The sequence below is a fragment of the Ascidiella aspersa genome, chromosome 8 (assembly GCF_963924565.1).
Source record: "Ascidiella aspersa chromosome 8, kaAscAspe10.2, whole genome shotgun sequence".
Lineage (NCBI taxonomy): Eukaryota > Metazoa > Chordata > Ascidiacea > Phlebobranchia > Ascidiidae > Ascidiella > Ascidiella aspersa.
The window spans coordinates 15007105-15151283 of NC_139454.1; the positions used below are offsets into that span (position 1 = coordinate 15007105).

General features: G+C 33.1%; 2 protein-coding genes and 1 long non-coding RNA gene across 6 annotated transcripts; 1 reads left to right on the plus strand and 2 right to left on the minus strand.

Moving 5' to 3' along the window:
• Positions 1 to 37792: 37792 nt before the first annotated feature.
• Positions 37793 to 45454, minus strand: LOC146136271 (structure-specific endonuclease subunit SLX4-like). Its single transcript, XM_083395255.1, has 4 exons — positions 44986 to 45454; positions 42990 to 43193; positions 40056 to 40152; positions 37793 to 38267 (listed from the first exon to the last, which is right to left on the minus strand). Exons 2-4 carry the CDS (start codon positions 43154 to 43156, stop codon positions 38187 to 38189), a joined length of 345 nt encoding a protein of 114 aa, XP_083251381.1. The 5' UTR covers positions 43157 to 43193; positions 44986 to 45454; the 3' UTR covers positions 37793 to 38186.
• Positions 45455 to 45603: 149 nt separating this feature from the next.
• LOC146136272 (uncharacterized) lies at positions 45604 to 91431 on the minus strand. Of its 4 annotated transcripts, none has more exons than XM_083395253.1 (16): positions 90681 to 91431; positions 86273 to 86438; positions 84511 to 84588; positions 80239 to 80306; positions 80009 to 80112; positions 79768 to 79946; positions 68935 to 69126; positions 66213 to 66302; positions 64260 to 64487; positions 63826 to 63973; positions 63120 to 63301; positions 62230 to 63054; positions 61469 to 61619; positions 53905 to 53979; positions 46219 to 46408; positions 45604 to 46046 (listed from the first exon to the last, which is right to left on the minus strand). In XM_083395253.1, the coding sequence occupies exons 1-16, from the start codon at positions 91397 to 91399 to the stop codon at positions 45872 to 45874; spliced, it is 3570 nt and encodes a 1189-aa protein (XP_083251379.1). In that variant the 5' UTR covers positions 91400 to 91431; the 3' UTR covers positions 45604 to 45871. The 4 variants fall into 4 exon arrangements, 3 of the variants coding, with proteins under 3 accessions (XP_083251379.1, XP_083251378.1, XP_083251380.1); XM_083395252.1 differs by having other exon boundaries at positions 63805 to 63973; XM_083395254.1 differs by lacking the exon at positions 53905 to 53979 and having other exon boundaries at positions 63805 to 63973.
• A 12093-nt stretch (positions 91432 to 103524) lies between these two features.
• Positions 103525 to 104459, plus strand: LOC146136273 (uncharacterized). Its single transcript, XR_014501629.1, has 4 exons — positions 103525 to 103718; positions 103779 to 103931; positions 104074 to 104199; positions 104307 to 104459. It is a non-coding gene; the product is annotated as an uncharacterized LOC146136273 (long non-coding RNA).
• Positions 104460 to 144179: the final 39720 nt, after the last annotated feature.

Sequence of the window (144179 nt, forward strand, 5' to 3'; positions counted from 1 at the left end):
TAACTTTACATTTCATTTTTTAGAGTACACATCAGATATTTGTTGCAAGTATCATAAATGAGTTTACGTAGTATAAAGGTTACATAAATTAATGGATTTAATTTTCATGTTATGTCTTCAATCAAACAAATTACTTAAGTAGCACTAGGATAATTAAATCAGTTTGAATTTGTTTTCATTCAATTACTTCACCATTCTCCATGAATTCTATGAGCAACCAAATATTAGACAGGTAGAAGTAGGCCAAACATTTTGTTGTTGAAGTTGTTGTTGTTTCTATTTTCCTCTGTTCATAATTTCTCTTAAATTCACATTTCTTTTTTTAGAGTACACATCAGATTTTCGTTACAAGTAACAAAATAGGTAGTAAAAAGGTTACGTAAATTAATGGATTTAATTTCATGTTATGTCTTCAATCAAACAAATTACTTAAGTAGCACTAGGATAATTAAATCAGTTTGAATTTGTTTTCATTCAATTACTTCACCATTCTCCATGAATTCTATGAGCAACCAAATATTAGACAGGTAGTAGTAGGCCAAATATTTTGTTGTTGATTTTGTCAATGTTTCTATTTTCTTCTGTTCATAATTTCTCTTAAATTCACATTTCTTTTTTTAGAGTACACATCAGATTTTCGTTGCAAGTAACAAAATAGGTAGTAAAAAGGTTACGTAAATTAATGGATTTAATTTTCATGTTATGTCTTCAATCAAACAAATTACTTAAGTAGCACTAGGATAATTAAATCAGTTTGAATTTGTTTTCATTCAATTACTTCACCATTCTCCATGAATTCTATGAGCAACCAAATATTAGACAGGTAGTACTAAGCTTAACAATTTGTTGTTGAATTATAATTTTTCTTAACTTTACATTTCATTTTTTAGAGTACACATCAGATTTTCGTTGCAAGTATCATAAATCACTTTAGGTAGTATAAAGTTTACGTAAATTAATGGATTTTATTTTCATGTTATGTCTTCAATCAAACAAATTACTTAAGTAGCACTAGGAAAATTAAATCAGTTTGAATTTGTTTTCATTCAATTACTTCACCATTCTCCATGAATTCTATGAGCAACCAAATATTAGACAGGTAGTACTAGGCTTAACAAATTGTTGTTGTTTCTATTTCTTCTGTTTATAATTTTTCTTGACTTTACATTTCATTTTTTAGAGTACACATCAAATGTTTGTTGCAAGTATCATCAATGACTTTAGGTAGTGTAAAGGTTACATAAATTAATGGATTTAATTTTCATGTTATGTCTTCAATCAAACAAATTACTTAAGTAGCACTAGGATAATTAAATCAGTTTGAATTTGTTTTCATTTAATTACGTCACCATTGTCCATGAATTCTATGAGCAACCAAATATTAGACAGGTAGTAGTAGGCCAAACATTTTGTTGTTGATTTTGTTATTGTTTCTATTTTCTTCTGTTCATAATTTCTCTTAAATTCACATTTCTTTTTTTAGAGTACACATCAGATTTTCGTTGCAAGTAACAAAATAGGTAGTAAAAGGTTACGTAAATTAATGGATTTAATTTTCATGTTATGTCTTCAATCAAACAAATTACTTAAGTAGCACTAGGATAATTAAATCAGTTTGAATTTGTTTTCATTCAATTACTTCACCATTCTCCATGAATTCTAGGAGCAACCAAATATTAGACAGGTAGTACTAGGCTTAACAATTTGTTGTTGTTTCTATTTCTTCTGTTTATAATTTTTCTTATGTTTCCATTTCATTTTTTAGAGTACACATCAGATGTTTGTTGCAAGTATCATAAATGACTTTAGGTAGTATAAAGGTTACATGAATTAATGGATTTAATTTTCATGTTATGTCTTCAATCAAACAAATTACTTAAGTAGCACTAGGATAATTAAATCAGTTTGAATTTGTTTTCATTTAATTACTTCACCATTCTCCATGAATTCTATGAGCAACCAAATATTAGACAGGTAGTACTAGGCTTAATAATTTGTTGTTGTTTCTATTTCTCCTGTTCATAATATTTCTTAACTTTACGTTTCATTTTTTAGAGTACACAACAGATATTTGTTGCAAGTATCATAAATGAGTTTACGTAGTATAAAGGTTACATAAATTAATGGATTTAATTTTCATGTTATGTCTTCAATCAAACAAATTACTTAAGTAGCACTAGGATAATTAAATCAGTTTGAATTTGTTTTCATTTAATTACTTCACCTTTCTCCATGAATTCTATGAGCAACCAAATATTAGACAGGTAGTACTAGGCCAAATAATTTGTCGTTGATTTTGTCATTGTTTCTATTTTCTTCTGTTCATAGTTTCTTTTAAATTAACATTTTTTTAGAGTACACATCAGATGTTTGTTGCAAGTAACAAAATAGGTAGTAAAAAGGTTACGTAAATTAATGGATTTAATTTTCATGTTATGTCTTCAATCAAACAAATTACTTAAGTAGCACTAGGATAATTAAATCAGTTTAAATTTGTTTTCATTTAATTACTTCACCATTCTCCATGAATTCTATGAGCAACCAAATATTAGACAGGTAGTAGTAGGCCAAACATTTTGTTGTTGATTTTGTCATTTTTTCTGTTTTCTTCTGTTCATAATTTCTCTTAAATTCACATTTCTCTTTTTAGAGTACACATCAGATTTTCGTTGCAAGTAACAAAATAGGTAATAAAAACGTTATGTAAATTAATGGATTTAAATTTCATGTTACGTCTTCAATCAAACAAATTACTTAAGTAGCACTAGGATAATTAAATCAGTTTGAATTTGTTTTCTATTAATTACTTCACCATTCTCCATGAATTCTATGAGCAACCAAATATTAGACAGGTAGTACTAGGCTTAACAATTTGTTGTTGTTTCTATTTCTTCTGTTTATAATTTTTCTTAACTTTACATTTCATTTTTTAGAGTACACATCAGATGTTTGTAGCAAGTACAAAATAGGTAGTAAAAAGGTTACATAAATTAATGGATTTAATTTTCATGTTATGTCTTCAATCAAACAAATTACTCAAGTAGCACTAGGATAATTAAATCAGTTTGAATTTGTTTTCATTTAATTACGTCACCATTGTCCATGAATTCTAGGAGCAACCAAATATTAGACAGGTAGTACTAGGCTTAACAATTTGTTGTTGTTTCTATTTCTTCTGTTTATAATTTTTCTTAACTTTCCATTTCATTTTTTAGAGTACACATCAGATGTTTGTTGCAAGTATCATAAATGACTTTAGGTAGTATAAAGGTTACATGAATTAATGGATTTAATTTTCATGTTATGTCTTCAATCAAACAAATTACTTAAGTAGCACTAGGATAATTAAATCAGTTTGAATTTGTTTTCATTTAATTACTTCACCATTCTCCATGAATTCTATGAGCAACCAAATATTAGACAGGTAGTACTAGGCTTAATAATTTGTTGTTGTTTCTATTTCTTCTGTTCATAATATTTCTTAACTTTACATTTCATTTTTTAGAGTACACATCAGATATTTGTTGCAAGTATCATAAATGAGTTTACGTAGTATAAAGGTTACATAAATTAATGGATTTAATTTTCATGTTATGTCTTCAATCAAACAAATTACTTAAGTAGCACTAGGATAATTAAATCAGTTTGAATTTGTTTTCATTTAATTACTTCACCTTTCTCCATGAATTCTATGAGCAACCAAATATTAGACAGGTAGTACTAGGCCAAATAATTTGTCGTTGATTTTGTCATTGTTTCTATTTTCTTCTGTTCATAGTTTCTTTTAAATTAACATTTTTTTAGAGTACACATCAGATGTTTGTTGCAAGTAACAAAATAGGTAGTAAAAAGGTTACGTAATATAATGGATTTAATTTTCATGTTATGTCTTCAATCAAACAAATTACTTAAGTAGCACTAGGATAATTAAATCAGTTTAAATTTGTTTTCATTTAATTACTTCACCATTCTCCATGAATTCTATGAGCAACCAAATATTAGACAGGTAGTACTAGGCTTAATAATTTGTTGTTGTTTCTATTTCTTCTGTTCATAATATTTCTTAACTTTACATTTCATTTTTTAGAGTACACATCAGATATTTGTTGCAAGTATCATAAATGAGTTTACGTAGTATAAAGGTTACATAAATTAATGGATTTAATTTTCATGTTATGTCTTCAATCAAACAAATTACTTAAGTAGCACTAGGATAATTAAATCAGTTTGAATTTGTTTTCATTTAATTACTTCACCTTTCTCCATGAATTCTATGAGCAACCAAATATTAGACAGGTAGCACTAGGCCAAATAATTTGTCGTTGATTTTGTCATTGTTTCTATTTTCTTCTGTTCATAGTTTCTTTTAAATTAACATTTTTTTAGAGTACACATCAGATGTTTGTTGCAAGTAACAAAATAGGTAGTAAAAAGGTTACGTAAATTAATGGATTTAATTTTCATGTTATGTCTTCAATCAAACAAATTACTTAAGTAGCACTAGGATAATTAAATCAGTTTAAATTTGTTTTCATTTAATTACTTCACCATTCTCCATGAATTCTATGAGCAACCAAATATTAGACAGGTAGTAGTAGGCCAAACATTTTGTTGTTGATTTTGTCATTGTTTCTATTTTCTTCTGTTCATAATTTCTCTTAAATTCACATTTCTTTTTTTAGAGTACACATCAGATTTTCGTTGCAAGCAACAAAATAGGTAGTAAAAGGTTACGTAAATTAATGGATTTAATTTTCATGTTATGTCTTCAATCAAACAAATTACTTAAGTAGCACTAGGATAATTAAATCAGTTTGAATTTGTTTTCATTCAATTACTTCACCATTCTCCATGAATTCTAGGAGCAACCAAATATTAGACAGGTAGTACTAGGCTTAACAATTTGTTGTTGTTTCTATTTCTTCTGTTTATAATTTTTCTTAACTTTCCATTTCATTTTTTAGAGTACACATCAGATGTTTGTTGCAAGTATCATCAATGACTTTAGGTAGTATAAAGGTTACATGAATTAATGGATTTAATTTTCATGTTATGTCTTCAATCAAACAAATTACTTAAGTAGCACTAGGATAATTAAATCAGTTTGAATTTGTTTTCATTTAATTACTTCACCATTCTCCATGAATTCTATGAGCAACCAAATATTAGACAGGTAGTACTAGGCTTAATAATTTGTTGTTGTTTCTATTTCTTCTGTTCATAATATTTCTTAACTTTACATTTCATTTTTTAGAGTACACATCAGATATTTGTTGCAAGTATCATAAATGAGTTTACGTAGTATAAAGGTTACATAAATTAATGGATTTAATTTTCATGTTATGTCTTCAATCAAACAAATTACTTAAGTAGCACTAGGATAATTAAATCAGTTTGAATTTGTTTTCATTCAATTACTTCACCATTCTCCATGAATTCTATGAGCAACCAAATATTAGACAGGTAGAAGTAGGCCAAACATTTTGTTGTTGAAGTTGTTGTTGTTTCTATTTTCCTCTGTTCATAATTTCTCTTAAATTCACATTTCTTTTTTTAGAGTACACATCAGATTTTCGTTACAAGTAACAAAATAGGTAGTAAAAAGGTTACGTAAATTAATGGATTTAATTTCATGTTATGTCTTCAATCAAACAAATTACTTAAGTAGCACTAGGATAATTAAATCAGTTTGAATTTGTTTTCATTCAATTACTTCACCATTCTCCATGAATTCTATGAGCAACCAAATATTAGACAGGTAGTAGTAGGCCAAATATTTTGTTGTTGATTTTGTCAATGTTTCTATTTTCTTCTGTTCATAATTTCTCTTAAATTCACATTTCTTTTTTTAGAGTACACATCAGATTTTCGTTGCAAGTAACAAAATAGGTAGTAAAAAGGTTACGTAAATTAATGGATTTAATTTTCATGTTATGTCTTCAATCAAACAAATTACTTAAGTAGCACTAGGATAATTAAATCAGTTTGAATTTGTTTTCATTCAATTACTTCACCATTCTCCATGAATTCTATGAGCAACCAAATATTAGACAGGTAGTACTAGGCTTAACAAATTGTTGTTGTTTCTATTTCTTCTGTTTATAATTTTTCTTGACTTTACATTTCATTTTTTAGAGTACACATCAAATGTTTGTTGCAAGTATCATCAATGACTTTAGGTAGTGTAAAGGTTACATAAATTAATGGATTTAATTTTCATGTTATGTCTTCAATCAAACAAATTACTTCAGTAGCACTAGGATAATTAAATCAGTTTGAATTTGTTTTCATTTAATTACGTCACCATTGTCCATGAATTCTATGAGCAACCAAATATTAGACAGGTAGTAGTAGGCCAAACATTTTGTTGTTGATTTTGTTATTGTTTCTATTTTCTTCTGTTCATAATTTCTCTTAAATTCACATTTCTTTTTTTAGAGTACACATCAGATTTTCGTTGCAAGTAACAAAATAGGTAGTAAAAGGTTACGTAAATTAATGGATTTAATTTTCATGTTATGTCTTCAATCAAACAAATTACTTAAGTAGCACTAGGATAATTAAATCAGTTTGAATTTGTTTTCATTCAATTACTTCACCATTCTCCATGAATTCTAGGAGCAACCAAATATTAGACAGGTAGTACTAGGCTTAACAATTTGTTGTTGTTTCTATTTCTTCTGTTTATAATTTTTCTTAAGTTTCCATTTCATTTTTTAGAGTACACATCAGATGTTTGTTGCAAGTATCATAAATGACTTTAGGTAGTATAAAGGTTACATGAATTAATGGATTTAATTTTCATGTTATGTCTTCAATCAAACAAATTACTTAAGTAGCACTAGGATAATTAAATCAGTTTGAATTTGTTTTCATTTAATTACTTCACCATTCTCCATGAATTCTATGAGCAACCAAATATTAGACAGGTAGTACTAGGCTTAATAATTTGTTGTTGTTTCTATTTCTCCTGTTCATAATATTTCTTAACTTTACGTTTCATTTTTTAGAGTACACATCAGATATTTGTTGCAAGTATCATAAATGAGTTTACGTAGTATAAAGGTTACATAAATTAATGGATTTAATTTTCATGTTATGTCTTCAATCAAACAAATTACTTAAGTAGCACTAGGATAATTAAATCAGTTTGAATTTGTTTTCATTTAATTACTTCACCTTTCTCCATGAATTCTATGAGCAACCAAATATGAGACAGGTAGTACTAGCCCAATTAATTTGTCGTTGATTTTGTCATTGTTTCTATTATCTTCTGTTCATAGTTTCTCTTAAATTAACATTTTTTTTTAGAGTACACATCAGATGTTTGTAGCAAGTAACAAAATAGGTAGTAAAAAGGTTACGTAAATTAATGGATTTAATTTTCATGTTATGTCTTCAATCAAACAACTTACTTAAGTAGCACTAGGATAATTAAATCAGTTTGAATTTGTTTTCATTTAATCACTTCACCATTCTCCAGGAATTCTACGAGCAACCAAATATTAGACAGGTAGTAGTAGGCCAAACATTTTGTTGTTGATTTTGTCATTGTTTCTATTTTCTTCTGTTCATAATTTCTCTTAAATTCACATTTCTTTTTTTAGAGTACACATCAAAGTTTCGTTGCAAGTAACAAAATAGGTAGTAAAAAGGTTACGTAAATTAATTGATTTAATTTTTTTTGTTATGTCTTCAATCTAACAAATTACTTAGGTAGCACTAGGATAATTTAATCAGTTTGGATTTGTTTTCATTCAAATACTTCACCATTCTCCATGAATTCTATGAGCAACCAAATATTAGACAGGTAGTAGTAGGCCAAACATTTTGTTGTTGATTTTGTTATTGTTTCTATTTTCTTCTGTTCATAATTTCTCTTAAATTCACATTTCTTTTTTTAGAGTACACATCAGATTTTCGTTGCAAGTAACAAAATAGGTAGTAAAAGGTTACGTAAATTAATGGATTTAATTTTCATGTTATGTCTTCAATCAAACAAATTACTTAAGTAGCACTAGGATAATTAAATCAGTTTGAATTTGTTTTCATTCAATTACTTCACCATTCTCCATGAATTCTATGAGCAACCAAATATTAGACAGGTAGTAGTAGGCCAAACATTTTGTTGTTGATTTTGTCATTTTTTCTGTTCATAATTTCTCTTAAATTCACATTTCTCTTTTTAGAGTACACATCAGATTTTCGTTGCAAGTAACAAAATAGGTAGTAAAAAGGTTACGTAAATTAATGGATTTAATTTTCATGTTATGTCTTCAATCAAACAAATTACTTAAGTAGCACTAGGATAATTAAATCAGTTTGAATTTGTTTTCATTCAATTACTTCGCCATTCTCCATGAATTCTATGAGCAACCAAATATTAGACAGGTAGTACTAGGCTTAACAATTTGTTGTTGAATTATAATTTTTCTTAACTTTACATTTCATTTTTTAGAGTACACATCAGATTTTCGTTGCAAGTATCATCAATCACTTTAGGTAGCACAAAGTTTACGTAAATTAATGGATTTAATTTTCATGTTATGTCTTCAGTCAAACAAATTACTTAAGTAGCACTAGGATAATTAAATCAGTTTGAATTTGTTTTCATTTAATTACGTCACCATTGTCCATGAATTCTATGAGCAACCAAATATTAGACAGGTAGTAGTAGGCCAAACATTTTGTTGTTGATTTTGTTATTGTTTCTATTTTCTTCTGTTCATAATTTCTCTTAAATTCACATTTCTCTTTTTAGAGTACACATCAGATTTTCGTTGCAAGTAACAAAATAGGTAGTAAAAAGGTTACGTAAATTAATGGATTTAATTTTCATGTTATGTCTTCAATATAACAAATTACTTAAGTAGCACTAGGATAATTAAATCAGTTTGAATTCGTGTTCATTTAATTACTTCACCATTCTCCATGAATTCTATGAGCAACCAAATATTAGACAGGTAGTACTAGGCTTAATAATTTGTTGTTGTTTCTATTTCTTCTGTTCATAATATTTCTTAACTTTACATTTCGTTTTTTAGAGTACACATCAGATATTTGTTGCAAGTATCATAAATGAGTTTACGTAGTATAAAGGTTACATGAATTAATGGATTTAATTTTCATGTTATGTCTTCAATCAAACAAATTACTTAAGTAGCACTAGGATAATTAAATCAGTTTGAATTTGTTTTCATTTAATTACTTCACCATTCTCCATGAATTCTATGAGCAACCAAATATTAGACAGGTAGTACTAGCCCAATTAATTTGTCGTTGATTTTGTCATTGTTTCTATTATCTTCTGTTCATAGTTTCTCTTAAATTAACATTTTTTTTTAGAGTACACATCAGATGTTTGTAGCAAGTAACAAAATAGGTAGTAAAAAGGTTACGTAAATTAATGGATTTAATTTTCATGTTATGTCTTCAATCAAACAACTTACTTAAGTAGCACTAGGATAATTAAATCAGTTTGAATTTGTTTTCATTTAATCACTTCACCATTCTCCAGGAATTCTACGAGCAACCAAATATTAGACAGGTAGTAGTAGGCCAAACATTTTGTTGTTGATTTTGTCATTGTTTCTATTTTCTTCTGTTCATAATTTCTCTTAAATTCACATTTCTTTTTTTAGAGTACACATCAAAGTTTCGTTGCAAGTAACAAAATAGGTAGTAAAAAGGTTACGTAAATTAATTGATTTAATTTTTTTTGTTATGTCTTCAATCTAACAAATTACTTAGGTAGCACTAGGATAATTTAATCAGTTTGGATTTGTTTTCATTCAAATACTTCACCATTCTCCATGAATTCTACGAGCAACCAAATATTAGACAGGTAGTTGTAGGCCAAACATTTTGTTGTTGATTTTGTCATTGTTTTTATTTTCTTCTGTTCATAATTTCTCTTAAATTCACATTTCTTTTTTTAGAGTACACATCAGATTTTCGTTGCTAGTAACAAAATAGGTAGTAAAAAGGTTACGTAAATTAATGGATTTAATTTTTTTCATGTTATGTATTCAATCTAACAAATTACTTAAGTAGCACTAGGATAATTAAATCAGTTTGAATTTGTTTTCATTTAAATACTTCACCATTCTCCATGAATTCTATGAGCAACCAAATATTAGATAGGTAGTACTAGGCTTAATAATTCGTTGTTGACTTTTATGTTGTTTCTATTTCTTCTGTTCATAATTTTTCTTAAGTTTACATTTGTTTTTTTTTAGAGTACACATCAGATGTGTATTGCAAGTAACAAAAATAAATGACTTTAGGTAATAAAAACGTTATGTAAATTAATGGATTTAAATTTCATGTTACGTCTTCAATCAAACAAATTACTTAAGTAGCACTAGGATAATTAAATCAGTTTGAATTTGTTTTCTATTAATTACTTCACCATTCTCCATGAATTCTATGAGCAACCAAATATTAGACAGGTAGTACTAGGCTTAACAATTTGTTGTTGTTTCTATTTCTTCTGTTTATAATTTTTCTTAACTTTACATTTCATTTTTTAGAGTACTCATCAGATGTTTGTTGCAAGTATCATAAATGACTTTAGGTAGTATAAAGGTTACATAAATTAATGAATTTAATTTTCATGTTATGTCTTCAATCAAACAAATTACTGAAGTAGCACTAGGATAATTAAATCAGTTTGAATTTGTTTTCATTTAATTACTTCACCATTCTCCATGAATTCTATGAGCAACCAAATATTAGACAGGTAGTACTAGTCCAAATAATTTGTCGTTGATTTTGTCATTGTTTCTATTATCTTCTGTTCATAGTTTCTCTTAAATTAACATTTTTTTTTAGAGTACACATCAGATGTTTGTAGCAAGTACAAAATAGGTAGTAAAAAGGTTACATAAATTAATGGATTTAATTTTCATGTTATGTCTTCAATCAAACAAATTACTCAAGTAGCACTAGGATAATTAAATCAGTTTGAATTTGTTTTCATTTAATTACTTCACCATTCTCCATGAATTCTATGAGCAACCAAATATTAGACAGGTAGTAGTAGGCCAAACATTTTGTTGTTGATTTTGTCATTGTTTCTATTTTCTTCTGTTCATAATTTCTCTTAAATTCACATTTCTTTTTTTAGAGTACACATCAGATTTTCGTTGCAAGCAACAAAATAGGTAGTAAAAGGTTACGTAAATTAATGGATTTAATTTTCATGTTATGTCTTCAATCAAACAAATTACTTAAGTAGCACTAGGATAATTAAATCAGTTTGAATTTGTTTTCATTCAATTACTTCACCATTCTCCATGAATTCTAGGAGCAACCAAATATTAGACAGGTAGTACTAGGCTTAACAATTTGTTGTTGTTTCTATTTCTTCTGTTTATAATTTTTCTTAACTTTCCATTTCATTTTTTAGAGTACACATCAGATGTTTGTTGCAAGTATCATAAATGACTTTAGGTAGTATAAAGGTTACATGAATTAATGGATTTAATTTTCATGTTATGTCTTCAATCAAACAAATTACTTAAGTAGCACTAGGATAATTAAATCAGTTTGAATTTGTTTTCATTTAATTACTTCACCATTCTCCATGAATTCTATGAGCAACCAAATATTAGACAGGTAGTACTAGGCTTAATAATTTGTTGTTGTTTCTATTTCTTCTGTTCATAATATTTCTTAACTTTACATTTCATTTTTTAGAGTACACATCAGATATTTGTTGCAAGTATCATAAATGAGTTTACGTAGTATAAAGGTTACATAAATTAATGGATTTAATTTTCATGTTATGTCTTCAATCAAACAAATTACTTAAGTAGCACTAGGATAATTAAATCAGTTTGAATTTGTTTTCATTTAATTACTTCACCTTTCTCCATGAATTCTATGAGCAACCAAATATTAGACAGGTAGTACTAGGCCAAATAATTTGTCGTTGATTTTGTCATTGTTTCTATTTTCTTCTGTTCATAGTTTCTTTTAAATTAACATTTTTTTAGAGTACACATCAGATGTTTGTTGCAAGTAACAAAATAGGTAGTAAAAAGGTTACGTAATATAATGGATTTAATTTTCATGTTATGTCTTCAATCAAACAAATTACTTAAGTAGCACTAGGATAATTAAATCAGTTTAAATTTGTTTTCATTTAATTACTTCACCATTCTCCATGAATTCTATGAGAAACCAAATATTAGACAGGTAGTACTAGGCTTAATAATTTGTTGTTGTTTCTATTTCTTCTGTTCATAATATTTCTTAACTTTACATTTCATTTTTTAGAGTACACATCAGATATTTGTTGCAAGTATCATAAATGAGTTTACGTAGTATAAAGGTTACATAAATTAATGGATTTAATTTTCATGTTATGTCTTCAATCAAACAAATTACTTAAGTAGCACTAGGATAATTAAATCAGTTTGAATTTGTTTTCATTTAATTACTTCACCTTTCTCCATGAATTCTATGAGCAACCAAATATTAGACAGGTAGCACTAGGCCAAATAATTTGTCGTTGATTTTGTCATTGTTTCTATTTTCTTCTGTTCATAGTTTCTTTTAAATTAACATTTTTTTAGAGTACACATCAGATGTTTGTTGCAAGTAACAAAATAGGTAGTAAAAAGGTTACGTAAATTAATGGATTTAATTTTCATGTTATGTCTTCAATCAAACAAATTACTTAAGTAGCACTAGGATAATTAAATCAGTTTAAATTTGTTTTCATTTAATTACTTCACCATTCTCCATGAATTCTATGAGCAACCAAATATTAGACAGGTAGTAGTAGGCCAAACATTTTGTTGTTGATTTTGTCATTGTTTCTATTTTCTTCTGTTCATAATTTCTCTTAAATTCACATTTCTTTTTTTAGAGTACACATCAGATTTTCGTTGCAAGCAACAAAATAGGTAGTAAAAGGTTACGTAAATTAATGGATTTAATTTTCATGTTATGTCTTCAATCAAACAAATTACTTAAGTAGCACTAGGATAATTAAATCAGTTTGAATTTGTTTTCATTCAATTACTTCACCATTCTCCATGAATTCTAGGAGCAACCAAATATTAGACAGGTAGTACTAGGCTTAACAATTTGTTGTTGTTTCTATTTCTTCTGTTTATAATTTTTCTTAACTTTCCATTTCATTTTTTAGAGTACACATCAGATGTTTGTTGCAAGTATCATAAATGACTTTAGGTAGTATAAAGGTTACATGAATTAATGGATTTAATTTTCATGTTATGTCTTCAATCAAACAAATTACTTAAGTAGCACTAGGATAATTAAATCAGTTTGAATTTGTTTTCATTTAATTACTTCACCATTCTCCATGAATTCTATGAGCAACCAAATATTAGACAGGTAGTACTAGGCTTAATAATTTGTTGTTGTTTCTATTTCTTCTGTTCATAATATTTCTTAACTTTACATTTCATTTTTTAGAGTACACATCAGATATTTGTTGCAAGTATCATAAATGAGTTTACGTAGTATAAAGGTTACATAAATTAATGGATTTAATTTTCATGTTATGTCTTCAATCAAACAAATTACTTAAGTAGCACTAGGATAATTAAATCAGTTTGAATTTGTTTTCATTCAATTACTTCACCATTCTCCATGAATTCTATGAGCAACCAAATATTAGACAGGTAGAAGTAGGCCAAACATTTTGTTGTTGAAGTTGTTGTTGTTTCTATTTTCCTCTGTTCATAATTTCTCTTAAATTCACATTTCTTTTTTTAGAGTACACATCAGATTTTCGTTACAAGTAACAAAATAGGTAGTAAAAAGGTTACGTAAATTAATGGATTTAATTTCATGTTATGTCTTCAATCAAACAAACTACTTAAGTAGCACTAGGATAATTAAATCAGTTTGAATTTGTTTTCATTCAATTACTTCACCATTCTCCATGAATTCTATGAGCAACCAAATATTAGACAGGTAGTAGTAGGCCAAATATTTTGTTGTTGATTTTGTCAATGTTTCTATTTTCTTCTGTTCATAATTTCTCTTAAATTCACATTTCTTTTTTTAGAGTACACATCAGATTTTCGTTGCAAGTAACAAAATAGGTAGTAAAAAGGTTACGTAAATTAATGGATTTAATTTTCATGTTATGTCTTCAATCAAACAAATTACTTAAGTAGCACTAGGATAATTAAATCAGTTTGAATTTGTTTTCATTCAATTACTTCACCATTCTCCATGAATTCTATGAGCAACCAAATATTAGACAGGTAGTACTAAGCTTAACAATTTGTTGTTGAATTATAATTTTTCTTAACTTTACATTTCATTTTTTAGAGTACACATCAGATTTTCGTTGCAAGTATCATAAATCACTTTAGGTAGTATAAAGTTTACGTAAATTAATGGATTTTATTTTCATGTTATGTCTTCAATCAAACAAATTACTTAAGTAGCACTAGGAAAATTAAATCAGTTTGAATTTGTTTTCATTCAATTACTTCACCATTCTCCATGAATTCTATGAGCAACCAAATATTAGACAGGTAGTACTAGGCTTAACAAATTGTTGTTGTTTCTATTTCTTCTGTTTATAATTTTTCTTGACTTTACATTTCATTTTTTAGAGTACACATCAAATGTTTGTTGCAAGTATCATCAATGACTTTAGGTAGTATAAAGGTTACATAAATTAATGGATTTAATTTTCATGTTATGTCTTCAATCAAACAAATTACTTAAGTAGCACTAGGATAATTAAATCAGTTTGAATTTGTTTTCATTTAATTACGTCACCATTGTCCATGAATTCTATGAGCAACCAAATATTAGACAGGTAGTAGTAGGCCAAACATTTTGTTGTTGATTTTGTTATTGTTTCTATTTTCTTCTGTTCATAATTTCTCTTAAATTCACATTTCTTTTTTTAGAGTACACATCAGATTTTCGTTGCAAGTAACAAAATAGGTAGTAAAAGGTTACGTAAATTAATGGATTTAATTTTCATGTTATGTCTTCAATCAAACAAATTACTTAAGTAGCACTAGGATAATTAAATCAGTTTGAATTTGTTTTCATTCAATTACTTCACCATTCTCCATGAATTCTAGGAGCAACCAAATATTAGACAGGTAGTACTAGGCTTAACAATTTGTTGTTGTTTCTATTTCTTCTGTTTATAATTTTTCTTAAGTTTCCATTTCATTTTTTAGAGTACACATCAGATGTTTGTTGCAAGTATCATAAATGACTTTAGGTAGTATAAAGGTTACATGAATTAATGGATTTAATTTTCATGTTATGTCTTCAATCAAACAAATTACTTAAGTAGCACTAGGATAATTAAATCAGTTTGAATTTGTTTTCATTTAATTACTTCACCATTCTCCATGAATTCTATGAGCAACCAAATATTAGACAGGTAGTACTAGGCTTAATAATTTGTTGTTGTTTCTATTTCTCCTGTTCATAATATTTCTTAACTTTACGTTTCATTTTTTAGAGTACACATCAGATATTTGTTGCAAGTATCATAAATGAGTTTACGTAGTATAAAGGTTACATAAATTAATGGATTTAATTTTCATGTTATGTCTTCAATCAAACAAATTACTTAAGTAGCACTAGGATAATTAAATCAGTTTGAATTTGTTTTCATTTAATTACTTCACCTTTCTCCATGAATTCTATGAGCAACCAAATATTAGACAGGTAGTACTAGGCCAAATAATTTGTCGTTGATTTTGTCATTGTTTCTATTTTCTTCTGTTCATAGTTTCTTTTAAATTAACATTTTTTTAGAGTACACATCAGATGTTTGTTGCAAGTAACAAAATAGGTAGTAAAAAGGTTACGTAAATTAATGGATTTAATTTTCATGTTATGTCTTCAATCAAACAAATTACTTAAGTAGCACTAGGATAATTAAATCAGTTTAAATTTGTTTTCATTTAATTACTTCACCATTCTCCATGAATTCTATGAGCAACCAAATATTAGACAGGTAGTAGTAGGCCAAACATTTTGTTGTTGATTTTGTCATTTTTTCTGTTTTCTTCTGTTCATAATTTCTCTTAAATTCACATTTCTCTTTTTAGAGTACACATCAGATTTTCGTTGCAAGTAACAAAATAGGTAGTAAAAAGGTTACGTAAATTAATGGATTTAATTTTCATGTTATGTCTTCAATCAAACAAATTACTTAAGTAGCACTAGGATAATTAAATCAGTTTGAATTTGTTTTCATTCAATTACTTCGCCATTCTCCATGAATTCTATGAGCAACCAAATATTAGACAGGTAGTACTAGGCTTAACAATTTGTTGTTGAATTATAATTTTTCTTAACTTTACATTTCATTTTTTAGAGTACACATCAGATTTTCGTTGCAAGTATCATAAATCACTTTAGGTAGCACAAAGTTTACGTAAATTAATGGATTTAATTTTCATGTTATGTCTTCAGTCAAACAAATTACTTAAGTAGCACTAGGATAATTAAATCAGTTTGAATTTGTTTTCATTTAATTACGTCACCATTGTCCATGAATTCTATGAGCAACCAAATATTAGACAGGTAGTAGTAGGCCAAACATTTTGTTGTTGATTTTGTTATTGTTTCTATTTTCTTCTGTTCATAATTTCTCTTAAATTCACATTTCTCTTTTTAGAGTACACATCAGATTTTCGTTGCAAGTAACAAAATAGGTAGTAAAAAGGTTACGTAAATTAATGGATTTAATTTTCATGTTATGTCTTCAATATAACAAATTACTTAAGTAGCACTAGGATAATTAAATCAGTTTGAATTCGTTTTCATTTAATTACTTCACCATTCTCCATGAATTCTATGAGCAACCAAATATTAGACAGGTAGTACTAGGCTTAATAATTTGTTGTTGTTTCTATTTCTTCTGTTCATAATATTTCTTAACTTTACATTTCATTTTTTAGAGTACACATCAGATATTTGTTGCAAGTATCATAAATGAGTTTACGTAGTATAAAGGTTACATGAATTAATGGATTTAATTTTCATGTTATGTCTTCAATCAAACAAATTACTTAAGTAGCACTAGGATAATTAAATCAGTTTGAATTTGTTTTCATTTAATTACTTCACCATTCTCCATGAATTCTATGAGCAACCAAATATTAGACAGGTAGTACTAGCCCAATTAATTTGTCGTTGATTTTGTCATTGTTTCTATTATCTTCTGTTCATAGTTTCTCTTAAATTAACATTTTTTTTTAGAGTACACATCAGATGTTTGTAGCAAGTAACAAAATAGGTAGTAAAAAGGTTACGTAAATTAATGGATTTAATTTTCATGTTATGTCTTCAATCAAACAACTTACTTAAGTAGCACTAGGATAATTAAATCAGTTTGAATTTGTTTTCATTTAATCACTTCACCATTCTCCATGAATTCTACGAGCAACCAAATATTAGACAGGTAGTAGTAGGCCAAACATTTTGTTGTTGATTTTGTCATTGTTTCTATTTTCTTCTGTTCATAATTTCTCTTAAATTCACATTTCTTTTTTTAGAGTACACATCAAAGTTTCGTTGCAAGTAACAAAATAGGTAGTAAAAAGGTTACGTAAATTAATTGATTTAATTTTTTTTGTTATGTCTTCAATCTAACAAATTACTTAGGTAGCACTAGGATAATTTAATCAGTTTGGATTTGTTTTCATTCAAATACTTCACCATTCTCCATGAATTCTACGAGCAACCAAATATTAGACAGGTAGTTGTAGGCCAAACATTTTGTTGTTGATTTTGTCATTGTTTTTATTTTCTTCTGTTCATAATTTCTCTTAAATTCACATTTCTTTTTTTAGAGTACACATCAGATTTTCGTTGCTAGTAACAAAATAGGTAGTAAAAAGGTTACCTAAATTAATGGATTTAATTTTTTTCATGTTATGTATTCAATCTAACAAATTGCTTAAGTAGCACTAGGATAATTAAATCAGTTTGAATTTGTTTTCATTTAAATACTTCACCATTCTCCATGAATTCTATGAGCAACCAAATATTAGATAGGTAGTACTAGGCTTAATAATTCGTTGTTGACTTTTATGTTGTTTCTATTTCTTCTGTTCATAATTTTTCTTAAGTTTACATTTGTTTTTTTTTAGAGTACACATCAGATGTGTATTGCAAGTAACAAAAATAAATGACTTTAGGTAATAAAAACGTTATGTAAATTAATGGATTTAAATTTCATGTTACGTCTTCATTCAAACAAATTACTTAAGTAGCACTAGGATAATTAAATCAGTTTGAATTTGTTTTCTATTAATTACTTCACCATTCTCCATGAATTCTATGAGCAACCAAATATTAGACAGGTAGTACTAGGCTTAACAATTTGTTGTTGTTTCTATTTCTTCTGTTTATAATTTTTCTTAACTTTACATTTCATTTTTTAGAGTACTCATCAGATGTTTGTTGCAAGTATCATAAATGACTTTAGGTAGTATAAAGGTTACATAAATTAATGAATTTAATTTTCATGTTATGTCTTCAATCAAACAAATTACTGAAGTAGCACTAGGATAATTAAATCAGTTTGAATTTGTTTTCATTTAATTACTTCACCATTCTCCATGAATTCTATGAGCAACCAAATATTAGACAGGTAGTACTAGTCCAAATAATTTGTCGTTGATTTTGTCATTGTTTCTATTATCTTCTGTTCATAGTTTCTCTTAAATTAACATTTTTTTTTAGAGTACACATCAGATGTTTGTAGCAAGTACAAAATAGGTAGTAAAAAGGTTACATAAATTAATGGATTTAATTTTCATGTTATGTCTTCAATCAAACAAATTACTCAAGTAGCACTAGGATAATTAAATCAGTTTGAATTTGTTTTCATTTAATTACGTCACCATTGTCCATGAATTCTATGAGCAACCAAATATTAGACAGGTAGTAGTAGGCCAAACATTTTGTTGTTAATTTTGTTATTGTTTCTATTTTCTTCTGTTCATAATTTCTCTTAAATTCACATTTCTTTTTTTAGAGTACACATCAGATTTTCGTTGCAAGCAACAAAATAGGTAGTAAAAGGTTACGTAAATTAATGGATTTAATTTTCATGTTATGTCTTCAATCAAACAAATTACTTAAGTAGCACTAGGATAATTAAATCAGTTTGAATTTGTTTTCATTCAATTACTTCACCATTCTCCATGAATTCTAGGAGCAACCAAATATTAGACAGGTAGTACTAGGCTTAACAATTTGTTGTTGTTTCTATTTCTTCTGTTTATAATTTTTCTTAACTTTCCATTTCATTTTTTAGAGTACACATCAGATGTTTGTTGCAAGTATCATAAATGACTTTAGGTAGTATAAAGGTTACATGAATTAATGGATTTAATTTTCATGTTATGTCTTCAATCAAACAAATTACTTAAGTAGCACTAGGATAATTAAATCAGTTTGAATTTGTTTTCATTTAATTACTTCACCATTCTCCATGAATTCTATGAGCAACCAAATATTAGACAGGTAGTACTAGGCTTAATAATTTGTTGTTGTTTCTATTTCTTCTGTTCATAATATTTCTTAACTTTACATTTCATTTTTTAGAGTACACATCAGATATTTGTTGCAAGTATCATAAATGAGTTTACGTAGTATAAAGGTTACATAAATTAATGGATTTAATTTTCATGTTATGTCTTCAATCAAACAAATTACTTAAGTAGCACTAGGATAATTAAATCAGTTTGAATTTGTTTTCATTTAATTACTTCACCTTTCTCCATGAATTCTATGAGCAACCAAATATTAGACAGGTAGTACTAGGCCAAATAATTTGTCGTTGATTTTGTCATTGTTTCTATTTTCTTCTGTTCATAGTTTCTTTTAAATTAACATTTTTTTAGAGTACACATCAGATGTTTGTTGCAAGTAACAAAATAGGTAGTAAAAAGGTTACGTAATATAATGGATTTAATTTTCATGTTATGTCTTCAATCAAACAAATTACTTAAGTAGCACTAGGATAATTAAATCAGTTTAAATTTGTTTTCATTTAATTACTTCACCATTCTCCATGAATTCTATGAGCAACCAAATATTAGACAGGTAGTACTAGGCTTAATAATTTGTTGTTGTTTCTATTTCTTCTGTTCATAATATTTCTTAACTTTACATTTCATTTTTTAGAGTACACATCAGATGTTTGTTGCAAGTATCATAAATGAGTTTACGTAGTATAAAGGTTACATGAATTAATGGATTTAATTTTCATGTTATGTCTTCAATCAAACAAATTACTTAAGTAGCACTAGGATAATTAAATCAGTTTGAATTTGTTTTCATTTAATTACTTCACCATTCTCCATGAATTCTATGAGCAACCAAATATTAGACAGGTAGTACTAGGCTTAATAATTTGTTGTTGTTTCTATTTCTTCTGTTCATAATATTTCTTAACTTTACATTTCATTTTTTAGAGTACACATCAGATATTTGTTGCAAGTATCATAAATGAGTTTACGTAGTATAAAGGTTACATAAATTAATGGATTTAATTTTCATGTTATGTCTTCAATCAAACAAATTACTTAAGTAGCACTAGGATAATTAAATCAGTTTGAATTTGTTTTCATTTAATTACTTCACCTTTCTCCATGAATTCTATGAGCAACCAAATATTAGACAGGTAGTACTAGGCCAAATAATTTGTCGTTGATTTTGTCATTGTTTCTATTTTCTTCTGTTCATAGTTTCTTTTAAATTAACATTTTTTTAGAGTACACATCAGATGTTTGTTGCAAGTAACAAAATAGGTAGTAAAAAGGTTACGTAAATTAATGGATTTAATTTTCATGTTATGTCTTCAATCAAACAAATTACTTAAGTAGCACTAGGATAATTAAATCAGTTTAAATTTGTTTTCATTTAATTACTTCACCATTCTCCATGAATTCTATGAGCAACCAAATATTAGACAGGTAGTACTAGGCTTAATAATTTGTTGTTGTTTCTATTTCTTCTGTTCATAATATTTCTTAACTTTACATTTCATTTTTTAGAGTACACATCAGATATTTGTTGCAAGTATCATAAATGAGTTTACGTAGTATAAAGGTTACATAAATTAATGGATTTAATTTTCATGTTATGTCTTCAATCAAACAAATTACTTAAGTAGCACTAGGATAATTAAATCAGTTTGAATTTGTTTTCATTTAATTACTTCACCTTTCTCCATGAATTCTATGAGCAACCAAATATTAGACAGGTAGCACTAGGCCAAATAATTTGTCGTTGATTTTGTCATTGTTTCTATTTTCTTCTGTTCATAGTTTCTTTTAAATTAACATTTTTTTAGAGTACACATCAGATGTTTGTTGCAAGTAACAAAATAGGTAGTAAAAAGGTTACGTAAATTAATGGATTTAATTTTCATGTTATGTCTTCAATCAAACAAATTACTTAAGTAGCACTAGGATAATTAAATCAGTTTAAATTTGTTTTCATTTAATTACTTCACCATTCTCCATGAATTCTATGAGCAACCAAATATTAGACAGGTAGTAGTAGGCCAAACATTTTGTTGTTGATTTTGTCATTTTTTCTGTTTTCTTCTGTTCATAATTTCTCTTAAATTCACATTTCTCTTTTTAGAGTACACATCAGATTTTCGTTGCAAGTAACAAAATAGGTAGTAAAAAGGTTACGTAAATTAATGGATTTAATTTTCATGTTATGTCTTCAATCAAACAAATTACTTAAGTAGCACTAGGATAATTAAATCAGTTTGAATTTGTTTTCATTCAATTACTTCACCATTCTCCATGAATTCTATGAGCAACCAAATATTAGACAGGTAGTACTAGGCTTAACAATTTGTTGTTGAATTATAATTTTTCTTAACTTTACATTTCATTTTTTAGAGTACACATCAGATTTTCGTTGCAAGTATCATAAATCACTTTAGGTAGCACAAAGTTTACGTAAATTAATGGATTTAATTTTCATGTTATGTCTTCAGTCAAACAAATTACTTAAGTAGCACTAGGATAATTAAATCAGTTTGAATTTGTTTTCATTTAATTACGTCACCATTGTCCATGAATTCTATGAGCAACCAAATATTAGACAGGTAGTAGTAGGCCAAACATTTTGTTGTTGATTTTGTTATTGTTTCTATTTTCTTCTGTTCATAATTTCTCTTAAATTCACATTTCTCTTTTTAGAGTACACATCAGATTTTCGTTGCAAGTAACAAAATAGGTAGTAAAAAGGTTACGTAAATTAATGGATTTAATTTTCATGTTATGTCTTCAATATAACAAATTACTTAAGTAGCACTAGGATAATTAAATCAGTTTGAATTCGTTTTCATTTAATTACTTCACCATTCTCCATGAATTCTATGAGCAACCAAATATTAGACAGGTAGTACTAGGCTTAACAATTTGTTGTTGACTTTTATGTTGTTTCTATTTCTTCTGTTCATAATTTTTCTTAAGTTTACATTTGTTTTTTTTTAGAGTACACATCAGATGTGTATTGCAAGTAACAAAAATAAATGACTTTAGGTAATAAAAACGTTATGTAAATTAATGGATTTAATTTTCATGTTGCGTCTTCAATCAAACAAATTACTTAAGTAGCACTAGGATAATTCAATCAGTTTGAATTTGTTTTCATTTAATTACTTCACCATTCTCCATGAATTCTATGAGCAACCAAATATTAGACAGGTAGTACTAGGCTTAACAATTTGTTGTTGTTTCTATTTCTTCTGTTTATAATTTTTCTTAACTTTACATTTCATTTTTTAGAGTACACATCAGATGTTTGTTGCAAGTATCATGAATGACTTTAGGTAGTATAAAGGTTACATAAATTAATGGATTTAATTTTCATGTTATGTCTTCAATCAAACAAATTACTGAAGTAGCACTAGGATAATTAAATCAGTTTGAATTTGTTTTCATTTAATTACTTCACCATTCTCCATGAATTCTATGAGCAACCAAATATTAGACAGGTAGTACTAGGCCAAATAATTTGTCGTTGATTTTGTCATTGTTTCTATTATCTTCTGTTCATAGTTTCTCTTAAATTAACATTTTTTTTAGAGTACACATCAGATGTTTGTAGCAAGTAACAAAATAGGTAGTAAAAAGGTTACGTAAATTAATGGATTTAATTTTCATGTTATGTCTTCAATCAAACAAATTACTTAAGTAGCACTAGGATAATTAAATCAGTTTGAATTTGTTTTCATTTAATTACTTCACCATTCTCCATGAATTCTACGAGCAACCAAATATTAGACAGGTAGTAGTAGGCCAAACATTTTGTTGTTGATTTTGTCAGTGTTTTTATTTTCTTCTGTTCATAATTTCTCTTAAATTCACATTTCTTTTTTTAGAGTACACATCAGATTTTCGTTGCAAGTAACAAAATAGGTAGTAAAAAGGTTACGTAAATTAATGGATTTAATTTTCATGTTACGTCTTCAATCAAACAAATTACTTAAGTAGCACTAGGATAATTAAATCAGTTTGAATTTGTTTTCATTCAATTACTTCACCATTCTCCATGAATTCTATGAGCAACCAAATATTAGATAGGTAGTACTAGGCTTAATAATTCGTTGTTGACTTTTATGTTGTTTCTATTTCTTCTGTTCATAATTTTTCTTAAGTTTACATTTGTTTTTTTTTAGAGTACCCATCAGATGTGTATTGCAAGTAACAAAAATAAATGACTTTAGGAAATAAAAACATTATGTAAATTAATGGATTTAATTTTCATGTTACGTCTTCAATCAAACTAATTACTTAAGTAGCACTAGGATAATTAAATCAGTTTGAATTTGTTTTCATTTAATTACTTAACCATTCTCCATGAATTCTATGAGCAACCAAATATAAGACCGGTGGTACTAGGCCAAATAATTTGTCGTTGATTTTGTCATTGTTTCTGTTTTCTTCTGTTCATAGTTTCTCTTAAATTAACATTTCTTATTTTTTAGAGTTCACATCAGATGTTTGTTTCAAGTAACAAAATAGGTAGTAAAAAGTTTACGTAAATTAATGGATTTAATTTTCATGTCATGTCTTCAATCAAACAAATTACTTAAGTAGCACTAGGAAAATTAAATCAGTTTGAATTTGTTTTCATTCAATTACTTCACCATTCTCCATGAATTCTATGAGCAACCTAATATTAGACAGGTAGTACTAGGCTTAACAATTTGTTGTTGTTTCTATTTCTTCTGTTTATAATTTTTCTTAACTTTACATTTCATTTTTTAGAGTACACATCAGATGTTTGTTGCAAGTATCATAAATGACTTTAGGTAGTATAAAGGTTACATAAATTAATGGATTTAATTTTCATGTTATGTCTTCAATCAAACAAATTACTTAAGTAGCACTAGGATAATTAAATCAGTTTGAATTTGTTTTCATTTAATTACTTCACCATTCTCCATGAATTCTATGAGCAACCAAATATTAGACAGGTAGTACTAGGCTTAATAATTCGTTGTTGATTTTTATGTTGTTTCTATTTCTTCTGGTCATAATTTTTCTTAAGTTTACATTTGTTTTTTTTAGAGTACACATCAGATGTGTATTGCAATTAACAAAAATAAATGACTTTAGGTAGTAAAATGTTATTTAAATTAATGGATTTAATTTTTTTCATGTTATGTCTTCAATCTAACAAATAACTTAAGTAGCACTAGGATAATTTAATCAGTTTGAATTTGTTTTCATTCAATTACTTCACCATTCTCCATGAATTCTATGAGCAACCAAATATTTGACAGGTAGAACTAGGCTTAGCAATTTGTTGTTGTTTCTATTTCTTCTGTTTATAATTTTTCCTAACTTTACATTTCATTTTTCAGAGTACACATCAGATGTTTGTTACAAGTATCATCAATGACTTTAGGTAGTATAAAGGTTACATAAATTAATGGATTTAATTTTCATGTTATGTCTTCAATCAAACAAACTACCTAAGTAGCACTAGGATAATTAAATCAGTTTGAATTTGTTTTCATTTAATTACTTCACCATTTTCCATGAATTCTATGAGCAACCAAATATTAGACAGGTAGTACTAGGCCAAATATTTTGATGTTGATTTTGTCATTGTTTCTATTTCTTCTGTTCACAATTTCTCTTAAATTCACATTTCTTTTTTTAGAGTACACATCAGATTTTCGTTGCAAGTAACAAAATTGGTAGTAAAAAGGTTACGTAAATTAATGGATTTAATTTTCATGTTATGTCTTCAATCAAACAAACTACCTAAGTAGCACTAGGATAATTAAATCAGTTTGAATTTGTTTTCATTTAATTACTTCACCATTTTCCATGAATTCTATGAGCAACCAAATATTAGACAGGTAGTACTAGGCTTAATAATTCGTTGTTGATTTTTATGTTGTTTCTATTTCTTCTGGTCATAATTTTTCTTAAGTTTACATTTGTTTTTTTTAGAGTACACATCAGATGTGTATTGCAATTAACAAAAATAAATGACTTTAGGTAGTAAAATGTTATTTAAATTAATGGATTTAATTTTTTTCATGTTATGTCTTCAATCTAACAAATAACTTAAGTAGCACTAGGATAATTTAATCAGTTTGAATTTGTTTTCATTCAATTACTTCACCATTCTCCATGAATTCTATGAGCAACCAAATATTAGACAGGTAGTACTAGGCTTAACAATTTGTTGTTGTTTCTATTTCTTCTGTTTATAATTTTTCTTAACTTTACATTTCATTTTTTAGAGTACTCATCAGATGTTTGTTGCAAGTATCATAAATGACTTTAGGTAGTATAAAGGTTACATAAATTAATGGATTTAATTTTCATGTTATGTCTTCAATCAAACAAATTACTGAAGTAGCACTAGGATAATTAAATCAGTTTGAATTTGTTTTCATTTAATTACTTCACCATTCTCCATGAATTCTATGAGCAACCAAATATTAGACAGGTAGTACTAGTCCAAATAATTTGTCGTTGATTTTGTCATTGTTTCTATTATCTTCTGTTCATAGTTTCTCTTAAATTAACATTTTTTTTTAGAGTACACATCAGATGTTTGTAGCAAGTACAAAATAGGTAGTAAAAAGGTTACATAAATCAATGGATTTAATTTTCATGTTATGTCTTCAATCAAACAAATTACTTAAGTAGCAAAAGGATAATTAAAACAGTTTGAATTTGTTTTCATTTAATTACTTCACCATTCTCCATGAATTCTACGAGCAACTAAATATTAGACAGGTAGTAGTAGGCCAAACATTTTGTTGTTGATTTTGTCATTGTTTTTATTTTCTTCTGTTCATAATTTCTCTTAAATTCACATTTCTTTTTTTAGAGTACACATCAGATTTTCGTTGCAAGTAACAAAATAGGTAGTAAAAAGGTTACGTAAATTAATGGATTTAATTTTTTTCATGTTATGTCTTCAATCTAACAAATTACTTAAGTAGCACTAGGATAATTAAATCAGTTTGAATTTGTTTTCATTTAAATACTTCACCATTCTCCATGAATTCTATGAGCAACCAAATATTAGATAGGTAGTACTAGGCTTAATAATTCGTTGTTAACTTTTATGTTGTTTCTATTTCTTCTGTTCATAATTTTTCTTAAGTTTACATTTGTTTTTTTTTAGAGTACACATCAGATGTGTATTGCAAGTAACAAAAATAAATGGCTTTAGGTAATAAAAACGTTATGTAAATTAATGGATTTAATTTTCATGTTACGTCTTCAATCAAACAAATTACTTAAGTAGCACTAGGATAATTAAATCAGTTTGAATTTGTTTTCATTTAATTACTTCACCATTCTCCATGAATTCTATGAGCAACCAAATATTAGACAGGTAGTACTAGGCTTAAAAATTTGTTGTTGTTTCTATTTCTTCTGTTTATAATTTTTCTTAACTTTACATTTCATTTTTTAGAATACACATCAGATGTTTGTTGCAAGTATCATCAATGACTTTAGGTAGTATAAAGGTTACATAAATTAATGGATTTAATTTTCATGTTATGTCTTCAATCAAACAAATTACTTAAGTAGCACTAGGATAATTAAATCAGTTTGAATTTGTTTTCATTCAATTACTTCACCATTCTCCATGAATTCTATGAGCAACCAAATATCAGACAGGTAGAACTAGGCTTAGCAATTTGTTGTTGTTTCTATTTCTTCCGTTTATAATTTTTCCTAACTTTACATTTCATTTTTCAGAGTACACATCTGATGTTTGTTACAAGTATCATCAATCACTTTAGGTAGTATAAAGGTTACATAAATTAATGGATTTAATTTTCATGTTATGTCTTCAATCAAACAAATTACTTAAGTAGCACTAGGATAATTAAATCAGTTTGAATTTGTTTTCATTTAATTACTTAACCATTCTCCATGAATTCTATGAGCAACCAAATATAAGACCGGTGGTACTAGGCCAAATAATTTGTCGTTGATTTTGTCATTGTTTCTGTTTTCTTCTGTTCATAGTTTCTCTTAAATTAACATTTCTTATTTTTTAGAGTTCACATCAGATGTTTGTTTCAAGTAACAAAATAGGTAGTAAAAAGTTTACGTAAATTAATGGATTTAATTTTCATGTCATGTCTTCAATCAAACAAATTACTTAAGTAGCACTAGGAAAATTAAATCAGTTTGAATTTGTTTTCATTCAATTACTTCACCATTCTCCATGAATTCTATGAGCAACCTAATATTAGGCAGGTAGTACTAGGCTTAACAATTTGTTGTTGTTTCTATTTCTTCTGTTTATAATTTTTCTTAACTTTACATTTCATTTTTTAGAGTACACATCAGATGTTTGTTGCAAGTATCATAAATGACTTTAGGTAGTATAAAGGTTACATAAATTAATGGATTTAATTTTCATGTTATGTCTTCAATCAAACAAATTACTTAAGTAGCACTAGGATAATTAAATCAGTTTGAATTTGTTTTCATTTAATTACTTCACCATTCTCCATGAATTCTATGAGCAACCAAATATTAGACAGGTAGTACTAGGCTTAATAATTCGTTGTTGATTTTTATGTTGTTTCTATTTCTTCTGTTTATAATTTTTCTTAACTTTACATTTCATTTTTTAGAGTACACATCAGATGTTTGTTGCAAGTATCATAAATGACTTTAGGTAGTATAAAGGTTACATAAATTAATGGATTTAATTTTCATGTTATGTCTTCAATCAAACAAACTACCTAAGTAGCACTAGGATAATTAAATCAGTTTGAATTTGTTTTCATTTAATTACTTCACCATTTTCCATGAATTCTATGAGCAACCAAATATTAGACAGGTAGTACTAGGCCAAATATTTTGATGTTGATTTTGTCATTGTTTCTATTTCTTCTGTTCACAATTTCTCTTAAATTCACATTTCTTTTTTTAGAGTACACATCAGATTTTCGTTGCAAGTAACAAAATTGGTAGTAAAAAGGTTACGTAAATTAATGGATTTAATTTTCATGTTATGTCTGCAATCAAACAAATTACTTAAGTAGCACTAGGATAATTAAATCAGTTTGAATTTGTTTTCATTCAATTACTTCACCATTCTCCATGAATTCTATGAGCAACCAAATATTAGACAGGTAGTACTAGGCTTAACAATTTGTTGTTGAATTATAATTTCTCTTAACTTTACATTTCATTTTTTAGAGTACACATCAGATATTTGTTGCAAGTATCATAAATGAGTTTACGTAGTATAAAGGTTACATAAATTAATGGATTTAATTTTCATGTTATGTCTTCAATCAAACAAATTACTTAAGTAGCACTAGGATAATTAAATCAGTTTGAATTTGTTTTCATTTAATTACTTCACCTTTCTCCATGAATTCTATGAGCAACCAAATATTAGACAGGTAGTACTAGGCCAAATAATTTGTCGTTGATTTTGTCATTGTTTCTATTTTCTTCTGTTCATAGTTTCTTTTAAATTAACATTTTTTTAGAGTACACATCAGATGTTTGTTGCAAGTAACAAAATAGGTAGTAAAAAGGTTACGTAATATAATGGATTTAATTTTCATGTTATGTCTTCAATCAAACAAATTACTTAAGTAGCACTAGGATAATTAAATCAGTTTGAATTTGTTTTCATTCAATTACTTCACCATTCTCCATGAATTCTATGAGCAACCAAATATTAGACAGGTAGTACTAGGCATAAGAATTTGTTGTTTCTATTTTCTTCTGTTCATAATTTCGCTTAAATTCACATTTCTTTTTTTACAGTACACATCAGATGTTTGTTGCAAGTATCATAAATGACTTTAGGTAGTATAAAGGTTACATAAATTATTGGATTTAATTTTCATGTTATGTCTTCAATCAAACAAATTACTTAAGTAGCACTAGGATAATTAAATCAGTTTGAATTTGTTTTCATTTAATTACGTCACCATTGTCCATGAATTCTACGAGAAACCAAATATTAGATAGCTAGTAGTAGGCCAAACATTTTGTTGTTGATTTTGTTATTGTTTCTATTTTCTTCTGTTCATAATTTCTCTTAAATTCACATTTCTCTTTTTAGAGTACACATCAGATTTTCGTTGCAAGTAACAAAATAGGTAGTAAAAAGGTTACGTAAATTAATGGATTTAATTTTCATGTTATGTCTTCAATCAAACAAATTACTTGAGTAGCACTAGGATAATTAAATCAGTTTGAATTTGTTTTCATTCAATTACTTCACCATTCTCCATGAATTCTAGGAGCAACCAAATATTAGACAGGTAGTACTAGGCTTAACAATTTGTTGTTGATTTTGTCATTGTTTCTATTTTCTTCTGTTCATAATTTCTCTTAAATTCACATTTCTTTTTTTAGAGTACACATCAGATTTTCGTTGCAAGTAACAAAATAGGTAGTAAAAAGGTTACGTAAATTAATGGATTTAATTTCATGTTATGTCTTCAATCAAACAAATTACTTAAGTAGCACTAGGATAATTAAATCAGTTTGAATTTGTTTTCATTCAATTACTTCACCATTCTCCATGAATTCTATGAGCAACCAAATATTAGACAGGTAGTACTAGGCTTAACAATTTGTTGTTGAATTATAATTTTTGTTAACTTTACATTTCATTTTTTAGAGTACAGATCAGATTTTCGTTGCAAGTATCATAAATCACTTTAGGTAGTATAAAGTTTACGTAAATTAATGGATTTAATTTTCATGTTATGTCTTCAATCAAACAAATTACTTAAGTAGCACTAGGAAAATTAAATCAGTTTGAATTTGTTTTCATTCAATTACTTCACCATTCTCCATGAATTCTATGAGCAACCAAATATTAGACAGGTAGTACTAGGCTTAACAATTTGTTGTTGTTTCTATTTCTTCTGTTTATAATTTTTCTTAACTTTACATTTCATTTTTTAGAGTACACATCAGATGTTTGTTGCAAGTATCATAAATGACTTTAGGTAGTATAAAGGTTACATAAATTAATGGATTTAATTTTCATGTTATGTCTTCAATCAAACAAATTACTTAAGTAGCACTAGGATAATTAAATCAGTTTGAATTTGTTTTCATTCAATTAATTAACCATTCTCCATGAATTCTATGAGCAACCAAATATAAGACCGGTGGTACTAGGCCAAATAATTTGTCGTTGATTTTGTCATTGTTTCTGTTTTCTTCTGTTCATAGTTTCTCTTAAATTAACATTTCTTATTTTTTAGAGTTCACATCAGATGTTTGTTTCAAGTAAAAAAATAGGTAGTAAAAAGTTTACGTAAATTAATGGATTTAATTTTCATGTCATGTCTTCAATCAAACAAATTACTTAAGTAGCACTAGGATAATTAAATCAGTTTGAATTTGTTTTCATTTAAATACTTCACCATTCTCCATGAATTCTATGAGCAACCAAATATTAGACAGGTAGTACTAGGCTTAACAATTTGTTGTTGAATTATAATTTTTCTTAACTTTACATTTCATTTTTTAGAGTACAGATCAGATTTTCGTTGCAAGTATCATAAATCACTTTAGGTAGTATAAAGTTTACGTAAATTAATGGATTTAATTTTCATGTTATGTCTTCAATCAAACAAATTACTTAAGTAGCACTAGGATAATTAAATCAGTTTGAATTTGTTTTCATTCAATTACTTCACCATTCTCCATGAATTCTAGGAGCAACCAAATATTAGACAGGTAGTACTAGGCTTAACAATTTGTTGTTGATTTTGTCATTGTTTCTATTTTCTTCTGTTCATAATTTCTCTTAAATTCACATTTCTTTTTTTAGAGTACACATCAGATTTTCGTTGCAAGTAACAAAATAGGTAGTAAAAAGGTTACGTAAATTAATGGATTTAATTTTTTTCATGTTATGTCTTAAATCTAACAAATTACTTAAGTAGCACCAGGATAATTAAATCAGTTCGAATTTGTTTTCATTTAAATACTTCACCATTCTCCATGAATTCTATGAGCAACCAAATATTAGATAGGTAGTACTAGGCTTAATAATTCGTTGTTGACTTTTATGTTGTTTCTATTTCTTCTGTTCATAATTTTTCTTAAGTTTTCATTTCATTTTTTAGAGTACACATCAGATGTTTGTTGCAAGTATCATAAATGACTTTAGGTAGTATAAAGGTTACATGAATTAATAGATTTAATTTTCATGTTATGTCTTCAATCAAACAAATTACTTAAGTAGCACTAGGATAATTTAATCAGTTTGAATTTGTTTTCATTTAATTACTTCACCATTCTCCATGAATTCTATGAGCAACCAAATATTAGACAGGTAGTACTAGGCTTAATAATTTGTTGTTGTTTCTATTTCTTCTGTTCATAATATTTCTTAACTTTACATTTCATTTTTTAGAGTACACATCAGATATTTGTTGCAAGTATCATAAATGAGTTTACGTAGTATAAAGGTTACATAAATTAATGGATTTAATTTTCATGTTATGTCTTCAATCAAACAAATTACTTAAGTAGCACTAGGATAATTAAATCAGTTTGAATTTGTTTTCATTCAATTACTTCACCATTCTCCATGAATTCTATGAGCAACCAAATATTAGACAGGTAGTAGTAGGCCAAATATTTTGTTGTTGATTTTGTCAATGTTTCTATTTTCTTCTGTTCATAATTTCTCTTAAATTCACATTTCTTTTTTTAGAGTACACATCAGATTTTCGTTGCAAGTAACAAAATAGGTAGTAAAAAGGTTACGTAAATTAATGGATTTAATTTTCATGTTATGTCTTCAATCAAACAAATTACTTAAGTAGCACTAGGATAATTAAATCAGTTTGAATTTGTTTTCATTCAATTACTTCACCATTCTCCATGAATTCTATGAGCAACCAAATATTAGACAGGTAGTACTAGGCTTAACAATTTGTTGTTGAATTATAATTTTTCTTAACTTTACATTTCATTTTTTAGAGTACACATCAGATTTTCGTTGCAAGTATCATAAATCACTTTAGGTAGTATAAAGTTTACGTAAATTAAAGGATTTAATTTTCATGTTATGTCTTCAATCAAACAAATTACTTAAGTAGCACTAGGATAATTAAATCAGTTTGAATTTGTTTTCATTTAATTACGTCACCATTGTCCATGAATTCTACGAGCAACCAAATATTAGACAGGTAGTACTAGGCTTAACAATTTGTTGTTGTTTCTATTTCTTCTGTTTATAATTTTTCTTAACTTTACATTTCATTTTTTAGAGTACACATCAGATGTTTGTTGCAAGTATCATAAATGACTTTAGGTAGTATAAAGGTTACATGAATTAATGGATTTAATTTTCATGTTATGTCTTCAATCAAACAAATTACTTAAGTAGCACTAGGATAATTAAATCAGTTTGAATTTGTTTTCATTTAATTACTTCACCATTCTCCATGAATTCTATGAGCAACCAAATATTAGACAGGTAGTACTAGGCTTAATAATTTGTTGTTGTTTCTATTTCTTCTGTTCATAATATTTCTTAACTTTACATTTCATTTTTTAGAGTACACATCAGATATTTGTTGCAAGTATCATAAATGAGTTTACGTAGTATAAAGGTTACATGAATTAATGGATTAAATTTTCATGTTATGTCTTCAATCAAACAAATTACTTAAGTAGCACTAGGATAATTAAATCAGTTTGAATTTGTTTTCATTTAATTACTTCATCATTCTCCATGAATTCTATGAGCAACCAAATATTAGACAGGTAGTACTAGGCCAAATAATTTGTCGTTGATTTTGTCATTGTTTCTATTATCTTCTGTTCATAGTTTCTCTTAAATTAACATTTTTTTTTAGAGTACACATCAGATGTTTGTAGCAAGTAACAAAATAGGTAGTAAAAAGGTTACGTAAATTAATGGATTTAATTTTCATGTTATGTCTTCAATCAAACAAATTACTTAAGTAGCACTAGGATAATTAAATCAGTTTGAATTTGTTTTCATTTAATCACTTCACCATTCTCCATGAATTCTACGAGCAACCAAATATTAGACAGGTAGTAGTAGGCCAAACATTTTGTTGTTGATTTTGTCATTGTTTTTATTTTCTTCTGTTCATAATTTCTCTTAAATTCACATTTCTTTTTTTAGAGTACACATCAAATTTTCGTTGCAAGTAACAAAATAGGTAGTAAAAAGGTTACGTAAATTAATTGATTTAATTTTTTTCATGTTATGTCTTCAATCTAACAAATTACTTAAGTAGCACTAGGATAATTAAATCAGTTTGAATTTGTTTTCATTTAAATACTTCACCATTCTCCATGAATTCTATGAGCAACCAATTATTAGATAGGTAGTACTAGGCTTAATAATTCGTTGTTGACTTTTATGTTGTTTCTATTTCTTCTGTTCATAATTTTTCTTAAGTTTACATTTGTTTTTTTTTAGAGTACACATCAGATGTGTATTGCAAGTAACAAAAATAAATGACTTTAGGTAATAAAACAGTATGTAAATTAATGGATTTAATTTTCATGTTGCGTCTTCAATCAAACAAATTACTTAAGTAGCACTAGGATAATTAAATCAGTTTGAATTTGTTTTCATTTAATTACTTCACCATTCTCCATGAATTCTATGAGCAGCCAAATATTAGACAGGTAGTACTAGGCTTAACAATTTGTTGTTGTTTCTATTTCTTCTGTTTATAATTTTTCTTAACTTTCTCTTTACTAAGCCATAATGATTTAGTTTGGGTTAAATAGAAGCCATGTAAAATCGCTGTGAAATAATGTGTTTAGCTACAAAAATTCACTGAACACAACATTTTAGTCGCTCCACATTTTTTGTTATAGTCCTTATACCACTGTACAACTTTGAATCACTTTAAATATTAAAGCCTCACAAATTTATGCATAAAATGTATACCATTCATGCTAATTTTTGCATTAACTTCATTACAGCCCTGTAGCCGAGTTTAAACAATTTCTCCTACGCAATACTCAAAGGTTCAAGCTTTAAATTCAAAAGACCTCAGAGAGTTGACGATTTACCTGCTTTGATTTAAAAGGAAATTTGAATGTTTTTTATAACAGGGAGTCGAACCGAAACCGAACCGGCACTTTATGAACTGGTTTTGGGCCAATTTTTTCCGAACCGTAACAGAACCCGAACCGTTTTTTGTAAGATTATTAGGGCATGTACACGAACCTTAACCAAATCCGAACCTGTCAAAAAAATCAGTTCACTCAAAAATTACAACGTGTATTTTACTGGGTTAAAGTTATGCCATGTTCGAAATTGTATGAAAAAATTATAAATAATTGATTAAATAAAACAATGATTTTTTATTTTTTTGGATATCTCTGTAATGAGATGATGTTTTTTCAATACGTTAATAAAATTGACTTACAATTCAAAGATTATTCTATACAATATTAACCAACATTTTAAGATTTAACGGAACTTATCCGAACCGGAACTTTACTAACCGGTTTTGAAATACTGATGGTTAATCGAAACCGAACCAGATTTCGAACCCAAAAAGTCAAACGGTTCGACTCCCTGCTCTATAATATTTATTTTCCTCCCAAAAAATTCTCATGAAACCTACTTCACTAGATAAGAGTTTGTCCAAAACTAACCTAACCCAGTACCGCCTAAATTCAAAGCGTGTGGCTAGGACTAAAATTAAAAACAAAAAATGGGCGCTCTTTCACTATTGTACGTAAAAATTAATAAAAAAAAAAACTTTCTTCAAATGCCGCATACCACAACGCATATTGTTTGGGTTAGGGTTAGCGATTGGTTGATGGTGGGTCAAGTTATTATTAATAATAAACATAATGTTACTTGACCCACCCTTACCCAAACAATATGCGTTGTGGTATGCGGTATTATTATTATTTTTTTTTGCATAACTTTTCACGTACAATAGTCAAAGAGCGCCAAAAAATGCAACAGCCAATGAAAGACTCTTGTAACTTACCAACAATTGTTTCTCAGGCAGCATCTACTTGATTGCTAAATCGAAGATGGCATCAACAGCAGCAAAGCGTATTCCATCAGATTAAAAAAAGTAGTTAAAACTAAGACGATATTAACGGACTTATACCTTAAATTTGTTGTCGTTAAAAGTCCTGCTTTGAACAAAGCTTTTATCCCTTTTCCCGCCACTCACTTTTTCAACGTTCTAGAAATTCGAAAGTACGTCATAGCAAATCAAGTGTTGCGTGACCAATCTTCATATTTTTACGATCTTAAAGGAGACACATTTTTTAATTTTTAGTCGGGTACGAAATAAACAATTGTTAAATATGTTATTGCACTAATGTTTACACACAAGAATTATTATTCTTTGATTAGCTATCCATTTTAAACATTTCTATTTAGGTTTATAAAAATCGCTTCATTGGTCGACGTAAAAAGTTTACAGTGAAATCCTATTCATTTCCTGTCATCGAAATACGTTTCAAAGCAACGAAATTGCATGGGCGCCCGCATAACATTTTACGCTTTCGTTTGCCGAAAATGCCACGAGAAAAACAAACAAAGTTTTAGCAGTAAGTTATAGGACCAGACAATAGAGTTAAAAATACACCACTGCGATTTTTGTGTGTTGATAATATTTCACGGGTATATTTCACTTGCTGCTGTCTTCTACAAACCTTGAACTGAGACGGTTTCCTTTGCAAAGAACGTGGAAGACAATATAATATCTTGCCGAAAATGTTAAAAAGGTATCACGGATACCAAAAAATGCTCTCTTCCCGTAATTTCTAAAATAACGTGTTGTCGTCGTTGTACGTAAAACGTTTTAAAATGTTTTGGTTTGAAAATATACATTTTATATTGGTTTAAGAATAAACGTTTTTTACACAAAAATTAGAAACGTTTTTCTATCATTTCTGAAGCAACGTTTTATAGTTGTTTTAAGTAAAACGTTTTAAAGATTTGTGTTCGCAACGTTTAATTAACGTCTTTCAAACAGTAAGTAAAAACATTTTAATTTCCGCTAAGAAAATACGTTTTGGAATGGTTTTTAACAAAAGGTTTTAAAAAGGCCGTTTTTTAACGATTATTAAACCTTTTTTTGACGAATTATAAAAAAATATTTATTTAGGTTTAGCATGTACGTTTTTTAACGGTTTAAAAAAAAAAGAAAAAAAAAAAAAGCGTTTTTTACAAACCGATTATTATACAACTTGTAGAGGTCTTCTTAAGACCACACAATATTCATAATTTTCTTGTATTTCAAAAAACGTCTCAAGACGATTCTAAGACGTCAAATTTAAGTCGAAGACGAGTTTTTCAGATGTACACAAAATAAAACGTTTTCTAGCCAAGACGTGTTCAATGGGTTATTGAATTTTGCAATTAATTAAACACGCCAATATTAATGTTATCAAATTAGCGGTTTAAACAAGACACATTGCAGTTATAAAATGTGCGAATTGTCAGCTGTGATGTGCTTAAACAATTCACCTTGCCTGACATATTAATGGTCCCTCTTGTAGCGAGCCACAAATTTAAGTGTACTAAATTGTACATAGATTGCAATCCTTTAGTTTAACAATGTGTTCACATTACAAAACAGATGGTTTTAAAATTGGCAAGAACGTCCGAGTTTGCGCAAGAAGCTTGTACAACCTATGGTTTATTAGCAATATAACGATTATTTTATCCAAAAAACTTAAAAACAAACAGTGGAAACAACAGTGTTTAAGTCCCAATCAAGTCAAGACATTTCAAGAGTTTTTGTCATTACAACACAACAGTGACGTGCGGTGAGGTTCCTATATGGTGAGGCACAAATTTGTTCGAGTCACGTTTTTCTTTAACAACCACAAAAACGGTATCGTAATAATAAAAATAAAGTTTGAACTCTTTTTGTTTAGCTTTTTCCATTGTATGAACTGCGTATAGAACGCAAATAAATATGCTAGCAAACCGTTTCGAGCAGCAACTCACTGAGTTTTAGCGCAATACTCAAAAATCCAGAGAGCAAAAACAAAATCACCAAAAAGTACAGTAGTAAAACCACATTAATATAGCAAACGTAATAATGACTACATCTTTTATGACGTAACAGAGCATGACATTTGATGGCGTGGCATGCCTGTGATGGACTGTTGTGGTACTGCTCATAAAAGCTACAAAACAAATTATTATTAAGAGTACAATATTTAAAAAAAAATTGGGTGGCCATGGTCACCCTGGCTACGCCTGTGACAGCCACACATCCACTCCTTTTTTTACCAATCTGTGCAGTCTTACATAAATCGCGGCAATAAACGGCGGATCTTGAAGGAATTCAATTAACGTCATTTTAAAACTATATGTTATTCGATGATGTTTTTTTCTTGAGTGCTGGTGGTGTAACTGCCATATTGTTGAAGAAACATCATGTCCAAACCTTGTCCTTACATTTTTAAGGAATTGTGTGCCGCAGTAGTCGGTCATAAATACAGACTTACAGGTATTACATCTCATAGATATCACAGAGTTGGGTGATATTGTGCAGTTTCTATCAAATGTTTAATGTTGGCTGGACATATCCACTCAAAGTAAAACTATATAACTTGTTTATGTTTTGAGACAACGACATTTTTGTTGTGTATAGTCGAAAAATATATGTCTTGCCCTCTATTTAGCAAAATATTGTGTTAAAGTTTCTTTGGTTTCTTTGGCCTCCGGACATTGTCGACTTTATCTTTGCGTTCATCAGCGGTGGAGAAAGTGATGCACTAAATATTTAAAGACATAAAGTTATATTAACTTTAATTTTATTAACTAGAAAACACAAAAACTAATCCGTCTCTTATAAATTAAGTGCTTTGCAAAAAAACAAAACAATTTTAACAACATTAATGGTAATATGAAAGAAAATCGATCAATCTATTCTAGAGTTTCTAACTCTTTGCCTCTTTGCTTCTCTAACCCTTCTTTTACAACTTTACCTCTCTTAATATTCTTCCAACTAATTTTTCAACCCTTTCTTGAAAACAATTAAGAACAAGTGCAAAAAAAGGCAAGCAAGTCTCTATCATCCGAACAAGCATAATAAAATAGTTGGATGCCATGAGCACTGGAATTGATCGTGATTTTTCTTTTATGTCACACCAACAAGCCACACTTTTGTGTCACAGGTTTGCGAGCGGGTCCTCTGAAAATATTAGACTTCGGTCCTTCTTATCGCCTTTTAATCGCGCCCGTGGCTCCACTTCGAGTATTATGTAGCCCGAAAACAAAATTAATGTTGTTTTTGTCAGAATTATTTTATTGTTGTTTCGCCAGTCAATTTTTTGTGGGTCACTTTTGACAAGGAAAAAAACAGAGTTGGAACATAAAATTTTCACAACTGTAGGCAAACACCTGTAATTTTTGTTAGTTTTGGTTTTAAGCAATTTTAAGCAAAAAAATCGTGAAAAAATCTGATATGTTTATGAATGATAGATACGTGAAAATTTGAAACCTTACCCCTAAGTTATTCATCCGAAGGGTTAATATGTACAATAGGAAATTTCAATGATATATTTACAATATAAATAAATGACATGGAAATCTGAAAATTTCACAAATGTTAGGGAACCATTTAAATGTGATGTTAAAATAAACATTTTACTCCTGGAAAAAGGGAGTATTTTAGAGCGACAAAAATTAAAATTCGACCGTTTTTGTGTTGTAAGGTGTTTATTAAAATTAAAGAAACAATCGTTAAATATTTTTCAATTATAAAGACAAATTAAAGGTTTGCTTTGCAGAACAATTTTCACTTTTAACTCAAAATAATTAATTAACCTATGGGGGCAAAAATATAGAAATTGATGTGATTCTATTAATAGAATAAAAAAACAAAAATATATTACAATGCACAACAGGACATTAATAAAAATATTACAATGCACAACTGAACGCTAATAAATTTAATAAGCAACAGTTATCCAATGATCACCACCCAGTTTAACAGAAAAGTTAGCTCGGCGCCGAACCCTGACGCTATTCAAACTGATCTTAAAAGATGTTCAGGTCTTTAATGAAATTTTACACGCCATAAAACAACAAGTTAATTTTCTTTAAACCGTCAGACACTATTTACATTAGAATAAACTTATTTGACAAATACCACTAGCAAACTATCTTGTAAAAGTGCACCATGCCCAACTAATAACACGCAACTTGGGGCCACATCCGCTTTTGCCTGCTAGCACTAGAACGGAATACAACCTTGGGAGTATATGGACACAAATAAGACCCGATGAAAAACAATAGAATAACTACAGAATATCCCCCCCCCCCCCTGCTAAAATATAGCGGAACCGGGCTACCTCCTGATATAATACAGTAGAACCGCCCAACAATACCCCCTGGCAAAATTATACAAAAACCGTACATCCTGTCTAGATTTAATTGTATTTATTTCTACTTTGACCTGATAAGCACAGTTGTGGGAAAGCTTGCTAAGATTGTAATCCAACTTGACGTTAAACAGTGTTACCTGATTTCCAGGATTAAAAACGACTATCAACGTATACCTGCTTCGTTAGATATTGGAGCAAATCAGCTGCTGTGCAACGGAAATTGGCCCTCGTGAGCAGTTCTTTAAAACGACTGACGTATACCGGCTTGTATCTGTAAAGAAATATAGGACTGCGAATAACTACCAAATCGGGTTTAGGTGCGATCAATTGTTGCCCTAAATCAAGGATGTCCAACATTTTATTATAGTGGGCCGCATTGAAACTTGAAATAATTAAAAACCTATTAAGTTTCAAGATTAAGTATTGGCCTTTAGAGTTATAACGGATATTGGCCTAGTATTGGCCTTTAGAGTTATTACTACTTGGGAGTGAAAATGACTAGCGGGCCGCATAAAAAATTAAGGCGGGCCGCAGGTTGGACGTCCCTGCCCTAAATGTATGGAACACTTAGGCGAAAATTCGATTCAAAATTTGAACGATAAACGGCTGTCTGCACCACCTAGTGTTGACGTTGACGAACCATTAATTTCGCAATATTGTAATTGTCGAAAGCCTACTGTTGGCGTGGTTTACCGTTAGTGTGGGTAAGTAGCACTATACTTTCGTACACAATTAGCGAATAGTATTGACACAATAAGCGCATTCGCAGTTTTACAATGCAGGTTAAACGGTAAAGTTAAAAGAAACACTCGACATGAATTCCAATTTACTGAACGCGTAGAGGCACTTACTGTAACTTTTGGGACGAACACATTATGCTGCAATATTTTCCCTTAGTGGCTAAACTGTAGTTTTGCATCAGATGTCGCTTCGAGCCGCAGCTTATCATAGGCCTATACTGCAGCGACGCCTCACTTTATCGTTACAATATTTCAGTATATAAGCTAGCTAACATATTCTTGTTTTAGTTATTAACCCTAATAAAGTCTGGTATTTGCTGCCGAAAATGTTAGTTTATAACTTCGTGTATACCGGAAGAGCGAGCGATTTCTATCTATTAATATATGTTGCCTGGTGGAGTAAGTTCTATAAGGGTGACAACCACTTCATAAAGCTTTGCAAGCCACGTTGCAAAAACATATTAGGTAAAGTTTTACAACACAAAACATTTATAATACTAAAATTGGTTATTGCACTTATTTACCTGGGCAACGTCGAGTAATTCATCTTATCTACATAATAAAAGAGAAAGTTTGTGAGATGTGTGTGTATGTGTGTGGCAAGATGTTCGCCCAGTCGGTGATGATCATAACATGAATTTCGAGCAGCTTTGACGTTGCGCCGCTTTAACTCAGTGGTAGAAAACTGGTCTCGTGAAACAGGGGTCGTGAGTTAAAACCTCACTGGTGGAAAACTGTTTTGATGCTCACTTTCAATTTACAATATATTTGTGTTGCATCCCAATGGAAATGTCACGTCACACTCAATGCGATTTACAATGAGCTATATCACTTTGTATCCAAGCATGCATCCCAGATTCCCAGCGTTAATTCAATATAGGTATAAGTTTTTGTGTTAGGCAGAGTTTAAGTAAAAGATAGTCCAAGTTTAACGTATCCGCGTAAAACGTTTTTTCAAGCGCAATTATCTGCCGGGAAATAAAAAAATAAAAGTAAGTATATTTCCTTAGTAAAGTAAAATTTTAATGTTTCCAACTATGACTATTATGTTTAGGAACTTATAGCAGCCACTTCGTCATATTGTGTTTACACAGAGAATTTTTGTTTTATCGCTGTATCACCGTTTTAATATTTCGTCATGGAAATTTTTCTGTAAAAAAACATCAAATGCCGATCTACCAAGATTTTGCAAAGACATCATTTTTCACTGAGTCAGGCCTCGCCGGCTCATACGAACATCCGTTTAAAGTTAACGCATGTTTTGAAATTCGCCTTATTGTCAACAATCCGGTATTTTTTAGAATCGAACGCCAGTTACGTCGCAATGTAGATCGAAGCGCTTTTGTTCAAGCCATATTGGGACAAAAATATTATTTCCGTCTATAAGAGTCGAGAGAAAAAGGTTTAGACCACGCCTTGTTATCACGTGATATTTTGTTAAGTATTATAAGAATTAATGACGTAAATCTTTCTTTGTTCGCAGAAATTTTCTTAACTGATTCTCGTCTATAAATAGCGTGTTCAATCAATATAAAAAGAGGCTTTTTACAGCTTTTACTCAGACAGCAAACTCGAGTGCTTTTGTGACTGAAGACAGCAAAATTGACTGTTCATGTATCTGAACTAAAGGAAAGAATTGGACCTGAATGGCCTCACGAAGACAGGCCATCTCAAATCTTGTAGGAGTGTGGTCGATTCATCTTGGCAATTATATAAATGAAGACTCATTAATCAGACCCATACCCCTACAAACTCATTGATGCCTGTTACCGCGTAAAATTTAAGTAGAGTTCGCAAATATACGAAGAATTGAATTTTTATTTTTAAGCCGTTTGTTAGCGATAGTACTTGAGGCCAAAGCCTAATGACTTCTTACAATGTGTTTACCCATACAATACTTAGCAGAGTTCGCAAAATATTGCGTTTATTGCAGTAGTTAACAGTGGGCATTTGTTTTTTCAATGAGGATTTTTCTCACGTTTGACGCAGTTTAGCACCGGGATTACATATTTGCTTAAACATGACGCTAACAAGCAAGTCTAAGCAATTGCTGCTACATCCTAAAGTTTTACGTTTGGGGGTTATTCTCAATTGTCAAACGTCACGGGTTTTCGTTACTTAAAAGATGTATTGCATGCTTAGTCAAGTGTTGTGTGCTATAGTTAACCGACTTCACATCACATTATTTGAAATTTATATTTAGTGACACTTAGTTCAAACGTTTAGGCATAAGCAAATTTGTTATGACATTTAAAAAAATATGTTTGCAATATTTATGTCATTACGAGGATCTTACGAATAATCGGTAAATATTCTATTTAACCTGGGCAACGCCGGGTATTTCGTCTAGTAATAAATATTTGTTTACCTTAAAATATCAGAATGAAGTTGTACTTCGCTGGCGATAAGTTTATGTAAAAGTTGGTCCAGTTCACTGGAAGATAGTTTGATTCTCTTGCCAAGGGTAGCAATACTTTCAGTTTGTGAAGCTGTGATAAGATTGCCAGTCGGGCAAGCAATGTCGTTCGGCTCCATGTCGGGAAATAGTGTGCTGTGCAATACTTCCACATCGCTGGCAATAAACAATACAAATAATGTTGGCCACACTATTATATAATTAATGTTCAAAAAATTGCTCCTCTCAAACTAGGACAAAGCTACAATCTTTATTTAGGCATTACGCAGTTAATTTTCCTTCGAAACTGTGTTTTTGCCTCAAAAATACTATGTATACCACAGTGTTTGGGTATTATACAAAGGCGAAAAGGCCATTATTTCACGATTTGTCTTGGAAATAACAATCTAATGTCATTTTCGCATGCAAACCGGTTTTGTTGTTTGCTCGTTCACCAGTGAAAAACGTATTTTTGCTTTAACGTCCACCTTGGAATTCTCGCTCAAATAAGTTTTTACTGTGTGTTGAATGTCGGGCTGCCTGTCTGCGCGAAGATGCGTTAAAAATAACGAATATAAAGTGACACTTCTCGCCAACGACATCCTTTCAAAGGTGTTTTATGTACTTAAAGGTCCGGATGCGCAGTCTATATGAAAAAAATCCCTCGCGTTATTTAGGAGCCCGTAACAACAAAGAAATCCCAACGCTGAAAAATATCTTCCATGGCCAAACACCTTATTTCTTTTTTATATGTGATCAAATAGGTGTATCTCCAAAACTAAAATATGGTTAGTTAACAAAAGTACAGAACTATTTTAAATGTGTGACACACCAAATGGACCATACAATAAAATCCCCGTACAATAAACTAATCGGATTGCTAAAAATTAAAATTGGGAAAAGAGTTTGGGCCTCCGTTTAAATACAACCCCTTTGGAAAAACTGTATTTAAACAGCTATAATTCCACAATTGAAATCAAGCAGCTGCGTACTATTGTGGCAAACAAAGCACTCCACTCATTGAAACTATATCGCATTTATTTTGTTGGTGTAAACCTATTAAAAGATATTGGAAAGAAATTACATGTGGGATCTCTGCAAAAGTAACAATTCTGTGGTGAAAATCCGTCAACCTTCTGTTTGGAACTGATGTCAATTTTGATTTAGCAAATTGCTTGCTGTGGGGCGCAGGTTTGTTCTATACCAGCGATTCTTAACGGGGTTCGACAAAGCTGCTCCAGGGGTATGGCAAGATCGTCCACTGAAACATCACCACACGGCGGATAAAGCTATGGCAACGTTTTTTGCAAAGCCTAAATGTATTAGTTTGACATTGTCCGTATACGCTTAATATCGACCCTAAATCCGTTAAAATACAGCCGCACAACGCTTAGCACCCTTTTCAACGTTCACAAAGACCGGTGTTCTGATTGCCTTTGCAAAAGGCAAAATAGTATTAATTTATTAAAGTCTAGCAACCTTCCAGGATAAGTTACGTTGAAATGATGTAGTTGAATTAGTTCAGTAAGTGCAGCTGAAACTGCTTGATAACCGATAACCTATAACCTTAAGTTTCCATCATTATTTCCAACAAAACACGTGGGTTATTTTATAGCCTACCAAACAAGTAGGAAAATCTATGATTTAAGTTTACCATGACAAAAAAGTGGTCAGAGAGTTATGTTCAGTAGTTCTTCGTGCAAAAAAGTGATGGAACTCATACCCTCAATGCATGTTTCGTAATGCAAAAGAAAGCAATTTCAGCTTAGTACCAGCTAAATTACGAAAACATTTTACCTAGTTCACCGTACAAGGAAATATAAAGACCACACTTGATCAATGCAAACCGTCTAATTGTAAACAAAGAAAATCACACTCATTGATGAGACACGCTTGAATTACTCCATATACCCTACTACTACAAATATAATATAAACAAAAAACATTATAAAATAAACTGGTTACCAACCTTCCTATGACTGATGTTTCGTCCTCGTCAGAAGAAAATATCTCGCAAACAACTTCTACAACAAAAAAGGAGAAATGTTTATTTAAAATTTAAAGCCAAAAAGTATCATATAATGTAATAACTTTAAACTTTGATTTATAACATTTTTACACCAATCTATTGCTTTCATATTCGAAAATCATCACTTGTTCAAACCATAAAATGATAACCTCAATCATCCATATCCAAATTTACCGACATAAAGCGAAATTCAAACTTGTGTTCTACGACATCAATGTTTCTTTTGCATTTGTTTTAATGTGGAGGTGATCCGAAAATTAAATGTTAAATTTTACAATTTTTTAGGGTTATCTGTTCAAGAGGAGTAATCCGAAATTATTAAAACGCTTAATTTCTGTGTCAAAATATGGAAAGGCTTGTTTTTTATTCGTTTATAATAGATAAATAGAACGCTTATTTCTTTTCGTGCTAGAATCAAAGCTTATATGACTACATGACTTTATTCCCAAAATTGGATATTCAAGGAAAAACACTCTACTGACACCACTGAACGTAAAATTTTGTTTACTTTCCTTACTCAACAAATACCATATAAAGAATAAAATGATTTTATTATTAAAGTTAAGGTTACATGAACAACGAAGTTGAAATATGACACTGAAAACAATTAGGTAATAAACAACTTAGCATTATAGTTAAAGGCTTTGTAAAAAGTATTCTGTAGAGAAATCAAGAATCACAAAAATATTTTAGAAGAAATCAGGGTGGTTGGGAAGTAGAACAAATAATCCATCACTGGAAGAAGCCCAGTTAAAATAAACAAAACATGTTACAGGTTTTTCAAACAAAAAATGGATAAAACGTTATTTGCTTTTTTTTCGCGATGTTATTTGTCATTGTCCCTCTGTAAAGGAACAACTTTGTGATCTAGTCTGTTCATCACACGATAGATAGTTGGCAGAATGTTGAACATGTAAGGTTGAAATTGCCTCACGTCCTCGTGGTTTACCACCATACTGGACAAACACTCTATTATTACTTGCTGTTTTGCGGAGCTGAGGCTAAAAAAGACACGTATTAAAAAAGAATGTAAAACAAATAAAACGTTGTTTTGTTTACAGATTATATAAACTCTTAAAAGCTGAAACGCCGATTCGCCTTTTCAATTGAATTCGAAACTTCCCACTTGTGACTGTATCAGCTTTTTTATGACAACTTCATTAGCCTACCCACCTCATAAGTACTGCAACCTGGGGGTTGTAATAATGTGATGTAGGGGTTAAGTTATTTAGCCAGCGCTGCATATCTCTCCTGGAACCTCGTGCAATACCAGCTTCTTCACGTTTTGCTTTTTGCAGAGCTCGTAACAAAATGCCCTTATGATAGATTGCGGAAAGTGAACGCACAAGCAAATTTCGGAAATCTAAAAATTATTTACATATAGGACTCAGTAAACTATATACCTTTAAACTTTTCGGTTTTTTTTTTATATAAAAGAGAAATAAGTATGCCTACGTAAGTGGTTGTAAATCTTATTATTTCATTTGAGATTAAGTATGGGAAAATTACTTAAGCTAAAATAAGAAAGACAGACAATTTGATCAACCGTTTTGCAGTTTTATCATGTGGCACCGCCAGCAATTGCCGACAATTTAACGACCCTAAAAAATGATTTAGGCCTCGTTATATTCTGAGGGCTATTACACATGTACAACACTATAGTTTCGCCAAACCTCAAAAAACCGTTTAAAATCGTATTGCACTAATTTCAACGACAAACATACAGAGCAAAGTGCTTTCAAAAGAGAAACTGCCTGATGTCCAATATAATTAAAGGCAAGCACGCCGTCGTTCAGTGCAATATGTATGCCTCATTTCAGATCTCCTTTAAATATGGTTTAGGATTGCCAAAAAATTTATTCGTAGTTAGTCTCTAAAATTACTAGCTATATAAAATAACTTAAAAACTAGACCTAATCAAGAAAAATAAACGTGATAGTCTACTAGTCAACTGAACTACGATGCATCAAAAATCGTGTTGGCCAGTTTTGAGTTATTTAAACATCGAGGCGTATTAGAAATATTTCTTGTTCTCCCAGTAACGTAACGTAGAAAAACATATATCCAGGCTCCCCAGCAACGCGGGAGTTGTTAAAACAGGCTTCAATGAACAGGGTTGCGAGACAGTTTTATGACATTAAATTGACATTCAAAGACTTTAAAAAAAAATAATAGCCCTTTAAATGTGTAAAATTGGACCCCTCGATGTTTAATTCGAAAAACAACAAGATAAACGCCATGGTCAACACAATAAAATATACTTATTATTCAAAGATTTTTGGAAAAGCATGGGATTTTTCATATTTCAATGCAGAAAACAATTGAAAGACTTTTAAAAACTCAAGAGACTTTATCAAACCTTGGATATGCATATTACGAGGTTTACGGCATCATGGAAAGAACTTCCAATCCTAAACAAGTCACATTATATCGTATACCTTTCCGTAAAAGTGAACATTTGGTAAAAATCGCACTAAAACTTAGGGAGTTTTAACAAATATCAGTCATTCAGTGATTCTTAATTTGTTCAGCTTGTAGCAAACTAATCATAACAAGGCGGCACAGTTTCTACAAAGAGGTTGCTTAAAATGGCCGCAAAAAAGACTAGATTGCGGCGACAGTTGAAGCTAACAGAATATACCCGCTATGTACATCAATTACAACTGCAATAAGGGCGATAATTTTAGAAAACTACTTCAACTTTGCGTTGGTAAACAAGGCGTAAGGATCCATCATGTTAATCATGACTATTGCACATTATGCTGTAACATGTCGCTGTAAAATTGTTAGTATCGTGTTGTAGCCGATTATTATAAAAAATAATATGGCAATTAAAGTGTAACCAAATAGTTATGATGCGGATAGAGAACATCTTTGTCAGAGAGCTGAATAAAGCGATTTTTTTTTCAAATGGCACAACATTTTCACTTGTGCTTAAATGCTGCACTATACGTGGCTCAACTAACACGTAATCATGGTAAAATAACACAACACATGGACTTTTTTATGTTTCAAGCGTCAGCGTCGATAAAGTGCAACGTTTAAGCGTAAGTATAACTTTTATGTCACGTAAAATATGTTCGCTTTATTTAACCCTCTAAAGAAGATGTATTTGTAGCATTTCTATTCGGTTATATTTTAATTGCCACATTTACTTCAATTGAAACAATTTAAACTATAAAACATTTATATATATATAGATTTGGTTGCCATCAATTTTACTTAAAAAAGTCCTGTGACGCGGTAAAATTCTTATAAAACGGGCATTTATACCAGTAAAGTTGCTATTAATATTGCCAACTTATTGTGTTTTGAAAAAAAAAAATGGTATTGGCCACGGAATGCTTTCATTTGTAGTGATGACGAATATAACTTCGGTAGAACTTTTATTAATCGTGTAAATAGGCGAGGACGTTAAGTAGCCTCGTACAGTGAGCATATCAAACGATTGCACAAAATATGCCACCTTTGATGTTGTGCGATTCAAAACGAAACAGTTTAACCATAACGCATATAAAACTGGCGCGACACGGCCGATAATTTGAGTTATTTTTGAGATCACATATCCTGGACACCATTATTATTTTGTTTACAGTATTATATGGTATGTTTACAAGTCGCGAGAAACCAAGAGGAGCAGGACGAGGGGGTCGCGATGCTGTTAAATGAAAAAATTAAAGGAATCTTTGTACGAGAAAGAGACGGGGCAATGAGCGCGCATCTCAAACGAGCGTCGTCGCAATACTCTTAAAAACTTGCCCCCTCGGAAGTTTCATAATGCGATTATTATTATTGTTTATAAGTGTAATATATAATACTTAACCTTTTATGAAGGTTAAATATATTATAGTTTATCGATTGATAAATTTATAAGAATGAAAATAGTGATAAATAAAATATAAAAATATGATACTTTAAGTAGTTAATAACACTGGTCAACAGCAAATTTGTAACGGATATGTGAAAGATTGATTCTTAATGTGTTTTCGGCGCTGAATCTGAAAATGCCGTCCTTTTTTTTTCTAGCACATCAGGTTTTTAAAATATTAGCATTTTAATTTTTTCAATGTATTGCTGTATTATTAACATAGGCGAATTGTGCACTGTGACATAATCCAACTATAATGTGAAAAAAAATATATATATATTTTATCAACGAGTTTTGTAATAAAGTAGTTATTTTTTAGATGTAAAAACAGCATCCGAGCTGAGTATACATGTTGTTTAAACAACTTCTTGTAGCACTACAGCAGAAAAAATCAAAATGAATAAATGGATGCACATTGTAAAAATGTAGAAATACGCGTTTGGCTGGGATTTGGTGACTTGTGTGCTAACTTTTAAGAAAACGCAAATTGCATTATTTTCCGTTCGGTGTTGATGATCTCCTTAGCTTAGCATATAGATGGGTTATGTATGTACCTCAAAGTGCATTTTCTGCACATCTAGTTGATTGTTTTCCAGAAAACATAGGTTCGGTTAAAAAATTGAGATTTTAAGCAATAAAACCCCATCACCAAGGATTTTAAAAGGGGGAAATAGTTAAAAATTCCATCATAGAAGTTCTATGGTGATGACTTGAGTTATGCGTATAATAAAGTTTTATGTCAGACGTTTTAAAGGGCAATTTAATACAGCTGTACGTTTTTTTGAAAAATTTAAATTTGACGACATTTCAAAAATGTGATGTGCTAGAGAAAACTAAAGGTATATTCGAAATCAAAAAAGTGAAAATTTGTTGACCAGTGTAATTAGTATTACTGCGAGAAACGTGATTTAATTTCTATGTTCATGACGCAACAATATAACTGTTTTCCCTTCAAGATTCGCAAAATGTTGCTAGCGAAAAGCACATGGCGCAAGCTCTAAACTTACAGTGCTGGTAATGATGAATGCCTTGCACCCTTGGCACGTATTAAACTTTATCCCGCCATTCACGATGCTTTATTAATTGTGTTGGCTCTATCAGCAACTACATGCACTGATTGCATTGTAGAAAGATCATTTAGTACATTACGGGCAAGACATGGCTAAGATGAACTATGTCAGATGATCGACTCTATGGCTTATGTATGGTGAGCGTACATCGTGACAAATTCAACACGAATAGAAAATAATTATTAAAACAGTTATTGACGAAAATGGAAGTAACACTAGAAGAATACAATAACTAGTTAAATATACATTGTCTAATTTTTGTTCATTATCTAAATCAGCTGTTCCAAAACTGTGGTCTGCACAGCAGTTTGAGAGGGTCCGCAAGGATAATTAGTCGTGTTGGGCAGGCTGTTTGGTCGCTGTCATATTCATTTAAGCTGTGCCTTGTCGAATAATTCATTTTATGTTGCGTTGATTGTATGTAGTTTAAATGCCCAGGTTTGTACCGCATCTTTAGAGATTAATGTTTGTCCTAAAGTAACCTTTGAAATCAGAAATAACGTGTTAATTCTATTCCTTCTGGACTCTTCTCTGACTTAAACTGAACATTATGAAGCTTATGATGTCATAAACGTATTTACTCAACCTGACGTTTAGTTTTAAAAATTGTTTGTGACGTAACTTAACCGAAGCTTCTCGTAGGTGAGAGAATATTTCTGGCATTATATAAGGCGGCATATTTTGAGTGTAAATGAGAGGAAGGACAGAAATTAAGAAATACGTTGAAGTGCTGACAGTTGCTATTAAGTTTTAATGCGTTATTTGCAAGTGCTATTGTAGATTGCGTCGCCCTTTTTGCCAGTTCTCTGAAGATTTTGATCAGCGATCTCAGAAGTAGAACTATTCAGTCGTTAATTGATCAGCGATCTCTTTCCTGGTAAAAGAAAAGGAAGACGTGACAGTCGCTATCTTGATCATTTTTGAGATAGAAAGATTGTTTTTGCGATAAAATTTAGAATAGGCTATTTCTTAAATACTCTTTCTATTTTTTAACTTAAAAATTTTAAGTTTTTGTGAGTTATTTCAGGTGAAAATGTCGCAGCGTAAACGCTTATCCTCTGATAAACCTAACAACCGAAGTATAAAGCAGTTCTTTTCTGGTAAACCGAAAACACGTACTGCTGCTCTAACCCCCGAAACAGCATCTGCCAACAGCACCACAAGTTCTGATTATGTTTTACTGAATAACCGCAATTCTGCTGAAAATGTTTAAGAGCAGTCGACTCTTCCTGTTGCATCGTCGACGACTGTTCCAGCTGCACCATCCAACAAGATATTTCAATTGTGGATTAAACTGAAAGGTTTTAATGATGCTCTACGAATGAACGTGTTCACCCTCCATGCTGACGGAGGCATAATGTTTGCTTTGCTCTAAGCATCCAGTAGCTATCACTGGCCGAGGCAAGTTTGCTGATGTTTACACCAGCGTACCTGCCAGACCTCAGCGCCCCTCTCGTCTGGATATGCATCTGAGCTCGGTGCAACACCAGCAAGCAGTTAAACTGGAACAGAACCAACGTGTCTCGCTATTTCACACAAAGTATCAAGATCGTGTATTAAATGAAACCGAAACAGCGGCTGAAAGAGTACACCTAATTTACTGGGTACTGAAAGAGGAAGTAGCGAATCGAAAAGTGGCTTCCTTGCAAACACTGGTTGACCGCATTGGTCACAATGACCGGCTTCGTGACCTGGGAGATACCAGTTCTACCATGGTCGACGAGACAACCGATATTGCTACTTTGCAGCAATATATTACATTTGTTCAGTACGTCAATAAAAAGGGACGCCAGGCAACTGCATTTTTGGATATCCGTCGGATAGACGCTCGCGGGGCAACTGCTGCCAACCTATTCCGACTCTGGAAAGAGGTCGCTGTTGACTACAGTCTTGATGTGGGTAAACATGTCGCTATTGCATGCGATGGAGCTGCTGCAATGATAGGCCGCCGAAATTTCCTCTCACAGAAATTGACTGCACAAAATCCGATTACCTACACAGTGCACTGCCATGCGCATCGCTTAGCCTTGGCATGTACGGACACGGTAAAGGAGCTACAACACATCCAGGATTGCGAATGTGGCTTAGTCCAGACGTTAGAAGTACTTTTCAATTTCGCCGCTCAAGACCGCAAAACTACAAGAAATGCAAACTGTTGATGTTGATTCGTCTGCGCGAAAATTAGTTAAAGCCTGCCGTACTCGCTGGCTATCTCACGGTCAGGCTGTAATCGCAATGAAAGCAGAACTGCCTGCTGTACACGCTACGCTCCAATATTTTGCTACCGAGAAGAAAGATTGCACAGCCGTTGGTATTTCTTCATTTAATGCTCCTTTTCTCCCTTTACTTGCTGAATGCTGCTTTGGTCCATCTCAACAAGTTATCATTGTTGTTTCAAAAAGGTAGTTTTCACTTTTTTCACATGCAGTCGGCACTTTCAATATGCAAAAAAGAGATTAGGAGTATTGCCAATTCAGATCAGGTTTTAAACGGCCTAAAACTCGACCGGTAGAAGATTTCAAAAAATTTACCAAGATCTCAAAATATACTTCTTGAAGATGATTTTAAACTGCTGCGATTCACCACAGAAACATACTGTGAGGCACTGCTCTGTAATCTCGAAGAACGTTTCCCTGAGCCTGAGATACTGTCTGTTTTTCGAATCTTTGATGCTAATGAGATTCCTCTTGATACCCCTCAGCGCCAGCTTTATGGGAATGATGATCTCTCGCTGCTTATCAGAAGATTTGACATTGTTCCCGCTGAACAAACCTAGAAAGTACTAAATGACTATAAAACGTTGAAAGATAAAATGACAATGCCAGAATTTGAGTTCTGCCAAGATCCCGGTGATGTCTGCAGCAAAATTGCTCGAGAGAACGTATTCCAGCAAATGTTTCCAGAGCTGCATTGACTTTGCTGCATTGCATTGTCAATTACTCTAGCAACCGCCTGGCCAGAGCAAGGATTTTCGACTTTATGTCGACCAAGCAACGAAATAGGCTACTTGATATCACCCTGAATGCTCTAATCAACATTTCGATGAACGGTCTGGGGCAGCTCACTGACGAGGATGCACAAAAGATAGCTGAGAAGTGGCCAAAAACAAAGGGCCGACGAACAGTGACAGTGCGAGCATTGAAGGCGTTGGAATCTGCAACGAAAGAAATGAAAAGCTGGCGGATGGGAACGGGATTGCGAATCTGTTTTGTTGCATCAGATAGAACCTGAAAAATTTGTTCTGTGATTGTGCACTGCCAGTAGCCTAATAAATAATTCGTTTAAGCAAATATGGCTATTTTTTGGTATTTAAATAAAACACTTGCGGTCTCTTAAAACTACTTAGCGGTCACCCAAACCAAAACTTGAAAAAAAAACCTGTAGTGTGCCTAATGCGAAAAGCCTCCTGAATTTACAGTTTAGCGTCAATTCAACCAGATAAGCTCAATTGTTTTCGCTTTTTGCGCGACCGACAACAAACTTCACTATTTTCAAGTTGTCTCAGTGATAGTTAACTGAAAATGCCGAATTGCTTTTCTCAAGGGGGCGCGCCCCAAGGCATTAGGAAAATTACCAAAGGTGGCGCGGCTGAAAAAAGGTTAAGAACCACTGCTTTAAGGTGTTCTATTTATTTTAAATCGTCCTTTTTCTGTCGCAAGCTAAAAACAATTATTTTAGCGTGATACGTGCCGTTTGTTGGCTGCTCGCTTGCGAATTATCCGCCTTTACTCGGGCAACCAATAGACCCCGACAAGAGGGACCACCGACCGACCGACAAACTTTTGAAAATAAGTACGACAAGAATCTTACAAGAACTTAAAAATTTTAATTCAGAGATAAAATATTAAAGCCAGAATATGGAATAATATATTATTACATAAATTACAATTATATTTTGTTACAATTGAATCAACTACTAACCTTGAAGTGGGTATTGCTCTAACACGAGAATGGCTTCGTTGGTTTGTTTCTCAGCATCCATCCTCTGAATACGATCTAATGTAGCAAAAAAGTCTAACGTTGGACGGTAAAGGCTGACACTAACCTAGTAAAACTTATAAAATTACATACTTTGGAAACTCAGATACGATTTGCAAAACCTACATAATATCAACATTTTAACAAATGTGACTGCAAAAAGACACTATTTTATCTAACCCAGTGGTTCTTAAACTTTTTGAGACACGCCCCCCTTTTCCAATTTTTACCAAACTCGCGCCCCACCTTGTTTCAAAATAAAAACACATAAAGCATAACAGCAATTTATTTCCAGAATTGCATCAATACGAAGGATGTAACTGTTTTTAACCCAGCCTAACCTAAGGTTGCCATATTTTGAAACGCGGAATTTCTGACAAATTTACCGCGGTTTCGGTGGCCAATTCCAGGTCAGGGACCTTAAAAACACTCAAAAATCTCTAAAAATCGGATGGAGTATGGGTTTGGGGGCTTTAAGAATACATTTTAAGTTACATAAAACTAGAAAATAGATTAGTAATGCTTTCTTGCCATTGTTTAATGTAAAAATTACAATGCTTCTGTGTTTTTAAAGGAAAAGTACAGTATCGTGTTAGGGGAAGTCCCAGATTTTAGTGTTGTAATTTTGGAGTGTCTGCGGAGCCCTTAAATCTTGGCCAATTGTTTTGTAAAATTATGAAACTGATTTTTATGTGACACATAATGGGAAATCAAGCCGAAAACAAAATTTAAAAAACAAAAAGGTAAATCTGAACAACCCTAATGCTGGGTAAAAGTTTATAACTGAGCCCTATAAAACAGAACGCAACACGCAAAAACTCTTTTCAAAAGCGAAACAAAATGATTAAAAAGCCATAAACTTGATAGTGTGTGTCGTAACAATGAACAGTATTTTCAAACAATTAACAGTATTAGCACTTTCTCTGTGAATATTTTAGTTATTTATTAAACAGTACGAAAAATTAAACAAATTTTGGTATTAACAAATATCGTTTTTAATCGCATGCGTGCGTGCGGCACACACCATGTTTTCCTCGAATGGCCGATCAGAGCGGGTAACGTAAGCACGTGATTAATGCGTTAGCATAAAGTTTTTGTGGAATCATCTCCTCACAAAACGAAAATACTAACCTTAAAATCAACAGGAATATTCTACACGAAAGAAAAACTAATGTGTGATAACTCGATGTTGTCCATTCAATGATCCCCATAAAGTTTAGTCATAATTAATACAGATTTTGTCAATTTTCGCGCCCCCTTGTAAACCTTACACGCCCCCCCAAGGGGGGCGCGCCCCCCAGTTTAAGGACCACTGGAGGTTTCAGCAGTTCCAAAGTTCACCTGTTAATATTTTCCAAGTATAGGAGATATAGTGTATAATTTTTCAACTTTACCCATGGTATAACATAACCGATCCAATAAGCGTTAAAAAAAGTGTTCATTAAAGTAAAAGTTAGTCGTCAACTTTCATAACTTATATTAGCTAACGTAACTTTCACATTCTAATTTAGGGACGTCAGGCCTGGGGTCCACGGGAGACATATACCCACCAGTGCCTCACGTACGTGGAATTTTCTACATCTTTAGTGTTAATTGGTGCTCGCTAAAACAGCAGCAACTATTTTCTTGCTATATAATACATAAATTTGGCCATTGCCGTATCAAAACAGTAAATTAGAGCAGAACAATAAATTTCATACAATGTGTGCCGTTAATTCTATTTTAACAGAAGACAAAGGACAGTACAATTTTTGGTATATAAAGTGTCGCAGCAAACCGCTTGCGCAGCTCTGATCTAGAAGAAAAAAGGTTGCTAATTTCTAGTAACAGTTTTTAGCAGCCATTTTAACAACTTTTTACCAACAATTAGAAATCGGCGAATTTGTAAACTAAAATTAGACAAGAGTTGCAATAATTTATCCTGAAAAAACATCAATATATCTTACCAAGGCAAGCTTGCATAAACCAAGTGTTAGGGGACTTTCATATAATAGTATCCTTCTTTTCGGGAAAAAAGTCCCAATCTGGGAAAAAATTAGAAACAAGTGTTTCTCAACCGATTTGTGGGGTCTACGTATCAACCAAAAAAAAGTTCCAGCTCATCCGGCCTGGGGAAAGTCCCCATTTTGGATTTTCAAAATGGCCGCCATAAAATAGAGGTTTTTTCTCATATCTCAGCTTCTACATCATTTATGAAAGAGATTATGGCATTAAAATAAATGTTTTGAGGGTTAGGGAACCCAAATAGAGCATTTTAAACATTAGTTAGCCGTGAAGACTTTAGATGGGGTGTGGGGGTGCGGGGATTCTCCACCAGGTGGAATTCAGTATTTATTTATTTAGATTTAAGATCGTCGGTGTTTCTAATATTTGTATTTAAAACTAGCTATTTAGGCCAAATTTGTTTTCCCTTTAGTGCAATCAGTAAAATGAAGGTTTTTATGCACGTGTTGTTTCGCTTGACCTTTTTTATGCTTTAAATAAGGCTGCGAAACATGGCCTACTTTCATTTAGGTATATTCCAATCATACAACGAAAACGGAGATTTCATTTAAAACAACAGATCTTATATGGCTGAACGTATGATTACCTAATGCACTTGAGACCAGCATAAGTCATCCTAACTGGTCTGGATTTACGCACAAGTATCATACCGGTTTGGTGGAGAAGTCGACGATAGAGCTTCTGCCGATCATTCTTAATGATCCAAATGACCCCCAAATGATGCCAACAGTTTTTATACTACACTCAGAAAGTGTATACCTAGCTGTTCACATAATATTCCCGCAATAATAAACTTCGATCAGCCATTGTGGATTAAAGCAAAGCCATTGTGGATTACAGCAATCCAGATAGTTAAAGAATGGCAACTCCAGTTGTTGTCATACTCGGGGGATTTCATCTCCTAAAGAGCTTTTTGAATTGTATTGGACTTATAATGGCGGGTTCAGGTTTGAAAGATACACTTGGCCTTTTATATGGCCCGCATACTGTCACTCATTTTTTAAAGGGAGCTGAATATTCGAAAGATCTCCGAGCCCATTTTTCAGTGGATGCAGCTGTTTATCGTACAATGATGACACAAGATGAAAATGTTTTAGTCTAAGCATATCGATCAAAGACTTGGCGAAAATAAGTCTACAGAAATACCATGAATGTTTTAATACGACGGTTGAATGGCTTACGTCTCACAATCCTTTTATACCAGGAAGCGATCCTCTTGTGATAGCTTCACTCTCAACAGGACTGACTACATTAAACGAAGCAAATTCTGGTAATTGTAAACAAGCATGGTACATTGGTCAAAACATCCAAGAAAGCTTGGACCATGCTACTCACCCCAAACCTATTAAATCTTCTATGAAAGTTAAATCACCAAGTTGTCTTAAAAACCATATAAAAGTTGGACCTAAAAGGTTTACGTTGAAAAACGGTTCTCTTTAACCGACTTATTGTTCTTGCTGAAAGAGATGAAGACATCGAAAGAGAATTTGATTATGAGCTGACACCTGTTCCAACAGCTTTGTTTAAGATTGACAAGTTAATGAGAAAACCAGAAAAATCAAAATTTGGTGGAATGTTGAAGGAAAACGTCGCCGAAACCAGCACAGTAGATGAGTGTATCTATTTACGTTGTACACGGTGGTTGGTTTTCAGACCACATATTGTGGAAAAAAGGTGTTTATTTTTTTGATACCGGTATTGTGATGTCCTACTTAGATGTATTGCAGAGAAAATATTATGGTGGTATAGTTGTTTGGGATAGCATAACACCATCAAAGGACATTTCAAAAACAAGCAAGTGCTAATGTGAGTGTTACTCTGGAGACAAAGGTTTTATCCGAACAAGAGCAATTCCTTCGCTATCGCAGTAACAAGTCATCGCAAAGATGCCACTGTCTGAAGAGGGAGCTCTTTTTCTCGCTAAAAACGAGTTAAAGCGCAGCTAATGTTTTCGCTGTCCGTTGTCTGCGAAAACATCTGATGGTGGTGTTACAACGAAATTTTTGCCACTGAAGCACATTTTCTTAAAAAGGTGGTCCAACTGTGACTGTTTAAAGTCGCCATTTTATGTAATGATAAAGTTATTCTCTATAAGCACATCGTATATCCTAAGACCACGAGTTTAGTGCATAATTGACATAACTTATTTTCTTTCAACCGCAGCTTGTATTTTAGCTGACTTGGCGCACTGCTCCGCGCAGATGTTACGCTGATCGTGGCATAATATCACCCGGGGAAAACGATCTTTGTTTAGTATTGCAGCTGGCGAAAGACGTGCTTGTAATTACGCGTAGTCCCGTAAATGCAACTTGGGAAATTACGCTGCTGATAGTTGAAACACGATTCTACCAAAATAAATCACACATATTTCACGGTCTTGGTTTAGTTTTTCGCCTGAAGTTAATTTGCACACTAAGTGGTTTCAACGCACGTGTTCGTTTTGCGTCTTATAGGTTCGCTTTTGCTGGACTTTAATAGGCTGTGTCTGAATATTTTCATGGAGCCATTACAATAACTATTTTATGACATCATACAACGAAACTATTTTATTGCGTCATTATTGATTGACGTCAGTCGAAAAATAGGGAAATTCCCTAAGTTGAAAATCCGGGACCCCCATTTTCGATTTTCTGGATACGCCCCTGTGCAGGATTATATTAATCCACTGACGGCATGACCGTTTGTGAAAATATTTGTTTAGAAATAATGCATTTGTAATTTTTACTCCTCTCCAAATAAATATCAGAAATGTTGAAAAACGATATTTTATAAAGGCCAATTTGAAAAACACAATGGAGACCATTGAATGAACTTATTAATGCTCTATTTCGGTTCCTTAACCCTTAAAACATATACTTTAACACCATAATATATTTTATAAATGATGTAGAAGCTGAGATATGAGCACAAACCTGTATTTTGTGGCGGCCATTTTGAAAATTCAAAATCGGGACTTTCCCCAGGCCGGATGAGCTCAAACTTTTTTTGGTTGATATGTAGACCCCAAAAATTAGAAATCGGTTGAGAAACACTTGTATCTAATTTTTTCCAAGAGAAAGTGATAAATAGGGATACTATAAAGAGCCTGGCACCAAACGCTACAGATTTTACATTTTATTTACCTAACTATTTTCTGCATAGCTAAGAAACATAATTTAAGGATATTTCATATAATTGCGAAATACTTTGTCTTAGTTTTAAATCGATTCTTAGTTTAAATCTTTGTAAAACATGATAATTTGCCCCCCAAAAACTTAACAAAACGTTTTTTTTTTGTAAGAAGACAGTTCCCGCCAAAATCTTTTAAAGACACAACATTCGCATTAAATTTTGTATTGTCTTGTGGAGCACTTCAACGTACGTGCTGAAAGGAGTTCTAAATAAGGTGACGTTAGGGCTACCATATTTTCAGCACCCAAAAAGAGGACATTTTTTTATAACTAGCCCGTTATCATATATAAAATTGGATAAAAAATAGTTCGAAAAATGCTTTTTTTTATGGTTTATCTATATCAAATTAGCAAAACTGTAATTAAATAGGGCCGCTATACCTTCGATGATATGTGTATTACTAATAAACAGAAATTTAAATATTGAAGTCTCGCGCGCCCCTAAGAATTGCTTGCTGCTTTAGATGAAAATGAGAACACTACCTTTGTTTGCCACAAAAATAAACGTGCCATGTCCACAAGTAATGCATTCAGCTACGAAATTAATACGTCCTTTTCTGAAACAAGGATATTACTGGCGTAGCCCATCAGTAAACAGAGTTTTCCTCTTTGGCATTATAATTTCAAGAAGATAGGGCTGACGGCAATTTGTTGGAAAACCTTTAAACCAGCAATTCAGCATGTTTAATAGCTACATTAATTTTTCGGAAATAAATACAACGTCTCGCTGAAAAGTCAAAAAAGAGGACATTTGGACATTTTTAAGCGTCCTCGGAGGACCATTCACTTTTCTTGAGAAAAGAGGACAAATCATCCTAAAAGATGGTAGGCCTAGGTAACGTCGCTTTGCATACCAACGATAACTATAACAGCAAAACGTTATGCGAACTTAGCGTTCTTTTTACGAGGATAAACCGGGTCGACTGGCTGCCTTTTAAAGATTCACAAAATGGACACAGTTACATCGTCGACGCTGAAAAGCGCACCTCACTTGAGTATTTCTTTCACTTTTTATGCTCATCTTTGAAAAGAAGAAGAAGACACATTTCCACGAGTCTACAACATTTATATTTTTTGATCTGTCAACTTCCTTCCGTAGTGGCAAAGTCTCTTTGTTTATAGCACAATAACCGGGACATATTACCCAAACAAGTTTGCTAAAATTTTATTGAAAGAAGTAGTAAAGTCTCTTTTCAAACTTTAACCTCGGACAAGTTTCCTTAAGCCAGGGGTCCGCAAATATTTTGGCGCGACTAAAAAATAGTAGTCCTAAAGTCATGCGACCCAAATACGCTAGTATTTTTTGATTAAAACGTTTTGCTTATGACAGTTTTTTTATGACAGTAGAGACAATGCAAAATTAATTTTAGAATCATTTTGCAGTTAACATATTTTATTTATTTATTTTTCTAGTTGCCACTTTAAAACAAAAATCCCATTCCCAGAGACAGTGACTAACGGGCACTTGACGCTTAAGATTCAAGAAAACGAAGCTTTTTTGACTTATGGTCTAATGTGGCTACACAGTCCACGAACGTCATATAAATGAAGCTTTTAGCAATGCTTCCCTGCGTTGTACGATGGGTAAAACTTTATTACATGAGGTTTCCTCTTATGCATTACCGCGACAATAAATTCAAATACTGCGAGGTATTTGGGAAATGATTTACGTAAACATTGCGTGCGGCCATGTTAGTGCCTTTTGGTCAAATAACTTGTTTAAAAAACAAATATAATCATTATCTTAAAATGGTTAAAGGCCTATGGTTTGCTATACTTTTGCCAACTTTTACTCGGTAATTTTTACCATGCCTTGGTCCGTGCAATCACTGTTAAAACAGACTTTAAATCTGTTGTTTCGAGCAATAAGTTATTTTATTAATTGAAGCCTCTTTTTATTAAAAGGCAAGTCGCACGCGCGGCTTTTATCTAAAAAATTAACCCAATTAAACAACCCAATTTATAATGGCCCACTTACACTGACATACAAGCGATAAAAATTAAGCCTAGAAAAAATACCCTATGTCGAAATATACAACAACTGGATGTCTAGTTTTTTTATGGTTTTTCGCCGTTGCAGTTGTTTCTTACTTGGTCTAAAATAAAAAGCGAGCTATATATAGAAAGTAACCTATGTCAAGGACAGGTTTACAAGGGAAATTTTATTATTAAAATCCAGTGTTGTTAAAATAACAAAGGGTGTGACAGCTCTGTAAGACTTTTCTCTCTGCTATATATAGATTAAGTAATAATTGTTTAATACTTGTAGAACCATTTGCAATCATACAAGAGTATATGGATTTATTAATATTCCAAAATTCTGAAAACAATACCTTTGTTTGTATATGTTGGACTGGCACCTACTGCAGCTGTGTCGTCTTCGTCAGACGAGCTGGCAACTTGATGGCGGTAAGCATACATTTCCTTCAATTTAATTTTAAGCTTCTTTTTTCCCAATGTACGCTTCAAGCCTATTGTTTGACCCTAGTGTAAAATACAAAAATTAATAACAATATAATATAGGCAAAAATGAATTTCAAATAATAAAGTAGTATTCAACAGATATTAATAAAATCGACATACAGTGAAAATGTTTTTCTGTGCTAGTCCTGTGAGTATTAGCCTTGGTATTGTCAGCCATATGTTACAAAAACAACCTGTGTGCTTAATGCATAGTTTAAATTAAGGCTACAATGCACCTTTCATGACAGATTAATAGTAAGTACTATTTGGTCTTTTTTGTTAATATGATTTTACAAATGCAGAATGTTTAAAGCTTTTAATATATAGTGTATTTTCAAAGTTATAAAATGTGTAAAATAATAATATAATGCCTACAGCCAAAATAAATTTAATGTATTTGGCACAAATTTTTACATCCAAAATATTAAAATACAAATCTTTACCGCTTCAATCATTTCAGGGTAAAAACACACATTTGTCGCAAAACCTTGTTTGTGGAAAACCTGGTAAGACAAAAGCTAAATGTGGCCTGCCAAGCCAACTTGAGTCTTAAGTTGACCAGTTGCTCTAAAAGGTTACCATACCTTATTTTGATTATATTGTTTGCGATAGATAACACTACAACACTTACTTGTCTAACAATTTCAGGTGTATCCATGTCACTATATCCTGGTATAGGGGTGAACTGGACATCGCTGAGGGATTTATTGGTATTTTTGTGTGATTTTGGTGTTTGAAACATGTGCTCCGATGGAATTACCCGATTTACAGCCGCAGAAAGGAGAGCAGAGTTAGTAGCACAACATTCAGAAAAGCTGCAATTTTGGCCTACTGTGTCATTGCTATACGATAAATTCCCAGGGAAATTTGCTTCTTTATCTGTTTTACAATGCTGATCAAGTTTACCAGAAGGGGATTGGAAGATTAAATCTTTTGAAAGTGCTACACTGGAAAGAGTGTTTTCAGATGTCTGATTCAACATAAGGTTACTCTTAGTGCTTTCATTGTCACGTTGATGAATGTCAGATTCAGTTTTATTGGACTGGTTCAGTTTTATTTCACTGGAAATATTTGAATTTTCGGAAACTGAGTTAGTGTTAGCATTTATGCCTTGGTCTTGTTTTTCTGACTTATTTATAGGCTGGGTGAGTGATGTGTTGTATATACAGTTACCCTGTTTAAACTCAAATTCAGATTCTCCAAAATGCGAGAAATCGGTCACTTGAACTGAATTGCTTCTTATGTTTCCCTTAAGTGTTGGAGAAGAGAATGGACTAAAAGCCACTATAGAAGACATATCACCAATGTCTACAGGACTGTCTAGAGGTAGCTGGCAATTATTTCCTGGTGGTGATTTTGGTGTGCTACCAGTCATTCGCCTGACTTTTGACAAACGTTTGTTTTCTAAAGGAGTGAAATGAACTAATACCCGTTTGTTTTTATTCCTCTCTGAATCCTGTTGAGTAGTTAATAAGTTACCATACGATACCTGAGATTATTAAACTCAGATAGTAAAGTTACCTCATTCATTGAAACCGACTTTTCAGAAGTAAAGTCTTGAATGTCCATTGGAAAAACATCAGACAAATATTGTGACTGTCCCTCACAGTTCAATGATTCTGGAGAGACAGGGTTGAAAAAAAGATCATCTTCTGATGCCACATTAGTGCTTATAGTCTTTGGTGAGGCATATATATTATTTTCTAAAAAAAACAAAGGAATTTTTACAGCTGCAAATACTAAAAAACAGTAGCTACATGTTTTGTGTTACATGGTTATCTGTTTAGGTGAAAACAGTTGTGAGTAACCTGCTGCCTGTAGAGGAAAAATATGTGGTCAGTGGCAGGCTTTAGCTTTGAACCCGTGATTAAAATTGTATTACTGGTAATTTTATTTTCTCACCTAGTTTCAAATTAGGCTTAATATGGTTTTCAACAAAAGAATCTTGTCCTCCAACAGAACACATTAAGCAGATCATAGGAGTAAATTAGGCCTAAGACCGCTCCAAAAAATTCTTCTAGCAAGGTGTTAAAACTTACAACATAAAAATATGCACAGCCAGGCAAACACATTATAATAAAAAGTAAAATATGCTCCACCAGGTAAACAGGCATTTATCTTTTCACTGAAAAAACTTCCCAATATCGCAATACATTTAACGAAGCATTTATATTACCGGCATTTGAGAAATAAACATTGCATTTACCAGATGAACGAAGTGTCGTACCAAATTTCATAAGAATGGAGTTGATCTCTATTTTACTTTCACCCCCCAAACATCCAGTATAAATATAGGTCAAGAGAGGCATCAGTTGAGCTAGCTTGCATTGTGTCACTGTGTACACTCCTTTCTCACAAATTCCTTCTTCAAGGATCTGAAACAGGGTTAATCCTTAAAATTAAAAAATGATGATCGTTTTAAATATATCATGCAGAGAAACTAAAAATTAATGCACACAGGGACTACAGAAAAGTAGTTTTTTTCCGTGCTTAAATAAGGGATGTGCTACAGTTGAGGATATAGTTGATTTATTACACACAGGGCACATCACTTATTAGTGATTAGGGACTCAACTTAAAGGGCTTTAAAAATTTGAAAAAGTCACAAGATGACCCATTATGTGAAGGTTGAGATAATGAGTAAAATTATAATTTTCTTACCTTCAAAAAGTTTGGAAATCTTGCGAAAATAATGCATTTATGAGCAAAAATGTCATGAACCTTCTCAAATTCGTCAAATACTTGCAGAGTTATGTCACTAAATAACCGACAGTTTACAAGACATTTCATATCACACTGTAAAGATTGAGTCTCTTGATTACAACAGTTTTCTACACCAGTTTTAGGAAAACTGTCAGCATTGGAAAGGAAAGATTGTCTCTTTGTGTCCTAAAAAAAGACTGAGTTTTACCAATTTCGATTCTTATGGCCTCTAAAATAAGTGTAAAATCCCAAAGTAGGTAATAACTATGGGTTGGGATAAGTAAGAATGTTTAAAGTTTTCTCAAGCCATTCCAATTTATATCTTTTATTTTCAATCAGTCACAGTTTTAAAAAAAAAAAATTTTTTAAAGTCAAGTGTCAAGCCATCGGTTGCCCAAGTCAAGTGTTTGATATTAAAATAAAACGTTAAACTATTAAAATTGGTAAACGCAACCCAGTTTGAGCAATAACTTTTAACTAAAAACATAATAAACACCCGACAATCCCGACATATAGCAATCAAATATTTTTGCATTGTATAAAGTCAATTAACAACTTTTAAATTTAACCCAAATCATTTGAATGAATGACTTAAACTCAAGTCATTTCTTGAAAGAATTTAAGTAAAGTCATGTTACCAAATGACTTGAGTCAAGTCCTGGACTAAAGACATTACAACCTTGGTAGTTTGTGAGGAAGCCTCCAATTGGTCAAAGCAATTAGTATTTTTTAAAAAATATTATTTTACTTGTCAGCCATTTGGTATCAGGATTATGTTGTTCAATGAATATCACCCAAGTCGAACAATTGCTGGTATAATACCGGTCTTATCCTTAAAGTTTTATGTTTGTTAGTAAAAATGTGTCATTGATTTTCACTACGGAATTCTGTCACCAAGGTTTTTAAAACGGGAATAATTTAAGATAGCTGATAGAAGTTATTAGTGGTGGCCCGAGTCATGTGTAATTTAGAATTTAGAAGTTGACTAAGTTTTTTATACTCCTCCCTTACAAACCCAAACAATATCAATTCCTTGTCAGCAAAAATCAAATTTTACAAAAATACAAGTTAAAAAAAATATATAGGCTATGTAAAAACTGCAGTGGACACATTTTGAAGACAGCAGAAAGCATAGAAAATTTGTTGTTATATGAGAATTTTTTCAAAAAAACTTTTCAAGTTTTGTATTTCTTGTCTTATAATTATGCAGCTTTACAGTCTTCCTGAAAAGTCAAGCCTCCTAATGCAGTTCTCCCAAACCCATATTTACTTGTTGTAAACTAACAAGGTTTAAGTTTTATGGAAAGATGCCCAGAAGGTGTTTAAATAGTGACTTTTTATATTTACAGTATTTATTTTTTTATTTTCGGCAATGTAATAAAAACTTGAAATTTAGAAGAAATGCCGGTATACCAAAAAAAATCGCTCTCGCTTAGCTCGCCAGGTGCGCCCTGACTTACAAAGTTTGACAAACAATAAACTGGAATAACTATTAAAGTTATTGCGTTTCCATAAAGTAGTTTTTATGTTTGCTGCCTTCTTAGAATGTAATTAAACAAGTTTTGAAGTGCAATTAAAGATCCAAGGCCCTCTTGATTCACAGTTCTTGTAACATTTTAATAACACAATTCTTAGTTAACATTTTGTGCGGCCCGCAGAGATCTTTCTATGCTTGGTTTTGGCCCGCGACTAGAAAAAGGTTGCCAACCATTGAGTCTGCTTTGGTAGAGAGGTGTATAACAATTGCTTGCTATAAAAATTGGATGTGCTCTTGCCTAAAACTTGGAGGGGCCATGAGTTTAAACTCACGGCAGGCTAGCTGTTTTACTAGCTTGTCTTGCCTGCATCATTATAACTTAAATAATTAGCAACAAATGTACAGAATGGGCACTGTATATTTTATCTTGTTACCTGCTCTATGCTTTGGTCAAGATCCTTCAACTGATTCAAAGTTTGATCTATGTTGTCTTTAGATTGCATTTTTTCATCAAGAATTTTAGTCTGCAGTCAAAAAAAATAAACAATATGTGGGGTGTGTTTACCTTAAAAATTACTTGTGTAATAAATAATATTTCTACTTAGCCTTTCTGGTTTGGAAGGCAAAGCTAGTTTAGGAAACTTGTACAAATTGTTGCTCATACATTTTAAAGTCATGGTTCTGAGAAAATCGCATTTAATGTTTTATGTTTTAAAAATGGTTTTAGAGCTTGTCTATATGTTATTGAAACAGAACAGTAATAACATTTAATATTAACTACTGAACACTAAAAATAATCAGAACAGTTTCTTCATTTAGTTTAAGTCCTGTTTATTATTTGATAAAATAAGCTCCATTGAGTTATGATATTTTTTCATATTATTGAATTATTCTATATTTATATTTGGTAAAAATGTTTGGACACTGTGGTAAGCCACAACTAATTAACTACTTTTAGGGAAAACCAGAAGGTGCAACATCAGAAATGTTTCACATTACTGACCAAACACTCCTACCCTTAGCACCCTATATGCTCAGAAATTGTGATTTGATGCTGTATTCTAAAAAAAGCAAACACGACCGAGTGAGGTCAGAAGCCAATAACAGTAAGTTGTTTGTAGCACTGCAGTAGTGCCTTGGCATTAAGGAAAAGAAATAAAACTTCTTGTTTACGCTCATTTGTTTTTCTTTAGGGCGATTATTTTGAGTTATATTCAAAACATTTTAACAGTATTATATATTCATTAGAGCAATATACGGTATACACAAGCTTGTAGAACTAACTACCCAGGCCTAGTTCATCACATCAGTTTCAGCTTAAACTTCGTTTTTGCATTATCAGTTGTTTATCTCTGATTTGGCAAAGCAATTATTTCATTTCCTATTTCAATAAAATTTTTCGCAATAATTTTTATTTTGTATTTGAACTGTTGTTTCTCTTGGTCATTTTTATAGTTTTTTGTCTTTTTGAAATGACAAAATTATCAACTAAGCTATTTCTTTGGTTTTGCATAAACCAGAAAAACTTCCAAAACATATGGTTAAAAACACCAAGACACTCATGAGGACTTCAAACAACAATATGTTGTTTAAATCAGTGTATTATAAATATGATAGGTCAAAAATTTGTCAAAAAAATAGTTTTTTTAGGTAAAAAAATATTCTCCGTACTCATTGCCTTTATCGCTTTCCATAAAGGTTGGTTTCTACAATACCATTACTAATATTTATTTTGAATGCGCAGTTGTGGCAGTTCTTTCACTGATTAAACAAGTATTAAAAACTAATGTTTTACAAATTTATAGTACAAGGTTTCCAGAACTAAATAAATATTTTAAGAGCATAAATCTGCTTGTATTGTTCTATGCGCCCCTCTAAAAGTCAACCCTGCCCCCTAGGGGTTGGTCTAACCCAGGGTTTCCAAAACTGTGGTCCTGGTCCGCGACGATGCACAGGTGGTTTGTGGCAATATGACAAGAAATTTCAAAGTTATGCATATATGTTGTAGACTACAGCAGGTGTTGACAACTTACGGCCCGCGGGGCAGATTCGGCCTGCTAATGTTATTTATCCGACCCGCAGCCTCTTTGACAAACTAGACATGAGTCCATTTCTCATAGTTTTTAATGTAAGTGCGAAAATTTTTCGCGCTTTGCGTTAACGGTCTTTATACATCAGGTTTGTTTACGTTATGATGCTGTCATTTGAACTAGATTAGCGCTTCTTGCGCTGTGGAAGACTGACTGCCAAGTGCCAAAGTGCATCGCGTACAAACAGAAAACGTATTCAAAAATATTGGACATACATTTTTAATTTTGAAATGTAATAAAAACTTGCATGAAATTTGAAAAAAATGCCGGTATAACCCCCCCCCCCCCCCCGCAAAAAAAAACATCGCGCTCGCTGCGCTGTAAGGTGCGCCCAGACATAGGTTGACAAACACTGAACTACATTAACCATTAAGGTTATCGCGTTTTCTCAAAGTGGTTTTATTACAATTTTCAATTTGAACAACGACAAGTGGACTCGAATTTTAAACTAAACAGACGCTTTTCGTCCCGCTTTGCACCAACACTTTACGGCTTCCTTAAAAGTAACTAAACACGTTTTAAGTGCAAAAACATATCTGAAGCCCGCCTGATTTACAGTTGTTCTAACATTTTAATAACGTAATTCTTAGTTAACATTTTGTGCAGCCCACAAAGACCTTTCTGAGTTTGGTTTTAGCCCGCGACTAGAAAAAGGTTGTCAACCACTGTTGTACAGTATGTGAGCTCTTTCAAAGATAATTAAATTGCCGTAGTTATTCACAACTTATTGATTCCGAAAACTTTTGCTATCCAGTATCGTAAGTCTTACTTGTTGCGCTTTGAATTTACGATTAATTGATGATTTAAGCAGAGGGAAGCAATCCCATCCGTCCCATTTATGTTGTCAGTTTTGTAAATATATAAAATTTGGTTTAATTTAGTTTTTGCTTTGTATAGCGGTCCGCGAAAAAACAGATTTACAAAAAGTGGTCCGTGGTCCAAAAAAGTTTGGGAAACCCTGGTCTAACCAGAACACTTTTTATTAAAATAAGTATAGTCAAAATATTTCAGAACACCTCTTTGGTATACTATATAAAAAAATTATAAATTAGTCTAGGTATAATACTTGTTGATCTGCTGAACATTGTGCAGTTGGTGTTGCACATATTTTGTTAAAACCACTGGAACCGTTCTCAAATTGTGAAAGCAAGCCGGTGACTTTATAGGTTGAAGCTGTGGATGGTTGCTGCTTAACTAATCCACGAGTAAGTTGCCATTTGCAGATACCAGTTTGTGGTGAGCTTGTAGCATTAGTTTCCTGAAGAATAAACAGGATTACAATCTGCCAAAACCAAAAACTAAGCATGCTAATCTGTGATGCCCAGGGACGGGTCCAGGTTTGCTGTTTAAGGGGCGGGGGGGGGGGGGCAGGCAATTTTAGGAATAATATCACAAAGTTATGTCATGTGGGGATGTTACATAAAATTTAATCTTAAAACACTTGTTGTTTTCGAGCAAACTAGCGGGCAAAATACAGCTCAAATCTAGTCTGCAAAAGAATACACTAGCAAATATAGCAGTTCAGGTCAGACACTGTGTACTGATGATGCCTTTGCTGGCAAACTATACACATATATATCTTAAAAATCTTTTAAGAGTGTCTGATCTCAATTGCTAGCTTTGCTAGGGTATTTTGCTGGTAATGATCAGGAATCAAGGTCAACATTTAGTTTGTGAGGGTAACAGTTGATTTCCAATATCACATATTCAGTGCAACAAATACACAAAAGGTACACAAAATAGTGTATTGCTTGAAATAACTGCATTCTAATGTCTAATTTATAAGAAATTGTGCTTTGTTCAACGAAGTCACACAACGCCACCTACCTTAGTATGTATACAATCTTTGGGTTAAATTGATCCCTTAAAAGTTGAAACGAACAAAAACGTATTAAAATGGAAATTAATCTATCTACATAACATAAGTTGCAAAACATATTTTTTGTGGGGAGACATTGGCCTGGCAATGGTATTGTAGTAGTTTACCGACTGTAATATTTTAATGAAAAGTTTTGCAAAATTTTTCTCACAAAACTATTGGGCTTCAACAATCTGAAATGCCAAAGTTTTAAATAACATCTTAATAAATGGGCTTATTTAAACCTAACATAAATAAGTGGTTGTTCTTAAGAAAAATATAACTTACAAAAAAGTAATAGGTTAGCTGAAAATCAGCCCTGATATCAACATACAATCTCAGCCGGGGCCCTGGAAGTACTTGATCACAAAACACAAACAATCAACACATTCCTATTACCTTGTATAATTGTTATCAAAATCTTGTTATCAAAATCTGGTCAAAGAAGTCCGAAAATAGTTGAACAAACGTTAAATGAAGGTTTTCAATCCTCATTAAGCACACACCACAAAAAGAGGAATTATTCTTAGAATAAGGTATTTTGTAAGACACTGTACTCCAAAGTAAGCACAAATATTAAAAATAAGCACAGAATGGTAACCCTGATAACGGCATCAGTTATTTACCAAATGAAAATCTACTAAAATGCGTTTTACAAACAAGGTGCTTTTGACCTTTCCTTGTTTTCCGATTTTAAATAATGGATTTAGGACTTATTTTGATGTGCATAAGTCTTATTTTTTTATTGACAACATGATTAATATCAACCTTTTTGGGGCGATTAATATCAACTTTTCACTGGTTGGAAGAAAGGCCTGGAATTTTAAAAGTTTGGGACCTACAATTTCAATAACCAGTGAATTAACCATAAACATTCAAAACACAGTTTAATTCCCTAACACCCATGGAATTTTTGTTCATTATTATTGCCCTCATTGTATAAATTCAAATTGGCCTCTTTTATGAAAAAATTAGGTGATAGCTATTAACTACAAAGCAGTTTTATTGAATCTTTATATTGAATCCAAATGGGATTGGAACCTAATTTTTCAATTTTTGGGGGGTAATTGGAACCGCTATTACTTCTTAGTTTTGCCATAAGGGTTACTTGAGAGGCAAGTTTGAACAATCCCTGTTGCTAAGAAATAACATTTTTAGTAAGGGATCCGGGTTTTTTAGCGACTAGGGATATCTAAAGTAAAACCCAAGAGAATTCTAGAATATTAAGTTTCAAATCCAGAAAATTGAAACCTGATATATTGTTTTATATTCTTTAACTACTATTTTTTTAAGGAGGATTATTTATAACATACCCTATACTTTGTTGACATGAGTATACTGTAATAAATAAAAAAATTCTTGCAAATGGTTAACACTGTAACCCAGTGTTACTTAAACTTGTTTTACTTTAGGACGCACCTGTAGATCTTTTAAAAAGTGGTCGGCAAACTGTGGGCTGCAGCCCAAATGTGGGCCTTTTTTTCGTTGGCCGTGGGCAATGTTTTATTATTAGAGTTTTGTCATATAGTTATGGGCTATGTAATAGCAGTACATTCACTGTATTGTATTTCAAAATGTTGTGGCTAAGAGTTTTTTTAGTTTTGCTTATTGTTGCACCATAGGGCCACCGTGCTATGCACCCCAAAAAAACTATACTTTGTTAGATCGTTTAAGCCCAAAGACAATATGCATATTATGGCATGTTGCGCCGTGTGACTTATAAATGCTACAAAGGTAAATTTATATTAGGCACAACTGTCAGTGGTGAAATTAAACAATTATACACTATATAATAATCAGAATTGGATTTTAATCTAAAGATCCAATATTCTACTTTGAACATCCCTATGGGCGACCAATTGCTTTGCGATCATCGCATACACCCTCCTTACAATTTCAAGCAATATTTTGGCCATTCAGGGCTTATTACGATGAAGTTAGAAGTTATTCCGACAGGTTCAAGTCTTTTTCAAAAGCTTTAGATATTATTCTGTCATGGATATTACTATAAATTTGGCTTTATTAGGTTGTTGGTCCTAAAGCTATGGTATTATAGATTATTTCAGATACTGTTGCCTTTTTAGGTCTTTAATCTAATGGCATGGCATAATATGACCTGCACAATCATGTTAATTATCAGCCATAATTATGGGTTATTTAATAAATCTCTTAAAACAGGGTAAAATAATTTCTAGGCAAACAATGAAGACTATCATAATAACAAATATAGTCGGCCTTAATCAAATGATTTTAACCAAACCAGGGTTGGAATTATGCACTCGCCCACTCGCTTTACCAATTATTTACCAACAAACAATTAAAAATATTATTGCTGCAGTGGTAAATAGTTGAGGTTTATTGTTTACCTTAAACGTTGGTAATTTTTAAATGTTGGAAAAAGTTTATTGGTCTTGTGATGTAATCAGCGGTCTTTGTGATGTAATTATTGAATTGTTTGTATTGGAAAATTAAGCATTTACTTATATATATTTTATATCGCAATTATGTTTAGATAAGAATCATAACCATTGTGCGATGCCCCTTAAAACGACCCACTATAGGGCGTCACTCAAATCAGGTTGTAAATATTGTCAGTGTTATTTTTTTACTAAGATAGTAAAAATATTCCGGCTAAAGGAATTGTTTACCTTGTCTTAATCGTAAACCGCTTTATGGGTCATTAATTTGTTGAACAATGCATGTCATTAAACGACTAGACTTTTATAAAAACTAATGTTTACATATAGCAAGGATAGATAATATGTGTTACGTCATTACAGTAACGCACGCAAGAGGAACATTAAAATGACAATTGTTGTCTGGACAAGCCTAATAAAGCTTCATTTGACATAAAAATATAAAGCGTTCTTTGACATAAGAAATTATCTTCCATCGCTGGCTTGGAATGCAATTAACGCTCAAAATGTTTAAGTGTTTTTGTGACTTTTTTCTGAACCTAATTGTACAAACGCATGTGGTAAGTTGGCCTGTCGCTGCGGCGACCAATTTATAGTGCTTGCTGTAAATGGAATCTGGTAGTGCAGTGTCAGCGATTTTTCGGTCGACCAATTACTTCCCGTCTCGCGATAACGTTTGTCTAATAATTAAGTGTCAATTAAGCGTTATTGGGCGAGCGACTAACATGTAATGTCAGGTGCGGAGTTCGCAATTTCACTAAATACGTTAAGTTGCAAAAGTAACATTACATTGTAAAAAAAAAACCTGCTGGCCGTCGACAAAATGCACTATAGGGTTACTTTAGGCCAATATTCAGCGAGGTTATGCAGTTATACAGAGCATAATTGTCAAGTATTCGTTATGTCAATAGTAACTTTGTATTCTTTGCAGTACATTATTTGACTTCATAACAGATCATGTTAGTCAAAAAAGAAGCACTAAGACCCAACAATGCTTTAAAAAAACAGGACCGAATTGCTGAAGAGTCCTGTGTACAGTGTTCTATTGTACTCACTATTGGCAAAAATATAAGTTTTGGCAACAACCTGGACAGTTGACATATTACAGTTTACAGAACAGCTGCAAATGACAGGTGTTAAACATATGGGAGATTTTATTATTATACTGTACACATGTTAGCAAATTGTTTGGGCGATTTATTGCTGTGATTGTGGGCCCTGTAGGGTAGATCAAGATTAATCCCTTCCCCAAACAAAATCGAGGTTAAATAATTTAATAAAAATATACTAGGATTTGCTATTTAGGATTTGTTATTCTAGATTCGAAACCTATTATTCTAGAATACCTTGGGATTCTACTTTGAACATCCCTAGCTATGACGTAAAGAAACCACAAGACAGGTTAGTGATAACTAGAGATAAACCGATATATCGGTTTACCAAAAATATCGGCCGATATTTGGCTTCTACCGATATATCGGTATCAGTAAATGTATGATACTTTTGCCGATATTTTAGCACAAAAATATAATATAATTTTTCCTGTACAACAAACAACTTATCAATTTTTATTATGAAAAAAATTTTGGTTTTAGGATCACACCAAGTTAATATGCAAAATAATAGTTTAATAATAAATAAAGTTATATAAACTAAATCATTATTAGGATTTTATTTTCAATTAATTCAAGTTTTGAACATTTCCCAGGTATATTAAAAAAAATCGGTATTGGTATCAGTTGAAAAATGGGTATCGGTTTGGTCCAAAAAATGGATATCGGTCGATCTCTAGTGATAACCCAAGAAATGACCACGCTAGGACGGCAATTTGTAGGTGGCATGCTAATATTTTTGGCGAGTGTTATTTTGTCCGGACAAGTGCTCATTGATAGCTGCTCAGCCAAGGGGCAAGTGTAAATTTTTGCTTGGAAACAACCATGCAAATGTTTATGCATATGTTTTTTGTTAGTACACTGAAAGCCATTGCAGATTCACTGAATCTACCAGCTCCTAACTCAAATAATGTGCGTTAATTTAATAATTATTTAAACGCTGGGAAAAAGCCCAAACTCTGGTGGGCAGAAGATAATTTCTAGTGCAGGTTATATAGGATTGTTACGTCACACATTGATGGATTCGGACCAAAAGTGTTTATATTATTAATAAATCAATGAACATTATTTGGGTTAGGGTGCTCGTTAGCGTTTCGGCTCGGCTAGCAGGTAGTATTAAATTTAATCTTCTTAAGCAGATTTGTTAAGTCAAATTAGTACATTGTCCCCAAACTTCAAAGTCTAAAAGTCAGACTTTTCCATCGTTTGGATGCCCTAATAGCCGTATACCTTTGCTTAAAACTGCATTAATGTCTGACGGATCGGGTGGTAGTTTAGTAACTGTAAAATCAATCGGCAATCAATCGGCACTCGCCCAAACGAAATAACATTTGGCATGCCGTCTGCAAATTTTCGTCCTAGCGCAGTCGTTTCTTTGGTTATCGTTATTCTGTTTTGTGTTTTTTCTACGTAAACAGCAGTTTTTATAAAAGTCTGGTTGTTTATTTCCAAGCACGGGTGAACAAATTAATGACCCATAAAGCAGTTTACGCTTAAGACAATGTTTAAGCGAAATATTTTTAACAATCTTTAGTGAAAAAAATAACACTGACAATTTAGTAGCCACGGCCTGCCTATTTTACATTTTTTTTTTAAATCCTCGCGCTCTCTTTTTTTCGTATTCTCGTTTTTCTATGCTTGAAGGACGTTTTAACGCAGGTTGTTTCATGCCATAAACAAAACGCCACATTTCGCCTAACACTATAGTTTGTAGTTCGCCAAGAAGGCGATATTTTCAAATATCGTAGTGTTCAGTGGAGGTTTCGGTCCCTCAAAACATAAAAACACTGCTTACAAATATTATTAGAAGATATTTGCATTGAAATTTATTGTTAGCAAAAACTGTAGCAATTGCTCTTACTTCCGCAATACAAACAATTAAATAAATACAAAAAAGTAGAATTATTATCCTGGGTACATCGCAAGTACAATAAACTTTTCCAAAGGCGTCAACGACTGGGTTAAACATTTAAAAATTAACAATGTTCAAGTTAAACGATAAACCTTATACCTATTGGCCACTGCAGCAATGATGCCAGTCAGGCGAGTGGGTGTCAATCAGCACTCGCCCAGAGCGATTTGCACTCGCATTGGCGAGCGGGCGAGTGCTTAAGGCCAACCCTGTATTTGGAGATATTTTTAGCTCAAGGTATCTGTGTTTTGTGTAATAGGAAAGTACTTGCTTTATATAAAAACCTCGCGTCGTAATAGCTTTTAATTTTTTTAAACACAATTATCACAATTACCTGCGGTATGCTTTTATTTGCAAAAAAGAAACTTTCATGCTGTTTTTTAAATGCCAAAGGTTAGGACTTTTCGAAGATAAAACTTTTAGGCCCATTTTTTTGATAAAACAGTGTACAATGCAATTTACAATATAACCCCAAAAAGCAAAGCTGCGTGTTGTATCAACTGAAGGAGTAGGTTAAATTTATGTCAATACGAACAGGAAAGACATGAAGGCCAAATTTGTTTCGAACTACAGTTGTCACTTTAAAAAATGCGTAACCTGTTTAAAACTTAAAAATGCTTACTAGCTAAAACCGCTGCACTACGCGCAATAATTACCTCGACCATTAGGCGGTTACACAGCGCTACCCTTGACTGACTCCGCCACACAAACTACAAAGGGAAATCGCGTCTCAAGCGAGCGCAATTCTCTAAACAAACAGAATCATTTTTATGTCTGGGAGAAATTGACTAAGAGTATCGCGACGCCTCTCGTGCTCTCCCGCGCATATTGCTCCTCTCCATTGCAACGAAAGCATCCGTCCGACAAAGCAAGCAAAAAATAATTACAGATTATATTTAAGAATTAAAAAAACGGAAGTTGCGAACTAATTATTATTAAGGACTTGCAAGTTCGGTAAATTGGCAATATAGTAAAGACCAAAAAAAACTTATTTTCGGCTTGTGCGCAAAATTTTGGGCACCTGCAAACATGGTAAAAAATTAGCCGGAACATTGGTGGAGACAGTAGAATAACTACACAAACTTAGATATACTTGTTGCTCGAACGAACTCTTGCGCAAATATGAAGTTAAAATACAGTTTAAAACGTATAAAAAAAGGGTTGAAGTTTTAAATTGGCAAACTTCAATTAAAAGGATATGTGACACATATATCACATAAAAGGATTCAAATATTGCCCGAAATAACAGCATTTATAGAATAATTCAACATAAATTGGAATGTACAGTTGAGTCACAGGACGCAAGTAATTATAGAAAAGTAAAGTCATAATTCAAGTATTTTACCAAACTTGTTGTTCTCGGACCGACGTGTGGTATTATGCAACTAAACAAGTTTATCGCGCGAAACACAAAAAATATGTCTATTTTGGTTTATACATCTTAGACGTGTACTGAATGCATAAAAGATTAACACTACATCATCTCCACAGCTGAATTGCGGCACCCGCAATCACTTAAAACCTTCGCATGAAACACATAAAAGGAATCCATTATGTTAATCCTGTTTTTAAATATGGATAAATGTTACTCATGATACAATAGAAAGTTATTTTGTTAAAAAATTGCATTTCGCAGGAAGTTCACACAGCATTAGCGCGAAAATATTTTTGCGTTTAGTATAGTTAACATTGGCAAAATATAGTTTGAAAGGCACACTCAAGCAGGTCTGAACTCTGCTGAGACAATATAAAAATTCTTAGCAATGCCGAATTTTTAAATACAGTGCAATCACTGTACGGCTATCACGCGACCAACAACTACATGATAACACTGAACTATTCAAAAGTAATTGCACCCAACTAAACATTTGGGCAGCGGCCCACAGTTTGGCGACCACTGGTCTAAATAAAAAAAAAAAGTCCTAAACCAGTCGGACAAAAAGGCTGGAAAAAGGCCTATACAACCTTTTACCTAACCTCAAAGCCCACCCCAAAATACATTACTATTTTTTTTTAATAATTTCAATTTCCTTTTAACTTAATTTGTAACCCAACCCATCAGGCTACCCACCACAAGCCCCAAACAGGCTAAAACAGAGGCGCCGTAACAGCCGTTCCAACTAGAGTTCATCTGAACATTCCATGCCAGATTAATGAACCCTTAATTATCCCATAGCTAGGGATGTTCAAAGTAGAATCCCAAGGTATTCTAGAATAATAGGTTTCGAATCTAGAATAACGAATCCAGAATAGCGAATCCTAGTATATTTTTATTAAATTATTTAACCTCGATTTTGTTTGGGGAATGGATTAATCTTAATCTACCCCACAGGGCCCACAATAACAGCAATAAATCGCCCAAACAATTTGCTAACATGTGTACATTATAATAAAAAAATCTCCCATATGTTTAACATTCTTAACAACTGTCATTTGAAGCAGTTCTGTAAACTGTATTATGTCAACTCTCCAGGTTGTTGCCAAAACTTATATTTTTGCCAATAGTGAGTACAATGAAACACTGCACACAGAAGTCTTAAGCAATTCGGTCCTGTTTTTTAAAGCATTGTTGGGTTTTAGTGCTTCTTTTTTGACTAACATGATCTGTTATGCAGTCAAATAATGTACTGCAAAGAATGTAAAGTTACTATTGACATAACGAATACTTGACAATTACGCTGTGCATAACTACATAACCTCTCTGAATATTGACCTAAAGTAACCCTATAGCGCATTTTGTGGACGGCCAGCACGTTTCACAACGTAATATTACTTTTGCAACTTAACGCATTTAGGGAAATTGCGAACTCCACACCAGACATTACACATTAGTCGCTCGCCCAATAATGTTTGATTGACACCTAATTATTAGACAAATGATATCGCGAGACGCAGTAATTGGTCGCCCAAAAAAACGCTGACACTGCACTACCAGGTTACATTTAAAGCAATCACTATAAATTGGTCGCCGCAGCGACAGGCCAACTTACCACACGCATTTGTACAATTAGGCGCAACAATCGGCGGTAAAACATTAAATTATATCGGTTCCAATTACCCGAAATAAACGGCAGAATTGGATTCGAATCCCATCTGGATTCGATATTCTACTTTGAACATCCCTACCCATAGCTTTTCAATACATTTTAGGCATTATTTTGTACATTTATACTATAGGCCTTATTCCCATGAACTTAAGGACTTATTTCAACAAACTTTTTTAAACAATTTTAGAAAACAACTGTTGTATATTTACAGGGTTGTCCCTAAGCAAAAATTTACACTTGCCAGTCCGGCGGGCGGCTATCAAACAGCACTAGCCCGGACAAAATAACACTCACCAAAAATGTTGGCATGCCATCTGCAAACTTCCATCTTAGCACAGTAATTTATTTGGTTGTTATGCTAACTCGTGCTTTCTATATGCAAAACATAAAATTTTTTAGGTCTGGTCATTTATTTCCATGCATGGATGAACAAATTAATGACCCATAAAGCAGTTTGCACTTAAAACAATGTGAACAATTTCTTAAGGCGAATTTTTTTATCAATTGAGTTAAAACACAACACTGACGATATTTACAACCTGATTTGAGAGCTGAACTTATTGTTACCAAAAAAAGGCAGCAATTGCTTACACCTTTGACATACAAGAAATTCAATAAATACAAAAAGTTAAATTCTTATCGCTGAAACATCGCCCAATAAACTTTTTTAAAGGCGCCAATGACTGGTTAAACATTTAAAAATTAACAACGTTTAAGGTGCAATTTAAATCCTTTTTCCTCATAAATTGATCGTGCGCCTTATAAGCCAGTGCGCCTAATGTACCGGTGCAGTTAAAACTTAGGTTAAGAAAACAAATTCAGAGCTTGCAGTTATTCTGGGTGGGTTAACCAAAGAACTTCAGCTGCTAGATATTGGTATCAACAAACCATTTTTAAGGCTAAATTGCGAGTTGCGTGGGAGCATTGGAGGACAGACAGCGAACACACGTTTACTAAGACAGGGAGACAACGACAGGGAAATTACGCAATTATATGCCAATGGATCCGTAGATGCGTGGGCAAAAATGGCAAAAATATCAGTTTTCCCTATAATGTGATCATTTAGGAAAGCTGGGATAATCACTGAACAATTAAATACTGATAACTCTGACAGTGACGAGACAGAAGAAACATGTCGACAAAATTTGGCGGGCATGCTATGGCGGCAGCTAGCGGGACAGAAAGGTAAAGGGAAATTGCAACACAAGAAAACAACGAAAATTTGGAATCGCAGCGAATGTGTTAATGAGCTTTATACGGTTACCTATACTCCTTAAAATACGTTGCGTTCTATAGTCCGGTGCGCCTTATGTATGAAGAAAAAACTAATTAAAGCAATTTATTGACAGTGCACCTTACAATCGGGTGCAATAGGTTAGTTGAGAAACACTGATTTAGAGCTTATTCCTATGAATTTAGGCCTTAATTTGCTGGGTTAGGTCCTATTTTGTGATAGACATTATTACATATTTGGTTTCAACATATATTTGTGTTCCGACCATTCTTAATATATGTTATAACTTCAGGTTTATACAAAAAACATCAGTACAAACCTTGCATAACGATGATTCCGATTTGCAACCAAATAGACTCTTTTCATTAAGTGTCTCATCCACCACATCAAAAGAATTATCACCTAAAGTTTGATTAGAAACTGGGCTGAAAGGTTTACTCCATTTGCTAGTTATTGGAAGCATAGGGGTGGATGGCACTTCATTATCATCAACATTATCTGAAAACAGGTTTTAACATTTAGTTATGAAGCTTGATGAAGAAATTATTGGATTCCTAAACCTTTGTTCGGATAACTGATAATTTCTACAAATTTGTGTTCCAATGCTAATTTTCTCGATTCTATAGTCTTCTGAAGCATGACAGGAATAGCTTGTTCCTTGTATCTATAAAATGAATTAAAAAATGTAAAACAAATATCAGGGAACTCCATTGAATGTGTCCGAACACAACAAGGTATATATATATTAAATAAACTGAAAAAATAAAAATCTTTAAAAAATAACATTTACTTTAGTTTTTCTTGCTTTTTCTTTCTTTTTTCTTCATCAGCCTCAGACTTTGATATAGCTTTAGCAATCTGGTAAATAACATTTTGATAGCGAAAAAATGTCAATGATTTGTTTTGTTTCAGAATAAAGTATACTTTTGCTTACATTAATTTTGATCTGGGGAGAATTAACATTTTACAATATGCTAAAATTGTGAAATTTCAAGAAAATTAAAGAACTAAGTGTCCCACATGCTGAGTTCTAAAACGTTTTTTTAGTAGTTAACTTTGTATGTAAAGTAATTTATTTGCATACTTTATTAGACAATTGAATGTTAAGATGGGGGACCTGGACTTTTAACAATAAATTCTACAATTTGGTTATATTCAATTTAAAGTAGCTCAATGACTTGCTTCAAACAATCCGCTTTAATAGAACAGTGTCTGGTGTAAAAAAATACTTTCTCTGTCAAACATAAATTTCCCTAAGCCCTTTGGTTGCTTTGCAAATTATTTGCTTTATTTGGTTATATTGTTATTACCACAAAAAATGATTATTAGCTGTTCAATTTTCCAGAGATAAAAGCAATTAAAAATAAAACAATTCTATTTAAACTAAACTTAGTCAGAAGACAATGTTTATCAAGAAAAAATAATTTTTGTAACAATTCAAACTGTAAAGTGTTAAAAAAACAATAATAAGGGAAACTTATGAAAATCTGTTAACTAAATTGTTACCAAACAATTTCTTGATCAATATGTTTGTAAAGGTATGTAATAACATGTGTTAAAATGTTGAAGTTCAAGTCTTGTGGGAAACCCAGGAAAAAAGCTGTTAAATTTCGAGAAATAAAAAAAAATCCAAATTTTCGAAAAAAAAAATTCTAATGCTTGTAAGTAACTTAGGAGGGGTTAAATAAAGGTTTTTCATGATTCTCGATTGATTGTTAACATATACCGAAAGCCATTGCAGACTCTTCACCGAATCTGTCAATCAATGATGCAAGCCGGGCAGACTAGAAAAACAACTAGCCTGCAGTGAGGTTCGAACTCACGACCTCCGGTCAAGCCGGGACCGTCGCTCTACCAACCGAGCTATGTAGGCTTAGGAGGGAACGAGTCGAGAAACAATCGTACGCCAATGCTAGCTTAATCTGTTAGTACAAGCAACTTCAATTGAAGGGGATTCACAGTACCATATCATTATTCAATGAAACCAGAACACACACATGTGATAGGTAAGCCGTAATTGTTGGTCAAAAAGCAGCTTCAGAGGGGCTAGATTTCAGTTTGTAAATTTTTGCCCGCACCAATAGATATAACAACGTTTACACAGATAACAATTTCCATCTGTCTGAGTTATGTTTTTTCATATTACTCCATTACATTCCCAGGCTCCATCCAATAGTTATACTAACTGAAGCATAAATGCTACTGACCTCAACGGATCCATCTGAAGCAGCAGTAAGTACTTCTCTCACAATTGAAGTGTCAGCATTGTCACACTGCTCCACAGTGTTGTGATGTTTTCGAAAGATTGAAGAGTGAAGGTGGATGAGCTCAGTCTTGTTATGAGTGTTGTCTAGAAATTTTCTCTTGGGGTCAAGTTTGACATATCTGGTCGAATGTGGAGATTACAGCAGGAATTCTTGGTACGCAGATGTGGCCGTGTATTTGTAAGCAGTTTCTAGTTCCTTCATGAGTTGGCAAATACAGCCATGCTCAAACACTTGTACTACTGGGTCTGAGTGTCTGGCTCCCATTTTTCCACCAGCCGCCTTCTCCATGAAGGACTTCATGTCACCATGTTCATCCTTACTGAAGGCAAGTTTCATGATGTGTTGATAGATGGCTGCATCGATGAGGAGGTGAGCACGAATTGCCTTGTCCAAACATCCTCCTTCCATGATGTGGCTTGCTGTCTGGCTTCCAGGATAGATCAACTGGATCACATCTAGTAGCCCAGAATCTTCTATTATGTTACCAATTGATCCAAGATAACATTTTAGCAGGTAAAAACGACCCCAACTTGGAATGACGGGTAGATTTGCCTGCTTTATTAAATTCACAGCCTTCAGCCAAATCGTAAGATCAAAGGTCACTATAGAAACCCCTGCGAGCTGTATGCACTCTTTTAGAGTGGTAAAGATGGTGTTGAGGTCATTAGAGCCTCTTTCAATAACTGAGAGTAACTCGATCTGTGTGCACTGTTGCATCATTGGCATGGATTCTCTTCCCCAGCCATTCTAGTTGAACTGTGGAAACTCAGGATCGTTGGCTTTGATAACCGACCCTGCTGCCAAGAGTGTGTCACCTGGAGTGACGAGTGGTTGATTATAAGCCAGGGAGGATGAAAGCTCAGCGATTGGGGAAAACGTGAACGCATTCGTTCCTATTTGTTTCCTGTTTCATAAATGGAATAATCTTTGCTGCTGTTGTGTGTGAACCTGGCAAAGGTGGTGCCGGAGTGGTGACAGGGGAAGGGAGTGATTCCATAAATAGAAACAGTGTTTAAATCTATATTATCTCTAATAAACTGAGAGACTGCATTGCTTGTTTCTCCAACATCCATATAGGCCACCGGATCATTACTTGACAATCCGCTTTCACTGACTGGCACTTCGGCTGTCATCACTGATTGATCTTCAAGCACAACATCAATCGCAACCTTATCATTGCTCTCTTTATCCGTTTCCTGCACAATGGTATCAAGAGTGCCAGAAGTGTATAGAAATTTTCGTGTTGCTTTTATTTCATGCAAATTCCTAACTACTATATATGCAAGAGCTGTATATGAATAAAATCAGTTGGTGTCTAGTCAATAAAATAGAACGATTGTGGCTTGCTCAATACCAGCCAACAAACACTTCGTGAACTTGTATCAGACTCAGACAATCCCATTGAAGAAGAAAGGTTAATTGACAGAGGCAAAAGACTTTAATGATTCTCATAATCAACCCACTCCTTCAAGTCTTCTTATCTCCATGGTCAAGATTAGCATGATGCTGTCGCATAATCTTGTCGGTGCTATCTTTGAGGCATCTGCCCTTATTTTCTATATTACTTTTAAAGTTTTATCTTTAGCCAATGCTTGAAATAAGAAACGCTCTTATCTGGTGACTGATTAAACTCCTGCAGCTTTTGATTGTCTTGGCCCATGTCCATTATTACCCATGCTCTATTGCTGAGTCAAACCATTCGAAGAATTCAATAAAAACTGCCTCTTGCTCCTCATTAATACTTCTCTGTCCTCTCTTCCTTTTTTTCTTTCTCATCAGTTTTAGACAAACTGTCACATCTCGTAAACATGGTACAGTGTTTCTTCTGCTTCCAAGACGTTGGTCCCCTCCAGGCATCCCCGCGAGTCCATGCTGTCTTTAGCAAACTTTCCGTCAGTCTATCTGTAGTCAAATTAGCTGGCACTCTGTATTTCTTTCTAGCTAGTTCTGGATTATTTTTGTAGAGCTGCGCTGGTTTGTTGAAAAGAATGCACACATCATTATATAGGTTAGCTGCCTGTGTTTTTGTAGAACTGCAGCCAGTTGACGAACTGGACTGACAAGTTATGCGTCCTCTCTTAAACTTTGATAACTCTTTATCTGACTTTGATGTTTGAGCTGACTTCTTGGTGGTTGAAACAAAGTTGTTGTACAGATCATTTTTACACTTCTGGTGGTACCTCAGCTTTTCTTCTTTTTGATCCTACTTCATACGATCTGCAACATTGGCATTTCTGACAGTTTCTGCTTGTTTCGATAAAGTTGAGTATACCTTGGGAGTTGCTTATATGAGCCTTTCAGCTGATATATCCGAGAGAGCACAGATGAAGCAATTGAGCACAGGCGAAGTACTAGCTTCATCCATTTTGCCAGATTATTTATTATATATTTTAGGAGTCGGCAAACCCTGGCACTCGATTTCTTGGGCACGCCAAATGACGGGTGGGTTGCTGTAGTATAATATAAATGTTAACAATTAATTGAGAATCATAATAAACAATTATTTAACCCCTCCAAAGTTACTTAAGGGCGATTATTATTATTTTATTTTTTTTAATTTTTGATTTTTTTTAATTCTCGAAATTTAACAGTTTTTTTTCTGGGTTTCCCACAAGACTTGAAATTCAACATTTTAACACATGTTATTACACACCTTTACAAACATGTTTGTCAAAAAAATTGTTTGGTCACAATTTAGTTAACAGATTTGTGAAATATTTTATAAAATGCCCTTATTACAAAAAACATTTGGAGAATGGAAACATATAATCAACAAAGATACATTATATATATACCTTAATCAGTTCTTCTTCTTGACTTCTTGCAGGTTTATTACGACATTTTCTTCGAGCTTTCAAGGATTTAACTCGACACTAAAAATTGATTACATAATTTAACTACTCTCTAAAAGTGGTAAATGTTTAAAGTAGAATAAAAAAGTTTTGAATATAGAATAACGAATCCAAAACTTGTATTGCTAGAATTTCTTTTTGTTATTAATTAAACTCTGTTTTTGTGGAATTCATTACAACATACATGACAAAATAGCAAATTATTTGCAGAACAACTGACTATTGTTATAAAAAATAAAACATGATCAATACCAACCAATGTTTTTTATTGAAAATTTGCATGCCAAATAAACAAGTTGACTAAATTAACAATAATTTGAACACTTTATTGTTCCTTGGAACTAATTATTAGATTTATATTCATTACAAATATCCTGCACAAAGTATTAAAGCTTCTTTTTTTCTGTGACAGTTTCAAGTCATGGAATTGCCTTAATACATTAAACGCCCTAAAAGGGCAGCGTTCGTGTTTCATCAGCAGTTATTTATTTTGCTGCAGCAAGCAAATCATACACTAATATTAAAAATGAAAAAGAATTAAAACGATCAGTCACCGATGAGCAGTTTTGGCAACAAAAACTACATCCGTAATTTATAACAACCTGATCCCTTAATGGCTAGTTTACCATTTTTATTATGACCATATAAAATTTGCTTGAAGAGCTTTGTTTTGGCTAAGTATATGAAAGCTGACATACATTAATAATTATGACTATAAGGGTTCTTTTTTCTTTGGAAAAATTCAGCTTTTTGAGTATCTATATAATCTTTTTAAACTTAGCCTAAATAAAGCCACTGTACTTCTGAATGACACAATAACACAGGGATGGCAACACTTCTTCCAGCTAACAATTACAACTGGTTTGTTTGCTAAAGGCTAAACAGTTATTAATGTATGGTTTGCTACTGCTTTACTTACGGTAATAACCGGATCAATTGTCACATTATAAATGCTATGGTTCAACATGTAATCTCTGAGTTTTGGTAAACATTACACACGATTAACATAAACTAAAAAAATCACCATTTATAACCAAATATTTAATACATATGACTTATCAATTTCAATCTAGTGTCTACAAGGTATTGCAAACACTTGAAAATTCTAGGGTTGGGCATTTACACTTGAAAATTCTAGGGTTGGGCATTTGACCAGTCAAATACGGTCAATTGACCACACTTTATTTAACCAGTCAAATACTCATCAAATGTTGTAAATTTTTTTATGGTTGTTTTGTGATTTGAGAGTATTTGACCATATTTGACCGGTCAATTGACGGGCTTGCCAACCTTAGAAAATTCTGTCAGTTTTTACTGCACTTGTAGCCCCCCTGAAACCTTCTCATGGACTTCTGGTTGGAAACCACTGGTTTAAGGGCACTCGCCATTTGGGTGAGGGTTTGTTGAATTAGCACTGAGGAATGTATTTTAATTTTAAGCTTTTTAGTGTGTTTTAACTCCGGATGGGGATTTTGCACCCACCCGCTTGCTAATGCAACTGCAAAAAAATGTATCTACACATCTAACTATCCGTAGACTCCAAAACTTTTAAAGCAAATTGTAATTTTCTGATTTTCAATTCTTGAGGTTTAGATAGAAGTCTGATATGATACTCAAATTAATAAAACTATTAGAAACATGTATACTTATAAAAAAATAAGTTTATGATGCCTCTCTTACAAACAAAACTAAAACTGATGAACACCTTTGTTGCATTACTGGAATTTGGATCATTGCATTCTGAACAAGACTGTATGTGCCGGCACAAATTTGCTTTGGTTTTTAAAGTCTTGTCACATTGCTGACATTTGAATACACTTTTCTTAAAGGGTGTTTTCTTTGAGTTACCAGAGGACTTGGAGTCTAAACACCTGTATGAAAAAAATGGAAATTATTATTTTTTTGTAATACCCACATTCAAAAACAAGCATCAGGCATTAATCAATATAGGGTACAGGCATTAACCAATATAGGCCAATTGCATTTGATCAGCCAGTTAATTAATAGATAAAAGATAACAAAATGTTGTTTGACATCTAGAAAAGAGAATAAAATTATTTTTTATATTTTATTTTAGTCTTCTTTTGGAAAAAATTAAAAATTTGAATGTAAAAGAGGAATCAAGATTAAAAGCTTTAAAATACTAACCATTACACTACAACTAGGGATGTTCAAAGTAGAATCCCAGGAATTTCTAGAATTTTAGGTTTCAAATGAAGAATAACAAATTCAGAATATTGAATCCTAGTATCTTTAATTATTTACGCTTCATTTTGTTTGGAGGAAGGATTCATCTTAATATACACAATTTTCCAAAATGTTTAACATTCTTAACAACTGTCATTTGAAGCAGTTGTGTAATCTGTGATACATGGACAGGTTGTCCAAACTTAATATTTTGCTCATATAATGAGTAAAATGCAACACTACTCAATGAACTCTTTAGCATTTCATTGTTGTGTGTCAGTTCTACTTTTTTGGACTAGTATGTCATCTTTCATGCAGTCAAATAATGTATGCGAAGAATACAACGTTACTATTGCCATAATCACTACTTGACAATGACGCTGTGCATAACCTCGCTGAATATTGGCCTAAAGTTGACCAGGTAACCCTGTTTGTGCATTTTGGCCGTTATCTAAACTTGCCACTTGCATTTGTACTAGTAGAAAAAAAATACAACGCTAGAATTGGGTATGAATCTCATTTGGATTCGAATTCAAGGATTCAATATTTAAACATCCTTAACTACAACCTAAACCAAATCTATCTGTTGTAGCTTGCAGCCTTAATCTTATAATTAGGTGTCTGCAATACCATCACAGATTAACCCAATTTGTCCAATTTCTTTGATACCAATAGCAAAACCCTTTTAAACTAGATAGTAGTATTATAGGCAAACAGGGCTTTAAAAATCAACCAGCTTTGGTATGACAAACATGCAAAAACAAGTAATTTATGCAGGTGTTTTGTAATGACCAATATCAGGTTTTGTACATTTTTGTTAGGCTTTAACTTACAGTCCAGAGCAGCATGTTTCTTAATGTAAATGGGTCAAGCATATTTAGTTAATGTGAAACCAAAATGAAACGCGAAACGTTTTCTTCTGTCTCTTGTTTGCACCTGGGTTGACCGTATAGACACAGGATATATTTTTTTGTCAAAAATTGAAATTTAAAAGTGTTGTCAATCTTACAGCTGACAAAATTGCCAATGTCAACCTCATGCCAAAAATTGCCCTTATCTACTAAGGTGGGCGCAGTTGGTGTTCCTGGCTGTTCGCTTTCTGCACTAATATCTTTCTTAGTGTAACAGCGGCCTCTTTAACTAAAGCAGTTTCTTAAAAAAGTGGTCTAAGTTGTTTGACTGTTGTGTGCGTTTTGGGTCTTAATTTACATAAAACGCTAGTTTCCTCAAAAATTCTCTCTATAACCATATTTTAATATCACATAATTTGTGTACAATTAACAAAATTGTTGTTTCTCAACCACAGTTTGGATTTTAGTTGACTTGGCACACAGCTGTGGTGCAGATGTTGTGATAATCATGGCATAATAGCACCCAGGAAAAAAATCTCTATTTAGTATTTCACAGGGGGAGAGGCATGTTCCTCTGTCAATGGAATTCTTAAATAACTCTTTTTAAATGTTTTCTTTTTTGATGATCCATTTCACAAGGAAACCTTGTGGTTATTTTCAGTAGTATTTAATCTCATAATTTTTTTACAAATTTGTAGCAATTTAACCCAATAAATGCTATTTTTTAGCGCTTGAAACACAATTGGACTGTTTTAAGCTGTAAGTTAACATGAGTTCGCTTGAAAACTGCAGTTTTCAACTGAACTAACACAGTTTAAGTACAATCCAGTCTTAGGTAAACTGTAAGTTGCATTGACAATGCATGCAATAGAATAGCCATATAGCAAAAGTTTATAGATTAGCACGAACAAAAAAAATAAATTAATTTGGTGGGGGATACAACAGGCGAGAAAAAAGCAAACAGTATTTACACAAAGCGCAGTGATGCGTAAGAAGTGGGTTTAGCTTCTCTTTGGTCACAGAAATGTGAAAACGAAAAGTAACGCTGTTACTGACTAAAATGTGTCATTGTCGGTCATTTTTTCATTTTGATTTTTTTCTGCTGAGTGCTACACAGTTCTTGTTTAAAAAACATTTATACGCAGCTCAGAAGCTGCTTTTACATCTGAAAATTAACTCCTGTAAACAATGTTGATAAAGATCTTTTCTATACTGTTTTTTGTCAGAAAAACCATAGAGAATGGTGCATAAATCACATCAAAGTTGGATTATGTCACAGTGTGCAATGTGCCTATAGCCCTATATATTAATAATACAGCAATAACATCTCAGTTTAAAATTTGCTGTTGACCAGTGTTATCTTTGGATAATTAGATGCAACCATTGGGTAAAACGAAGAAATTATAGTGGTTCCAATTTCAGGAAATACATATATAAGATCCATGTTTGTCACCCTGAAGACAAATATGTGCTACACTTTGGCCACTCTATCACAGTCAATTTAATAATGTAAAGTTTTCTTAAACTTATGCATGTTTTATCTTGATTCAAGTCAGCTGTTAGCTATGCTACTTTAGTAAAATTTGGCATAACCTAGGAGTTGTAATCTTCACGATTAAGCTTGATATGTTTCAGACCGATTTTGTCTGAAGCTTTATAGAAAAAGTAGATATGGTAGAACTTCCAAATTTTCAGACATGGCATAGAAAGGTATGTAGGTGTGTATTTGAGGTTTAGGAGTTCGCACCCTAGGTGCCTCTAATTGGGGGACAAAAAACCAAAAGTTTGATGTCATCGTTTTAGTTCTTTACATCTATCTACTACTATCTAGCGGCAGAAAAACTTCAAAAGCGGCTGCTGGCGTACTGCTGCGTTTTATCGTCCCGTGCATGCAGCGTTTTTGTGCGAAGTGGCAAGTCTAAGTAAAACTAGGCGCATGCGCCCTTCTTTTTAGAAAGGGGCTTCTCGTGGTAAAAAAACACCTCTCTGTTAGCACCTGTTGCACCCACAACCAAAATATCAACAACAGGCATTAAATTATTTTAAAAGATTAATCATATTTACATTTTAAACATGTCACCTGGCCCAGATTTACTAACATGGGCGTATGCATTATATACGTCAATTATATTTATCAAATATATTTTTCGATCATTCCCCAAATACCTTGCTGTATTTGAATTTAATATCGCGGTAATACATGAAGGGGCAAGGCCAGCATGTAATAAAGTTTCACCCATCGTAGAAAGCAGGGAAGCATTGCTAGAAGCTTCATTTATATAACGATCGCGAACTATGTCGCCAGAGTAGACAATAAATCAAAAAAGCCCGAAAAATTTCTTGAAGGTAAAGCATTTAGGCGTCAAGTGCCAGTTTGTCTCTAAGAATGGGACTTTTGTTATGCAGTGGCAAAAATAAAAATAAATAAATGAAGAAAATATTTTGATTGCAAAACAAATCTAAAATTAATTTTGCGTAGCCTTTGCCAAACTAACGTATAACAAAATCAAACCCTGGCAACTACCCCTTTTGCATCTCAGACATAAGTTACGGCTGGAAATGTTCGGCCCATATCTGTTTTTGCTTGCAGAAACAAGTTAGGGAAACTATAGTACTGGCAAAACTAACCAGGGTTGGACTTTTATAAGGCCACGAAATATCAAAATAATTGCGACGGGTCCACCAGGCAAAATTTTTAGAAAAGTTTAGGAACCGCTGGTCTAGACAAAGTCACTTTATTCAGTTGATATTGCTCGTTGGGTATTTATTAACAAAATATCAGCAATACACACAATAAGGTAAAGCGGAGATTCAAGTCCCTAGTCTGTAAGACGTCGTAATAAATAGAATACTTGTGAACGCTGAAACACACGGCTCGGCGCTTGGTCACATGAATAGTGACGTCAAATTGGACAAAGTAGTACGGAAAAAATAACTGAAAATAACTTCCAAAGGCTACAAAAGACCTTACTAATATCAATGCTTGTTGTTTCATGTTCATAGACCAACTAAAATCTCAAATGATATATGAAAAACATTATCAATTTGAAATATTTAGAATACTAAATTACTTACCGATTAACATGTGATTGTTTTGTAGTAATGTTCTGGCCTGTCAGGTCAAGACTGCATGTTGGACAAAGAATTTTCTTTTTTGGTAATGAAGTTTGCATGTTTACAACTGGGGGCTGAAAGTAAGAGGAGGTAACTGTTTCAGAATCTTTAAGACTTTGTTTGCATTTGGTAAAATGACTTTCATACAAACTAATATCAATTTCTTGTTTACAAAGAGTACATGTGAATTTTGTTTGGAGGTCGATTTTGATGTTATAAGAAGAATATTTCTTTTGAAAACATTGCAAATGATGCATTTCACACATGTTCTTTGGAATAACCATTTTACATAAATTGCAAAGTCCACTCTGTGATATATGTTTCAAACAGCTTTCAATCCGCTCAGTGCTATTTTGACATGCAGGATTTGACAAAAGTATTTTTTTATTTTTCCCAGCCTTAACTTGTTGTGAAGAGGTATGTAAACAAATATCATTAGATATCTCATCTTTAATTTCAGCAATTTCAGAGAGAGTTGCATTGCTTTCCAACGAAGATATATCTTGTAACTTGATTTTTTTAGCTGTGTTATCTTGCTGTTGTTGTTTTCCTTGTGCTTTATTATTACTTTCAACGTTGATAGTATTAGATAACACACTGTCTTGTTTTTTTCTAACTACAGAGAAATGTTTCCTCATTGTTAAACTTGGAAGTTGAAAAGCCTCCAGGGAATCATCCATTTTTCTTCTATTACTGCTAAGTTGCTAACCACTTTTAAATCTAGGGAAAAATTAACACAGAACTGTTAGAACAATGTTTGCCAACCTGGGGGGTCACAATGGAAATTGTCTGGGGTGTCAGGATAAACAGTTTTGTCTAGAAAACAAACAATATAAAAATTTAACAGTAGGAGGCAAAATAAACTTGAAGCCTATAACAATAGGGTTAATCTGACACTTGCTTCAGTGAACCATTTGTTTTTATGACAAAAACCTTTTCCTCCTGCCATAAGACCAAAATCAAAACAACATCATTGTCAGGACAAAACACGAAGGACTTCTACCTAATATTCGTAATAATGTATAAATCAAAAAAGTCCTAAAACGTAAGAATATGACCTAAATGGTCAAATGAGGCCTACACAACATTTTACCTAACTCCAAACCCCTTCAGTAAGTACATCACTAACTCCCCTATTGAGTTTAACCCTAAGCTAATTTGTAACCCCAACCATCACCCCCAATAACCCCAAACAGGAGCAAAAAAAGTGGCCAAAATAGCAACAACCTAACAGCGCAGATCAAACTGGGGTGTCCAAATGGCTGATGCCAGGCTCCCACCGTTCCATACCCTCTACCTCCAGTTTCAAGCATTGGGCCATTTAGGATGAATCCCAACAGGTTTAGGAGTTTTTCAGATGATTTAGATCTCATTCTGTCATGGATATTAATGTGTATTTGGCTTTATTATGTCATTGGTCTTAATACCATGATTCTATACATTATTCTGTTTCGATTTGTTGCCTTGTTGGTCTTATTTTTTTGTGTGTTTCCCTTTTCCCTATGGCCTACGATGTCAATCAATGCCTAAAGCAGGGGCTCTCAATTTTTTTTAGCTGTGCACAATTCAAACATAGCTGCGTTTACTACATACACCTTAAACCATGAATTGAAAAGAAAAAACATGTGTTCCCACCAGTTAGTCAAAAACGCTTTAAGGCAGACCGATCTTGACTAATGAAGTGAAATCCTGCTTCTTTATGTTGCATCCTCACTGACCATACTTGCTGTAAATCTGATTTTTTTCAAGCTAGCGCATGCTTACTTTTTTGACTAAACATGATTTTGATAAAAACAATGGTATATTTTCAGTTTTTGTGGGTTTTAGGTTAGACATATTAGCTTGAAATGTTTAGCAGCTTTTTTTCCAATACTATGAAAAATATTCATGAATCGGTTGCAAAACCTTTCGTTTTTGTTCCAGTTGTAATATAATGCCAGGTTGGAAAGTAAGTTTCTCGCTCAGCCGCGGTCATAGCCGCGCATTTGATGTAAAATCAACGTAAAATGCGATCAGCCGCTAAAAATCGCTTAAACTTACATCACGCTACCGGTTTTTAGCATAGTACTCCATTTTCAACTGTGCAAATTTTACAAATAACGTTATTACATCCACGCAAATTTGGACGAAAATGTTATTACAGCCGGACAATTTCAAGCTGCAAAATCGTCTCCCCGCGCAAAATCCAAAGTTTCCAACCTGGATATAATGTAGTTATTATTAATGTTTATACCTGTTTGTATTTGTGTCAACCAAAAGATAAGTTAATTTTACCTAAAAGAGTTTGAACTACAGTAGAATTCGCTTATAGTGACACCTTGAACGATCGCCAGAAAAAATGTCAATATAAGCAAAGTGTATCAAGGTCAAAGTAAATGGCCGCACATGACTACAAAAGAACTAGCATATATATTTATTGAACCACCTATATTCGTCCGTTATACGCAACATCAGTTAAATACCAGTTATTTTGCATTGGTTTACCTTAAGGAACTGGAGAATTAGGCTGTTGTATACATTTTGGAGCTCTTTTGCTTATGTACGTGAAAATTAATAAAAAAAAAACTTTCTTCACATGCCGCATACCACAACGCATATTGTTTGGGTTAGCGTTTGGTTCAGGGTTGAGACGGGCTCAAAACCAAAATGTGCATATTGTGCGCACAATGTGCACTTGCTATATGTGCACATTGTGTGCACTTGTCATATGTGCACGAATTAAAACGTGCACATTGTGCGCACAATGTGCACTTGCGATATTTGCACCAAATGTACACTAAATCTCCATCTAATGTACACCTTACTTGAATTTGATGTGCTATTAATGTGCCGGTGCGGCAAAGGTGGCTAAAAAGCACACTCATTTTTTTTTTTCGTGATCACTTTTTCCACCGCGTGTGATGGTAAGGCGCTATTTGTCCGGCAGCCGATTATTATTATCGAACTTAAAAACAGACAGACAGGCAGATGTAGGATTTGTACTTTTCTTACTTACCAGATATACAGATTGTCACTAATTTAATTATTGTACACCCTTTGTACCGGACTAATGCGTTTGTCCGCAGGAATCGCTATTCGGGTCAGCTACCCACTGACTTGGTTTTCCCTCAGGGATTGGACTTTGTGTGAATTTCGAAGTCTCAGTTTTTCTAGCGCTGCGTGACAACTTTTTGTGCGATTGCGTTTTGGATGGCGCTGTGTTGCATCGTCATTCGTCGGGTGGATACCGAGAGAATCGGATGCATTTTCACCACGGTTTACAATCTCGTTGGTTAGAGGCAAGAATAATTTTTGAATTGTAAAGCCATTTAAGCTAAGTTATGTGACGTATTAAAAAAACAGCAACTCATTGATAACAGAAAATATGAAAAATCAACGTTTTATTTAATCAATATTCATATTTTTGTCATAAAATTTCGAACATGGCGTTAACTTAACTCTGTAAAATACAAGTTGTGACGTCATGCTGGAGTGAACCGCTTTTGTTTACAGGTTGGGGTTCGGTTAAGGTTTATGTTCTTTCAAGTTATTCGGTTCAGTTCCGGTTCTGGTCCTTAAAATTTTACAAAAAACGGTTCAGATTCGGTAACAGTTCGGCATTCTTTACCTTTTTGGATGTTGCATAAATGTAGGCCTATGCCTTTACTTTTTATTTTCAGTAATTATTTTTTTCTCTGTAATCTAACATTATATATTTCTATGTCTCTGTAGCATTTTTCTACGTTCGTCTTTAACTTCCCGTTCGTCTTTAACTTCCCTATGTTTAATTGTTTTATTTCAATAGCCTTTCCTTTTTTATTCATTTTTTATTTATTTTTGCTATAATTTCATTTTCCTTTTTCATTTGAGGTTATATTTAATTTGTTTCTGTCGCATTTTCATATTACCTATACCTATCGATAGTATTTCGTTTATAATCTTGCGCAAAGTATTTCGCAAATATTGCTGCTGCAGTTTTCCGTTTTAAATTTTTCTATTCAACCATTTCCAACTTTTTATCTTACGATTGGTATTTCGCCCTGAAGTGAGTATTTTTCTGTTCCCATAATTGCTTTTGTGCTATATGCGTGCCGTGACTCCTTCAATTAACTTTTGTGTTGAAGTTTTTTAAATTTACGCAATTATGGCCTGACTTAACGTTGTACAATCACTCATTTTAAATGTATTTCATAATAAAAATGCTTGTATTTTTTAAAATGCAGTGAATCAGAGAGGTCAATAGAACCACTAATTGCGAAAGTTATTTTTAGGATTCAATGATCATTTAAAAACAAACACAAACAATCTAGGCAGACATATCGCTATTCAATGTTCAACTAATTCTAACCAATTTTTTTCTAAGTTAACAAAATTAAAATTAAATATTACAATTGAATTAGATTAAAAATGGTCAAACATAGATCTTTAAATACAAGAAGTGTTGCCTTACGTTTAAAATGACCTATCAACATGCAATTGCGTAGGGGTGCCCAAAACGTGACATTTTTTCCGATAACCAATATCGTGAACAAAAAGTATCACCATCCGATACACAATGACGTCATAACCATGCCCACATAAGCATAGTAGTTAAAAATTATGAACGTTTAAAAATACTTTTACGGGTTTTAAGGCTAAATTTGCAGGTTTAGTTACCTGCAGTTGTTAACTTATTTGTTTGGTAAATTTAACCCATATAATCGAAAATCCATACAATTGGGACTCATTAAAAAAAAAGAATTATAAAAAGAATTGATCGAAAAATAACATGCAAAATAATTCCACTCAATATAATCGGAAATCCATAAAATTGGAACTCAAATAGAAAATATATCACAATAAAAATAATGGCACGAAAGATAACATGTATTACTGGAGATCTTTTCCATACAAAAACATCATCGGAAAAATCGTTTAATATGAAGTTATTTATTTTTCTGTATAACGTTCACTTATACATTGTAAGTTGCACATTGAGCGATAGTGCACAATGTGCACTTAATCGTCACATATCGCAAGTGCACATTTCGGTTCGCGTACATATCACAAGTGCACAATGTGCACGTTTTGGTTTTGAGTCCTGTCGCTAACCTAAAGAATATGCGTTGTGGTATGCGGTATTATTTTGTTTTGTTTTTTGCATAACTTTTCACGTACATAAGTAAAAGAGCGCCTACATTTTTTATATGCGTATTGCCTTTCGGTTCTGTTCACACCTCCTTTAACGAATAACATTATATTTTTTTAGAGATTTTGTTTTCTCTTTTGTTTCGGCATGTTCACCGATTGCAAAACGTTTATTATACTTTATATTTTTCAACAATTGTAACCCAGTATTTGTTTTGACGTATTACTGCTTGTTGGGTTTTTAATTTCACAGTATGCGAAAGTTCTTTTTTTTTCATTTCACTCTATTTTCATTCACTTCGGCATTCATCACGACCCAACAGAGTAGCCTAGCTTTGACGAGTTTAAGTTTCGCGCGCTTTGCCTGTGAAGACTGGGCAAAGTGGAAGATGTTAAAACGGCCTAAATCAAAGTCTCTACTATAGAAATCACAAGATGCACAGCTAACTCGCTTTTCGTAATAGCGACATGGACGCCATCTTGTTTCCCAAGAGACAATAAATGCTTAGGAGGAAAAGCAAACAAAATTGCAATTTATTAACGATTTTTCCCATTCTAAATCATTTGAATGGGTGGCAATTAATTAATACTAGACAAACAAACATTTTAGACCAGAATAAATTAAAAAATGCTTAAAAATGGCCGAAAGATACTCCATATTAGGGCTACCATATTTTCAGCACCCAAAAAGAGGACACTTTTTTGCCGGCAAGTGAAACGAAGTAGAATTGTTATGTTTGAGTTTGATGATATTTTACACTTCCTTGGTAGTTGCAGGCAAAAGTTACAAAAACAAGGCAAACAAAAGTTACACTAACAACTGTTGGTTTTGACCACAATGAAGAATATTTATTGCAACAACGGTAAAACAGTACTTAACTTGCGATACATCAATTTACCTCCGTGTACGCGATCAGAACTCCACAATGAACAGTATATGAGCAACTGCTGATTTAACGATTTAAAATATTTCTTATATAGCCTTCATAGGCCTGATGTGAGTAATTACTAATTCAATAGAAAACGCGACACATAACACACTTAGGAAATCGGCCATTCGACCAACGAAATTACAACACGCGGCGGGAAGTTAAAATGACAGCATTAGCGATTCAGCCGGCAAGCTGTTCACCGAATGGTCAGAGTTGACGGGGTCACAGTTTTTAAGTCAAAAACGCTACACAACAAATCAAATTTATTATTCAGATTCATCATATGACTACCTTGCGGGCATTATAATTTATAGCTTATTCTGTTTTATGGTTGTCTAAATCAAAGAATAATACAGAAAAATGAAAGTATCTGCTGAGAACTACCTGTATGAAGACCAGGGGTCGGCAACTTTTTTCTAGTCGCCGGCCAAAACCAACCTCAGAAAGGTATCTGCGGGCCGCGCAAAATGTTAACTAAGAATTGTGTTATTATAATGTTAGACCAAGTGTGAATTAGGCTGACCCCGGATCTTTTTTTGCACTTAAAGACGCGTTTGATTAAATTCAAGGAGGCAGTAAATTATATAAAAACGTTGTTTGTTGGTTTAAAATTCGAGTCCACACGTCGTCATACGTACTACTAATGAAAAGTGTAATAAAGCTACTATAGCAGCCACTTCGTCATATTGTGTTTACACAGAGAATTTTTGTTTTAATCGATGTGTCGTAACGGAAAATTTTCAGTAAAAATCTATGGCCTAAATTCTTTGCAATCCTTTCAATGTTTGCGTTACTTCTTGCAGCCAATGTGCAAACGATAAACGGAAAGTTTTCGGTAAAATTCCGTTACGTAGATTTTTGCAACCACATTCTAATGTTTGCGATATCCCTGCAGCGAATTTGCAAAAATTCAAATTGCTGACACCAATTTTTATGCGTCAAGGCATTTATATCCGTTTTAGCATATGTTTTCAAAACACCGCGGTCTGAACATTAATCGGTTTCCCCGGTCGCGTGATTTCAAACTGTTGACATTTAACTGAAGTCAGAAGCTGTTTCGCAATCGCATTTTGACGTAAAAATTGTATGTTTCGCGTCAGAAATAAGTGTGAAAAAGGCTTGAGATACGCCCTTTTTGTCACGTGGTATTTTGTTAAGTATTATAAGAATTAATGACGTAAATCTTTCTTTGTTCGCAGAAATTTTCTTAACTGATTCTCGTCTATAAATAGCGTGTTCAATCAATATAAAATGAGGCTTTTACAGCTTTTACTCAGACAGCAAACTCGAGTGCTTTTGTGACTGAAGACAGCAAAATTGACTGTTCATGTATCTGAACTAAAGGAAAGAATTGGACCTATCTGGCCTCACGAAGACAGGCCATCTCAAATCTTGAAGGAGTGTGGTCGATTCATCTTGGCAATTATATAAATGAAGACTCAATAATCAGACCCACCCTCTACACTACTTTGAAGAAACGCGATAACCTTAATCTAGTTCAGTGTTTGTTTACCTTTTAAAGTACTGGCCCCCCCCTGGCGAGCACGATTTATTTTTGGTATTCCGGCTTTATTATATTGCCGAAAATATTAAAACGTTAAAAAATATATTCAATATTTTTTATTACGTTTTCCGTTTGTCCGCGACGCACTTTTTCCACGATGCAACGGTAAAGAAACGCTGATCTATAGGTCAGAAGACAACATCAAAACGTAAACAAAAGGGATGCATAAAGATTAATCTGAAAATTTTTTGCCCGTACGTATAGTTAAAATAGTCAAAGTTGTGTGAAATGGACCCGTGTCTAGTTTGTCAAAGAGGCGACGGGCCGGAAGAATTGCATTTGGCCGGCGGGCCGTAGGTTGCCGACCGCTGGTATATAGACATGCTTCTGTAAGAAATAAGAACGTAGCCTATACCACATACAGTAACATGGATAGTAGGCTAGGACTACAAAACTCACACCTTTGCTTTATTAATGTGTATTTTTACACGAGGTTCTGTTGAAATTTTTCTGGCGCAAAGTTTGCAATACCAATCAAAAAGGTAGGGCTGGTAGGGAAATTTGTTAAAAAAACTTTTTTAAGCCAGCAATTCAGCATGTTTCATAGCTACAGTAATTTTGTGCAAATAAATAAAATGTCTCGCCAGAAGTCTTATTGAAAGTATAAGCAACTAACTCGAAATGCGAAAAAAGAAAACATTTGGACATTTTTTAGCGTCCTCGGACGACCAATCACTTTTCTTGAGAAAAGAGGACAAATCCCCCTAAAAGAGGACATATGGTATGCCTACTCGATATTAGCGTGTCGTGTCAGGATTATAATTTGTCGTTCTAAATACCTTAGTTAAACGGCCGGATCCGGCCCGCCGATGTAATTCATCCGGCCCGCCGCCTCTTTGATAAATTAGAAACGAGTCCATTTCACACACTTTTTGACTATTTTAACTACGTAAGTGCGAAAAATGTTCGCGCTTCGCGTGAATGACCATTCTGCGTCCGGTTTGTTTACGTTTTGATGCTGTCTTTTGAACTCGATTAGCTCTTTATTACCGTTGCACCGTGGAAGGTTGCCAAGTACGTCGCGGAAAAACGGAAAACGTACTTATTCTAAAATATTGGACATATATTTTTTAACATTTTATTTATTTTTCATTTTCGGCATTGTAATGAAAATGTGCTAGAAATTTAAAAGAAATGCCCGTATACAAAAAAAATCGCGTTCGCTTCGCTCGCCAGGTGTACCTTGACTTAAAAAGGTTAACAAACACTGAGCTATATAGATTACCTTTAAATGCTATCGCTTTCCATCAAAGTAGTTTTATTACACTTTTCATTCATTGCACGGATGACGACGAATGAACTCTAATTTTAAACCAAACAAACTCTTTTTTTTCGCTTTGCGTTAACACTTTACTGCCTCCTTAAATGTAATTAAACACGTTTTCAAGTGCAAAAACGATCCGAGGCCCGCCTGATTCACATTTCTAACATTTAATAACACAATTATTAGTTAACATTTGTGCGGCCCGCAGAGACCTTTCTGAGTTTGGTTTTGGCCTGCGACTAGAAAAAGGTTGCCGACCCTTGCTGTAAACAGTACAAGTCGATAGCTAAGAAAAAGTCAGTTTACAAGCGGATTGCGGTCTCAAGTAGCTACAGACATTCTAAATGCTGACTGCCGTGATAATGGCGGAACAGGCCATTTAGCATTTAACACTTTGATGTTAGTTAGCGTTGCTTGGCATAGGCAATAAGACTGTCGCATAAGCAGAAACATCATAAAACATACGGTAAACACGAAAGCTCTTATCAGAGGCGTAGCGAGGGTATTTTGCGCCCGGGGACAAACTATAACTTTGGCGCCCCCTCCTCTATGTTTCATCATATTTTCTATTAAATTAGCATAATATACCCTACTTCATACGGAAAACAATTCAAATTTTAGTAGAACAATGTAGGTATTTAAAGAAAAAGCGTTATACAAACTACACCATATGACTCACTCAGTCACTGTCAAACATGAAATGATTTACATAGTCTACAATAGATAGATTTATTGTTCTTGATTTCACTGTCGCAAACTGGTCAATCACGTCATCGAAATCTGTTGTTTCCAATATTTCTCTTTCAACGCTAAGAATAGCAAGATCACTGAGAAAATCCTGTCCCATTAATGCACGCAGATACGACGAAATAAGTTTTAATTTGCTGAACGACCGCTCACAACTTGCAATTGAAACTGCTATTGTTAATACAATTTGTTGTGAAATTCGCAGATTGGGAAATCCGTCATCCCCATAAAACATAAACCAATAAACTCTTAAGGACTCCAAAAGGAGTTTCTGGTAGAATTTCAGTTCGATTACTAATTAGCATTCGGCAATCACCAATTTCAATGAAAAGTTCGTTGCTATTGATGTCCGTGTCGTAGAAATGCAAAATCTGCACAATTTCGACGCATACTGCATCCTCGTCTGTGTCAGATAGAAGAGTCTTAACGTCAAGCAAAAATCCAAATTTATTGTTTAGGTATTTTAGTTGTGAAAAACGTGTTAACATCTCATGTTGAAGCCGATCAAATAGATTCTTTGAAACGCGCACAATTTCTTCTTCTGATAAAAGTCCTACATCTTTTGCTTTTTCTCCAGGCATTCTCTTACGTCGCTTGTTTCTTCTGTTTAGATAAATACACCAAATCAAGCATTTTGTTTGGGTCTGTTTCACAGCAGCTCGGTTCAAACCATCACGAAACGAGTCTTGGCTTTTGGCGCAGATGTGTCTATTGCAGTTTTACGTATTTTTATTAATCTTGTCGACCATTTTCCATCTAGGTTTGTTTTTTGTCAGCGAAGTGCATCGAAGTAACAAACAAAAAGATATAATACTTTGTGTTTTTCTATGGTGAAGAATTGACAGTGTTTGTGCCCATAAGGGTGTCAAGCAATTCTTAAGGGAGGCGCGAGCTCTAATTCAATGTTTAACTTTATGTAGTGATTTTAATGGTTTAGTTTGGTGTTCATTCTGTTTTTTTATGATATACTGTACAATAAAATTACACGTGTAGATGACTGAAGACATTGTTCGTGGATTTGCGATTTGCGAGCTTCGCTACTAAATAATGTTTAGTAGTTTTTCAGTTGCTGGACTATGATTGCTACATTTTACGACCAATTACGACTATGTTTAGTCGGAACAAAGGTATAGTTGTAAGTTGTGCAATTGAGTTGCGCACCACTACTACGCCTGTACAAACTCTGTTTTTGCCCAACTTTACGATTAAAACTAAAAAAAGGTCTCTTTTATTTACTTGTTTTTTTCTTGTTTTGTTGACAATTGTTTTTAGCACCAAGTCTCTGTGAGTACCTTTGCATGTTTTGCGAAGATATAACGTGCATAGAAAATATAACGGTCCTATGCAAATTATAGTTTGGCTAACTTATAGATAAACGATAAATGTTATGCCCCTGTATATTTCAACAGGTGAGACATGACCACCGTGCTATCTGAACTCCACTAAATCGAAACTAAGACAAACTTTCATTGTAATTTAAAAAGCATACTGTCAGGTCGCTTATAGATTTATTGTACATTCACATAATTTAGCATAGCTCGCTTTCAATAAAAGAGCTTACTGCGCAGTAAAAACACATGTTGCCAGTAAGGCATGCATCAGTTGACTGTTGTGTTTAATCCAACAGTAGCGTGACACTATATAGCACAAGAGCGACTGCGATGGAGATTAGCAGTGTCGAATGTCGGCTAGATTTGCCAGAACGGCAACGAAAGGAAATGAGTATCTAGGTGAAATATTTAACACTTTACCAGGCGAACACGTTATAATTACAAGCACAAACAGACATGTGTCGTTTCTTTACACCCCTTTCGAACTGTTTTATGTATGATAACAGACTAAAAACATGCACGGAGACACGAACCTGTTTTTAGCTAATTCGAAACTGAATATTTTTCGCTACGCGCGACCAACGATACACTTTACTATTTTTTGTGTTGTCTAACTAATATGTAATTCAAACATACCCAATTGGTTGTTGTTGTAGGGGGGCGCAAAGCGCAGACAATTACCAAGGGGGCGCGATTTAATAAAGGTTAAAAAACACTGAGTTAGACGAAACCAGCTGCACGCAGAATCAGTATCTTGGTTGCTGTGAATGGCTGGCAACAGCATCAGTAAGGGTGGCAGATGACATCTGCCACAGCCGCTGGAGCGATCTTGCTTATGATCGTTTTTTGCTTGTTGTGAATATTTTGTAAGCCTCATTTTGGCGCCCCTGTACCTTGGCGCCCGGGGACATATGTACCCGAGTTGTAGCTTTTAGCAACACGTTCAACAACAAGATGTTATTCTTCTGTCGATAAGCCATATTTAGCCTTTCCACATGGCCGCTTCAAAGGTGGCTTTAAAGGTGGTCTGGCCACCTTTGCCTCCGAAAAAGCCACTTTTCCGCCAAAAAGGTGGCTTTTCGCTGGCCCTACTCCAGAGTAGGTCCAGGCCACTGTGGCTTTTGCGAAAGGTGGCTTTTGGGTGTGCGTATCGTAAGGTTTTCGGTTTGCCCAGTTCACCTTCTACCTAATTTCGGTTTATGTGTTGTTAAGTGACGATTTTTACGCAGCCATGTGTTCCATAGCGAAGGCAAGGTACATTTTAGTGACAAAAGGTGTATTGTAATTAAAATTTAGGCGCTCGTCTAGAATCCTACCACAACGAACATTATTTGGGTTAGGGTGCCGGTTAGCGTTTGGGTTTGGGTGAGTCCAGTAATAGTGTTAAACAATATTACTTGACCTACCCACACCCAAACACTAACCGACACCCTAACCCACATATTATGCATTGCTTAATAATCATTTCAACGTTGTGGTAGGATTCTAGACCAGCGCCAAAATTTATTGTATAGTTAACGGTTTTAGAATACTGTGTGCTAGGTTCACCTTATTTTGTACTTTGCAACACACGTTGCTGTGATTTAAACGATCAGTTTTTTTGCGCGACAAAGCTATTTGCAGCTGCCACAACGTGTTTGGAGAGGTCTGCAGCACATGCCTTGTTATGGAAAAAATAATTTTGCTGAAGAACCCGCAGTGGCTTTAGAGTTAAATTGCAGTATGTTTATCTGTTTTTGGGGGCGGTATTGTATATTTTCTAAATCACTTCGGTAAGTGTGTGATGCTATATTTTGCTAACAACTTACCAACAATATTTTTGGGTTGTTTTAGCAACTGTTCTGTATTTTAATTATCTTGTTACAAAACAAAAGTGTTTTATTTCCTAACTTTAATTCTCTTTAATAGCTTGCCATGAATTCTAGGGCAAAATGGTCAGAACAAGCAACCTGTAATCTTATAATTGTATTCAATAGAATAATTTGTTGGAAAAATGAATTTGAAAAATGTCCGATTTTTTGTTTGACGCAATTACAAAGGATATTCCTCCTCAAAGTAAGTGCATGAAGATTTTTCAATTTGTTTGCTTATTTCTAATGACAGTTCATCAAACAGGTTACGAACAAAATAACAAATGGAAACAAAATCAAGAAACTTGCAATGACCTTTGTGGTGGTTTAAATAACTTTGTCCTCATCAACCAAAGCAGTGTCTCGACCATATTTCCAACTATTAAACAGAATATTAGCATCCTGTCCTAGCAGTATGGTACGTTTTATTGCAATTTTAAATATCAGGTAGTATATTGCTAAATTATTTTCATCCTGCTGTTTTTTTGACAACTTTTGGGTAGGCCTATTTAAATATGTTCTATAATGTGAAAAGTTTAGCAGTGTCTTGCTGTCTTTAGGCATCCGCCCGTGAGGGTGTTGAATTGATACCAATTCAAACTCAGGAACATCAATTCTCATCTCAAGCTGTTGACAACTGATGAACCAGCACACCACAGCAGTCGCTGAGTCAGTTGGGGTAACAGGTAAAATTTGAGTTTTATTTTGTTTATTTAGTAAAACTCTTAGTTTTGTCCGCAACGACAAATTTACTTACTACTGAATTTCAAATCATTGTTTTTATATTGTATAGAAAATGAATCAGAAAAGTCTTTGGACGAAATGATAAAATTAATTGCTGGTGAGGGTGAAAGGGATAGAGCAAAGATTTCACAAGAAAATGGAAAGATGATCAATGCAATGGGAGAACAAAAACATTATTGATGCCCACCCTTAAAGTAAATAACTTCCCATACTTTGGTAGCTTTAACTGAATTTGTTTATACCTTTCTTTTTAAATGGTTTTTAAAATCACTGTATTTCAACATATTAAAGAAATGTTTTTTCTTGTTCGTTTTTGTCATTCTGTTTTTTAAATGCACTGTACACGTTTTTTTTGTAATTTATTATCTTGCTATATCATTTTTGTTATTAACATTTGCTATACATTCTTGAGTTTTTATTTTGAATAAACATTTAAAAATATCAAAATTGATCATTGCACAATTGTCAGCAAGATATTGACAGATGATGTTCCTCACTAAACTATTCTCTGTTGAGCCTGTACCTTGTGGTATAATGGCAGGTAACCTTGTGGTATAATGGCAGGCTTAGATATATCTCTATAAAATATGGAAGGTCTGGGGTTCTTTTATGTTCACAAATATTATGCAAAATACAACAAATTGTGAAAATCCTTTGTGCATCTGAAACTTTGACAGCAATCCGCTTTTGCAAAATCATCTTTAATAGGAAAAAATGAGGATATAACAATTTGTAGTCAGCAACCGCCGTCTCTTTCTTACTTTTGGTTTCCAAATAAACTTGTCTCTTTTAGCTACTATTTCATATATCTCCAAAATACTACATCTTTGCAATAATTTTTTGGTCTGTTATCGCTTGTATGCCCAAAGACAACCGTACGAATGATAGAAAACTCTGGCACAAACAGCGTTCACTTTATCTAAACGGCCATGTGAATTGACCGCTAAAAGTGGCCAAAAAAGCCACCTTTGAAAAAGCCACCTTTCAAGTTGGCCATGTGGAAAGGCTAATTGTTAACTAGACGAAATACCCGGCGTTGCCCAGGTTAAATAGAATATTTACCGATTATTCGTAAGATCTTCGTAAATGACATAAATAATGCAAACATATTTTTTGAAATGTCATAATAAATTTGCTTATGCCTAAACGTTTGAACTAAGTGACACTAAATAGAATTTTCAAATCATGTGATGTGAAGTCGGTTAACTATAGCGCACAACACTTGGCTAAGCATGCAATACATCTTTTAAGTAACGAAAACCTGTCAATTGAGAAATAACTCCCAAACGTAAAACTTTAGGATGCAGCAGCAATTGCTTAGACTTGCTTGATAGCGTGTTTAAGCAAAAATGTTTAAGCAAATACGTAATCCTGGTGCTACACTGCGTCAAACGTGAGAAAAATTCTCATTGAAAAAACAAATGCTTACTGTTAACTACTGCAATAAACGCAATATTTCGCGAACTCCGTTAAGTATTGCGTGGGTAAACACATTGTAAGAAGTCATTAGGCTTTGGCCTCGATCACTATCGCTAACAAACGGCTTAAAAATAAAAATTCAATTCTTCGTAAATTTGCGAACTCGAAAAGCCATCGCAGACTCGCCGAATCTGTCGATCTATGATGCAAGCAGAGCAAGCCAGAAAAACAACAGGCCTTCAGTGAGGTTCGAACTCACGACCTCCGGTCAAGCCGGGACCGTCGCTCTACCAACTGAGCTATGCAGGCTCAGAGAGGAGCGAGTCGAGAAACAACCATGCGCCAATACTTGCACATTTTGTTAGTACAAGCAACTTAACACTGGGGGATCATCAGTCCGTATCATTTTTGAATAAAAATCGTTTGAAAAACGTTTTTAGATATGATCTCTTTCGGGGGCTTTAAGACGTCTTTAGATCATCTTTAATTCGTCCAAAACACATCCACTACTCGTCAAGGTCTTTCGACAATAGACGTCTTTTTAAATTTAACTAACGTGTGACAATAACAGGGTATTCCTTGCTTTCACTGCAACATATTAAACTGCAAACTACAAAACAAAAAAATGATAATATCAAGCTACAGTTTTATTTACATATCAATGTTCACAGTTGTAATTTTAAGTATGTGCTCTTGATAAAGGGCAACACAATGACGTAATCAATATTTCAGCATGCAGTTGACGAAGAGTTTGTAGAAACTGTAAAGATATAAAAACAATAAACATCTTATAAAACCACATTCCTTTTTTTTTTTTTTTTTTTTTTTTTTTTTACTTTTTTCTCAAATTTCCCTCACATTTCACTCACATTTCACTCCTAGTTCGCTCACATTTAATTCACAGATTTCCCTCTCATTTTGCTTACATTTAATTCACTCATTTCATTCACATTTTGCTCACATTTTCTTCAAATTTACCTCACATTTCACTCTCACATTTCACTCACATTTCACTTACATTTCACTCCTAGTTCACTAACATTTCACTCCTAGTTCACTAACATTTCACTCCTAGTTCACTCACATTTTTCACATTTCCCTCAGATTTCATTCATTTCACATTTCACTCACAATTTACTCATTTTACTCATTTCACCCACATTTCACTCACATTACACTCATTTCACTCATTTCATCCACATTTCACTCACATTCCACTCACATTTCAATCAAATGTCACTCACATTTCACTCAATTTACTCATTTCACTCACATTTCACTCTTAGTTCACTCACATTTCACTCCTAGTTCACTCACATTTCTCTCATATTTCACTTAACTCTCCCTCACATTTTACTCACATTTAATTCACTCATTTCATTCACATTTTGCTCACTTTTTCTTCAAATTTACCTCACATTATATTTTTTTTGAAATTTCCCTCACATTTTTCTCATTCAAATCATTTCACTTATTTCACTCAAATTCAAATCACATTTCGCATTTTGCGTCACTCACATTGTACTTATTTCACTCATTTCATCCACATTTCACTCACATCCCACTCAAATTTCACTCTTTTCACATTTCACGCTTTCACACACATTTCACTTATTTTACATTTTACTCACATTTCACTTATTTCATATTTCACGCATTTCACTTGGACCTCACCCACATTTCACTCAAATTTCACTCACATTTCACTCACATTTTACACACATTTCTTCACATTTCTCTCACATTTCACTCACATTTCACTCCTGGTTCACTTACATTTCACTCATATTTCACTTAACTTTTCCTCACATTTCACTCACAATTAATTCACACATTTCCCTCGCATTTTGCTCAATTTTTCCTCAAATTTACCCCACATTTCACTCACATTTTATTTATTTGAAATTTCCCACACATTTTATTCATTTCAATCATGTCACATTTCCCTCAGATTTCATTCATTTCACATTTCACTAACAATTTACTCATTTTACTCATTTCACCCACATTTCACTCATTTCACTCATTTCACTCATTTCACTCATTTCACTCATTTCACTCATTTCACTCATTTCACTCATTTCACTCATTTCACTCATTTCACTCATTTCACTCATTTCACTCATTTCACTCATTTCACTCATTTCACTCATTTCACTCATTTCACTCATTTCACTCATTTCACTCATTTCACTCATTTCACTCATTTCACTCATTTCACTCATTTCACTCATTTCAATCATTTCAATCATTTCAATCCTTTTACTCCTTTTACTCCTTTTACTCCTTTTACTCCTTTCACTCCTTTCACTCCTTTTACTCCTTTTACTCCTTTCACTCCTTTCACTCATTTTACTCCTTTTACTCATTTTACTCCTTTTACTCATTTTACTCCTTTTACTCCATTTACTCCTTTTACTCCTTTTACTCCTTTTACTCCTTTTACTCCTTTTATCCTTTTACTCCTTTTACTCCTTTTACTCCTTTTACTCCTTTTACTCCTTTTACTCCTTTTACTCCTTTTACTCCTTTTACTCCTTTTACTCATTTCACTCATTTCACTTATTTCATTCATTTCATTAATTTTACTCATTTCTCTCTCATTTAATTCACACATTTCCCTCATATTTTATACAATTTTTTCCCAAATTTCCGTCACATTTCACTCACATTTTAGTTATTTAAAGTTTCCCTCACATTCTAGTCATTTCAATCATGTCACATTTCCCTCACATTTCACTCATTTTACTCATTTCACCCACATTTCACTCACATTATACTCATTTCACTCATTTCATCCACATTTCTCTCACATTTCACACATATTTCACTCACATTTCACTCATAATTCACTCATATTTCACGGACATTTCACTAACATTCTATTCGCAATTCTCTCACATTTCATTCACATTTCACTCATATTTCACTTAACTTTCACTCACATTTCACTCACATTTAATTCACACATTTCATTCACATTTTGCTCACTTTTTCCTCACATTTACCTCACATTTCACACACATTTTATTTTTTAGAACTTTCCCTCACATTTTACTCATTTCAATCATGTCACATTTCCCTCAGATTTCATTCATTTTACTTTTCACTCACAATTTACTCATTTTTCTCATTTCACCCACATTTCACTCACATTACACTCATTTCACTCATTTCTCCACATTTCACTCACATTCCACCCACATTTCAATCAAATGTCACTCACATTTCACTCAATTTACTCATTTCACTCACATTTCACTCTTAGTTCACTCACATTTCACTCCTAGTTCACTCACATTTCTCTCATATTTCACTTAACTCTCCCTCACATTTCACTCACATTTAATTCACTCATTTCATTCACATTTTGCTCACTTTTTCTTCAAATTTCACTCACATTTCACTCACATATTATTTTTTTTGAAATTTCCCTCACATTTTTCTCAATTCAATCATGTCACATTTCCCTCAGATTTCATTCATTTCACATTTCACTCACAATTTACTCATTTTACTCATTTCACCCACATTTCACTCACATTACACTCATTTCACTCATTTCATCCACATTTCTCTCACATTCCACTCACATTTCAATCAAATGTCACTCACATTTCACTCAATTTAATCATTTCACTCACATTTCACTCCTAGTTCACTTACATTTCACTCATATTTCACTCACATTTCTCTCACATTTTGCTCACTTTTTCCTCAAATTTCCCTCACATTTCACTCACATTTCACTCATTTCACTCATTTCAATCATTTCACTTACATTTCCTTCACATTTCACTCATTTCACTTTTCACATTTAATAGACACTTAACTGACATTTCAATAACATTTCTCTCGAATTTCACTCACATTTTACCGACTTTTTCCTCACATTTTACTCATTTCAGATTTCACGCTTTTCACACACATTTCACTGATATTTTACTCACATATCCAATTTACTCTCATTTCACTCATAATTCACAAACATTTCACTCACATTTTACGTACCTTTCCCTCACCTTTCACTCTCATTTTGTTCACACATTTCCCTCACTTTTTCATTAAATTTCCCTCAAATTTAAGTAACACTTCACTCTCATTTCAATCATTTCACTTATTTCACTCAAATTCAAATCACATTTCGCATTTTGCGTCACTCACATTGTACTCATTTCACTCATTTCATCCACATTTCACTCACATCCCACTCAAATTTCACTCTTTTCACATTTCACGCTTTCACACACATTTCACTCATATTTCACTCACATTTCCTTCACATTTTACACACATTTTACACACATTTCACTTATTTTACATTTTACTCACATTTCACTTATTTCATATTTCACGCATTTCACTTGGACCCCACCCACGTTTCACTCAAATTTCACTCACATTTCACTCACATTTTACACACATTTCTTCACATTTCTCTCATATTTCACTCCTAGTTCACTCACATTTCACTCCTGGTTCACTTACATTTCACTCATATTTCACTTATCTTTTCCTCACATTTCACTCACAATTAATTCACACATTTCCCTCGCATTTTGCTCAATTTTTCCTCAAATTTACCCCACATTTCACTCACATTTTATTTATTTGAAATTTCCCACACATTTTATTCATTTCAATCATGTCACATTTCTCTCAGATTTCATTCATTTCACATTTCACTAACAATTTACTCATTTTACTCATTTCACCCACATTTCACTCACATTACACTCATTTCACTCATTTTTCCACATTTCACTCACATTCCACCCACATTTCAACCAAATGTCACTCACATTTCACTCAATTTTCCTTCACATTTTGCTCACTTTTTCGTCAAATTTCCTTCACATTTCACTCACATTTCACTCCTAGTTCACTCACATTTTACTCACATTTAATTTACACATTTCCCTCACATTTTGCTCACATTTAATTCACTCATTTCATTCACATTTTGCTCACTTTTTCTTCAAATTTACCTCACCTTTCACACACATTTTATTTTTTTGAAATTTCCTTCACATTTTACTCATTTCAATCATGTCACATACTCACATTTCACTCCTAGTTCACTCAAATTTCTCTCACATTTCACTCCTAGTTCCCTCACATTTCACTCCTAGTTCACTCACATTTCTCTCCTGGTTCACTTACATTTCACTCATATTTCACTTATCTTTTCCTCACATTTCACTCACAATTAATTCACACATTTCCCTCGCATTTTGCTCAATTTTTCCTCAAATTTACCCCACATTTCACTCACATTTTATTTATTTGAAATTTCCCACACATTTTATTCATTTCAATCATGTCACATTTCTCTCAGATTTCATTCATTTCACATTTCACTAACAATTTACTCATTTTACTCATTTCACCCACATTTCACTCACATTACACTCATTTCACTCATTTTTCCACATTTCACTCACATTCCACCCACATTTCAACCAAATGTCACTCACATTTCACTCAATTAACTCCTAGTTCACTCACATTTCACTCCTAGTTCCCTCACATTTCACTCATATTTCACTTATCTTTCCCTCACATTTTTCTCACATTTAATTTACGCATTTCCCTCACATTTTGCTCACATTTCATTCACTCATTTCACTCACATTTCACACACATTTTATTGTTTTTAAATTTTCCTCACATTTTACTCATTTCAATAATGTCACATACTCACATTTCACTCATAGTTCACTCACAGTTCACTTACATTTCACTCCTAGTTCACTCACATTTCACTCCTAGTTCACTCACATTTCACTCAAATTTCACTTAACTTTCCCTCACATTTCACTCACATTTAATTCCCACATTTCATTCACATTTTGCTCACTTTTTCTTGAAATTTACCTTACATTTCACCCACATTTCACACACATTACACTCATTTCACTCATTTCATCCACATTTCACTCACATTCCACTCACATTTCAATCAAATGTCACTCACATTTCACTCAATTAACTTTTTCACTCACATTTCACTCCTAGTTCACGCACATTTCACTCACATTTCACTCCTAGTTCACTCACATTTCGCTCAAATTTCACTCACATTTCACTCGCATTTTACTCACATTTCATTCACATTTCTCTCACATTTCACTCACATTTCACTTACATTTCACACCTAGTTCATTCATATTTCACTCCTAGTTCACTCACATTTCACTTAACTTTCCCTCACACATTTCATTTCACATTTTGCTCACTTTTTCTTCAAATTGACCTCACATTTTACTTTTTGAAATTTCCCTCACATTTTACTCATTTCAATCATGTCACATTTCGCTCAGATTTCATTCATTTCACATTTCACTCACAATTTACTCATTTTACTCATTTCACCCACATTTCACTCACATTACACTCATTTCACTCATTTCATCCACATTTCACTCACATTCCACTCACATTTCAATCAAATGTCACTCACATTTCACTCAATTTACTCATTTCACTCACATTTCAATCTTAGTTCACTCACATTTCACTCCTAGTTCACTCACATTTCTCTCATATTTCACTTAACTCTCCCTCACATTTCACTCACATTTAATTCACTCATTTCATTCACATTTTGCTCAATTTTTCTTCAAATTTCCCTCACATTTTTTTTTTTTTGAAATTTCCCTCACATTTTACTCATTTCAATCATGTCACATTTCCCTCAGATTTCATTCATTTCATTCATTTCATTCATTTCATTCATTTCGTTCATTTCGTTCATTTCGTTCATTTCGTTCATTTCGTTCATTTCGTTCATTTCGTTCATTTCGTTCATTTCGTTCATTTCGTTCATTTCGTTCATTTCGTTCATTTCGTTCATTTCGTTCATTTCGTTCATTTCGTTCATTTCGTTCATTTCGTTCATTTCGTTCATTTCGTTCATTTCGTTCATTTCGTTCATTTCGTTCATTTCGTTCATTTCGTTCATTTCGTTCATTTCGTTCATTTCGTTCATTTCGTTCATTTCGTTCATTTCGTTCATTTCGTTCATTTCGTTCATTTCGTTCATTTCGTTCATTTCGTTCATTTCGTTCATTTCGTTCATTTCGTTCATTTCGTTCATTTCGTTCATTTCGTTCATTTCGTTCATTTCGTTCATTTCGTTCATTTCGTTCATTTCGTTCATTTCGTTCATTTCGTTCATTTCGTTCATTTCGTTCATTTCGTTCATTTCGTTCATTTCGTTCATTTCGTTCATTTCGTTCATTTCGTTCATTTCGTTCATTTCGTTCATTTCGTTCATTTCGTTCATTTCGTTCATTTCGTTCATTTCGTTCATTTCGTTCATTTCGTTCATTTCGTTCATTTCGTTCATTTCGTTCATTTCGTTCATTTCGTTCATTTCGTTCATTTCGTTCATTTCGTTCATTTCGTTCATTTCGTTCATTTCGTTCATTTCGTTCATTTCGTTCATTTCGTTCATTTCGTTCATTTCGTTCATTTCGTTCATTTCGTTCATTTCGTTCATTTCGTTCATTTCGTTCATTTCGTTCATTTCGTTCATTTCGTTCATTTCGTTCATTTCGTTCATTTCGTTCATTTCGTTCATTTCGTTCATTTCGTTCATTTCGTTCATTTCGTTCATTTCGTTCATTTCGTTCATTTCGTTCATTTCGTTCATTTCGTTCATTTCGTTCATTTCGTTCATTTCGTTCATTTCGTTCATTTCGTTCATTTCGTTCATTTCGTTCATTTCGTTCATTTCGTTCATTTCGTTCATTTCGTTCATTTCGTTCATTTCGTTCATTTCGTTCATTTCGTTCATTTCGTTCATTTCGTTCATTTCGTTCATTTCGTTCATTTCGTTCATTTCGTTCATTTCGTTCATTTCGTTCATTTCGTTCATTTCGTTCATTTCGTTCATTTCGTTCATTTCGTTCATTTCGTTCATTTCGTTCATTTCGTTCATTTCGTTCATTTCGTTCATTTCGTTCATTTCGTTCATTTCGTTCATTTCGTTCATTTCGTTCATTTCGTTCATTTCGTTCATTTCGTTCATTTCGTTCATTTCGTTCATTTCGTTCATTTCGTTCATTTCGTTCATTTCGTTCATTTCGTTCATTTCGTTCATTTCGTTCATTTCGTTCATTTCGTTCATTTCGTTCATTTCGTTCATTTCGTTCATTTCGTTCATTTCGTTCATTTCGTTCATTTCGTTCATTTCGTTCATTTCGTTCATTTCGTTCATTTCGTTCATTTCGTTCATTTCGTTCATTTCGTTCATTTCGTTCATTTCGTTCATTTCGTTCATTTCGTTCATTTCGTTCATTTCGTTCATTTCGTTCATTTCGTTCATTTCGTTCATTTCGTTCATTTCGTTCATTTCGTTCATTTCGTTCATTTCGTTCATTTCGTTCATTTCGTTCATTTCGTTCATTTCGTTCATTTCGTTCATTTCGTTCATTTCGTTCATTTCGTTCATTTCGTTCATTTCGTTCATTTCGTTCATTTCGTTCATTTCGTTCATTTCGTTCATTTCGTTCATTTCGTTCATTTCGTTCATTTCGTTCATTTCGTTCATTTCGTTCATTTCGTTCATTTCGTTCATTTCGTTCATTTCGTTCATTTCGTTCATTTCGTTCATTTCGTTCATTTCGTTCATTTCGTTCATTTCGTTCATTTCGTTCATTTCGTTCATTTCGTTCATTTCGTTCATTTCGTTCATTTCGTTCATTTCGTTCATTTCGTTCATTTCGTTCATTTCGTTCATTTCGTTCATTTCGTTCATTTCGTTCATTTCGTTCATTTCGTTCATTTCGTTCATTTCGTTCATTTCGTTCATTTCGTTCATTTCGTTCATTTCGTTCATTTCGTTCATTTCGTTCATTTCGTTCATTTCGTTCATTTCGTTCATTTCGTTCATTTCGTTCATTTCGTTCATTTCGTTCATTTCGTTCATTTCGTTCATTTCGTTCATTTCGTTCATTTCGTTCATTTCGTTCATTTCGTTCATTTCGTTCATTTCGTTCATTTCGTTCATTTCGTTCATTTCGTTCATTTCGTTCATTTCGTTCATTTCGTTCATTTCGTTCATTTCGTTCATTTCGTTCATTTCGTTCATTTCGTTCATTTCGTTCATTTCGTTCATTTCGTTCATTTCGTTCATTTCGTTCATTTCGTTCATTTCGTTCATTTCGTTCATTTCGTTCATTTCGTTCATTTCGTTCATTTCGTTCATTTCGTTCATTTCGTTCATTTCGTTCATTTCGTTCATTTCGTTCATTTCGTTCATTTCGTTCATTTCGTTCATTTCGTTCATTTCGTTCATTTCGTTCATTTCGTTCATTTCGTTCATTTCGTTCATTTCGTTCATTTCGTTCATTTCGTTCATTTCGTTCATTTCGTTCATTTCGTTCATTTCGTTCATTTCGTTCATTTCGTTCATTTCGTTCATTTCGTTCATTTCGTTCATTTCGTTCATTTCGTTCATTTCGTTCATTTCGTTCATTTCGTTCATTTCGTTCATTTCGTTCATTTCGTTCATTTCGTTCATTTCGTTCATTTCGTTCATTTCGTTCATTTCGTTCATTTCGTTCATTTCGTTCATTTCGTTCATTTCGTTCATTTCGTTCATTTCGTTCATTTCGTTCATTTCGTTCATTTCGTTCATTTCGTTCATTTCGTTCATTTCGTTCATTTCGTTCATTTCGTTCATTTCGTTCATTTCGTTCATTTCGTTCATTTCGTTCATTTCGTTCATTTCGTTCATTTCGTTCATTTCGTTCATTTCGTTCATTTCGTTCATTTCGTTCATTTCGTTCATTTCGTTCATTTCGTTCATTTCGTTCATTTCGTTCATTTCGTTCATTTCGTTCATTTCGTTCATTTCGTTCATTTCGTTCATTTCGTTCATTTCGTTCATTTCGTTCATTTCGTTCATTTCGTTCATTTCGTTCATTTCGTTCATTTCGTTCATTTCGTTCATTTCGTTCATTTCGTTCATTTCGTTCATTTCGTTCATTTCGTTCATTTCGTTCATTTCGTTCATTTCGTTCATTTCGTTCATTTCGTTCATTTCGTTCATTTCGTTCATTTCGTTCATTTCGTTCATTTCGTTCATTTCGTTCATTTCGTTCATTTCGTTCATTTCGTTCATTTCGTTCATTTCGTTCATTTCGTTCATTTCGTTCATTTCGTTCATTTCGTTCATTTCGTTCATTTCGTTCATTTCGTTCATTTCGTTCATTTCGTTCATTTCGTTCATTTCGTTCATTTCGTTCATTTCGTTCATTTCGTTCATTTCGTTCATTTCGTTCATTTCGTTCATTTCGTTCATTTCGTTCATTTCGTTCATTTCGTTCATTTCGTTCATTTCGTTCATTTCGTTCATTTCGTTCATTTCGTTCATTTCGTTCATTTCGTTCATTTCGTTCATTTCGTTCATTTCGTTCATTTCGTTCATTTCGTTCATTTCGTTCATTTCGTTCATTTCGTTCATTTCGTTCATTTCGTTCATTTCGTTCATTTCGTTCATTTCGTTCATTTCGTTCATTTCGTTCATTTCGTTCATTTCGTTCATTTCGTTCATTTCGTTCATTTCGTTCATTTCGTTCATTTCGTTCATTTCGTTCATTTCGTTCATTTCGTTCATTTCGTTCATTTCGTTCATTTCGTTCATTTCGTTCATTTCGTTCATTTCGTTCATTTCGTTCATTTCGTTCATTTCGTTCATTTCGTTCATTTCGTTCATTTCGTTCATTTCGTTCATTTCGTTCATTTCGTTCATTTCGTTCATTTCGTTCATTTCGTTCATTTCGTTCATTTCGTTCATTTCGTTCATTTCGTTCATTTCGTTCATTTCGTTCATTTCGTTCATTTCGTTCATTTCGTTCATTTCGTTCATTTCGTTCATTTCGTTCATTTCGTTCATTTCGTTCATTTCGTTCATTTCGTTCATTTCGTTCATTTCGTTCATTTCGTTCATTTCGTTCATTTCGTTCATTTCGTTCATTTCGTTCATTTCGTTCATTTCGTTCATTTCGTTCATTTCGTTCATTTCGTTCATTTCGTTCATTTCGTTCATTTCGTTCATTTCGTTCATTTCGTTCATTTCGTTCATTTCGTTCATTTCGTTCATTTCGTTCATTTCGTTCATTTCGTTCATTTCGTTCATTTCGTTCATTTCGTTCATTTCGTTCATTTCGTTCATTTCGTTCATTTCGTTCATTTCGTTCATTTCGTTCATTTCGTTCATTTCGTTCATTTCGTTCATTTCGTTCATTTCGTTCATTTCGTTCATTTCGTTCATTTCGTTCATTTCGTTCATTTCGTTCATTTCGTTCATTTCGTTCATTTCGTTCATTTCGTTCATTTCGTTCATTTCGTTCATTTCGTTCATTTCGTTCATTTCGTTCATTTCGTTCATTTCGTTCATTTCGTTCATTTCGTTCATTTCGTTCATTTCGTTCATTTCGTTCATTTCGTTCATTTCGTTCATTTCGTTCATTTCGTTCATTTCGTTCATTTCGTTCATTTCGTTCATTTCGTTCATTTCGTTCATTTCGTTCATTTCGTTCATTTCGTTCATTTCGTTCATTTCGTTCATTTCGTTCATTTCGTTCATTTCGTTCATTTCGTTCATTTCGTTCATTTCGTTCATTTCGTTCATTTCGTTCATTTCGTTCATTTCGTTCATTTCGTTCATTTCGTTCATTTCGTTCATTTCGTTCATTTCGTTCATTTCGTTCATTTCGTTCATTTCGTTCATTTCGTTCATTTCGTTCATTTCGTTCATTTCGTTCATTTCATTCATTTCATTCATTTCATTCATTTCATTCATTTCATTCATTTCATTCATTTCATTCATTTCATTCATTTCATTCATTTCACATTTCACTCACAATTTACTCATTTTACTCATTTCACCCACATTTCACTCACATTACACTCATTTCACTCATTTCATCCACATTTCACTCACATTCCACTCACATTTCAATCAAATGTCACTCACATTTCACTCAATTTACTCATTACACTCACATTTCACTCATTTCAATAATGTCACATACTCACATTTCACTCCTAGTTCACTCACAGTTCACTTACATTTCACTCCTAGTTCACTCACATTTCACTCCTAGTTCACTCACATTTCACTCAAATTTCACTTAACTTTCCCTCACATTTCACTCACATTTAATTCCCACATTTCATTCACATTTTGCTCACTTTTTCTTGAAATTTACCTTTCATTTCACCCACATTTCACTCACATTACACTCATTTCACTCATTTCATCCACATTTCACTCACATTTCACTCACATTTCAATCAAATGTAACTCACATTTCACTCAATTAACTCATTTCACTCACATTTCACTCCTAGTTCACGCACATTTCACTCACATTTCACTCCTAGTTCACTCACATTTCGCTCAAATTTCACTCACATTTCACTCACATTTTACTCACATTTCATTCACATTTCTCTCACATTTCACTCACATTTCACTTACATTTTACAACTATTTCACTCATATTTCCCTCCTAGTTCACTCACATTTCACTTAACTTTCCCTCACATTTCACTCACATTTAATTCACACATTTCATTCACATTTTGCTCACTTTTTCTTCAAATTGACCTTTTTCTTTTTCTTCAAATTTGACATTTTACTTTTTGAAATTTCCCTCACATTTTACTCATTTCAATCATGTCACATTTCCCTCAGATTTCATTCATCTAAATTTACTTATTTCACTCACATTTCACTCTTAGTTCACTCACATTTCACTCCTAGTTCACTCACATTTCTCTCATATTTCACTTAACTCTCCCTCACATTTCACTCACATTTAATTCACTAATTTCATTCACATTTTGCTCACTTTTTCTTCAAATTTACCTCACATTTCACTCACATATTATTTTTTTTGAAATTTCCCTCACATTTTTCTCATTTCAATCATGTCACATTTCCCTCAGATTTCATTCATTTCACATTTCACTCACAATTTACTCATTTTTCTCATTTCACCCACATTTCACTCACATTACACTCATTTCACTCATTTCATCCACATTTCTCTCACATTCCACTCACATTTCAATCAAATGTCACTCACATTTCACTCAATTTACTCATTTCACTCACATTTCACTCCTAGTTCACTCACATTTCACTCATATTTCACTCACATTTCTCTCACATTTTACTCACTTCTTTCTCAAATTTCCCTCACATTTCACTCACATTTCACTCATTTCACTCATTTCAATCATTTCACTTACATTTCCATCACATTTCACTCATTTCACTTTTCACATTAATACACACTTAACTGACATTTCAATAACATTTCTCTCGAATTTCACTCACATTTCACTCATTTTACCGACTTTTTCCTCACATTTTACTCATTTCAGATTTCACGCTTTTTCACACACATTTCACTGATATTTTACTCACATATCCAATTTACTCTCATTTCACTCATAATTCACAAACATTTCACTCACATTTTACGTACCTTTCCCTCACCTTTCACTCTCATATTGTTCACACATTTCCCTCACTTTTTCCTTAAATTTCCGTCAAATTTAAGTAACACTTCACTCTCATTTTAATCATTTCACTTATTTCACTCAAATTCAAATCACATTTCGCATTTTGCGTCACTCACATTGTACTCATTTCACTCATTTCATCCACATTTCACTCACATCCCACTCAATTTCACCCACATTTCACTCACATTACACTCATTTCACTCATTTCATCCACATTTCACTCACATTCCACTCACATTTCAATCAAATGTCACTCACATTTCTCTCACATTTCACTCACATTTCACTTACATTTCACACCTAGTTCACTCATATTTCACTCCTAGTTCACTCACATTTCACTTAACTTTCCCTCACATTTCACTCACATTTAATTCACACATTTCATTCACATTTTGCTCACTTTTTCTTCAAATTGACCTCACATTTTACTTTTTGAAATTTCCCTCACGTTTTACTCATTTCAATCATGTCACATTTCCCTCAGATTTCATTCATTTCATTCATTTCACATTTCACTCACAATTTACTCATTTTACTCATTTCACCCACATTTCACTCACATTACACTCATTTCACTCATTTCATCCACATTTCACTCACATTCCACTCACATTTCAATCAAATGTCACTCACATTTCACTCAATTTACTCATTACACTCACATTTCACTCCTAGTTCACTCACATTTAACTCACATTTCTCTCACATTTTGCTCACTTTTTACTCAAATTTCCCTCACATTTCACTCACATTTCACTCATTTCACTCATTTCAATCATTTCACTTACATTTCCTTCACATTTCACTCATTTCACTTTTCACATTTAATACACACTTAGCTGACATTTCAATAACATTTCTCTCGAATTTCACTCACATTTCACTCATTTTACCGACTTTTTCCTCACATTTTCCTCATTTCAGATTTCACGCTTTTCAGACACATTTCACTGATAAAAATATCAGTTTTACTCACATATCCAATTTACTCTCATTTCACTCATAATTCACAAACATTTCACTCACATTTTACGTACCTTTCCCTCACCTTTCACTCTCATTTTGTTCACACATTTCCCTCACTTTTCCTTAAATTTCCCTCAAATTTAAGTAACACTTCACTGTCATTTCAATCATTTCACTTATTTCACTCAAATTCAAATCACATTTCGCATTTTGCGTCACTCACATTGTACTTATTTCACTCATTTCATCCACATTTCACTCACATCCCACTCAAATTTCACTCTTTTCACATTTCACGCTTTCACACACATTTCATTCATATTTCACTCACATTTCCTTCACATTTTACACACATTTCACTTATTTTACATTTTACTCACATTTCACTTATTTCATATTTCACGCATTTCACTTGGACCTCACCCACATTTCACTCAAATTTCACTCACATTTCACTCACATTTTACACACATTTCTTCACATTTCTCTCACATTTCACTCACATTTCACTCCTGGTTCACTTACATTTCACTCATATTTCACTTAACTTTTCCTCACATTTCACTCACAATTAATTCACACATTTCCCTCGCATTTTGCTCAATTTTTCCTCAAATTTACCCCACATTTCACTCACATTTTATTTATTTGAAATTTCCCACACATTTTATTCATTTCAATCATGTCACATTTCCCTCAGATTTCATTCATTTCACATTTCACTAACAATTTACTCATTTTACTCATTTCACCTACATTTCACTCACATTTCACTCATTTCACTCATTTCACTCATTTCACTCATTTCACTCATTTCACTCATTTCACTCATTTCACTCATTTCACTCATTTCACTCATTTCACTCATTTCACTCATTTCACTCATTTCACTCATTTCACTCATTTCAATCATTTCACTCATTTTACTCCTTTTACTCCTTTTACTCCTTTTACTCCTTTTACTCCTTTTACTCCTTTTACTCCTTTTACTCCTTTTACTCCTTTTACTCCTTTTACTCCTTTTACTCCTTTTACTCCTTTTACTCCTTTTACTCCTTTTACTCCTTTTACTCCTTTTACTCCTTTTACTCCTTTTACTCCTTTTACTCCTTTTACTCCTTTTACTCCTTTTACTCCTTTTACTCCTTTTACTCCTTTTACTCCTTTTACTCCTTTTACTCCTTTTACTCCTTTTACTCCTTTTACTCCTTTTACTCATTTCACTTATTTCATGCATTTCATTAATTTTACTCATTTCACTCTCATTTAATTCACACATTTCCCTCATATTTTATACAATTTTTTCCCAAATTTCCGTCACATTTCACTCACATTTTAGTTATTTAAAGTTTCCCTCACATTTTAGTCATTTCAATCATGTCACATTTCCCTCACATTTCACTCATTTCACATTTTACTCACATTTCACTCATTTTACTCATTTCACCCACATTTTACTCCTAGTTCACTCACATTTCACTCCTAGTTCACTCACATTTCACTCATATTTCACTTAACTTTCCCTCACATTTTACTCACATTTAATTCACACATTTCCCTCACATTTTGCTCACATTTAATTCACTCATTTCATTCACATTTTGCTCACTTGTTCTTCAAATTTACCTCACATTTCACTCACATTTTATTTTTTTTTTAATTTTCCTCACATTTTACTCATTTCAATAATGTCACATACTCACATTTCACTCCTAGTTCACACACAGTTCACTTACATTTCACTCCTAGTTCACTCACATTTCACTCCTAGTTCACTCACATTTCACTCAAATTTCACTTAACTTTCCCTCACATTTCACTCACATTTAATTCCCACATTTCATTCACATTTTGCTCCTTTTTTCTTGAAATTTACCTTACATTTCACCCACATTTCACTCACATTACACTCATTTCACTCATTTCATCCACATTTCACTCACATTTCACTCACATTTCAATCAAATGTAACTCACATTTCACTCAATTAACTCATTTCACTCACATTTCACTCCTAGTTCACGCACATTTCACTCACATTTCACTCCTAGTTCACTCACATTTCGCTCAAATTTCACTCACATTTCACTCACATTTTACTTACTTTTCATTCACATTTCTCTCGCATTTCACTCACATTTCACTTACATTTCACACCTATTTTACTCATATTTCACTCCTAGTTCACTCACATTTCACTTAACTTTCCCTCACATTTCACTCACATTTAATTCACACATTTCATTCACATTTTGCTCACTTTTTCTTCAAATTGACCTTTTTCTTTTTCTTCAAATTTGACATTTTACTTTTTGAAATTTCCCTCACATTTTACTTATTTCAATCATGTCACATTTCCCTCAGATTTCATTCATTTCACATTTCACTCACAATTTACTCATTTTACTCATTTCACCCACATTTCACTCACATTACACTCATTTCACTCATTTCATCCACATTTCACTCACATTCCACTCACATTTCAATCAAATGTCACTCACATTTCACTAAATTTACTTATTTCACTCACATTTCACTCTTAGTTCACTCACATTTCACTCCTAGTTCACTCACATTTCTCTCATATTTCACTTAACTCTCCCTCACATTTCACTCACATTTAATTCACTAATTTCATTCACATTTTGCTATTTTGCTCACTTTTTCTTCAAATTTACCTCACATTTCACTAACATATTATTTTTTTTGAAATTTTCCTCACATTTTTCTCATTTCAATCATGTCACATTTCCCTCAGATTTCATTCATTTCACATTTCACTCACAATTTACTCATTTTACTCATTTCACCCACATTTCACTCACATTACACTCATTTCACTCATTTCATCCACATTTCTCTCACATTCCACTCACATTTCAATCAAATGTCACTCACATTTCACTCAATTTACTCATTTCACTCACATTTCACTCCTAGTTCACTCACATTTCACTCATATTTCACTCACATTTCTCTCACATTTTACTCACTTCTTCCTCAAATTTCCCTCACATTTCACTCACATTTCACTCATTTCACTCATTTCACTCATTTCAATCATTTCACTTACATTTCCATCACATTTCACTCATTTCACTTTTCACATTTAATACACACTTAACTGACATTTCAATAACATTTCTCTCGAATTTCACTCACATTTCACTCATTTTACCGACTTTTTCCTCACATTTTACTCATTTCAGATTTCACGCTTTTCACACACATTTCACTGATATTTTACTCACATATCCAATTTACTCTCATTTCACTCATAATTCACAAACATTTCACTCACATTTTACGTACCTTTCCCTCACCTTTCACTCTCATTTTGTTCACACATTTCCCTCACTTTTTCCTTAAATTTCCCTCAAATTTAAGTAACACTTCACTCTCATTTCAATCATTTCACTTATTTCACTCAAATTCAAATCACATTTCGCATTTTGCGTCACTCACATTGTACTCATTTCACTCATTTCATCCACATTTCACTCACATCCCACTCAATTTCACCCACATTTCACTCACATTACACTCATTTCACTCATTTCATCCCCATTTCACTCACATTCCACTCACATTTCAATCAAATGTCACTCACATTTCACTCAATTTACTCATTACACTCACATTTCACTCCTAGTTCACTCACATTTAACTCATATTTCACTCACATTTCTCTCACATTTTGCTCACTTTTTCCTCAAATTTCCCTCACATTTCACTCACATTTCACTCATTTCACTCATTTCAATCATTTCACTTACATTTCCTTCACATTTCACTCATTTCACTTTTCACATTTAATACACACTTAGCTGACATTTCAATAACATTTCTCTCGAATTTCACTCACATTTCACTCATTTTACCGACTTTTTCCTCACATTTTCCTCATTTCAGATTTCACGCTTTTCACACACATTTCACTGATATTTTACTCACATATCCAATTTACTCTCATTTCACTCATAATTCACAAACATTTTACTCACATTTTACGTACCTTTCCCTCACCTTTCACTCTCATTTTGTTCACACATTTCCCTCACTTTTCCTTAAATTTCCCTCAAATTTAAGTAACACTTCACTGTCATTTCAATCATTTCACTTATTTCACTCAAATTCAAATCACATTTCGCATTTTGCGTCACTCACATTGTACTTATTTCACTCATTTCATCCACATTTCACTCACATCCCACTCAAATTTCACTCTTTTCACATTTCACGCTTTCACACACATTTCACTCATATTTCACTCACATTTCCTTCACATTTTACACACATTTCACTTATTTTACATTTTACTCACATTTCACTTATTTCATATTTCACGCATTTCACTTGGACCTCACCCACATTTCACTCAAATTTCACTCACATTTCACTCACATTTTACACACATTTCTTCACATTTCTCTCACATTTCACTCACATTTCACTCACATTTCACTCCTGGTTCACTTACATTTCACTTAACTTTTCCTCACATTTCACTCACAATTAATTCACACATTTCCCTCGCATTTTGCTCAATTTTTCCTCAAATTTACCCCACATTTCACTCACATTTTATTTATTTGAAATTTCCCACACATTTCAATCATGTCACATTTCCCTCAGATTTCATTCATTTCACATTTCACTAACAATTTACTCATTTTACTCATTTCACCCACATTTCACTCACATTTCACTCATTTCACTCATTTCACTCATTTCACTCATTTCACTCATTTCACTCATTTCACTCATTTCACTCATTTCACTCATTTCACTCATTTCACTCATTTCACTCATTTCACTCATTTCACTCATTTCACTCATTTCACTCATTTCAATCATTTCAATCATTTCACTCCTTTTACTCCTTTTACTCCTTTTACTCCTTTTACTCCTTTTACTCCTTTTACTCCTTTTATTCCTTTTACTCCTTTTACTCCTTTTACTCATTTCACTTATTTCATTCATTTCATTAATTTTACTCATTTCACTCTCATTTAATTCACACATTTCCCTCATATTTTATACAATTTTTTCCCAAATTTCCGTCACATTTCACTCACATTTTAGTTATTTAAAGTTTCCCTCACATTTTAGTCATTTCAATCATGTCACATTTCCCTCACATTTCACTCATTTCACATTTTACTCACATTTCACTCATTTTACTCATTTCACCCACATTTTACTCCTAGTTCACTCACATTTCACTCCTAGTTCACTCACATTTCACTCATATTTCACTTAACTTTCCCTCACATTTTACTCACATTTAATTCACAAATTTCCCTCACATTTTGCTCACATTTAATTCACTCATTTCATTCACATTTTGCTCACTTGTTCTTCAAATTTACCTCACATTTCACTCACATTTTATTTTTTTTTAATTTTCCTCACATTTTACTCATTCCAATAATGTCACATACTCACATTTCACTCCTAGTTCACTCACAGTTCACTTACATTTCACTCCTAGTTCACTCACATTTCACTCCTAGTTCACTCACATTTCACTCAAATTTCACTTAACTTTCCCTCACATTTCACTCACATTTAATTCCCACATTTCATTCACATTTTGCTCACTTTTTCTTGAAATTTACCTTACATTTCACCCACATTTCACTCACACTCACATTTTACTCACATTTAATTCACACATTTCCCTCACATTTTGCTCACATTTAATTCACTCATTTCATTCACATTTTGCTCACTTTTTCTTACATTTACATCACATTTCACACACATTTTATTTTTTTGAAATTTCCCTCACATTTTACTCATTTCAATCATGTCACATACTCACATTTCACTCATTGTTCACTCACATTTCTCTCACATTTCACTCCTAGTTCCCTCACATTTCACTCATATTTCACCCACATTTCACTCACATTTTACTCACATTTCATTCACATTTCTCTCACATTTCACTCACATTTCACTTACATTTCACTCCTAGTTCACTCACATTTCACTCCTAGTTCACTCACATTTCACTCATATATCACTTAACTTTCCCTCACATTTCACTCACATTTAATTCACACATTTCATTCACATTTTGCTCACTTTTTCCTCAAATTTACCTCACATTTCACACACATTTTATTTTTTTGAAATTTCCCTCACATTTTACTCATTTCAATCATGTCACATTTCCCTCAGATTTCATTCATTTTATTTTTCACTCACAATTTACTCATTTTTCTCATTTCACCCACATTTCACTCACATTACACTCATTTCACTCATTTCGCCACATTTCACTCACATTCCACCCACATTTTAATCAAATGTCACTCACATTTTACTCAATTTACTCATTTCACTCACATTTTACTCCTAGTTTATTCACATTTCACTCCTAGTTCACTCACATTTCACTCATATTTCACTTAACTTTCCCTCACATTTTACTCACATTTAATTCACACATTTCCCTCACATTTTGCTCACATTTAATTCACTAATTTCATTCACATTTTGCTCACTTTTTCTTCAAATTTACCTCACATTTCACTCACATTTTATTTTTTTTGAAATTTCCCTCACATTTTTCTCATTTCAATCATGTCACATTTCCCTCAGATTTCATTCATTTCACATTTCACTCACAATTTACTCATTTTACTCATTTCACCCACATTTCACTCACATTACACTCATTTCACTAATTTCATCCACATTTCTCTCACATTCCACTCACATTTCAATCAAATGTCACTCACATTTCACTCAATTTACTCATTTCACTCACATTTCACTCCTAGTTCACGCACATTTCACTTACATTTCACTCCTAGTTCACGCACATTTCGCTCAAATTTCACTCACATTTCACTCGCATTTTACTCACATTTCATTCACATTTCTCTCACATTTCACTCACATTTCACTTACATTTCACACCTAGTTCACTCATATTTCACTCCTAGTTCACTCACATTTCACTTAACTTTCCCTCACATTTCACTCACATTTAATTCACACATTTCATTCACATTTTGCTCACTTTTTCTTCAAATTGACCTCACATTTTACTTTTTGAAATTTCCCTCACGTTTTACTCATTTCAATCATGTCACATTTCCCTCAGATTTCATTCATTTCACATTTCACTCACAATTTACTCATTTTACTCATTTCACCCACATTTCACTCACATTACACTCATTTCACTCATTTCATCCACATTTCACTCACATTCCACTCACATTTCAATCAAATGTCACTCACATTTCACTCAATTTACTCATTTCACTCACATTTCAATCTTAGTTCACTCACATTTCACTCCTAGTTCGCTCACATTTCTCTCATATTTCACTTAACTCTCCCTCACATTTCACTCACATTTAATTCACTCATTTCATTCACATTTTGCTCACTTTTTCTTCAAATTTCCCTCACATTTTATTTTTTTTGAAATTTCCCTCACATTTTACTCATTTCAATCATGTCACATTTCCCTCAGATTTCATTCATTTCACATTTCACTCACAATTTACTCATTTTACTCATTTCACCCACATTTCACTCACATTACACTCATTTCACTCATTTCATCCACATTTCACTCACATTCCACTCACATTTCAATCAAATGTCACTCACATTTCACTCAATTTACTCATTACACTCACATTTCACTCCTAGTTCGCTCACATTTAACTCATATTTCACTCACATTTCTCTCACATTTTGCTCACTTTTTCCTCAAATTTCCCTCACATTTCACTCACATTTCACTCATTTCACTCATTTCAATCATTTCACTTACATTTCCTTCACATTTCACTCATTTCACTTTTCACATTTAATACACACTTAGCTGACATTTCAATAACATTTCTCTCGAATTTCACTCACATTTCACTCATTTTACCGACTTTTTCCTCACATTTTACTCATTTCAGATTTCACGCTTTTCACACACATTTCACTGATAAAAATATCAGTTTTACTCACATATCCAATTTACTCTCATTTAACTCATATTTCACTCACATTTCTCTCACATTTTGCTCACTTTTTCCTCAAATTTCCCTCACATTTCACTCACATTTCACTCATTTCACTCATTTCAATCATTTCACTCACATTTCCTTCACATTTTACACACATTTCACTTATTTTACATTTTACTCACATTTCACTTATTTCATATTTCACGCATTTCACTTGGACCTCACCCACGTTTAACTCAAATTTCACTCACATTTCACTCACATTTTACACACATTTCTTCACATTTCTTTCATATTTCACTCACATTTCACTCACATTTCACTCCTGGTTCACTTACATTTCACTCATATTTCACTTAACTTTTCCTCACATTTCACTCACAATTAATTCACACATTTCCCTCGCATTTTGCTCAATTTTTCCTCAAATTTACCCCACATTTCACTCACATTTTATTTATTTGAAATTTCCCACACATTTTATTCATTTCAATCATGTCACATTTCCCTCAGATTTCATTCATTTCACATTTCACTAACAATTTACTCATTTTACTCATTTCACCCACATTTCACTCACATTACACTCATTTCACTCATTTCTCCACATTTCACTCACATTCCACCCACATTTCAATCAAATGTCACTCACATTTCACTCAATTTTCCCTCACATTTTGCTCACTTTTTCCTCAAATTTCCTTCACATTTCACTCACATTTCACTCCTAGTTCACTCACATTTTACTCACATTTAATTCACACATTTCACTCACATTTTACACACATTTCTTCACATTTCTTTCATATTTCACTCACATTTCACTCACATTTCACTCCTGGTTCACTTACATTTCACTCATATTTCACTTAACTTTTCCTCACATTTCACTCACAATTAATTCACACATTTCCCTCGCATTTTGCTCAATTTTTCCTCAAATTTACCCCACATTTCACTCACATTTTATTTATTTGAAATTTCCCACACATTTTATTCATTTCAATCATGTCACATTTCCCTCAGATTTCATTCATTTCACATTTCACTAACAATTTACTCATTTTACTCATTTCACCCACATTTCACTCACATTACACTCATTTCACTCATTTCTCCACATTTCACTCACATTCCACCCACATTTCAATCAAATGTCACTCACATTTCACTCAATTTTCCCTCACATTTTGCTCACTTTTTCCTCAAATTTCCTTCACATTTCCCTCACATTTTACTCATTTCAATCATGTCACATACTCACATTTCACTCATTGTTCACTCACATTTCTCTCACATTTCACTCCTAGTTCCCTCACATTTCACTCATATTTCACCCACATTTCACTCACATTTTACTCACATTTCATTCACATTTCTCTCACATTTCACTCACATTTCACTTACATTTTACTCCTAGTTCACTCACATTTCACTCCTAGTTTACTCACATTTCACTCATATGTCACTTAACTTTCCCTCACATTTCACTCACATTTAATTCACACATTTCATTCACATTTTGCTCACTTTTTCCTCAAATTTACCTCACATTTCACACACATTTTATTTTTTTGAAATTTCCCTCACATTTTACTCATTTCAATCATGTCACATTTCCCTCAGATTTCATTCATTTTACTTTTCAGTCACAATTTACTCATTTTTCTCATTTCACCCACATTTCACTCACATTACACTCATTTCACTCATTTCGCCACATTTCACTCACATTCCACCCACATTTCAATCAAATGTCACTCACATTTTACTCAATTTACTCATTTCACTCACATTTTACTCCTAGTTTATTCACATTTCACTCCTAGTTCACTCACATTTCACTCATATTTCACTTAACTTTCCCTCACATTTTACTCACATTTAATTCACACATTTACCTCACATTTTGCTCACATTTAATATACTCATTTCATTCACATTTTGCTCACTTTTTCTTCAAATTTACCTCACATTTCACTCACATTTTATTTTTTTTAAATTTTCCTCACATTTTCCTCATTTCAATAATGTCACATACTCACATTTCACTCCTAGTTCACTCACAGTTCATTTACATTTCACTCCTAGTTCACTCACATTTCACTCATATTTCACCCACATTTCACTCACATTTTACTCATATTTCATTCACATTTCTCTCACATTTCACTCACATTTCACTTACATTTCACTCCTAGTTCACTCACATTTCATTCCTAGTTCACTCACATTTCACTCATATGTCACTTAACTTTCCCTCACATTTCACTCACATTTAATTCACACATTTCATTCAAATTTTGCTCAATTTTTCTTCAAATTTACCTTACATTTCACCCACATTTCACACACATTACACTCATTTCACTAATTTCATACACATTTCACTCACATTTCACTCCTAGTTCACTCAAATTTCACTCCTAGTTCACTCACATTTGTCTAATATTTCACTTAACTTTCCCTCACATTTCACTCACATTTAATTCACTCATTTCATTCACATTTTGCTCACTTTTTCTTCAAATTTACCTCACATTTCACTTACATTTTATTTTTTGGAAATTTTCCTCACATTTTACTCATTTCAATCATGTCACATTTCCCTCAGATTTCATTCATTTCACATTTCTCTCAAAATTTACTCATTTTAATCATTTCACCCACATTTCACTCACATTGCACTCATTTCACTCATTTTATCCACATTTCACTCACATTCCACACACATTTCAATCAAATGTCACTCACATTTCACTCAATTTACTCATTTCACTCACATTTCACTCCTAGTTCACTCACATTTCACTCATATTTCACTCACATTTCACTCACATTTTACTCACATTTCATTCACATTTCTCTCGCATTTTGCTCACTTTTTCCTCAAATTTCCCTCACATTTCACTCACATTTTACTCATTTCACTCATTTCACTCATTTCACTTATTTCACTCATTTCACTTATTTCACTTACATTTCCTTCACATTTCACTCATTTCACATTTCACATTTCACTCATTTTACCGACTTTTCCCTCACATTTTACTCATTTCAGATTTCACGCTTTTCACACACATTTCACTGATATTTTACTCACATTTCCAATTTACTCTCATTTCATTCATAATTCTCAAACATTTCACCCACATTTTACGTACCTTTCGCTCACCTTTCATTCTCATTTTGTTCACACATTTCACTCACTTTTTCCTTAAATTTCCCTCAAATTTAAGTAACACTTCACTCTCATTTCAATCATTTCACTTATTTCACTCAAATTCAAATCACATTTCGCATTTTGCGTCACTCACATTGTACTTATTTCACTCATTTCATCCACATTTCACTCACATCCCACTCAAATTTCACTCTTTTCACATTTCACGCTTTCACACACATTTCACTCATATTTCACTCACATTTCCCTCAGATTTCATTCATAATTTCTTCGTTTCAAATTTCCGTCACGCTTTACTCATATTTACCTCGAATTTCACTCACATTACACTCACTTTCGACTCACATTTCACTCATTTTACATTTTACTCACAATTCACTTATTTCATATTTCACGCATTTCACTTAGACCTCACCCACATTTCACTCAAATTTCACTCACGTTTCACTCACATTTTATACACATTTTACTCACATTTCTTCACATTTCTCTCACATTTCACTCACATTTCACTCCTGGTTCACTCACATTTCACTCATATTTCACTTAACTTTCCCTCACATTTCACTCACAATTAATTCACACATTTCCCTCGCATTTTGCTCACTTTTTCCTCAAATTTACCCCACATTTCACTCACATTTTATTTATTTGAAATTTCCCACACATTTTATTCATTTCAATCATGTCACATTTCCCTCAGATTTCATTCATTTCACATTTCACTAACAATTTACTCATTTCTCTCATTTCACCCACATTTCACTCATTTCACTCATTTTACTCATTTCACTTATTTCACTTACATTTCCTTCACATTTCACTCATTTCACATTTCACATTTCACACATACTTAACTGACATTTCAGTCAAATTTCTCTCGAATTTCACTCACATTTCACTCATTTCACCGACTTTTCCCTTACATTTTACTCATTTCAGATTTCACGCTTTTCACACACATTTCTCTGATATTTCGCTCACATTTCCAATTCACTCTCATTTCACTCATAATTCACAAACATTTCACTCACATTTTACGTACCTTTCCTTCACCTTTCACTCTCATTTTGTTCACACATTTCACTCATTTTTCCTTAAATTTCCCTAAAATTTAAGTAACACTTCACTCTCATTTCAATCATTTCACTTATTTCACTCTAATTCAAATCACATTTCGCATTTTGCGTCACTCACATTGTCCTCATTTCACTCATTTTATCCACATTTCACTCACATCCCACTCACATTTCACTCTTTTCATATTTAACGCTTTCACACACATTTCACTCATATTTCACTCACATTTCCCTCACATTTCATTCATAATTTCTTCGTTTCAAATTTCCGTCACGCTTTACTCATATTTACCTCGAATTTTACTCACATTACCCCCACTTTCGACTCACATTTCACTGATTTTACATTTTACTCACATTTCACTTATTTCATATTTCACGCATTTCACTTAGACCTCACCCACATTTCACTCAAATTTCACTCACATTTCACTCACATTTTATACACATTTCTCTCACATTTCACTCCTGGTTCACTCACATTTCACTCATATTTCACTTAACTTTCCCTCACATTTTATTCATTTCAATCATGTCACATTTCCCTCAGATTTCATTCATTTCACATTTCACTAACAATTTACTCATTTTACTCATTTCACCCACATTTTACTCACATTACACTCATTTCACTCATTTCATCCACATTTCACTCACATTCCACTCACATTTCAATCAAATGTCACTCACATTTCACTCAATTTATTCATTTCACTCACATTTCACTCCTAGTTCACTCACATTTCACTCACATTTTACTCACATTTCATTCACATTTCTCTCATATTTCACTCACATTTCACTTACATTTCACTCCTAGTTCACTCACATTTCACTCCCAGTTCACTCACATTTCACTCATATTTCATTTAACTTTCCCTCACATTTCACTCACATTTAATTCACACATTTCATTCACATTTTGCTCACTATTCCTCAAATTTACCTCACATTTTATTTTTTTGAAATTTCCCTCAAATTTTACTCATTTCAATCATGTCACATTTCCCTCAGATTTAAATCATTTTACATTTCACTCACAATTTACTCATTTTAGTCATTTCACCCACATTTTACTCACTTTACACTCATTTCACTCATTTCATCTACATTTCACTCACATTCCACCCACATTTCAATCAAATGTCACTCACATTTCACTCAATTTACTCATTTCACTCACATTTCCCTCACCTTTCACTCTCATTTTGTTCACACATTTCACTCACTTTTTCCTTAAGATTCCCTCAAATTTAAGTAACACTTCACTCTCATTTCAATCATTTCACTTATTTCACTCAAATTCAAATCACATTTCGCATTTTGCGTCACTCACATTGTACTCATTTCACTCATTTCATCCATATTGCACTCACATCCCACTAACATTTAACTCTTTTCGCATTTCACGCTTTCACACACATTTCACTCATATTTCACTCACATTTCCCTCACATTTCATTCATAATTTCTTCGTTCCACATTTCCGTCACGCTTTACTCATATTTACCTCGAATTTCACTCACATTACACTTACGTTCGACTCACATTTCACTCATTTTACATTTGACTCACATTTCACTTATTTCACGCACTTCACTTACACATCACCCACATTTCACTCAAATTTCACTCACATTTCACTCACATTTTACACACATTTCCCTCACATTTCTTCACATTTCTCTCACATTTCACTCACATTTCACTCCTGGTTCACTCACATTTCACTCATATTTCACTTAACTTTCCTACACATTTCACTCACAATTAATTCACACATTTCCCTCGCATTTTGCTCACTTTTTTCTCAAATTTACCCCACATTTCACTCACATTTTATTTATTTGAAATTTCCAACACATTTTATTCATTTCAATCATGTCACATTTCCCTCAGATTTCATTCATTTCACTAACAATTTACTCATTTCACTCATTTCACCCACATTTCAATCATTTTACTCATTTTACTCATTTCATTATTTCACTTACATTTCCTTCACATTTCACTCATTTCACACCTACTTAACTGACATTTCAGTCAAATTTCTCTCGAATTTCACTCACATTTCACTCATTTCACCGACTTTTCCCTTACATTTTACTCATTTCAGATTTCACGCTTTTCACACACATTTCTTTGATATTTCACTCACATTTCCAATTCACTCTCATTTCACTCATAATTCACAAACATTTCACTCACATTGTACGTACCTTTCCCTCACCTTTCACTTACATTTTGTTCACACATTTCGCTCACTTTTTCCTTAAATTTCCCTCAAATTTAAGTAACACTTCACTCTCATTTCAATCATTTCACTTATTTCATCCACATTTCACACACATCCCACTCACATTTCACTCTTTTCATATTTCACGCTTTCACACACATTTCACTCATATTTCACTCACATTTAACTCACATTTCATTCATAATTTCTTCGTTTCAAATTTCCGTCACGCTTTACTCATATTTACCTCGAATTTCACTCACATTACACTCACTTTCGACTCACATTTCACTCATTTTACATTTTACTCACATTTCACTTATTTCATATTTCACGCATTTCACTTAGACCTCACCCACATTTCACTCAAATTTCACTCACTTTCCCTCACATTTTACACACATTTTACTCATATTTCTTCACATTTCTCTCGCATTTCACTCACATTTCACTCCTGGTTCACTCACATTTCACTCATATTTCGCTTAACTTTCCCTCACATTTCACTCACAATTAATTCACACATTTCCCTCGCATTTTGCTCACTTTTTCTACAAATTTACCCCACATTTCACTCACATTTTATTTATTTGAAATTTCCCACACATTTTATTCATTTCAATCATGTCACATTTCCCTCAGATTTCATTCATTTCACATTTCACTAACAATTTACTCATTTTACTCATTTCACCCACATTTCACTCACATTCCACTCATTTCACTTATTTCATCCAAATTTCACTCACATTCCACTCACATTTCAATCAAATGTCACTCACATTTTACTCAATTTAGTCATTTCACTCAAATTTCACTCCTAGTTCACTCACATTTCATTCACATTTCTCTCACAGTTTACTCACATTTCACTTACATTTCACTCCTAGTTCACTCACATTTCACTCCTAGTTCACTCTCATTTCACTCATATTTCACTTAACTTTCCCTCACATTTCACTCACATTTAATTGTCACATTTCATTCACATTTTGCTCACTTTTTTCTCAAATTTACCTCACATTTCAATCACATTTTTTTTTTTTAATTTTCCTCACATTTTACTCATTTCAATCATGTCACATTTCCCTCAGATTTCATTCATTTTACATTTCACTCACAATTTACTCATTTTACTCATTTCACCCACATTTTACTCACATTACACTCATTTCACTTATTTCATCTACATTTCACTCACATTCCACCCACATTTCAATCAAATGTCACTCACATTTCACTCAATTTACTCATTTCACTCACATTTCACTCACATTTCACTCCTAGTTCACTCACATTTCACTCACATTTCACTCCTAGTTCACTCACATTTCACTCATATTTCACTTAACTTTCCCTTACATTTCACTCACATTTAATTCACACATTTCCCTCAGATTTTGCTCACTTTTTCCTCAAATTTTCCTCACATTTCACTCCTAGTTCACTCACATTTTACTCACATTTAATTCACACATTTCCCTCAGATTTTGCTCACATTTAATTCACTCATTTCATTCACATTTTGCTCACTTTTTCTTCAAATTTACCTCACATTTCACTCACATTATATTTTTTTGAAATTTCCCTCACATTCCACTCATTTCACATTTCCCTCACATTTCACTCACATTTCAATCATTTTACTCATTTCACCCACATTTCACTAACATTATACTCATTTCACTAATTTCATCCACATTTCACTCATATTCCACTCACATTTCAATCAAATGTCACTCACATTTCACTCATTTCACTCGATAAACTTATTTTACTCAATACACTCATTTCACTAGTTTCACTCGTTTCACTCATTTCACTCATTTCACTCATTACACTCATTTCACTCATTTCACTCATTACACTCATTTCACTCATTTCACTCATTTCACTCATTTCACTCATTTCACTCACATTTTGCTCACCTATACCACACATTTCAATTGCATATCATTTACATTTCACTCATTTCACTCATTTCACTCATTTCACTCATTTCACTCATTTCACTCATTTCACTCATTTCACTCATTTCACTCATTTCACTCATTTCACTCATTTCACTCATTTCACTCATTTCACTCATTTCACTCATTTCACTCATTTCACTCATTTCACTCATTTCACTCATTTCACTCATTTCACTCGTTCCACTCGTTTCACTCATTTCACTCATTTCACTCATTTCACTCATTTCACTCATTTCACTCATTTCACTCATTTCACTCATTTCACTCATTTCACTCATTTCACTCATTACACTCATTTCGCTCATTTTACTCATTACACTCATTACACTCATTACACTCATTTCACTCATTTCACTCATTTCACTCATTTCACTCATTTCACTCATTTCACTCATTTCACTCATTTCACTCATTTCACTCATTTCACTCATTTCACTCATTTCACTCATTTCACTCATTTCACTCATTTCACTCATTTCACTCATTTCACTCATTTCACTCATTTCACTCATTTCACTCATTTCACTCATTTCACTCATTTCACTCATTTCACTCATTTCACTCATTTCACTCATTTCACTCATTTCACTCATTTCACTCATTTCACTCATTTCACTCATTTCACTCATTTCACTCATTTCACTCATTTCACTCATTTCACTCATTTCACTCATTTCACTCATTTCACTCATTTCACTCATTTCACTCATTTCACTCATTTCACTCATTTCACTCATTTCACTCATTTCACTCATTTCACTCATTTCACTCATTTCACTCATTTCACTCATTTCACTCATTTCACTCATTTCACTCATTTCACTCATTTCACTCCTTTCACTCCTTTCACTCCTTTCACTCCTTTCACTCCTTTCACTCCTTTCACTCATTTCACTCATTTCACTCATTTCACTAACGTTTCCCACACATTTCAATTATTTCACATTTCACTCACATTTTAATCACATGTGCCTGTCGGGAAGCAGACGAAGAAGCTTGCATGTAAGACCGCGGTGCCAGACGGTTTCGTAGGCTGTTAGGTCAATAAATACAATCCCGGCCTTCTTTTCAGCTGCAAAACGTTCCTCAATATCCTGCGTGATTAATGTGACCTGATCTGCCGTTGATTTCCCGCGCCGAAAACCCGCTTGCTCCCGTAGAAGAAGTGAGTCAATAGTTGCTTCAATACGCACATAGATAAGCCTTTCGAGGATCTTGAAGGGAATACAGTGCAAAGAAGTTGTGCGGTTGCTTTTGGGATCATTTGGTGATTTGTTCGGTTTAGGAATTGCAACCACAAAGGACCTTCTTTAGATTTTTGGTTTTCTGAGTCTGTGCAGACACGAAACAGAAAATCACGAATCCATGTCTTCATAGCAGTTCCGGCGTGATGTAATGTCTCTGCAAAAATGTAATCGGGATATGGCGCTTTTCCGAATTTAAACCCCCGAGAGCGTTATCAAACTCGTCCATTGTAAATGGGCCAGACGTGCTACCACAGTCTACCTCATTAACTTCCAGAGGTCGGACACTTCTTTCGCGACAAGTCGAGCAGTCTTGCGGTCGCCAATGGACATTCCATTCCTGACAAGTTGTAATGCTATGGAAGCTGAAATGGGAGACTGTTGTAAAGGTTTTCTAGCTGTGCCCATTGGATTGTTGAAAGTGCTCCATGCCTTTCGACTTGAGGGAGAGAAGTCGGGTTTGGACGGCCTCTTCCTTGCGCTCTTGCCTTCGTTAGTCGAGATATATCATTAGATCCGATGCGGCACTGTCATTAGCAGGACAGGACCATTCGATGCTTCTAAGAAGGAGGTGTAGATAAATATAATCTACTCAAGCTTTGATAGTGATATTGATGATCAATATTTGTGTTTGTGTGATGCTGCCACTTCACCTGACCAAAGTGTCTCTCTGGTATACTGATTATCGCATTAGAATATTGCTTAATCGTCGTGCTCTTTCCTAACATAACACCAATTTAGTTTCGAACATGACTGTCAATGCTAAGCTGTAGTATACCCGAATGTGCGTTCTGACTGATATAAGAATATGAGCCTGAATCATGGGCGTATTCAGGAGGCCATACCCCCGAAATTTCCAACTTACATATTCAGAACATTACGACATGCGGCCCTAAAGTTTTGCCTGGATTCCGGCTACGCCACTGCTGCCCTGAACATTGTAAGCGTATATCAAAATATTTAAAAACACTCGTTCTAAAAATAAAAAGATACACCAAAAATTTGTGATGTGGTGTATTTTTAATGTAAAACAAAACATGAGTTATATCAGTGCTCCTATGTCTTAGATTACAAGATTCCGCAAGTGTTGCACAATTATTTTTGGTAACCCCAAAATCCGTGTAGATGTTAGTAACACACAATAGATATAATGTAATTTATTTATTTCGTAGCTCAACTTATATAATATTAAAATTACCATTAATGTAAACTTTAACCTCTTGTGGCTAGCATGAGACACTGCTTTACACAAACTCCTGGGGGGGGGAATGCAACTACCTTCACATGGTCTTCCCTGTTGATTCATTGCCAAACAATAATGAACGAAAGTTGCAAACAGAAAGCCCGAAGGTGGAGAGGAAAACGCCCTTTTCAAGGCGCGGTGGCAAAACTGCTGCAGAAAAGTACCTGCGACCATCATTTTGCAGTAAAGATAAACATAAAGTCCTGGTCATCCTTCGTGAGGAAACGCACTGTGACAAAGAAGAAAAGCTAGCCATTCCCAACTTTAAACTAGCTTGGTCAACCCTGAGCAAGCCGCCCGGCATAGCTACGTTTGTTCATGAAACTCTGAGTTGGTCTCATTGTCGGCCAATCAACGATCGAATCAGATATTGAGTGTCTGTGTGTGGATGTTGGTGGATACAATATAATAAATGTATAGAAACCTCCTCCCACACAATTAACACTAACATTGATCCCAGTGTTCACACGTCCTAGCTTGTACGCTGGCGACTTTAACTGCCATCACACTGACGGGGACTGTGCTGAAACTAGTAAATCCGCCAAGCACCTAGCTGCATGGGCATCTTACAACGACCTAGTAATGCTCTACAATCCAAAAGATTCTGCAAGTTTTTATCTCGGGTCAATGGGGTACCGGGACAAACCCTGATCAACATCGTCCATCGCTGATCACCGCATTCAAGCTATCTATAACAGCATCCCCTTTAGAACTACCGCCTCACACTAGCCCCAACGTTGACATGGCTGCCAAGTTTTTTGCACTGCGGTAATATCCTCAGCTAAACAAACCATCCCTCATGGCCGTCGAAATGGTTACGTACCCTGCTGGGATGCCAACACCTATATACACCTCCTTTTTAGAAGCATCGAATGGTCCCGCCCTGCTACTGACAGTGCCGCATCGGATCTAATGATATATCTCGACTAACGAAGGCAAGAGCGCAAGGAAGAGGCCGTCCAAACCCGACTTCTCTCACTCAAGTTGAAAGGCATGGAGCACTTTCAACAATCCAACGGGCATAGCTAGAAAAACTCCACAACAGTATCCCATTTCAGCCAACTCCATAGCTTCACAACTTGTCAGGAATGGAATGTCCATTGGCGAGCGCAAGTCTGCTCGACTTGTCGCGAAAGAAGTGTCCGACCTCTGGATGTTAATGAGGTAGAATGCGGTCGCACGTCTGGCCCATTTGCAATGGACGAGTTTGTTACCGCTCCCCAGCGTTTAAAATCTGGAAAGGCGCCATATCCCGATTAAATTTTTTTGAGACGGTACATCATGCCGGAACTGCTATGAAGACATGGATTCGTGATTTTCTGTCATCGTGTCTGCACTGACTCAGAATACCAAATATTCGAAGAAGGTCCTTTGTGGTTGCAATTTCTAAACCGAACAAACCACCAGATGATCCCAAAAGTAACCGTCCCATTTCCTTGCTCTGTATTCCCTTCAAGATCCTCGAAAGGCTTATCTACCTACCTTTAAAAATAGAGACTCGCTCTCAGCATAAGTAAAACTGTTACGGCAGCCTTCCATCTAAACAACAGGGAAGCAAGGCGTGAACTTGAAGTCCACCTTGGCGATGGCATTCTGCCTACCTTTAAAAATAGAGACTCGCTCTCAGCATAAGTAAAACTGTTACGGCAGCCTTCCATCTAAACAACAGGGAAGCAAGGCGTGAACTTGAAGTCCACCTTGGCGATGGCATTCTGACATTTGAGTAACTTTGGACACTGACTTTTCGATGCCACTTTCAATCACTGCGAAAGAAACTGTCAACACGTATTGCGTTACTTCGTCGTCTGGCGGGAACAGACTGGGGAGCATGCGCTTCAACATTGCGACCAGCAACCCTTGCCCTGGTTTACTCGCGTCAAGCACTTGATCCTAACTATCTGCTCCACTCCGTGTGGGTCTCCCCGCCAAAGGGAGTACCCTGCCTCAAGTCTCGAGACCCCTTCGTGCAAGCCGCTTTTAAGCTAATGAAGATCCTTGACGAACTTGGTACCAACGCGGCCCACTGGACGAACCACAATTGGAACATGAAGCGGCATACAACCGACTTCGAAACTTCATCCCTGATGCTGGAGCTTCATGGCTCAACCGATTGAGAACAGGTGTAGGACGTTTTAGTTCAACAATGTACAAATGGGGTCTGGCCCCGGCAGGAGGCTGTGAGTGCGGTACCGAAGAACAAACCGTAGTTCGCTTTATTGAGGATTGCCCAATACTAAGAGCACACATGGAGTGCATGGTCTGAAGACTTTGCACGACCAAACAACAACTGGCTGGCCAACATCTGTCCCAAAACCTAGCCCGGAATACTGAAAAATCCTGGCTCACACAAAACGAAGACGACACAAACTCCTAGAGTCAATTTTTTGGCTTTTTAGTGGTATTGATATAAGTAATCAATCAATTTTTGTTAAAGATTATTTTCCTACTTCGTTGGTATACCTTATGTGTAAACTCAGGCAAGCAAAACAAAATAATGTTTATTTAAATTTATTAGGTTAAATACGTTAAGAACTAATCACGTCTTAGTATAAATAATCTTCTTTATCAACACCAGATTCCACATCCTTATATCGTCTTTATTGCAGTTGTAAACAGCTTATGTAAAAACGCAATTCATGGACCAACATATTAAAAATGTTTTATATAAATTTATTACGAACGCGCCCCGTCTTATTGTGCCTGCACTGCCTTTATAATTGTCACACACATGGGAGTCTTTGTAACGGTGATGGTTCTCGCTAAACAAAAAATCAACATAACGAAATCCACTTATGACGTCATACACGGCTATGGCAGACGAGCATTTGCAATGTTGCATTAACAGAAATACAGACATTCATAATTTAGCACAAACAAATAATAATCATATCAAATTGCATTTTGCTTTTACATTAGCGACAAAGTAAACAAACGAAATCCGCGAAGCTGAACCAGGATCGTGCGAAAGAGTACTCGGAGTCCGGTGGAAGGTTAGCTCCGACGAGTTCGGTTCCAATGTCGATGCAACCGAAACGTTCACTAGCAGAGTAAACTGGTCAGTGGTAAGTTCGTTATATGCCCCTCTTTGCTTTGCAGCGCCCGTTCGCGTGGTGGCAAAGATCATGTAGAGCAGTGGTCTCCAACCTGTGGGCCGCGACCTCGAGTGGGGTCGCCGTAAATTTTTGTGGGGTCGCGAAAACTCATAATATTCCTACTGTTTTAGTACAATTCATTTATTTTCGTTTTCTTGACGATGACGTCGTACTGATGTTGCTCCCCTTAATACATGTTCAATTACGCGCCTGGAGTTAACTGTGGCCGCTCACACTGTCAAATGTGATCAACTTGTGAGAAGGGAGTTGGATCTGGACGAGTGCCGATCGGTCTTCTAAAGGGATTCGACGGCGATTTTGCAAAGCATTCGCAACTGCAAGAAGCGTTTTCCTGTATTTGTGACCAAATCGCCAACATTGAAGATGTTTCTAGTGCAAGTCAATGGGGGCAGGTGCAATACCTGGCTGACCAGTTTTGGAGGCGATAGTCTAGGCGGGAGTACCTGCCGACGCTTATGGTCAGATCTAAATGAACGAAAGGACATACTAAATTCGAAGCAGGCGACGTCGTGCTGGTGACAGATGACAACCAGCCCTGGAGCAAATGGCTTCTGGGTCGTGTGATCGATGTACTTCCTGATCGCGAGGGATTCGTGCGCCAAGTGATCGTCAAGACTCATGCTGGTAAATTGAGACGCCCAATCGCGAAACTGTGCTTGTTATTTTGTGATGACACGAAGTGTTATTAATCGCGTATATGTTGTATTGCAATTACTGTTCGATATTGGTGTTTTTTGTGAATGGACTCCTTGAATTCGTACATTGTTGGGAGTTATGTTACATTGTATTTGCCAGTAATTAAGGATTTCTTTTAAACATTGTTCCTAGGAGACGCGTTTCGCTACAAGAATTTAGCTTCCAATAGCGTTCTGTGCATATACCGGGCGCATACAACTTAAAATTGGCATCGAGGCCCCAACTCACGAAGTAATGGCCCTAATTCCAAGTACAGCGAATAGTTGAGAGAGCAGTTAGATTGAACAACTTTAGATAAAATAACGACCAAAACATTATAATTTTGACCGAATAATTATTGGGAATATAAATTTTGAATATTAATATTTTTTTTTAATTTTTATTTCTTTTTTTTATTTTTTAAATATAGAGTATAGACCATTCTTATCATAGTGGTAAATTTTATTCAAAAAAATTCAAGTAAAATATGCTTATTTTGCCGTTAAAATTTCTTCGGGGGTCATGTGTGCTAGCTGGCTTTTGGTGTTTATTCAATAGAAATGGCAACTATCATGATTGATTTTTAACTCAATATCGGAGTACTTGCCAAATCAAAGTAAAACAGCAAACACACAACAATTATATGATCGAAATTGAGTTTATTTTTTTAAATATTAAACAATCTATATGCCTAACACTGGCTTTTTCTCACTAAACAACGTGCTTCGCACTTCCATAGCTTTTTTTCAGAGTGAAATGAATCTGTCCAAAAAAATTAAAACAATTTTTTAAGTCCCAATAACTTTGGTTTTCTGGCTGATTGTTTCCTAAACTGTAGTTTTTTGCCTATCTTAACCATGTAAATACATATTGTTTTCTACTATTGCATTTTTTCAACTTAACAAATATCGTTATTTTTTAACAAAATATCGTTATATCTCCCCATTTAACCGAAGATTTTTTTCGTGCTTTTTAATTTGGTTTTGAGCTTCATGTTTGCACACAGGTTCGTCCCAAAACAGGTTATCTATGTAACAGTGTTAGAGTAAGAAAACCAGACATGTGCACCCCCATGCCCCGTGTTGTATTTCAGTTTCGCAACACTTTGTTAACTTATTTACTTGTTAATAGCATTGTTTCCTTAGACCAGGGGTGTCCAACACGCCAAATCCCCCCCCCCTCCAAAAAAAAAATACTGTAGAAAGTGGGTAGATTAATGAGTCTCAATTAAATGTCCGTTTT

Bases quoted from the DNA above. Each gene is read 5' to 3' on its own strand.
- LOC146136271 (XM_083395255.1), bottom strand. From the start codon at position 43,156: ATGGAGCCGAACGACATTGCTTGCCCGACTGGCAATCTTATCACAGCT. The intron at 40,153-42,989 runs GTAAACAAATAT...ATTTCTTTACAG, and splicing joins CTTCATTCTGATATTTTAAG to ATACAAGCCGGTATACGTCA. The intron at 38,268-40,055 runs GTATACGTTGAT...TTAAATATTTAG, and splicing joins TCCAATATCTAACGAAGCAG to TGCATCACTTTCTCCACCGC.
- LOC146136272 (XM_083395252.1), bottom strand. From the start codon at position 91,399: ATGGATGATTCCCTGGAGGCTTTTCAACTTCCAAGTTTAACAATGAGG. The intron at 80,113-80,238 runs GTAAATGTTATT...TTCATTTTATAG, and splicing joins AAAAAGCAAGAAAAACTAAA to ATACAAGGAACAAGCTATTC. The intron at 79,947-80,008 runs GTTTAGGAATCC...ACCTGTTTTCAG, and splicing joins TATCAGTTATCCGAACAAAG to ATAATGTTGATGATAATGAA.